Source organism: Trichomycterus rosablanca, chromosome 14 (assembly GCF_030014385.1).
Source record: "Trichomycterus rosablanca isolate fTriRos1 chromosome 14, fTriRos1.hap1, whole genome shotgun sequence".
Classification (NCBI taxonomy): domain Eukaryota; kingdom Metazoa; phylum Chordata; class Actinopteri; order Siluriformes; family Trichomycteridae; genus Trichomycterus; species Trichomycterus rosablanca.
Genome location: NC_086001.1, coordinates 10,488,527 through 10,632,705, shown reverse-complemented (window position 1 = coordinate 10,632,705; position 144,179 = coordinate 10,488,527).

Here is a 144,179-nt window from a genome sequence, read left to right as displayed (position 1 = left end):
TTAATTGGCAGTGCCTGCAGAAGAAACGTCTCTGCTAGGGCAGGATGACCGGACTATGGTGGTGGGGTCTTCAAACGCTGTGTAAGGACCCTGATTGGCAGTTAGAGAGGCCGTGCAGAGTGCATAGGTGAAAGAGGGTTTCGCTAAGGGCTGCACGCGGATCGGAGGAGGCGTGAGTAGCAATATACCCACCTCGACTGCAATCAGGGATCCACCAGCAGTGGAAGACATATTGACTATGGTAAATTGGAGAGAAAATGCGAGGTTCCACTGTACTTTAAAATTTGCTTTAGATTTAATAAGATATTTCTGGCTTGGCGAAAATACTTGATACTTCTCAAAATGTTAATAATGTGAGAGTCGGTATTAAGCTAGTGTATTTAAAGAACTACTATATCTGAGAAACAAAGCAGTCTGTCATTGTGTCATAATTTTTGTATATTTTTTTTCACTTCAAGCAAGTAATTTCTGAAACTACTAGTTTCTTATCCCATCTATAAATAAGGTCAGAGGTTCAACACGTGTCACTTTTAATCTGGATCAGCCGTCCACATGAAATCAAAATCAGAACAGAATTCCTGTTTTTGAGTTCACTAAAAGTTTAATGAGGTGAAAAGAGCATTTATAAATCAGCACATGGCTACTTAATGAGTGCCAAACTCATGCCAGGCCCCGGAACTCAAAAACAAAAACAGTAACAATTGAAAAATACATAATGAGCACAGCACTCATATCGAACAGACGGTAGCAACCTGACACTAATGATATCGGAGGCGCGTACTAAAAGCCATTCACAGAGAACAGCCCGGCTCATATTTTACTGTGCATAATGGCGTCCCTGCAGCCATACATAACTTTTCGGCGTTCGCTTTCCATTTGATCTGTCACGGAAAGCATTATGAGCACCTTCTCTATGTCATTGCGTATTACAGGCGGTGGTAGAAAAAAGAGGAGGGAAGCAGGGATGACATATTACCCAAACAATCTGAGAGAGCAGACAAATGAGGCTTTGTGCGCTTCATTTTTCTGTGCCAACGCTCGGCTCTTTAAGTGGAAGCCGAGTGGAAAATGAACAGCGGTGCGTTTTGGGTGGCGATTGAGTCCCAAGGCTGGGCAGAAGGGCCGTGATGTGCCGATTCTGTTTTTTACTGTCAGTCTGACATGGCGGGGGAAGTGGATGGATGATAGCTGAAGATGACCCATGAGGAGCAAAAGTTGAATGCAGGTCTAATGGAGGCTGAAAATTGCTTTCTGTTACTTTCATAGAAGAGCTGAAGATAAAGTAGAGGCAGTGTGAGCGGATAACAAAAATTACAGTGAAAGAAAAACACGTGCAGACTAGAGATAGAGCACAAGACATTGCTAATAAATTACCCCAAAGTAAATAACGCTTAGATTGGTACAGAGTGTTTCATATTTTCCTAAGACACTTTCAGACCTAGTATTTACAGGACTGGTCTAGTAATGTACATTTATTCATAACAGTGGTGAGGTGTGACTTTAGATTTAAAGTGATATTTCTGGCATGGCAAAATACTTGATACTTCTCAAAATGTTAATAATGTGAAAATCAGTATTAAGCTAGTGTATTTAAAGAAGTACTATATCTAAGACATAATCTATCTATCTGTCTGTCTGTCCGTCCGTCCGTCCGTCCGTCCGTCCGTCCGTCCGTCCGTCTGTCTATCTATCTATCTATCTATCTATCTATCTATCTATCTATCTATCTATCCCTTCATCAGTTAATCTGTCTGTCTGTCCGTCCGTCCGTCCGTCCGTCCGTCCGTCCGTCCGTCCGTCCGTCCGTCCGTCCGTCCGTCTGTCTGTCTATCTATCTATCTATCTATCTATCTATCTATCTATCTATCTATCTATCTATCCCTTCATCAGTTAATCTATCTATCTATCTATCTATCTATCTATCTATCTATCTATCTATCTATCTATCTATCTATCTATCTATCTATCTATCTATCTATCTATCTAGCTATCTATCTATCTATCTATCTATCTATCCCTTCATCAGTTAATCTATCTATCTGTCTGTCTGTCTGTCTGTCTGTCCGTCCGTCCGTCCATCTATCTATCTATCCGTCCGTCCGTCCATTCATCTATCCATCTATCTATCTATCCGTCCGTCCGTCCATTCATCTATCCATCCATCCATCCGTCTATCCATCCATCCCCACCCACTAATCCATCCTTCCATCCAACCCCACCCACCAATCTATCTATCCATTTATCTATCCATCCATCCATCCAACCTCACCCACTAATCCATCTATCTATCCATCCATCCATCCACTCATCTATCTAACTATCTATCTAACCCCACCCACCAATCCATCCATCTAACTATCCATCCATCCATCCATCCAAGGGATGTGAATCATAGCGCAGTTTTGACTAAATCGTCAACAGAAGAAGAAGATGAGGAAGAATGTATTGATGACCCTGCATATACATATACACATACACATATTACACACAAACACACAGACACAAAAAATACATTCAGGATAATGTTTTACATTAGCCATGCTAATACTTTAATCCATTCTCCATGCAACATTAGATTTGAAGAGTCATGTGAGGCAAATCTAGTGCGCCTACATTATGGATTACAAATTCCAACCTCCTCTCCTCCAAAATAACAAACCGAAGGCAGAAAGTCACAGATAGAGAACTGTCAGGCACCTGGGCAGATAAACATCTCCCAGAACAGCCTGCATCCTGTCTGTAAAAAAACAGCTGAGACTCAGATAATGAGCTGCTATGGCAGTGTGTGAGCTCAGAGAAACTACATTCTTTCCTGCATTACCATGTGGCAAAGCCGCTCTTATCAGAGGTGCAGCACAGACCCCTGCCATGTGTCGCTCCTGCTCTGATGCTCTCGGCTCTCCGACAAGCAGGAGAAACGAAGCGTGCCGTCTGCCTTTTAAACAAAATATGACATCGACAACTTAGTATCACGTAAGAAAGTCAGAATCAAAGACGAAATGTGGCCTTTGTGGAGTTTAGTCAAATCTGACATTTTGGGTTTGTATTAGGTGAAGTGTGATACCCAGATTCAGTCTGGGAGAATGGATAAAAGGTCTTCTTTACCACATACTACCCGTCTGTCTTGATTTAGAGGTGAGCCTTTAGAGATGAGAAATGTTCAGCTGCTTATTGTTGCCATCTAGCAGTCAAGGAAGTAAAGTGCAGAGGAAAAGGGGAAATCAGGAGCCAGGAACTTGAATTTTTAAAGAGATAAATAAAGAAATAAACCAAGCTGGTGTGACCTTTACATTGTACCAAGAGTGGTTCTGATTTGACCGTTTTACCAGAAGTCTAACCTACCACTAAATTCTTAATTTATTTGTGTATTTATATATAAATCCAAAAGACCACAAAGCAACATTGATATATTTAAATATTGTAGAAATATTCCTACTGTCAGCAGTTTCCATTTAAATATTTTTTAATATTACTACATTTTTTTTTTTAAATAAAAGGTGCTGTTTTGCAGATTGGACTAAAATGCTGCAATATTTCTCTCATTATTGCCTAAATTGATTAGGAAGCCTGTGTATCACGACTGAACAAATGCACTGATTTATCATCCATCCAGCACATCAGCATTGTTGCAGAATACAAAAATTTATTTGTATAGCACTTTTTACAATACACATTGTCTCAAAGCAACTTTATATACTCCAGGACCAACAGACCAAAAACCCCTGTTAAGCAAGCTAAGGGCGACAATGGCAAGCAAAAACTCAGCAGCTCCTCATCAAAATGCATCCTTAATCATGCTTAACATATGTATATATATATATATATATATATATATTTATAAATATTGTGTTGGCCACCCTTTTCGGCGGTGGACAGGGGTCAGCATGGGCACCCTGACCCATACGCAACAAACTGTGATGCACTGTGTATTCTGACACCTTTCTATCAGAACCAGCATTAACTTCTTCAGCAATTTGAGCTACAGTAGCTCGTCTGTTGGATCGGACCACACGGGCCAGCCTTCACTCACCACGTGCATCAATGAGCCTTGGATGCCCATGACCCAGTCACCGATTTACCACTGTTCCTTCCTTGGACCACTTTGATAGATACTGACCACTGCAGACCGGGAACACCCCACAAGAGCTGCAGTTTTGGTGATGCTCTAACCCAGTCGTCTAGCCATCACAATCTGGCCCTTTTTCCTGCTTCTAACGCATCAACTTTGAGGATAAAATGTTCACTTGCTGCCTAATATATCCCACCCACTAACAGGTGCCATGATGAAGAAATAATCAGTGTTATTGATTAAACCAAAAACAATGGTATTTATTATGGTGTTCCTCAAATAACAAATTTTTTTATGTTTTTATTAAAAGACAACATTTATTTATTTTATTAAATTTTTGCAGGTCATTTTTTCACTATATTTTAGTAGGACATAAGAGATGGACACTGAAGATATATATATTTTTTTTGTTACTTTTGGCTGTTGTATTTAGGGTCATCACAGCTGATCTTCTGATTCACATAGCTGATTAGTTTTCATTCCTGAAGCAATTAATTTTCCAACTTTGGGTGTGATCTTTGCAGAACTCACTTGGGGGAAATAGCAACACTTTTAATATTTCATCTTTTAACACGGCACATTATGTTATTATTTAATATTTAATCTTTTTTAATATATATATATATAACTTTAATATTTTCTTTTTTTAATCAAATAAGGGTGCTGTTTTGCAGATCAGAGTAAATCTCTGCAATATTTCTCTGTAATATTCACTGCACCTTATGTTCTTGATATGATATTTGTAGATCTTTTTTTGTAAAATCAAATGTCACAAACCCTGCCACACATCTCTACAAGAAAAGCTACTAAACGTTTCTTATAATAACCATAACTAACCACTCCAGAGAGAGTTAAAAATACTCTTTTTATCACATGGGAAAAGAGAACTCATTTTAAACTGAGGAACTCGATTTTAAAATCTGCAGTTGTGCGCTAGTGATCCTTTGCTATGACCCCTTTGCTCCAAAAGACTCCCACTCTGCTTGGTACATTTTTGCAAGGTTAAAAAAGGCATGAACCCTGGCATGGTCCATTTCTTTTGATTTCCCTCCACTGCCTTCCTAATGCAGTTCTGAATAATACTGCAGTCCTATTTCTCTGTGCTAAAACTCCACACGGACCTGCTGAGAATATTTAGCACAGCAGTAAAGTCAAATCAGTAAAGATGTCACCCTGATGTCTCGTTAAGATCTGAATACATGCCCCCGCATCAATGGTACCTTCAAACATAGGCTGATGCACCCATACCATAAAAAGATGTTGGCTTTTGTGGAATGGACCTTTTTACCTTAAGCAGAGAGAATTTAAGGGTCCCCCCCCCCAAAAAAAAAAAAAGACATTTCTGACCATAGCACACATTTCCACTGTCTTTTGGTCCATCTAAGATCAGCCCGAGCCAAGAGAACTCATCAGCGTTTCTGTGTAGAACTGATGTATGACCTTTGTTTTATGTAATATAGGCTCAGGTTGCATTTGTTAACGCAGTGGTGAACTGTGTTAAGGAATAATGGTTTTCTGAAGTATTTCTAAGCCCAAGTACTCCTGACTCATGCCAACTTTTGGCTCTTGGCTCAAAGTTCAGCACACATTTCCAGTGTCTTTTGGTCCATCTGAGATGAGCTAGAGCCGAGAGAGTACAGCAAAGTTTCTGCATTGAACTGATGCTCAGCTCTAGTACATTATGTAATATTTTCACTTGTTTTGCTACTGTGCTGACTTGTTTGAAGTGATTCATAACGTTAATATTTACGAAATGGCATAGTGTTCCTGTAGAAACTTTAAGGCAACTGCTAAATTTTAATGGTAAGGTTTTACCATGTTTTACTGCTGCACCACCTGAACGCCTCATTTTTGAAAAGGTTAAGAAAGGCATACACCCTGGCATGGCCCATTTCTTCTGATTTTCCTCCACTGCCCTTCAGTGTTTTTGAGGGTTGCAGGGATCAAATTCATAACATGTTAATATTTACATAATGGCATAGTGTTCCCGTAGAAACTTTAAGGCAACTGCTTAATTTGAATGGTACGGTTTATAATTAAAATGCATTTTTTTTAGGTTTAAGAGTTTTAATTAGCTTACCAATGAATATTAGTTAAGTCAAGTCAAGTCAAGTCAACTTTATTTATATAGCGCTTTTTACAATATACATTGTCTCAAAGCAACTTTACAAAATCCAGGACCAACAGATACAAAAACCCCTGTTGAGCAAGCCGAGGGCGACTGTGGCAAGGAAAAACTCCCTGAAAATTACAGGAAGAAACCTTGAGAGGAACCAGACTCAGCAGGGCCCATCCTTCTTGGGTGGCCTGGAGGATACTTTAAATAAATACACGATTTACACAAATCATACAAACACAGAATTAAATGATCTAAAAGTCATAACTGGTAATAAATAGATAAATAAACAATTAAATAATAATAGAGTTGTTATCCGCTCTAGTCTTCAATAAAGTCTGTAGTGATTTCTTGTCGTTGCAATTACTCCAGACCCGTCACATCTGACAGGAGCAGCATCGTTGTCCCGGCAGTCTCGACTTTAATCCTTAACCTCGGCAGGTAAACAGGTTTCCATCAGAATGCCCTCGGGGTAAAACAACAGAGAATGTAGTTAATAATGTACAATGCTAGTTGACAAACAGTTTTACAGAGAGTTTTAGACTCCGGCAGCCCTAATTATTACAGCATAACTAAAAGGGAGAGCGAGCAGGTAACAAGGTCATGAAGGCTTTCACAGGACATCAGCGCCCATCTCCCCACCGTCATCAAACCTGAGTGATCGGACAAGAGAGGCAGAACGACAGCAACCCAACATCCCTGATCACCACAAGTTTCTATGACCAAGAACCCCCAAGCTCTGTGCCTTTGTCTATACTAATCAAAAGCCTGAGAAAATAAATATGTTTTCAGTCTAGACTTAAACATTGAGACTGTGTCCGAATCCCGAATAGAGGCAGGAAGATTATTCCAGAGTTGTGGAGCTTTGTAAGAAAACGCTCTTCCACCAGCCGTGATCTTTTTAATTTTAGGAACTATAAGTAACCCTGCATCTTGTGAACGAAGTGGACGCGCTGGGCTGTAGTGATTAATAAGTTCACTCAGATACTGTGGAGCCAGACCATGTAGCGCTTTATAAGTTAGTAAAAGTATTTTGTAATCAATGCGAAATTTAACTGGCAGCCAGTGTAGAGATGATAGAACAGGAGTAATATGGTCAAATTTTTTAGTTCTAGTTAGCACTCGAGCTGCTGCATTTTGAACTAATTGGAGTTTGTTTAAGGATCTACCAGAGCATCCAGTTAGAAGAGCATTACAATAATCTAACCGAGAAGTTATAAACGCATGGATCAGTTTTTCGGCGTCATTAACAGATAGTATATTTCTTATTTTAGAAATGTTATGCAAATGATAGAAAGCAACTCTAGTAATATTATTAACGTGTGTATCAAATGAGAGATCTGAATCTATTGTGACACCTAAGTTTTTTACATCTGGGCTGGGAGTAACAGAGAACGTGTTTAAGTTTAGCACCAGGTTAGACAACTTGTCTCTTGCAGCTTTAGAGCCAACAAGTAAAACCTCAGTTTTATCTGAATTAAGTAAAAGAAAATTACACGACATCCAGTTTTTTATGTCGTTTACACAATCTTCTATCTTACTGATTGTGTCAGTATCATTTGGTTTGGCTGATATATACAGCTGTGTGTCATCTGCATAGCAGTGAAAGTTTATGCCATGTTTATGAATAATTTCACCTAGTGGAAGCATATAGAGTGTAAATAATAGTGGTCCCAGTACCGACCCCTGTGGAACACCATACTTTACTTTTGTAGTTTCCGAGCATTTATTATTTACATAAACGAATTGAGAGCGGTCAGTCAGATATGATTTAAACCAAGAGAGTGCGAGTCCTTTAACACCTACTGTATTTTCTAGCCTCTCCAGTAAAATGTTATGATCGACCGTATCAAACGCTGTGCTAAGATCTAATAGAACAAGAAAAGAGACACATCCATTATCAGAAGACATTAACAACTCGTTAACTACTCTAATTAATGCGGTTTCGGTACTATGGTTGGGTCTAAATCCTGATTGAAATTTTTCATGAATACAATTTTCATTCAAATAAGAACATAGCTGTTTGGAAACGACTTTTTCTAATATCTTTGAGACAAAAGGAAGGTTTGAAATTGGCCTATAATTAGCTAGTACATGTGGATCAGGATTAGGTTTTTTAATCAGCGGTTTAATAACAGCACTTTTAAACAATTTAGGTACATATCCAAGGCTAAGGGATGCATTGATTAATGTAAGCAGGGGCTCTACAATAGCTGGGAGTAAATCTTTAAGTAGACGAGTTGGAACAGGATCGAGTATACACGATGATGACTTCGATGATTTAATCAACACAGTTAGTTCATTTTGGGAGATTGGATTAAAGGAATTTAGTTGGATTAACTCGTTACTGTTATCATCACTGTTCTCACCAATGCTGCTCAGAGTGAGTCCATACTTAACATTGGCAGGTGACACACTCTGACTCTGAAGTCGTATTTTTTCTATCTTGTCATTAAAGAATTTTAAAAAATCATCGCTGGTACAGTCAGGCGGTATATTAGATTCAGTTTCATTGACGTTTTTAATTTGGACACTGTCTCAAAAAGGAATCTGGGATTGTTTTTATTTTTCTCTATTAGGGACGAATAATATAAAGATTTAGCTTTTATAAGTGCATGTTTATACTCAGTTAGAGCCTCTTTCCAAGCAATCTTATACACTTCCAGTGTAGTGTGACGCCACTTGCGTTCTAATTTCCATGCTGCTTGTTTAAGTGCGCATGTGTGGTCATTGTACCAAGGAGCAAGTTTTTTCTCCCTAATCAGTTTAGTTTTGAGTGGGGCTACGTTATCTAAGGTTGTGCGCAATACAGTCTCTAGGTTTTGAGTTTCCTGATCTAGTTCTTTAGGTTCTGATGCTGGTATATTTGGTAATTCTGGTAGGCAGTTTATGAACGCTGCTGCAGTTGCAGATGTAATAGTGCGCTTTTATTTAAAACGATTTGGTTGCTGTACCTTATTGGACAGGGACACTTCATAAATTAGTAGAGAGTGATCAGAGATTAAGTCATTCTGTGGTACAATTTCCAGGTTGTCTATGTTTATACCATAAGTAAGTATTACTTATGGGGCCAGTGATAGCTCAGTGGTTAAGGTATTGGATTAGTAAACAGAAGGTTGCCGGTTCAAGCCCCGCCACCACCAAGTTGCCACTGTTGGGTCCCTGAGCATGGCCCTTAACCCTCAATTGCTCATTGTGTAAGTCGCTTTGGATAAAAGCGTCTGCTAAATGCTGAAAATGTAAATGTATTAAATCTAAGGTATGTTTACAGCGGTGAGTGGGTCCTGTTACATTTTGGGTGATGCCTAAAGATTCTAAAATAGAATCAAACACAGTTTTGAGTGGATTACATTTATCCTCATAATGGATATTAAAGTCACCAACAATTAAAGCTTTCTTAGTTGATAAAACTAATTTAGAAAGAAAATCGGCAAATTCGTTAAGAAATTCTGAGTAAGGACCAGGGGGTCGATAAACAGTAACCAGCTTAAACATATTAGTTTTATCAGATGAACATTTATTGTTTATGTCAGAGATAAGAACTTCAAACGAGTTTGTTATGGGAGTTGATTTTACAGTGAGACCTATTTCCTTGTCATAAATTGCGGCTATTCCTCCACCACGACCACTAAGACGTGGCTTATGTTCATAACTGTAACCCGGAGGAGATGCTTCATTTAAACCTAGATACTCATCAGGTCTAGCCCAGGTCTCAGTTAAACAAAGTGCACTAAGACTATTATCTGTAATTATTTCATTTACAATTACTGTTTTGCATGCAAGTGACCTGATGTTTAGAAGTCCTAACTTTAGTTTAGCTTTACTATGGTTTTCATGATGCTCATTTAGATTAATTTTAATTAAGTTATTATGACATACTTTTTGATTTAGTTTTGGCTTACACCTGCCACGGTAAACAGACACAGTCTCAATGGTTTGTGACCTTAGGATTCCGGGTGACGTCCGATGGCGACTCGCAGACAGTTGGTTAGGCCTGTTAGTCTGCTGCCTGGTCTTGGCTCTGGATAGTCATTTAACACTATCTGCCGCTACACTAACGCGGTGGTAAAGCCTGTCACCTATGCTGCAAGAAATGCGAGCAGCACCCTCCCACGTGGGGTGGACACCATCCCGCTTCAAAAGACCAAGCCTTCCCTCAAAGGTGGACCAATTATCTACAAAATCAATGCAGTTTTCTGAGCACCATTTAGACATCCAGCGGTTCAGCGACAACAACCTGCTGTAGGTTTCGCCACTGGGTCGAATCGGTAAGGGGCCAGAGCACACTACTGCCTCGGACATCGACCTAGCTAACTCACACACCTCTTTAACATTACTCTTAGTAACCTCAGACTGCCGTAAACGAACATCATTAGCGCCGACGTGGATAACAATCTTCGAAAATCTACGATTAGCATTAGCCAGCACTTTCAGGTTTGCTCTGATGTCAGGCGCCCTGGCCCCCGGAATACAAGTGACTATGGTTGCTGGTGTCTCTATGGGGGTTGCAATACGCACGTGTCGGAGCTGAGAATCTCCTATAACCAGAGCACTTACATTAACAGGCTTCTCAGCGGGTGGCTCACTGAGTGGGGAAAACCTGTTGGACACGTGCAACTGAGATGGTCGGTGCTTTGCCCTACGACTATGTCGCCGAGACGTCACCCAGTCGCCCCGCTGTGAGGGCTCTAATGCCGGAGTCTGGGGTTCTACACCTGAACTGCTGGCATTCGGGACTGCTACAGCTGAATCTAAACACTCACTAGTAGTAGTCTGTTCTAATGCCCGAATGCGCCCTTCTAACACTGAGATCTTCTCCGTCAGACTAACAACTAATCTACCACAGCACACCTTCACGTCACTTCCGGTGGTACGCACGCTGAGACGCTAGCCTAGTTGTTTGTTTGTAGCCTTTAGCTAAATAACTTTTTATATACGTATGTTTTAAACATATAATTTATACGTTAATCTTCCGTGTGTTGTTGATTTAGTTTTATTTTGTTTATCGTAAAAAAGCGCTTGTGTTTGATGAAGTAATACATCCGAATTGGTGTTTGATAACTTCATAACTTCTTCCATAAATAACTACATTTAATTAGTCTGGTTATGTTAAATAATCTGAAACCATTCAGCGTGAAATGCAATAGCAGAGGCAATCTGAAGAAAGAATGATTATTCTACACCAACGTACAGTACATGTGGCAGAGGAATTAAAAGGAATGACCTGGGTCAACAGCTTTTTACTGCTAACCGGTGCAAACAGCATGAGGGTTAAGTAGTACTCTGCAATGAACTCCGCTAGCTGGAGTGGCATGACTATTAAAGAGTAACTTGCAGACACATGTTGGCAGAGCATTGATTCCCTGCCACACTTTGTTCCCAGTGCTGTACCTCTAGAGACCAGGGCAGGAAGTCTGTGAATAAAGTGCCAGAGGTTTCAGTTTGTTTCCTGCTTGGCAGATAAATAATGCATGAAAAATTACAAACGAGCACTGCGTGCCAATCAGTAGAGTAACGCTGCAGAGGTTTCTGAATGCTGAAACAGACCCCTCTTCTCTGTTTTTGTCAATCTATGGACTTTGATCTCTACTTTCCAGACAGATTGAAGAGAACTGCACTCCCTTAACTCTCTTACTCAACTGTATGTTCCTTCTTTTAACTTCCCTTGCTCCTTCCTTCTTGTCGCCATTATCTTGCTTTCTTATTTTCCTTGGTTGTCTTTCTCCCTTGTCAGCTTCTTAGCTTCAGGTGGAAATGCGTACCTCCAATAGCGCCGGTATGGGGTGCAGTGCAGTTGTGTGTGCATTTGCATTCCTTTGGGTAAAGAAGTCACATTTTGCCAGGGGCTTTGCTTTTGTAGGTATGTTTTAGATAACTTGCCTCAGTACTACATTCATTTAGTCATTCGAGGGCTTATTTTTTGAATGGCAGTCTCAGGAACTTAATTTTAATGGACAATGTCAACTAAGTTTCAGCAGCTTCTGATTTATACCAGATTTGTTTTTGGTTTATTAATCAGCAAATAGTGACAATAGGGTTTAGTTTCAGCCTTTGGGAAAGGGCTATTGTTTCATGTGCATTGTATTGAGTGTAATAAAACTTGCCCTATTTATACAGATACAGAGAAGTCACCACCTGTCACCAAATCTCAGACTTGTCAGAACAGTTACAGGTGTATGTAAAGCTCTTGGACTTGGGGCTGGAAATATGCCATAGCACCAAGAAAAAAACCAAAAGCTAAACATGGCAACCCAACACAGTTAAAAACTGCAGTCAGGTCCTGGGTGCAACTGTTGGGCCTTGTGAAAAGCCCCTACCCCTCTTGGCTCCAGGGGCACCTTACAACCGCTGACCCTGTGTTCTGACTCCAGCATCCGAACAAGCTGGAATATGCGAAAAAGAAATTCATTGTACTGTACACTTGTATATGTATATATGATAAATAAAGACACTTCATTTATATAAGGCATCAACACAACTTGCTTGGTCACTATAAGGATAAAGTAAGGGCATCATGGGTAAAACATGGCTTCAAAATGAAATAGTATTGTAGTAGTTTTATTAGTACAGCACCAATTTTTCATACTACCTTGTACATAGCATGAGATTTGGGATGCAGCCTGTTTACCATATGTCATGTTTGCAGTATGCACTACTACTAATCTCTTTGCACATGCACTTGCTTTATTTCTCATCATCATTGCTCTCCAGTCAGTGTACCATAGCTTGATACACTACATGTCTCAAAGTATGCTTTTAAGCTACACAAATTGCTAACCGGTAGTAAAGAATATCCATAGACAAATACTGACAGTGGAATGTGACTTAACCCCACAATTTCATGTAATTCTGCTTCAGTAAATGCGCTAATAAACCTAAAGTGCTCTTATTGTACAGTGGCAATTCTAGCAACACCAGCTCAGTCATGAAGCAATAGGCCAAACAAGTGCTAAAATGTAGGGCATACGATATGTGTTCTTGAATTGAGCATTACGGAGTGTGTTTAAAACCACCGAGTTCCAAATTGACTTGGACAGCAACATCACAGAGAAAGTTGGAGGCTCCTGCTGTCTAAAGATGGAATCTGGCTTAATATTCCTTGAGCCAGGCCAATATGATAAAACAAAGTGAAACTAGCCAAGGAACAACGCCAGCTTGGACTGGTTTGTGTTCAGGCATTTAGTATGCCGAATTTACCCCAAGTTTTATGGTCTATCCAGACCAGGAACTGGTGTTTGCCAAGGGTGAGCTTTACTGCCAGCAATTCCTTGTTCCCAAAGTCATAATTTCTTTGACTTTTCTCAGGGAAAGTAATTAGAGAAATCTGTGCAGGGCTGCAGTTTGTTATAGAACCCTGCTTTGAGCAAAGCCCAAAACCTCAGGGCACTACGAATATTGGATGATGCCCTTTGGACTTATGGATGCCGCAGCCATCTTCCAATGATTTATTAAGTCATATTTTCTGTTTAAATTAAAAGATTAAAAAAAATATAAGCAGCTTGTGTTCTGGTGCTGGGGTACCCAAATCACGTCCAAGGAGGGTATATTCGCCTGATTTATGCCCCCCCTAGACTCATGCGCAGTCCACCAACCCCCTCTTATTCACCTGAACTTTGAGTGTGAGGCCAGTCTCACACACAAAGTCATGCACTGATCTCTGCATTTCTCCACTTCTGTATAGGTGTCTTAGGCTATTAACCAGGGTTCCTACACAACATTGAAGACCCCACCCTTTTATTAGTCTGGTCTTTTCCACTCAGAAGACTAGTGGCCAATTTTGTCTGCTGCGGGCACTGCTTATTAATGATTTAACATTTTAACTACATTTTCTGTTTTTTACCCCAAGGTGAATCTGGCGGAAACCTGTTTACCCAACCAAGGTTGAAACTTGCAAGTCCAGACTGCCGTGCCAACAATGCTGTTCCTGCTTAATATGATGGGAACCTGGCATGTTTGCACCAACAACGTCCAGAACACATTACGGACTTTATCACGGACTGGACTGAATAATGAAGAACTCCAATTGTTTACATTATTATTATTATTATTATTATTATTATTATTATTATTATAAATATTATTATAATTTGCTCGTTATAACTTGGTTCAATTTAATTTTGTGCATGTATGATTTGTGTAAATCCTATTATTCTCCAGGCTACGCCAAGAAGGAAGGGAGGTCCCTGCTGAGTCTGGATCCTCTCAAGGTTTCTTCCTGTAATTTTAAGGGAGTTTATTTCTTGTCACTGTCACCCTTGGCTTGCCTTAACAGGGGTTTTTGGTCTGTTGGTCCTGGATTCTGTAAAGTTGCATTGAGACAATGTCCTTTGTAAAGAGTGCTATACAAATACATTTGACTTCACTTGACTTATTGTGCCTGCTAGGGGCCACCTGGGCACCCTGCCATGAAACTGTTTGTATCATTCCTGCTTCAAAGTTGGCGTACATTTTTAAAAATATATTTACATTTACATTTTTTGCATTTAGCAGACACTTTTATCCAAAGTGACTTACAGTACTGTGACAGTATATTGTCTAAGCAATTGAGGGTTAAGGGCTTTGCTTAAGGGCCCAAGAGTGGCAACCTGTCAGTTGTGGGGCTTAAACCAGCAACCTTTTGACTACTCAACCATTAGGCTACAACTGCCCATATATTCTATTGATGTCCACTGTTTAAAAGCATTGTCATACCATTTCCTACAGAATACAATGCATCACTTGCATGCATTGACTTATTACTTGTAAGATTGCATTACAGCAGTGTGGTCATTTTTACAAAAGCATTTGTATTAATCAAAAACGTCCACTGTTTGTAGATTGAAAGGGGTTTAGGAAACAGTATACCACGAACTGGGTAATTTGATTAAAAAGCCTTTTACAGAACATGAGGCTGTAAGCTGATCTTAATTGTTATTGCTGTGTTGATTAAATATGAGTAACTAAATTAACCTCCTGTATGGGCACTGCCTGTAACACCATTAGGTTTGAAGTAATTACGATGTATGATATAATTAGCAATGCAAATCAGCGACAGGATAACAACTTTCAGTTTTGGCTCGATAGAGTATTGTTAGCATGTTCCGGTCTGGCTTAGTGCTGGGAAGGAAATGATTTTTAACCCTGCAGCCATCAGACTTAGAGAGATTAGAAATCTATTACCAGTCCAGATAACCGCTGGCCCTCTTCAAACCATTGATTTACCAGTTCTTTGGCTTGCATCAGTGCTTAGAGCTCAATATCGCAGCAGATTGTGAAGAAGTGGGTGTTGAAGTTGTGAAGATAAACTGCATGGTACTGTATTCATGGAAATATTCAAAACTTTAAGACTATTAATTGAGTTACACGTCAAGGCCAACTGTACAAGATTATTGTAATGGGGGGGGGGGGGGTGTACTGGTACCACAGAGACAAACCAGCCGAGAAAAACTGGACCCAAGATGTTTCCCGTAGCTGCCCGCATTAAATTTAAAACACTGATGCTCGCCTACAAAGCCAAAAATGGACCAGCCCCAAGCTACCTTCGAGGTCTAATAAAACTTCGCTCTGTACCATGCAACCTCCGAGCCACTAGTCTCGCTCAACTTGATCATCCACCCAGAACTCGAGGAAGACACGCATCAAAGCTCTTTTCTGTACTTGCACCCAAGTGGTGGAACGAGCTTCCCTTGTCTGTCTGAACATTTGCGTCTCTCACTATCTTCAAAAGATGATTAAAAACCTCCATCACCTCTTTACTAAGCACTTGAGCTGACATGTACTTACTAATGCTCTTATGTATTTCTTGCATTAAAATCCACTATTCAACTGACACACAAGTCAAGATCCCGAATGCTTATACCCAGAATGTAAACTAAAAAGAGTAGAAAAACATTAAAAAATAACAGTTAAAGAGAGGAATCGATTCGCGAGATGATTTAGTACAAGTAATGGCTTCCAACACTAAAGCAACATACTGCTGTGAAGCGCTACATTACGTTAAAGAAATGCAAATACTCTTCTTAATGAAGTAAGGAGCAAGGAAACGTACACCGGCCAACTACCTTACTGACTGAGGTTGACTCAGCTCAAAACAATGCTCAAGATTTGCTTAAATAGATTCACTTGCAGGTGCTACGAATCAGTGCTAATCAGCACTAATCAGCGCTGTGGCTTTTGGGTTCAGATGGTCAAACATCCAGTTGATTGGACATGGCAAATGCAGTAAAGATCTCAACTATATCCAACACCTTTTGAACAGACACAGACTTCACTGGCGCAAAGGAGTATCGGCTTCCTATAGCAGCTAATGCCAAGTTCACACTACACGACTTTCAAGGTGTTCAGATCGCTGTACAGTTCACACTACACAACTTGATCTCTTGTAATCAGGAGTCTATTAAGTCGTTGTGTATTTCACACTACACAACTGATCGGCACCATCTGTCACAAAAAGGAATCTCAGACGAGTCTGTCTGGTCTCCCAAACTACGTTTTGTCACGAAAACACACCCGAGAAGTGACGAGGGGTGATACCACGTCCAAAAATGCACGTCAACAAAAAGTGAGTGATCAAAGTTGTTTGTGCGCTGATGTGTAGCGTAAAATCAAGTAGGAAAAATAAATGAATTGGAGTGGATTGGGCTACGCGCCCAGCAGGTATTGTCTGTTCTGTAGTGAGTTGGAGGTAAATGAAATTTTTTTGCAATGCAGCATTGGAATTATGGTTTGTGTGGACGATAAGATCACAAATACTTCAAAGCTTGTGTGTGTGCCGATGTATTCTGATATAAACTATATTATGCCCCTGTCCCATGTTTTTACACTCCTCCCCCGGGTCCTGTGTTCTCATGGGCTGTAGATCAACATAGCACTCACTGCCACTCACAACCTGCTCGCAACGCCTTTCATGCGACAGGTCCAGATATTTGACATGCTAGATATTTTTCTTGAGTCCGCAAGCGATCTGCAGGTTGCTCGGATTGAGTCGTTGAACAGTTCACACATAGCGATCAAGAGCTGATTTTCGAGCCCCGAGTGAACACTGATTTGCCTTCAAGCTGCCACATCTAGCGGCAACCTGTCAGCAAACAAAAATCAGGGCAAAAATCGTGTAGTGTGAACTAGCCATAAGCGAGCACCAGCTTTATATTCATGGCCTTACCTTGAAAAAATGGTGGGAAAAGTGGGGCAGATTAGTTGCATCATCTGCTCCGTCTGATATCTTTATTTACATCTCTCAGCTAAAAGATAATTAGCACATCGCAGACTGATTAGTACCCAAGAGAGGCATGATGCCATGCGATGCCCAATATAGTTTGAAAGCGGCGTGTCAGAAAAAAAAAATCCCTTGAAGTACTGGAGCATATGTATTCCCAGTCTTTAAGCTTATTGTCTATCAAAATAACAGCTCTATTGTATACGGCAGGTTCCTTCTGTACCACAGTCATGGACAGAAATTATGCAGTTACCAGGGCTTGTGAATTGATATTTACCAGAAACCAGCGGAGAGCAGCTGAGCAAATGAATAAACAGTCCTGCTGTAGCCAGCATGCGATACCTCTTCACCTTTCTCTACAGAAAAGACTAGCACATATGATACACGATGCAGTGCGGCCTCCTAGCAGGAAGCAGAGGCATGGCCGCCAGACACAGCCAGTCCCAGAGAGCCTGAAGACAAGATGAAGAAAGCAGGTTCTCACTACCAAGAAAAAAAAGAAATAAAGAAAGAAAGAAGACAAACACTACAGTTTGTACAGCAAAATGCAAATAACAAAGCTAAAAAAGATCTGAATGATGCATCAAGACAATAGACCAGGAGGCAAACGAATCTTCTAAATACCAATATGCTAACTAGTCCTGCCGTCTCTCTCTCTTTCTTTGTCTGTAGGAATGCGATGCATGAATAATATGAATAATATGCAGAAAACAATCACAGAACTCATATATTTTGTCCAACCTGTGATGCAAATTTGTCAACCCTAGTGTAAATCAAGTAACACATACGTTTTGTATCGGCGTACCAAAGGTGTGAATTGAAAACAGCTGATATTTCTGCACAACATTTCTATTATCTTCTATCTTACATACACCAGAGCTGACAAATCAACCTCGTCAGTTCAAAACACAGCTCTGCCATCCGGCTGGGCTGGGCGGCTATATGAACAGCGATTGGCTGTTGTTCATACAGGGTGGGAAGCCGGATAGGGACCTCATAACTGATATAATTACAACCTCTGCTGGCTGATTGATGGCGCCTGCCATGTGGACAGGGTGTGACTCTCCATACACAAAGCTGATCCGCATATGAACTCGCCTTATGCAGGTAAAAAGATGTAGTCTGCTACTGCACACGTGTCGGAGGGAGTGTGTGACAGTCTAGCTCACCTCAATCAGAAGTGTGGATCAACATCAGTAGATAGGAAGCGTAATGCAATCGGGTAATAGACTGGGAGGAAAATTGGGGAAAATGAAAAATTTCCCATAACACAACATAAAAGAAGTGTAGTAAAATGTCTTAGCTGAAAAACGGTCTGCATATAACTGCATCTTTCATACAGGGATGCTTGCATTATGAATATATAGTTCAGGGCGATTGGTGGGTAATATACAGGTTGGGGTGTGTAATGCATCTGCAATGTGATACATCAAAAGTAAAAGTCATTTACAAAATGAATACTACATGTGCAAAGATGAAAACAAAAGGCGGGTACTAATCTGATGTGCAATTTGCACCATGCGTTTTTTAAAGAACAAGATTATAACAAAGGAGAATATGTAGACATAAGAAGACATAATAGTGTTGACTATTATGGAATGTAACAGGCCCCCCTGTGCACTTTAGTTTTATAAGTATAGTTCTTCTGAATACTACACTTGTCTTTTCTGTTTGCAACAAGATCCAAATGTTACAAATGGTACTGGGTGGCATATTGATGTACCAGAACATACTAAAAGGTGATTCAAGTCCATTGGTTTAAGATACTAAAAGATGAAAATTTCAACAAGACAACAGCCCTAGAAAAACTCCTAAATAAAGTATGGGGCTGCATAGCCGCAGACCAGTCAGGGTGCCCATGCTGACCCCTGTTCACCGCCGAAAGCACCAACGTGAGCATTGAAACTGGACCACGGAGCAATGGAAGAAGGTGGCCTGGTCTATTGAATTAAGTTTTTTTAACATCACGTGCATGGCCGGGTGCGTGTGCGCCGCTTACCTGGGAAACACATGGCACCAGGATGCACTATGGGAAGAAGGCATACTGGTGGAGGCAGTGTGATGCTGGGAAACCTTTGATTCTGCCATCCATGTGGATGTTACTTTGACACGTACCACCTACCTAAGCATTGTTGCAGACCATGTACAGTCTTTCATGGAGACGGTATTCCCTGATGGCTGTGGCCTCTTTCAGCAGGATAATGTGCCCTGCCACAAAGCAAAAATGCTTCAGGAATGGTTAGAGGAGCACAACAACGAGTTTCAGGTGTTGACTTGGCCTCCAGATTCCCCTGATCTCAATCCAATGGAGCATCTGTGGGATGTGCTGGACAAACAAGTCTGATCCATGGAGGCCCCACCTCACAACTTACAGGAGTTAAAGGATCTGCTGCTAACATCTTGGTGCCAGATATCACAGCACACCTTCAGGGGTATAGTAATGCCGAAAATGTAAATGTGAAAAGCAGACAGAAAAGATTTCTGTTTTCACTGATCAATTTAATGGTATTTTGTAAACACAATCAGACACCAGTGTCTAGACCATTTTCCATTGTTCCAACAGTATAAGGCATTCCTATGCATATGCATTTATAAGGATGGCCTTTTCCACTCATAAGTACACTTAACGTGTTAAATGTTTAAGATTCACTATACCTTTTAATGCCATTTAAAACAGGAGTATAAACTGAAAACAGACTGCAATAAAGTATTGAAATATATTTCATTTAAAACGTCATATTTTGTTCTATATGAGGGTTCTAAAATAGACTACACTGGTTCTCAAGGTCTTCACTATAATACTTTATGAACAAAAGAGGTGACTCACTTACCCATCATACCTATCAATCCTCTCGCTAGGGGATTTGCTTAATGGATATGCTGTCACTTGTCCCTCTTGACTCTAATGTTAAAACCGTTTTCATGACTTTTATAAAGGAGAAATGAGTTTAAGAGCATTAAAACTGAAGAATGCATTACAACAGAAATGCCCTGCATATGCACTTCCCAGACTAGAAAAAAATAACTTCATGTCAAAAATGTTGAGTGAATATTGGCAGATTGGAAGCCATAATGAAGAGGAATGACCTCAGATTTTAAATTGATTTTGGTGGAGAGTAGAAGTTTAATTGTGGTAGACAGAACCACTTCACCAATTACTGCAGCTCTGTGTACACTTCTGAATGTATGTAGGTTCGTTTCTGAGTAGAAACATGCCAGCGCATATGGCAAAGGCAAAATAGTCTAGAAATTAAGTGATGGTGAGAACATCTGGTTGGACAGGGTTAAAATAAAGCAAATGACTGTTGTATTTTTGACTTAATTTGCCTTTTTTTTAGTTAAAAAATAATTACAAAAATAGGACAAATAACTAATGAAATATGAAAAAAAATCTAAAAATAAAGAACAACAATCAGTATGTGTTAATTAAAAGGCAAATAATAAATAAATACATTTATTAGATTTTTTTTATTACTTCACCAAAATAGACTACAGTTTTCTTTAAATAGACATTTACTTTATTTTATTATTTTATTGTATTTTATTGTATTTTATTATTTAATTTTATTTAAATTTATGTTAATTTTATTGTATTTATTTATTTATTTATTTATTTATTTATTTATTTATTTATTTATTTATTTATTTATTTATTTATTTATTTATTTATTTTTATTTTAGCCACAATGCCTAGGTCAGAAGGCAACATTTTTGCATTAAGATTTTACATTTAATGTATGCTTTTATCCAGAATTATTTATTACTGAGATAATATTAACATAATGGAATTATTATAACAATCTCATGGCAAATTATAAATGGCATTCAACTGCAGTACAGGCCTACCACATCAATAATTTAGATATATGACATTATAATTTAAGCATTAATTTATTAAAAAAATGAAATAAATAAATAATACTCATGTCAGCAAGAATAAAACTATCATTTAAGTGCAATGCTTACCACCCATGTCTCTATGATCTTATCCCTCTGTCCATGGTTTTGCTTTAATTGTTTTTATAGTTTATATATGGTTTATATAAAGGATATTAAAGCACTTTATATTCACGGTTTCAACTGTTTAAATGTCACTGGGGGTTGGGTGGCGCAACGGTGTGTTATGCTAGTTCTAATCTCTGGAGAGCTATCGGGGGAGATGGCTGAAGCTCTGTGATGGATTGGTGCCCTGTCCAAGATAATCTTGTATGCTCCCACTGTTTTCTGGTGGAACCAGACCAGAATATGCTGACCAAAAGGCAAAGTAAAATGAAAATAACCTAGGTATTTGATACAGTAGGTGGGTCCATTATTATGCTGTGCATTGTTACAGTTAAAGGCCACAGCTGCACCCTATCTGCAGAATTCTAATAAAACTATAACATAGTATTATCCAGTGTGCATTTTACATTAGGGGTCTGTGCAGAACTGATTCTAATGTGCTACACCTCTTCGTCTTGACACATTAAGAATTGATGCTTTACAAACGCAGCTCCAGGTTTAGAATGCTTTAACAGTACCTTCAGCTAATGTTCACAATGTCAAGTTTCTTGAATTTCCCACTTGGGAAATAAAAACAGATGGAAATCCTTACTTGAAAAAGAAACATCTGGTTTCCTACAGCAAGGTGCCTTCTGTAGCCACCTACTTCTGATTTCATAATCTCTCCTCCAACATCATGGTAGTGTTTTGGATCTAAAATGCAGAGAAACTTGTCCAAACGTGACTTGTGCTAAATTAGTAACTACACTGTATTGCCAAAAGTATTTGCTCGACTGCCTTCACACGCATATGAATCTGAGTGACATCCCATTCTTAATATTAATTAGGGATTAACATGATGTCGGCCCACCCTTTGCCCACAAGGTTTAGGAATGTGTTTATGGGAATTTCTGACCATTCTTCCAGAAGCGCATTTGTGAGGTCAGACACTGATGTTGGACGAGAAGGCCTGGCTCACAGTCTCCACTCAAATTCATCCTAAAGGTGTTTTATCGGGTTGAGGTCAGGACTCTGTGCAGGCCAGTTAAGTTCTTCCACACCAAACTTGCTCATACATGTCTTTATGGTCCTTGCTTTGTGCACTGGTGCACAGTCAAGTTGGAACAGGAAGGGGCCATCCCCAAACTGTTCCCACAAAGTTGGGAGCATAACATTGTCCAAAATCTCTTGGTATACTGAAGCATTAGGAGTTCCTTTCACTGGAACTAAGAGGCCGAGCCCAACTCCTGAAGAAAATCCCCACACCGTAATCCCCCCTCCACCAAACTTCACACTTGGCACAATGCGGTCAGACAAGTACCGTTCTCCTGGCAACCGCCTAACCCAGACTCGTCCATCAGATTGCCAGACGGAGAAGCGTGATTCATCACTCCAGAGAACACGTCTCCACTGCTCTAGAGTCCAGTGGCGACGTGCTTTACACCACTGCATCCGACGCTTTGCATTGCGCTCGGTGATGTAAAGCTTGGATGCAGCTGCTCGGCCATGGAAACCCATTCCATGAAGCTCTCTACACACTGTTCTTGAGCTAATCTAAAGGCCACATAAAGTCTGGAGGTCTGTAGCGATTGACTCTGCAGAAAGTTGCAGACCTCTGCGCACTATGTGCCTCAGCATCCGCTGACCCCTCTCTGTCATTTTACGTGGCCTACCACTTGGTGGCTGAGTTGCTGTCGTTCCCAATTGCTTCCACTTTGTTATAATACCACTGACAGTCGACTGTGGAAAATGTAGTAGCGAGGAAATTTCAAGACTGGACTTGTTGCACAGGTGGCATCTTATCACGGTACCACGCTGGAATTCACTGAGCTCCTGAGAGCGACCCATTCTTTCACTAATGTTTGTAGAAGCAGTCTGTATGCCTAAGTGCTTGGTTTTATACACCTGTGGCCATGGAAGTGATTGGAACACCTGCATTCAATGATTTGGATGGGCGAGTGAATACTTCTGGCAATATAGTGTATTAATTATCATCACTGAGCTGAGCTATGGATGCACTGTTACGTTTTGTCTTTCTACATACACTGTATTTGGACATCAGTCAATTGTTAACCTATCACCGTTGGACAACTAAATAGGTCATATCAAAACTCCATGTGATTTAAAATATATACACTTTACACCTGTAGGATTAGCTTTATTCTATGCTATCATATTCCACGACATCATACTAATTTATATGCACAGACTCAGTTATAACTGCCATATTAACTGCAACTGCAGTGGCAGATAGGATTTGTATTTTATACCTTTGGGAATCAAATAGTGCAGTATAATGGCTCACACTACACAAAACATATTAATAAGAGAGAGCACAGGGGAGAGAGCAAAATATAACAAAAAAAATCAGCACACAGATCATGTAGGGCAACTCAACTCACAGCTACTTACAGCAGAGCACAGCGGCCACGCAGAGATAAACTATAAGTCGGCACTAAGTTATTAATTGACAGACCAATGAATGAGAACGTTCAGTCTGAGAGGAGAAGAGAGGAGAGGCGTGGACCGGCCCATTGCAGTCTCATTTTTTAGAAGTGAGTGCACTTCGGTGTACCTGTGCACTTCATCAAGTGCAGACATCCTTTCAGTAAAAATGTACTTGGCCAGAATGTCATCTCACTCCATCTAGGGCTTGGCAGCTCAAGTTTGCATGGAATGAAACTCTGGCAAGTGCCAAGGGCAAGGTGCATGATGGGGTGATTCAACACGGGTGCTAAAGCTGGATTCTAGTGCACTCTTTTTTGTTTATTGTTTTACCAGCTTGGGCATTTAAAAAATTTTTCTAACGAAAAATCCTTGCACCTCATTCAAAATGCAGCTGCTCACCTGGTTCTTAACCAACCTAAACGCTGCCACATCACCCCACTGCTGCGTTCTCTTCACTGGCTTCCTGTAGCTGCACACATTCAGTTTAAAACACTGATGCTCGCCTACAAAGCCAAAAATGGACCAGCCCCATGTTACCTTCAATCAAGGTCTAATAAAACCCCGCTTTGTACCATGCAACCTCCGAGCCACTAGTCTCACTCGACTTGATCCTCCACCCAAAACTCAAGGAAGACATGCATCAAGGCTCTTCTCTGTACTTGCACCCAAGTAGTGGAACGAGCTTCTCTTGTCTGTCCGAACATCCGAGTCTTTCTGTCTTCAAAAGATGATTAAAAACCCACCTCTTTACTAAACTTTTAAGCTGATGTACTTACTACTACTAATGCTCTTATTCATTTCTTGCAAAAAAAATAAATAAATTCTAACAGGTTTTTCAGCAGATTTATATTCTTTGACTGTTGTTTACTTAAACTAGAGTAAGGTAATGTTCACTATGGAAGCACTTCTGTAAGTCGCTCTGGATAAATGCGTCTGCTAAATGCAGAAAATGTAAATGTAAGACGAGAATACCCTTGAAAAAACAAAATGACAAGCTGAAGGTCTAACAGTTTCAAAAGTAACTTTGAAGTTAAGTTAAGTTTACGCCAATCAGTCCAAGAGGCATTCCACATTTTAAACAGAGCAGCACAAACAGCTAAGCTTCTAAAACTGTTAAAGGCATTTAGTTAAAAGATTAAAATTGTACGTGATGCAACACAGTGCATCGTCAAACATACAGTACCCAGTCAAAGTGCCTATGATTACTCCTCTCCAACAAAGGCACCTACAATGGACAAATCCTGTTTTCACTATGATTATATGGAAGACCAGGCACTTGTGTATCATTACCAGTAAAAAAAATGGCAGCAAGATGCTCTGTAGAACAATCTGCCTTATACTGTTAGAAATACACTGATCAGCTATAACATTAAAACCACCTCCTTGTTTCTACACTCCCTGTCCATTTTATCAGCTCCACTTACCATATAGAAGCACTTTGTAGTTCTACAATTACTGACTGTAGTCCATTTGTTTCTCTGCATGCTTTGTTAGCCCCCTGTCATGCTGTTCTTCAATGGTCAGGACTCTCACAGGACCACTACAGAGTAGGTATTATTTAGGTGGTGGGTCATTCTCAGCACTGCAGTGACATTGACACGGTGGTGGTGTGTTAGTGTGTGTTGTGCTGGATTACACACAGCAGAACTGGTAGAGTTTTTAAACACCTCACTGTCACTGCTGGACTGAGAATAGTCCACCAACCAAAAATATATCCAGCCAACAGCGTCCCGTGGGCAGCGTCCTGTGACCACTGATGAAGGTCTAGAAGATGACCAACTCAAACAGCAGCAATAGATGAACGATCATCTCTGACTTTACATCTACAAGGTGGACCAACTAGGTAGGAGTGTCTAATAAAGTGGACAGTGAGTGGACACAGTATTTAAAAACTCCAGCAGCGCTGCTGTGTCTGATCCACTCATACCAGCACAACACACACCAACACACCACCACCATGTCAGTGTTACTGCAGTGCTGAGAATCATCCACCACCTAAATAATACCTGCTCTGTAGTGGTCCTGTGGGGGTCCTGACCATTGAAGATCAGCATGAAAGGGGTTAACATAGCATGCAGTGAAACAGATGGACTACAGTCAGTAATTGTAGAACTACAAAGTGCTTCTATATGGTAAGTGGAGCTGATAAAATGGAAAATAAGTTTAGAAACAAGGAGGTGGTTTTATTGTTATGGCTGATCGGTGTATGTCAGAGCCTAATATTACTTGAAATCACCCCAATGAGAAGCTACAGCAAACAACTCTGGCATTACTGTCTTGCCAGTGTGTGTTGAGGTCCTGTACATATCTCACTAAAATCAGCAGCTAAGCAGAGTCTATGAGGCAAAACATGAATCCTCATTTCCCAAAATACCCAGTTCCATTACCCCAAACTGCTGTGGCATCATCCGAGCCCTGTGTTCTCCCCCCGAGAGAGGCATTTCCCCTACAGAACTGAATTGATCCCACTTTGCCCTTGACAGCCAGAGACCATTCATCACACTTTGAAAATAATTTGCCTTCAACAGTTTAAGCAAGCAGCAGTAATTTTTTGTTGGCTTAGGCTTTGCTTAATATGCTCCGATGCCTCATCTATTTCACCGGGCCGAGCGTGTTTCCAATTACGAGAAATGTTTCCAATTAGAGGAAATGCTCTCCAAAGTCAGACAGGCTTTTCACTAATAGCCACACTGCCCTGATACTTAGCACTGTGTTAAGTAAATTAGAGTAAAATTAAGTAAGTGAAACTTTCAAATTAATATTTATTCTTTTGTTTATTATTAATACCTGAACTGTTTTGTTTTTTTTGTTTTTTTTTATAAAGTGAGTTACGTTCATTTCTGTCCCTACTGATAATGCTGCAGTGAGTCATCCTGCAGACTTGTACAATGAAATTTGCATTAAATTGACTCTTTGTGAAGTCTGAAGTGCCAGAAAGACTGGTATACCAGTCGAATACTTGGTAGGTCCCCAACAGGAGCGTAGGACTGCAGAAATACAACGTGGCATGTACACCACGAGTTTGCGGAAATATTCTGCAGGCAATAAACACCCTACTTCCTACAGAAAGGTCCACAATTCTGTTGTATTCGGAGATGTAGGATTTAGCAAATTCCAGTATTTATGTGAGATCTGATGACTTAGGTGGCAATGGCAAAACCCCAAACTCACATGAGGGATCCATAATTTGTATGGTGGTGCATTGTCTGGTTGGAAGAGGCCAAACCCATCAGAACGAATGCAGGACATTCGCAGGTGTAACTCGTCAGCAAGGAGCACACCAGCGCCGAGATTCTGAACTACTCGGTTCGAAACTCAGCGTTGCCACCGGTTGGTTGGGCGGCAACTGGCGGCATGATTGGCAGTGCCTGCAGCAGATACTAATTGGCCACCGTATCTGCTAGGGCGGGATGACCGGACTATGTATGGGTGGGTGGGTCTTCATACGCTGTGTAAGGTCCCTGATTGGCGGAAGAGATGCCTGTGCAGAGTGCAGGGGCGAGAAAAGGAGGGCTGTTCACGTGTCGGAAGAGGCGTGTACTGAGACGTGCTCTCCTCGGATGCAATCGGGTATCCCTCAGCAGCGGAAGACAAATTGACTGTGCTTAATAGGGAGCAAAATGGGGAAAAAATGCATTAAAGAAAAGAGGCACACACAGCGTTCACCTTTCATTGACATTTATAGACATACCAGGAGTCCCATGGAATGCCAGCTAAACAAACCCCAAACCATTATGGAGCCACCACCAGCCACTACAGTCCCCTGTTGTTGTTTTTTTCTGGCACTTCAGTAGAGTCCACTTTTGCACCAGGAGATTTCAATTGTCAATGAATGGTTCCATTATATTATAAAATTAGCAATACGTCAATGAGGTACCACTAAATAATGCTCCTAACCCTTTGATCACTGTAAAATTCCCATGGTAAGAAAGAGAAAGAGCTAGAGAAGAATTAACAGCAGATAGAAAATGACATGGGCTATGAGAGCAGAACGGATAAAAGGAAATAGATGAATGGGACGAGATAAACGCTTTTGCAGGAAGAAGGATGAGACCTGATAATCTTAGCAAGAAGAGAGAGGAACACTGCTCTTCTTTTCCACAGAGAGATACGGCAATCTCAAACCATACTGGACACATTTCTCACTTCCGCTCGACTGAAGATAAACTAACGTTGTAACTGGAACCGAAAAATAATAGCCTATTTGTTTTAATTTATAGGATAAAAAGTTCTATCCTGTCAGTGAATAAAATCCTGTTCACCTAAATAAAACCTACATGGTTAAAAGCTTCTCTTACTTCACAGCTACAGTAATCCTGTAGATCCAAAGCAATGACACCAACATTGGACACCAACAGGTCCTAGTAATAAAGAGATAAGAGAGAGATAATCTTTTATTAGTCCCACAATGGGGAAATTCACATCGTTAAACAAGAAATGGTAACACATTGGGAGAGTAGGAGATAAAAAAACCCTAAGGAGCACACTATGGTAACACGAAAAAAAGCTCCTTACAGCACACAAGCACATGTAAACATAAGAACATAACATAGTCACACAACGAGCCACGGGTTAGGGATGTGGGGATAGGAGAAGTAACCAAACTACGACAAGCAGCCCCAGCGATTCGCAGCCAGTATGCCGGCGCGCACTGCAGACCCGTCCTGCCGTATTGGTGGGATTAAGCTAAGAGAGTGGAGACGTTGGGTTGGGGTTTGGGAAAAGTTCTGTCAATCCTCCATTCCTGCAGCAAGAAAAGTCTGTACAAAGTTCACGATAACATGGCTGTCTTACTGCCCAGAATGAAAAACAGTCAGTGAAGGGGGGTCGGTACATTGCAGCAGGTCCTCTGGAGGAATTTACTTATCAGCTAGGCCGTAGCTGATAACAGGGGAGCCAAGAGCAGAAATGACTGTTGTTTTGTCTGAGCACTAATAAAAACTTTAACTAACAAACTCTCAGAATGAATGCGTCTCTGGTTCATCTCATTTCGCAAAACCGTAAGTTTCTCCAAGATTGAATCCATATTGCGACTTCACAGAGTTCCAACGGCTCTGCCCACCATCTCAATCAAATTGGGCAGTTTCTGGGGACCTTTGACAACTGACCCAACTCTTTTAATTTCCCGATACAGCAGGGCAAAGCCTAATCCAATCAGCAAAAACCCCACAATCAAAATTCCGAATAGGTAAACATCCTCTACGTCCTCCAACGAAAGAGGTGCCAGGCACACGACCCTCCACTTCCCCCACGAGTCCATCGCATATCCTGCCATCTGCGTTCCGTCTGGGCATGTGGGTTCCCCCGAACCCGAACTTCTCGATGAGAAGATGGTGTCAATAGCATTCAGAGACCATTTAACCAATTCCATAATTTGTTCTTTGAGGAGCTGTGCTAAGAAAAACTCTGTAGAGTAGAGTAGACGAGACAATACAATACAGGAGAAGCCAAGCAGGGAAGATAGGGGAGGAGGAGGGAAAAGTGCGTCCGTCTTCCACGAGAGCGAGAGAAGAAGTTTCCAGAATATTAATATTAAAGTTTCCAGAATAAAACTGGATTTGGTTTAAGCCTAACAATTCTGTTTACACATTGTAGGTCCAACTAACCTTTAAAAAGGTAAAAGTAGGAAGGTACGTAGGAAAACATCTGACACCAAGAGGAACACCACATCCACTATTGATGAAGCTGATGCTAAGGATTCAGAATTTGTACAAGTGTCTTCAGAGTATTTTCTTACACAGCATAAGAAGAGAAGAGATTATACTGGGGCAGTGGATGGTCTACACTATAAGGAACAATCAGCATCAAATCCACTAAAAATATCACCATTATTATAATCTTTACCATTTTTTAATAATTATTTATTACATCCTGATTAAGCGCACTCAATTTGTCCTCCGCAGCTGAGAGATACCTGATTGCATCCGAGGAGAGCACGTCACTGTACACACCTCTTCCGAACATGCACAGCCCTCCTCTTCTCTCCCCTGCATTCTGCACAGGCATCTCTTCCACCAATCAGGGTCCTTACACAGCGTTAAGTTCAGTTCCCACTGTGCAGATGCAGTGGTCAATTATTATCTGCTGCAGGCACAGTAATTTAAACGTCACCCAGAAACTCTGGACGCAGAACAAAATTACGTCCTGGACAGGGCGGCAATCCATCACTAAACTTTGCACACTTCTATAGTCTTTCATTTAATTAACTACAGGCAATTCAAACCAGCCAGTTTTGCATGTTTAAGGTGATGAAAGTTCACAGCAACATGGGTCCTGGCAGCCTAAAAAAATGTGGCTGAGCAGTCACTAGAGCATTTCACTGCCAGTTGTACTGTGTATGACTATGTATGTGACAAATAAACCTTGATTTGATTTGATCCATAAGTATCCATATGAGTTCTACCCAAGAGTGGCATGTCTGCTAAGATTTTTTCAAGATATAAGTGATAATTTGACCCGGAATTAACAAAAGATCACATTAAACATCTTAAATACAGCAGACACTTCTAACCGTAGATAGTTTTTTGTTGACTTAGGCTTTACTTAATATGCTACTTCACCAGGCTGAGCACTCTTTGTAGTCAGACATGTGAGTTCTACCCAAGAGTGGCATTCCTGCTGAACTTTATCTTTTCTATATAAGCGACAATTCGTCCCAGAATTAACAAAAGATCACAATAAACATCTTAAATACGACAGACATATGTAGTCTTAGATAGTTTCTAGTTTGCAACTTTGAAAGCACATTTCCAGAGGTAAAAGCAGGAAAACAGCTGTCAATCATCCTCTCACTAATGCTGGTCCCTGCTCCTGATTGGGGAGGACGAGGCTGCTCCACGCCCTCTCCGACACATGCACAGCAAACGAACATCTTATCACCTACACTTGAGGAGTGCAGTGCAGTACAGCGCTGTGTACAGAGAGCCACACCCTCTACTGCATTCCTTTCCCATCTCCGTGCAAGTGCCACCAACCAGCCAGCAGAGGTCGTAATCGCACTAGTCTGAGAGAGAGTCCCCATCCGGCTTAATCCCGCCCCTATCTGAACAACAGGCCAATCGTTGTTCATGTGGCCGCTCAGCCGGCAGGCAGAGCCAGGATTCGATACGATATATTCGAGATCTCAGCTCTGGTGAACAGCGTGTGTTTTTACCGCTGCGCCACCTGAGTGGCCCAAACCTCCTCTTTTGGAGTGAAAACAATAAACGAAAAGGCTTTGTGATGGCATTACTGCACTGCACCGAGTGATTCTGGTAAAAGACAGTGGTCAGTGGTAAAACATTAAAAAAATAAACTTAAATGATAATGATTGTATATAACACTGTATATAACACTACTAATGGCATGCTAAACGTTCTAAAAACAAGAGTTCTAATTAGCTAGTTTCTAAATATCTTCTTAGCACTGTTGATTAATGAAACTGCAGGACTTTTAAACTCAACTCCGTTTAGAAACCACCAGCTCAGCACATTTCCACTTACGCTGCTGCTTTGATTAAATTTAATAGGGAGGTACTGCCCGAGTGTTAGATGATTATTGGCATGTGATCCTCTTGAATAAAGGTTTATTGGCTGAATAGTTGATAAAACCGTTGAAGGTACATGTGTCACAGTTAGTGTGGGTAATGAAAAAAGATGTAGCAGAAATAAACCTATTGAAAATGTCAGCTCATTTTGACAATGTGAAAATAACATGTTTAATGGAGAGAAGACATAACAGTAGCTAATCACAGATGGCATTAATGCCACTAATGTCAGGTTTAAAAAATCAGATCTATACACTCACTGGGAACTTTAGATTCTGCTTGACTTCTCTTTTATTGCTAAATTAGGCAGGCTGCATAGAAAAGTAAAATAAAATGAACTTATATAATATAAGGCTGCTTTTTTTTACTGCTAATAAGACGATTTTTAAACACAAGCAATAAGGCAAATGAGAGTTAAATTTAAAGCCTTATCATGGTGGCACAGCAGGAAAAGCACAGAAGCTGCACCACTACAGCTTCCCTGGAACAGGCGTTTACATTTACATTTGGTTACTGTGGTATCTGTGGAGACCATGGCATGGTTGGTGATACCAAACGTTTGACATCTAGATCGTAGAGTTACAAATTCATGGACCTAACCAGCTTTGTTCCAAAATTTGTTTGTTTATTTATTTATCTATTAGGATTTTAACGTCATGTTTTACACACTTACTTGGTTACATTAATGACAGAAATGGTTGGTACCTGTTACACAAGACTCATCAGTTCACAAGTTCAATATCAAACACAGTCATGGACAATTTAGCATCTTTGATTCACCTCACTTGCATGTCTTTGGACTGTGGGAGGAAATCGGAGCTCCCGGAGGAAACCTATGCAGGCATGGGGAAACATGCAAACTCCACACACAAAGGACCCAGACCACCCAACCTGGGGATTGAACCCAGGACCTATTTTCTGTGACCTTGTTTTTGCCACATGGCACTGACTTGGACAATCGAGTGCTCAAAAGAGACAGTGCATATGGGAGGGAAGGCCAAATTTGGTTTCTTTTAATTGCAAGGTGCCAGTATGAGTAGTATCTGTTGACTGCACGTGTTTAAAAGGGAGTGCAGGAAGACTACTCTAGGAAGACAAGTGTTGTGGGAATTTAAAATAACCCTTAAAGATTGACACAGACAACCGGAGTGATAGTAAAAGCAAAAAATTAATTTATTACTCAGCTGAGGACCCATCTCATAATGCAAACACTCACAGGCCTTTACAGGAGAGAAGGGTAGATACCGTCTGCCCTATCGGCTTATTTATACTCTGCTCAGCAACCCAGCTCAAGGCCAACTTTCCACACCAAACTTGTTTATCATTCTACAAGAATGGTCATCTTGTTAGGAACTTGGCGTACTTGCATAAGAATGGGAGTGCAATCAAAACTGTGTGTGCGGGGGTGCCCATGCCAAGGTCAACATACTGTATCTCTGGACTTCTGAAACCTTCAAAAAGTCTCTTCTACCTCTGCTAATTGTTCTAAGAAAGCAGAAATTCATGAGTATTTATGCAAATAACTAATAAAATATAAAATTTCCAGTCACACAAGCATCAAGGCTCTTCTATGTACTTGCACGCAAGTGGTGGAACAAGCTTCCCCTGTCTATCTGAACAACCGAGTCTCTCACTGTCTTTAAAAGACGATTAAAAACCTTCATCACCTCTTTACTAAGCACTTAAGCTGACATGTACTTACTAATGCTCTTATTGATTTCTTGCATAAAAAGTTTCAGCGGTGTGTTCTTGGACTGTTGTCTCCTTAAACTAGAGTAAGGTAATGTCTACCATGAAAGCACTTCTGTAAGTCGCTCTGGATAAAAGCATCTGCTAAATGCCGAAAATGTGAATGTAATGATATAGCTGAGTAGCTCTCTATTATAGTTTGAATCCCTAAAACACCAAAAAAAAAAGACAATAATTACAATATAAAACAAGTTTACAATGTTGTGTTTACTGTAGGGCTGAAACGATTCCTCGAGAAATTCGATTACTAAAAATAATCGATGCCAATTTTTCGCATCGAGGCATTGTTTAATCCACACAACTATATACAGCTCACGGTGTTTCGCACGGACGACTTTTACTTTTGCACAACGCGTTCACGCTGTGGGCAGGTGACGTGATGAAGCCGAGGGCTGCGTTCAAAATCTCATACTCAAACAGTACTTAACAGTACTTAAACCGGGTACTTTTTGCGTACAGTTCGATGAATACTACGTATTTGGACGCTCGCCACTCCTGCGTACTGTTCAGTATGTTGATAGCGCGGACTGCAAAATGGAGAGAGAGAAAATATCGAGGGGCGAACAGAGAACCAGACAGAGAAACCACAGAAAGTTTGACATCATTTTAAGCTGGAAAAAACGAAAACTCAGAACAACATCCACACCATCAGAGCATCTTGTTTCAATCACCACAGGCTTTTTTGGAGGCTTAGGCAAACACACATGGACACGCACACAAACGACAAATCTACCTCATCTAGGAGATCCTGACAGAATTTTTTTAGCCTCCTACAAACCCCATAAAGCCTCCCAACAAAACATTAAAGGTTTATGTTATGCGTGAGCTGTAGCTGAAACTTTTAGTTCTGAAAGTTGCACAAATTAAAGGCAATGTTTATGTATTATTGTTTATTATTATTTATGACTGTTCACATTTTAAAAGTAATTTGACTTATTTTTGAAGTATCTGTTTTTGCATTTCAAAAATGTTCTCTTTAAACTGTACTGTATGCAATGAATAAAAATGTACAGTTTGTTTTAAAAGACGTGTCTTATTTAATCTTACATGTATTTATTTTTGCTCTTTATTAAAGCAAAAGTATTTCTTATCCAATTGCTTGATCGCTGGAATAATCGATAGAATAATCGATTACAAAAATAATCGATAGCTGCAGCCCTAGTTTACTGGAACAATCCAAATTGCATTTTCCATATATCAACACATAAGATCAAATCGTTACTCAAGACGTGTGCAGAAATCATTAAAATAAGTTCTGTACCCACAAGTTTTTCTCTTCAATATTCATTGATTTCTGTAAGTACATTTGCCTTGACATGAGCTCCTGCATTCCAAGACAAACCCGCCTCATGCTGTCATAATTCAGACACCTTTTCCATGTAAGAAAATATTTTTTCTCTTTCTCTGATTGACATGGCAGCAATTTAAGCCCCAAGCTGGCTTTCCTAGCTGACAAATTGCTTCACACTACAGAAACCGAATGATTAGTACTGAAGATTTTAATGTATAGGTGAACAAAGTTAAATATTTTGCTCACCTCACATAACCCTGACAGTTGTGCTGAGTCTCTTTTTTTTTTTTTTACCTTCTTTTAACAGAAAATTAAATTTATGACTCATCCGTTTTTGGGGGATCATCAGTCAGAAGTGGTGGGTCGATCCGGTGCTGGCACAAGGACACATTTTATTGCATTTTAAAAGCTTATTAATCAAATGACAAGAGGTTAATTATGTGTAATTAATTATTTGATTTATCGTCAGAAGAGGGACTTTGTGCTACTGGAATCAGACATTGTTCTCTCATTCAGAAGCAAGTAGCGGCTAAATTGACAGCGAATTAATAGCAAGGCTGATTGATGGTGCTGAAACAGAGCGGAGAGCTAAACTTAAAAGTACTCTACTCAATTAGTGCTTTTCCACCAAAAGAACTCTGGTTCTTGAACCGGTTCTGCTCAGGTTTCTTCGAACTTTGGTGTTTTTAGAGAACCGACCCAGTTTGGGGAGCCAAGCATGCGTCATCAACGGTGGGCGTTGCGCAATGAAAGTAAAGAGTAGTAACATGATGGCGTAGCGTGTAGATGACCTGCGAGCATCAGTGCTGTTGTTACAGATGTTCGTTTTTATGCAAAAAAGCATTGATCAATTATTGGTGATAAGAAGACTTAGCTGTAGATGACAACTCCATTCCTCATGTTTGTCGCCATTGTTGCTTTCTTTAGTGCATTCATGTGAGAAGCTTTTTGCGCTTCGTTGTCACCGTAACCCTTGGCGCAAACAGCCGCTTTGCTCAGCGCTTGCCTTCACAAAACATCACTAAAGTGTTCCACAAGACAAACATCCATTTGTGTGAAATAAACATCAAATCCACTCTAAAAGTGTCCACATGTATTGCTGATTTTTACTTCACGTGGGGTGTTTATGCAGTTTGGGGTTCTGAGAATCCGCTTCTCGGGAGCGTTGAAAAAGCTTAACGTAAAAAAAGCGTAACGTGGTTTAATGTACGACACAGGAACACTCAATTTCTCTCAGTTATTACAGGTTATAAGTGCTCTGTACTGCCCAAATTCATCAGTTGTTGTTTTAGTACAACAAGCCACTTTAAGCTTTATTTTTTACATTACTCTCCAGGTCGCTTTTACCATGTCATATCAAACAGTTCGTCTCATTTGAGGCGCTTTGAAAATATCAGCAGCAAACTGGCTCAAAATGTAGTCAGATGAACTTTAAATAATAACAAGTGCAGTGCAGCAGCGCAAAAGCGGTTTTGCAGCTTCTCATGTAAAAGAGGGCGGCACGGTGGCTAAGTGGGTAGCACTGTCCTGGGTTCGATCCCCAGGCGGGGCGGTCTGGGTCCTTTCTGTGTGGAGTTTGCATGTTCTCCCTGTGTCTGCGTGGGTTTACTCCGGGAGCTCCGGTTTCCTCCCACAGTCCAAAAACATGCAAGTGAGGTGAATTAGAGACACTAAAATTGTCCATTACTGTGTTTGATATAACCTTGTGAAGTGATGATTCTTGTGTGAAGGTAAACTACCGTTCCTGTCATGAATGTAACCGAAAGTGTAAAACATGACGTTAAAATCCTAATAAACTAAATAAACTCATGTAAAAGCACCTAAACGTCTACAACCTGACACACCCACAGATGACGTCACGATTCGTGCTGAAAAACCAAGTATTCTGTGGTCCAGCTGCGAATGCCAGTTTGCTGTTTGGAACCTCTTTTTTTTTGGTGGAAACCCGCTAGACTGGTTCAAAATCAACTTCGTGAACCGGAACGGAGCCCGTTCTGCATTGATGGAAAAGGGGGAAATGTGCCAGTTCTTAGCAGAAGGCTAAAAAGTCCAGACATGTGAGATTCCTTTCTTACTCAGTTTAGTTATTTTACTGGAAATATTTTTGCCCAGCAGTTTCTAAATTTCACTTCAGACCAAAGTGCTAACATGAACCTGATATACTTAACATTTAGCAAAGTGCTAACGAGATATTTCAAAGTGCTAACAAGCTAACAGTCATGTCATTTATGTAAATTAAGACTATCTGCAGGTAAGAGCGATGTTACCCTTAGCTCTTCATATCAAACATAATTTCTAGCTGTTATATTTAAACACAATGTATCAAATTTGGGAAGAAAAAGACTTACCCTTGATGAACCACTGGTACAAAGAGCAGAATTTAGGAGAAAAGACTGTAATCTCAACGAAAAGCCACTGCTTCTACAAATCAACAGGGTTGAGTACAATATTAAATAAAATACAGCTCTGTGTAAGTATTCCCATCCCTTAAACGTATCCCTAAAGATTAAGTATCCTTAAAATTCTAACTGAATATTATGTGGTATAGACACAAAGTGAGATGAGTCAGTATGAATCATTTGACTCTTTTTATTAAAAAGAACTGACTCGCCTTCTGAATGTGAATCAGTGGGTGGGGAACAGGTAGGTAACTGTCTACCCAAGCCTCTACCCCAGGCAGTTGTAGCCTAGCGATTAAGGTACTAAACTAGTAATCAGAAGGTTACTGGTTCAAGCCCCACCACTGCTGCTGCTGGGTACTTGAGCAAGGCCCTTATGTCCAACAAGAACAAATGACAGCAAAACAGACTAGACTCCAAACAAAATATCAATATGACTTTGTGTAAAGTTCATTTAAAAACCTGCACATTTTGTTTACATCTGTTTTTGTGAAAGTTGATTAAATAGTGAAATAATGCTGATGTTTTAACTCCACCTGCTTCTCATTTTCATTGCCTGATTGTTACATTTACTCTTAACAATAACAGCTTATCAGAACTGTACAAAATACTGCTTTTTTATAAATAGATACAATTATTATTAAGCAGAATTAAGTTTACCTTATTGGTCCGGCCCTCCACAGCAGTCCCAATTTCTTATGTAGCCCCTTGGAAGATTGTACCACTGTATACTGTCCCAGTACTGTAAGTCACTTTGGATAACGGCATCTGCTGAATGACGAAAATGTAAATGAAATTTAATACATGCACAAAATGGGGCAGGGTCCCCAATTACACTTAGCAACACGGTCATGGTGAATTAATTACAAACTTAACCCTTAGATTGTCACTCATATGGTCTGTGTACACAGATTGTCCTAACCTCTGATTCATTCCAAACTGTTCTCATTACAACGAGTTATTTATGTTTCCACTGGCTCAGTCTACAGGTGGCCCATGGTTGCATGGGAAGCCGCGCCCCTCACCTGCAGCCCCGAGCCAGCAGATCACATCACATAACAAAATGGCATGCTGTTTACATGGATGGAGCAATGTATATGCAGATGGTATACACTTTTTGAAGTTAGCACTCTTAAAGTAGCCCTGCAGCCACTTTCTCAGACAGTAATTAATGATAATGGGTTGCTTTTATGCATCTTTCCATTAGTCGAACTAAAGCTTAATAAGTTAAAGTATAAAAATTGTCAACAAATGAAGTACAGTTGCTTCAAACACAGAAAAGTGCTGTTCATTTTAAACAGAAATAACTGATCCTATATAACTTCAATTGCTACAATAAATGTATGTAAATGAGGCTGAATTTATTATATATTTTTAGAGTGTACACATTCATACTGGCTAAGAAGAATTACAAAATAGGACACGTCTTATACTGGGTTGTAAAACTCATGTAGGAATACGCTGTACTAATGTATTCCTCTGCTTATGACTGCACCTTGACCAGACAGTAAGAGATACAATTTTTGTCTGTAGAACAGAGCATACATTTAACTGCAATTGCCATCATTGGAAACTATTACATTAGAAGACAAATGGAGGAAAATGCAGACAAAGAAAAAAAATTAACCTTGCGTACAAAAATTGACAGCACCATATGGTGGCACTAAATTCTGCTTCTGTCTAGGTGTCGCTAGCACACCAGTGCTGGGATTCTGAACTCCCCGAGTTTGAATCTCAGCTCTGCTACCAGTCAACTGGGCAACATTGGTAAATAGTCTGCTGGGTGGGAAAAGACCGGACGGAAAATAAGTAAGATAAGATGCAACGTTACAGCAGCTTTCAAGAATATAAAGATATAAAAGTGTTTACACGTAATGTATATAAAAAAAAAATTAGGGATATATAAAATACATATAAAAAATTACAAAAAAATAAAGCCTTTTAAAAAGCTGAACAAATATTGCACTGTTTTATAAAGTACAACAGATATTGCACAGATTTTAAAAAGGTATTGCACATGGTTCCGGTTTATATTAAATGAGTGCAGATATAAGATGATTGTCTGTGCTTGGGAGGTGCTGGTTATAAAGTCGGACAGCAGAAGAAAGGCTCCGTGTGCGAGACAGGCCTTACAGTGTGCATGCGTCGGATGGAGCGTGTGTCAGGCAAATATACCCTCCTCGGATGCCAAATTAGGGGAAAATGTATAAATAAAACAGAAAAAAACAGCTTCAATTCTATTCTATTTGGACACCTGAGCAAGTCCCTGAACCCTAAATTGCTCAAACTGTATTCAGTCCTAATTGTATATCGCTTTGGATAAAAGCATCTGCTAAATGTCACAAATGTAAATGTAAATTATTACTTAACTGTATAACTGTATGCTCGCTTTTACACACCTATCAATAATGGGTGTGCTTAAAATAACAAAAAGAAAACACTAGTTTTAAAGGGTCTTAAAGGGTGTTAATTACGAAGTGTACATCCACAGCATAAAATTCAACATAATACAACAGAATTGCCTTAAATAACATAAAGAAAAAAAGATCATTTGGCTTTAACACTGTGTCAGCATTTGTAAACTAAAAAACTTATAACATGGACTATGTGACTATTCAAAACATATTAAACATGGATCTTTTCCCAATTTTCCTCCCAATCTAGTCGTATCTAATCACCCGATTGCATTATGCTTTCTCTCTACTGATGCTGATCCCCACCCTTATTAAGGAGAGGAGAGAGAGACTGACACACTCCCCCTCCGACACGTGTGCAGTAGCCGACTACATCTTTTTACCTGCACGAGACGAGTTCATATGCAGATCAGCCTTGTGTACGGAGAGCCACACCTTGATCAACGCATTATCCCTCAACTCTGTGCAGGCCCCATCAATCAGCCAGCAGAGGTCATAATTGCATCAGTTATGAGGTCCTGTCCGGCACCCACCCTGAATAAACAACAAGTCAATCGTTTTTGGTGTAAGCCGGATGGAAGAGCTGAGTTTCGAATCGACGAGTTTCAACTTTGTTGATTCAACAACTCAGACTTTTTACAAATTTTTACCCCCTATAAGGAGAATTATTTTAATAAGCCTGCAGCAAAACAAAGGATTACTCTAGAATTTAGTGTAAGTTCACTTATGACTTCATTTTTCCATGTACATATCTGTCTTTATTGAAGATATTGATCTCCAGTTTAAATGTGACGTCCTCAAGGATCATTGTAATTACCAAAGATAGTAAAACCTCCCCTCTGGCAGCTATGATAGATCATGACACACATTTTCTGGGCAATTTTCCACTGTAGCATGTGTAATTAAGTGGCAAATATAATGTACCAAATTAATTATGATCCATGGTGCAATTTTCAATTGACAGATTAAAAGCAATGTTATAATGTTCCCATATTTTACCCTTTATGAAGGCCTTTCATTTCAATTCATCCTAGGTGTGATTTAGTAAATGCTTGTATTATCAACATGTACTTTACAGATCGACAGTCACATTTAATCACTCACTCACTTTCTTAACTGCTTATCCAATTAGCGTTGTGGGGGGTGCTGGAGCCTATCCACGCTTTTCAATGGGAGCGATGCACACAGTAACACTCTGGACGGGGCGGCAGTCCATCGCAGGGCAGACAGACACACACACCCATTCACCTATAGGGCAATTCAGTGTCTCCAATTAACCTGACTGCATGTTTTTGGACTGTGGGAGGAAACCCACACAGACACAGGGAGAACATGCAAAGATTTTCATGTGATGATGTGAAAGCAGCGGTGCATCAGTGGCTACTCGCTCAACCAAAAACATTTTTTGCTGATGACTTTAAAAAGTTGGTACGACACTGGGAAAAATGCATCAGAATGTGATCATGTAGAAAGGTGATGTCATTTGTTTTTGAAATTCTTAATAAATAGAATTTTAAAAAGTGCGGAAACTTTTTGAAGATCCCTCGTACATGCTGGGTAGCAACATATTACCAAAAGCTTAATGATTAAACTTAGCCGCTCAGGTGGCGCAGCGGTAAAAACACACCCTGGAACACCAGAGCTGGGATCTCGAATACATCGTATCGAGTCTCAGCTGTGCCTGCCGGCTGGGCTGAGCAGCCACATGAACAACGATTGGCCTGTTGTTCAGATAGAGGTGGGATATTAAAGCTAAATAGAGACCCTCTCAAAACTAATGCAATTACGACCTCTGCTGGCTGGTTAATGGTGCCTGCACAGAGATGAGAAAAGAGTGCTGTCAGGGTGTGTCTCTCCATACACCGAGCTGATCCGCATTGCACTCGTCACAGTGTAGGTGACAAAATGCATACGGCTGCTGCCCACCTGTCAGAGGGGGCGTGGGTTAGATTTGTTCTCCTCAATCAGAGCGGGGATCGGCATTGGTGGAGAGGAAGCATGACGCAATCGGGCAATTGGACGCGCTAAAAGGAAAATAAAGCATTAATATATACTGTATATATATATATATTGTTTTATGCAGGGAGAAAATGCAACATATATATACAGTATATATACAGTATATATACAGTATATATATATATATATATATATATATATATATATATATACAGTATATATATATATATATATATAAAGATTAAACTTAAAGAAGACAAAGACAACTTAAAGATGACAAATTCTTCTCCATAATAAATCATTGCTTACTGTTTAATAATTACATTAAAATGTGAAAACTAGGATGAAGTCCAGACCACATTTTGTGGGTAATTAATAAGGATAAAGATCTGGATTTATTTGTCATATATACATATACAGGTGTACAGTACAATGAAATTCTGTTCGTGCATATCCAAGCTTGTTTGGAAGCTGGGGTCAGAGCGCAGGGTCAGCCATCGTACGGCGCTCCTGGAGCAGATAGGGTTAAAGGGCCTTGCTTAAGGACCCAACAGTGGCTGCATAGCAGAGCCTGGATTTGAACAACCAATCTTCCGGTTCATGGCTCAAAGCTCTACCCACTAAGCTACCACTGTCCCTCATGTTTGTTTGTTTATTAGGATTTTAACGTCGTGTTTTACACTTTGGTTACATTCATGACAGGAACGGTAGTTACAAGGTTATATCAAACACAGTCATGGACAATTTAGTGTCTCCAATTAACCTCACTTGCAAGTCTTTGGACTGTGGGAAACCCACGCAGACACGGGGAGAACATGCAAACTCCACACAGACAGGACCCGGACCGCCCCACCTGGGGATCGAACCCAGGACCTTCTTGCTGTGAGGCGACAGCGCTACCCACTTAGCCAAACATACCATGCTTATGTGAACTAATAACTGTTTTAATTATTTATTATTATTTTAATTATTAAATACTACTTCAAACTAGTGTCACTTAACTAGCATGAACCCCTTTTTTAAATGTGCAGACATTCTGGTATTTTTCAACAAGTTTCCCCACATTTTTTGCGTACGTGTTTCTTCTCACACTATTTCTGAATTTGTCACCATGTTTTTTTATTTGTGATTGTATTTGTAGCTGCAGTTGCTGGCACCACAGGGAAGGTGTTCAAAATGACATGATGTGACAAGTCAAATATGGATTCTATCATCAGGATCAAGCAGATATAAAAAGTTGAGCTTTGCTAAAGTTTAACTTCATGTTCCACAGCTGAAAATATGTTGTTGTGCCACAGGCCTTGTCGTACCCCGTTCAAGTGACTGGCACTAGAAGAGTTGGATTTCTGTTTGTTAACCTGCAGTTACAAATGCAAATAAAAACAAAAAGCAGTGGTTTTAAAAGTGGTATGTAATTGAAAACAGGTTGATTTAATATTTTGCCTGATTAAATTACTGATCACCAGAGCTGGGATCTCGAATACATTGTATCCAATCTCAGTTCTGCCTGCCGAACAACAATTGGCCTGTTGTTCAGATATGGGCAGGCCTAAGCCGGATGGGATCTCTTTCCCATGACTGGTGCAATTACGACCTCTGCTGGCTGATTGATGGCGCCTGCAGAGATGAGAAAAGAGTGCTGTCAGGGTGTGTCTCTCCGTACACAACACTGAGCTGCACTGCACTCGTCAAAGTGTAAGTGATAAGATGAGGCGTGGGTTAGCTTCGTTCTCCTCAGTCAGAGCAGGGATCGGCATTGGTGGAGAGGAAGCATGATGCAATCGGGCAGAAAAAGGGAAGAAAATGCATAAACAAAATTTTTTAAAAATTACTGATCACGCATCAAATTAGGTTGATATCTGCAACACAACAATGGGACAGCGAATTAAGATCAGAAACACTGAAGGAAAAAAAACAGGTGGTTATTAATATAAGAGGGTCAGTTGTTTTTAAGCAAGGACAGGCTGAGGTTCACCACTTTGCAGTTAAAAATGTTTCTTAACTCAGAATTGCAAAGAATCTTGGTATTTTACTATCTACAGTTCATAACATTATTAAAAGATTTGGATAATCTAAACTCACTTTGACCCTTGATCCAAAAGATAGGACTGCATTAAACAAACAATAAGCTTTCTTAATGAACACAATCACATCAACCTTAAAATACTTTGGAAATACGTGTCAATAAATGCAAATGTTTGTCACCAAATGCATGCTGTGGTCAGAGTCTGCCTTTTATATTTCAGAAATAACAGATGCAGAGTTATCTGGGCCACAAAAGAACATCTTACTTATTACCAGTGTATCTTGCACATACAGTGTATCACAAAAGTGAGTACACCCCTCACATTTCTGCAAATATTTTATTATATCTTTTCATGGGACAACATTATAGAAATAAAACTTGGATATAACTTAGAGTAGTCAGTGTACAACTTGTATAGCAGTGTAGATTTACTGTCTTCTGAAAATAACTCAACACACAGCCATTAATGTCTAAATGGCTGGCAACATAAGTGAGTACACCCCACAGTGAACATGTCCAAATTGTGCCCAAAGTGTCAATATTTTGTGTGACCACCATTATTATCCAGCACTGCCTTAACCCTCCTGGGCATGGAATTCACCAGAGCTGCACAGGTTGCTACTGGAATCCTCTTCCACTCCTCCATGATGACATCACGGAGCTGGTGAATGTTAGACACCTTGAACTCCTCCACCTTCCACTTGAGGATGCGCCACAGGTGCTCAATTGGGTTTAGTCCATCACCTTTACCTTCAGCTTCCTCAGCAAGGCAGTTGTCATCTTGGAGGTTGTGTTTGGGGTCGTTATCCTGTTGGAAAACTGCCATGAGGCCCAGTTTTCGAAGGGAGGGGATCATGCTCTGTTTCAGAATGTCACAGTACATGTTGGAATTGATGTTTCCCTCAATGAACTGCAGCTCCCCAGTGCCAGCAACACTCATGCAGCCCAAGACCATGATGCTACCACCACCATGCTTGACTGTAGGCAAGATACAGTTGTCTTGGTACTTCTCACCAGGGCGCCGCCACACATGCTGGACACCATCTGAGCCAAACAAGTTTATCTTGGTCTCGTCAGACCACAGGGCATTCCCGTAATCCATGTTCTTGGACTGCTTGTTTTCAGCAAACTGTTTGCGGGCTTTCTTGTGCGTCAGCTTCCTTCTGGGATGACGACCATGCAGACGGAGTTGATGCAGTGTGCGGCGTATGGTCTGAGCACTGACAGGCTGACCTCCCACGTCTTCAACCTCTGCAGCAATGCTGGCAGCACTCATGTGTCTATTTTTTAAAGCCAACCTCTGGATATGACGCCGAACACGTGGACTCAACCTCTTTGGTCGACCCTGGCGAAGCCTGTTCCGAGTGGAACCTGTCCTGGAAAACCGCTGTATGACCTTGGCCACCATGCTGTAGCTCAGTTTCAGGGTGTTAGCAATCTTCTTATAGCCCAGGCCATCTTTGTGGAGAGCAACAATTCTATTTCTCACATCCTCAGAGAGTTCTTTGCCATGAGGTGCCATGTTGAATATCCAGTGGCCAGTATGAGATAATTGTACCCAAAACACCAAATTTAACAGCCCTGCTCCCTATTTACACCTGGGACCTTGACACATGACACCAGGGAGGGACAACGACACATTTGGGCACAATTTGGACATGTTCACTGTGGGGTGTACTCACTTGTGTTGCCAGCTATTTAGACATTAATGGCTGTGTGTTGAGTTATTTTCAGAAGACAGTAAATCTACACTGCTATACAAGCTGTACACTGACTACTCTAAATTATATCCAAGTTTCATGTCTATAGTGTTGTCCCATGAAAAGATATAATGAAATATTTGCAGAAATGTGAGGGGTGTACTCACTTTTGTGATACACTGTATGTAAAGATACCAATAATGCTGAGGGTAAATACACTGATCAGCCATAACATTAAAACCACCTCCTTGTTTCTACACACACTGTCCATTTTATCAGCTCCACTTACCACTGCAGTCCATCTGTTTCTTTACATATTTTTTAGCCCCTTTCACCCTGTTCTTCAATTTTCAGGACCACCACAGAACCACCACAGAGCAGGTATTATTTGGGTGGTGGATCATTCTGGTGTGTTAGTGTGTGTTGTTCTGGTATGAGTGGATCAGACACAGCAGTGCTGCTGGAGTTTTTAAATACTGAGTCCACTCACTGTCCACTCTATTAGACACTCCTACCTAGTTGGTCCACCTTGTAGACGTAAAGTCAGAGACGATCGCTCATCTATTGCTGCTGTTTGAGTTGTTCATTTTCTAGACCTTCATGAGTGGTCACAGGATGCTGCCCATGGGGTGCTGTTGGCTGGGAATATTTTTGGTTCTTGGACTATTCTCAGTTCAGTGACAGTGAGGTGTTTAAAAACTCCAGCAGCGCTGCTGTGTCTGATACTTATCTCCTCAAGCAGTATAGCCCATTTTAAAAATGTAGGCATATGGCAAATAGTTTTCTCCAAAGTGAATCAGAAAACAAAATCAAGCAATTTGGGGTTAAGAGCCTTGCCTGAGGTCAGTGATGGGCTTTAAACTTTTTTATAGTCATAGGATGACCACAGATGTATTAATCTGCAGCCCTACTATTAATCTCTAAGAGCACTTGCAGCTGGCATTGACAAACATCACCTTGTTTGGAGTACCAACAGTCATGGACTTCCCTCCACAGTCTCCTGATCTAAACACCTTAAGATGTCAACGTATTTTTTCATAACTAATACAGGTAACTATTTCCTGATGCATTTTCACTGTTTTTTAGAGGCCTCCACATTATATATGCACATCACACTGTCACACTGAGCACCGCAGGATAAGAGTAAAAGAGTAAACCGTGTGCTAAAACATGACAGGAATTTTAATTTTCAGTAGTAATGCATGTTTATGTAGACATCAAGCTGATGTTTTGCCAATCATCAAACCTAAATGTTTACAAGAACTGTCCTACAGTAGCATTTTGTCCCCCCACCTGTAGTTAAATGTATACAGTGACATTTATGTGTATATTAAGCTGTGTATATTTCCGTGTGCATCACACATATTGGTATTCTTCAATGAACTTCCTGTTATCTAAGCATGCATGAATATCTGAAATAGGTTTTCAAGTCCCACAGTGCTTTGCAATAATTTATGATATGTATGCATTCAGTCGTTCAAATGGCATTGCATTGCTGGAGAATAATCCAAAAACTGAAATGTAATTTGCATTTATTTATTGATCTGCTTTCTCATTTATATATTTACCTTCTGAAGCATTAATGAATTTCATGACCCAGTGAACCTGGACACATTTGCTAAAACGCTGTCTGTTTCTCAAGCTGTCTTCAGCAGAGAGACCACACAGGCATCATCTGAACTTGCTGGCAGGGGCGGAAAACTACTTTGTCCATGTGCCAAAACTGCCCTTTACTTAGACATGATTAAATTTAAACTCAGATGAATTTCAATACAGTAGACCCTTGAGTTACGAACGGTTAACCATACGAACATTTTGGGTTACGAACGCTCTTTTTCAACTTAACGTACCAACAAATTTCGGATTACAAACCGAAATTCGCAAAACACGTGACGTCACGAACAAGTTGACTCCGACCGTCTCCCTATCTCTCTCTCTTTATATATACGTATATATATATATATAAAATGCGATTAACATGTTAAAATTTAAATCGCGATTAAAAAAATTTATCGAGATTAAAATTTGTAATCAAACAAATTTTATTGGGCTATGTTTGTGCCATGTAAATATGCGTCACTGTGGTAATTTGTGCTGCTTTAACACAGCAACATTGTGTTTATACTGTAGCGATAACACGGGCACGACAGGTGTCGTGAGTTACAAATTACTCGAGGTAATCATTTAAGCATCTCATCAAGCATGAGAACTAATCAGTAGACAAAATTACAGTTATTAATTGACGCTTTAATATCATCTTTGGTCAGAGCGCATTTGTCTCGTCAGGCATCTGCACGCACGGATACGCGTTACAGGCTAAATGAGCTCAGACTCAGTCTAACTGTATGTCAGACGAATTTGGATGGAAAGCCCGTGGACTGTACACGTCATGTTAAATAGATCGCAATAGACTGTGTAAACGCTTTAACATAGTTAACGATGTGGGTGTAATTACGCGTTTGCACCGGGCGGGTGTCCTCCACGACATGAACTCAACCACTCACCTCACTGACCCCCCCCCCCCCCCCCCCCCCATTACAATATTTTCGTTAAGTAAAATTTAAATAGCTAAAACTGTGCATTAACAATACCAGAGGCAGGAATTTGGACTTGAAGTGTAGCTTCTGAGTGAGTACTTTTAATTAATTCTGATCAGCTATCAGCATATGCAATTTGTTGAGGGGGCCCAAAAAATTTTTTTGCACTGGGGCCCATGAGCTCCTAGTTACGTCACTGGTGTTGCATCTAGAAATGGTTCATATTATGAGCGCCTGTTTTCAGTGACAGGGTTACGAACAGGAGAAGATCCTCACTTTTGTCAGATAATGTGAACAGACTCATTTTAAATAACTGGCTGAAAGATGGGTAGCCGTTTACAACTCTATATAGGCATTGGCTGGCTTTCTAAAAATAATGTAGATTTAATAATTTTATCATAATTTTCATGAATGTTTTTATTGGTAAACATGTTCTTGCAATAAAAATGTGCACAACTGTTAACATTTTGCTTAGTTAGTTTGCGATTAATTAATTGCGATTAATTTGGTTCTTTAATGGTGTGACAGCCCTAATATATATATATATATATATATATACAGTGAGTGAACAATCGGACAGCGGACGGTGTTTTTTTTATATTTTGTAAAATTCTATATTAAAATGTCCCCAGAGAAGGTGTGGAGAAAGCGCAGTCTTTTTGTTGTTGTATAATTACTCCTGTCAGTAGCTGTCACTGTGTATCAGACAGAGGGGACATTGAGTACGAGAGAAGAACTTTCGTGAAATTACACCTACAAAATACAACGCTATCGAAATAAAGAAGGAAATAATAGAGAAATATGAGAGTTATTGTTATTCTGGTAGATACAATGTATTATGGTGTATGGTACAGCACATGTACTGTACTGAAATGTGATGTGTGTTTTATGTACAGTACAGTACTACTGTGTATTGTTGTTTATTATTGTTTATTACAGGAATGTCTATTCTATAATTTAAGATTTAAAGGGAAAATATACTTGTATTTATAACAAAAAAGAGCATTTAAGACAGTAGAAAGGTTAGGTAAGGGGGGGGTTTGGGAGGTCTGGCACGGATTAATTCTATTTACATGAGCAAAAATAGGTTTAACTAACGAACATTTTGACTTAAGAACAGCCCTTCGGAACCAATTAAATTCGTAAGTCAAGGGTCCACTGTACTCTATTTAAAATATCCCTGACATGCTAAAAGTATCTCTGCCTGATTTCCAGAGTCTAAGACCATCATTATTTATCCATGTGTAGCTAATGCATTTCACACAAAATGACCAATACTGTCACCCATAGTCTTTTACTTCTACTGCTACTCATCTCATACACATTGTATAAACCTTCCCATACTGTAAAGTCTACAGTTCTTTCCCTACAATTGATTCTGTTCTTGCAGATAACACTCAACAGCATTACCACTATCCCTATTCCCCTGCAGCCCCCTAGTCCAAAGCAATAAATAAGAAAGATAAAGTCGCCCCTCAGCCTTAGGACAAGCATAAGTGCTTTGAGGATTTATGGCCAGCCTAAGGTGTTGAGGAGTCATTTGATGTCTATTTCACAAGGGACGTAAAGTGGTTCAGCAGACAATACAATACAAAGAAAGTTGGATGTCCCTAATCTAAAAGACAGCGTCCTAAAATAGTACTCACACCTTGTATTTGAATATGTAAAAATAAATAAATAAATAAAAAGATAACTTTCAAAAAGTTCCAGTGACCTGCACAGAGCCCTGACCTCAACCCCACTAAACCCATTTTGGATGAACTGGAACGTCAAATGCAAGGTACACCTTGTCCAATATCAGTGCCTGGGCTTACAAATTCTCTTCAATGTTTTAGATAAGAGGCTGTTATAGCAGTACGGTGGACTCCATATTAATACAGTAGTACCTTGTAACCAGACGTCTCCTAAACTTAAATTCTTTGAAATTAGACGCCCTTTGTGGAAATATTTGTACCCTTAAACTCAACATTTACCTTAAACTCAACGTGTTCAGCTTTTTAAAAATTATTTATCTATTTTATTTCAAATTAACAATGAACAGCCGCTTTGTTCAGCGTTCGGCTTGATCGGTGCGGTAATACGTCATCAAAGTGCGAATATGAGACGAATCTGCATTTGTGTGGAATGACCATCAAATCCACTCTGAAAGCGTCCACAGGTGTCTGTGTTTAGCTGGATTTTTCTCCTGTTTCACTTTTAAACTTGTGTTACAGCTCGAGGTTCTGAGAAATTGTGAGAATCAGCTTTTTTTCGAGAGTCTAAAATGCTAATTGTTTAAAAAAAAAAAAAACTTAACATGACGATGTATTAAAAGAATGACACAGAAACACTAAACCTCTCTTAATTATTACTGCTCATAAGTTCTCACCACTAATGAAATTCCTCACTCAACGTTTTAGTACAATAAGTCACGTTAAGCTTTGTGCACCAGCACACTACATAGGAAATAACGACACAGCCAGCACAAAAGCTATTTTGCCGCTTCTCATGTGAATGTGCCCTTACTGAACGGAATATGGTATTCCAAGATCAAGCATCTCCACGATTAAGAAGTATAAGGAAACAATAAAGAAGCAAAGATAAAGTGCAGGTTTTATTGTATTTTTGTTCATTTCTTACTGTTTATAATTGTATGTCAGTGTTTTATATTATATTTGTGTTATTTTCAGTGTATAAGTGTCAAAAAACAACCCCATTATTTTACATTAGCCTCAAATCTATGCAGTTTCACGGGACCATGGAACACATTAACAGGTTTCCTATACATCCTTATGGAAAAAAATACCTTGACACTCATCATCTTTAAAACTTAACACCACTCCCAGAACCAATTAACGTCGAGTTTCAAGGTACCACTGTACTCATGCATTTTCACTGTCAGGTGTCCGCATACTGTGATGTTCTGCAAGTGTTCGCGACATAATTCTTTATTAAGTATTTTAATCCTCCTTCAAACACAATTAAGCCAAGGAGAATCTTCCCCTCCATGACATATGGCATCATGCTGTTTAGCAAACTAGCATTAAGGTGAAAGTTAAATTGCCTGGCTGAATAATTCTAACAAGGTAATCGGGTCTGGCATCTGCCAGTGCACGCTAGACCATGAGTGGAAATGGTCCAGGGGGCATTGGCTAAAGTGCTGTGTACTCATTAAACTAATTGCAGCAATCTGTACTTTCCTCTTCCTTTTAGCCACGTCTTTAGCATGCATGGCTTAGGTGGTGACAGGTCAGTTGCTCGGTCATTTGGTTCAAGCTTAATCACTCACCCAATGAAAACACTGAATATTTAAGGCTCCCCTTGTAGAAGCCAGATATAAAGACCTAACTTTCACTGCGCCTTTACAATGCAATATAAACAAAAACATAAAAGCTAGCACCAAACCTACTTAAAAAATAATGATATTCTTGCACGGAAGCTACTAAGCCCAAGACAAAGTAAAGTTTGCCTGGCAGTGGTCAGCCATCAACCCATGTTTAAAAAGCTTTTAATTGCTGCAACCAGGGCTGGATTCTGAGAAGCGTGGTATCGAATCCAGCCTTGCTTTACCGGTTCGAAGCTGAGTGGCTATATGAGCAACGATTGGCCGGTTGCTCATGTGGGGGGTGGGACAAAGAACCGGATGTGGGTCTCTCTCTGTCAGAATGCGATTGCGTTCTCTGCCGGCTGATTGGAGGCGCTTACACAGAGATGGGAGAGGGTGCCCTTAGGGTGTGTCTCTCCGCATGCAACGCTAGGTGGCGCCAAAAACTTGTCAATGTGTGGGTGGCAAAGATGCATCTGGCTGCTGCTCGTGTTTCGGAGGGGATACGGGTTAGCTTCAATCACCTCCGTCAGGGCAGGGTTCGGCATAGACAGAGAGGAAGCACGATGCTAATTGAACAATTGGATGCGCTAAAAGGGGAGAAAAAGGGAAGAAAAGAAAAAAAAAAAGCTTTTAATTTATGACAGACCTGTTTTGTTTTGACAGGCTCTTGGTTTTTCTTTCTTTTTTATTATACATTTGCATTAATTTATTTGTTTTCATTTTCAAACTACCCAATCTTATGCATATTGGCACAGAGAAGGCGGTTAAAGTACTGGACTAGTAATCAAAAGTCGCTGGTTCAAGCCCCACCACTGCCAGGCTGTCACTGCTGGGCCCTTAAGCAAGGCCCTTAACCCTCAATTGCTTAGACAGTATACTGTCACTGTACTGTAAGTCACTTTGGATAAAAGCATCTGATAAATGATGAAAATGAAATGAAATGAAAATACATCACTGCACTGTATTTATATTTTTAGAAAACTTGTACAAAAACTCATATTCATTAACTAAGATGCTTGTACTACAGTGAATTTATCGATGTATACACTGTGCCAAATACCAGCTTCTTTCCAGCAAGTCCTTGCCAGAAGACTGCCAAGAAACCGCATGTTAATTTATAAACTGTAAAATAAAATATAAATGTAATATTTAATACACGCTCTTGTTGTATTTTGAACCCTTTTGTACTTTGCTAACTAAACAGAGCAAAACATAAATCCAAAGCCCGAGCTAAGATCACTCTGGTATGAAGCATCTTGATGCAATCCAAATGAAATTGTGCAGTTTGCCAAACAGCAACGAGGATTCTAAAACAAATGACTCGTGCATCAGTTAATTCTCCGTCTCTTCATTCGCGAGCGAGCTAATACGCATCCCGAGGGATGAGGACGCCGATGACACGACACGCCAGCGCTAACTGCGTTCAATAAATCAGGAAAAAGGACTGCGAGTTAAAAAAGGGAGTCATCATACGCGCATGAGCGTTCATTTATCAAGACGGAGCGAGCGAACGGCTTCCCCAGTGCCCAGCATTCAGAATGAAAAGCAAACGTAATTGGCTTCCTGCTGGTCGTTTGGGATTCATTTCAATCACCATGCAAAACAGCAGTTCATCTTTGAGTCGATTTTCTTGTGTCATGGGTTAGGAAGCTGTACGAGTATCCCATTTACCAAGAAAGTGCAAGAATTTTATGTTGAGTGTATACAGTGTCCTGAAAAATTAAATAGCCAAAAAATATATGCACACCTGACCTAAGCTTATTGGACATCCCATTTGAAATGGGCATTGCAGGTTTTACTGCCTTTACTGTTCTAACATGCCTTTTACACGATTTTGCAGTGTACATACACTGATCAGCCATAACATTGCTACACCCACTGTCCATTTTATTAGCTCCACTTACCATATAGAAGCACTTTGTAGTTCTACAATTACTGACTGTAGTTCATCTGTTTCTCTACATACCTTTTTTAGCCTGCTTTCACCCTGTTCTTCAATGGTCAGGACCCCCACAGGACTACTACAGAGTAGGTGTTCTTTGGGTGGTGGGTCATTCTCAGCACTGCAGTGACACTGACATGGTGGTGGTGTGTTAGTGTGTGTTTTGCTAGTATGAGTGGATCAGACACAGCAGGTAGGAGTGTCTAATAGAGTGGACAGTGAGTGGACACGGTATTTAAAAACTCCAGAAGCACTGCTGTGTCTGTTCCACTCATACCAGCACAACACACACTAACACCACCATGTCAGTGTCACTGCAGTGCTGAGAATGATCCACCACCTAAATAATACCTACTCTGTGGTAGTCCTGTGGGGGTCCCGACCATTGAAGAATAGGGTGAAAGCAGGCTAAAAAGGTATGTAGAGAAATAGATGGACTACAGTCAGTAATTGTAGAACTACAAAGTGCTTCTATATGGTAAGTGGAGCTGATGAAATGGACAGTGAGTGTAGAAACAAGAAGGTGGTTTTAATTTTATGGCTGATCAGTGTATAGTTCTTAGAATGATAAAGCTGGTACTTACATAGCCCCACAACTTTGGAATAATCTCCCTGGAATAGACTTAATTTTCAAGTCCTTACTCAGGCTTTTGATTGGTCTTTCCAAACCAGGGATGTGCAGCTACGTGTTGGCTTCTGGCTGTGCCTGGTTTCTGACCTCTAGGGCCTCAGATCTTGGGGGTTCTAGGTCATAAAAACTTGTGGTGATCAGGGATGTTGGGTTGCTGTCGTTCTGCCTATCTTGTTCGATCACTCAGGTTTGATGACGGTGGGGGAGGTGGGCGTTGACATCCTGTGAATGCCCTCATGACTGTGTTCACTGCTTGCTCTCCCTTGTAGTTATGCTGTAATAATTAAGGGTGCCGGAGTCTCATGCTACTCTCTGCAAAACTGACAAAAGTGATTTTGGTCTGTTGGTCCTGGATTCTGTAAAGTTGCTTTGAGACAATGTCTATTGTAAAAAGCACTAAACAAATAAATCTGATTTGGTTTGGTTTGGTTTGTTTGTCAAAATTGGTGCCCATTTAGTCAAAAAAGAACAAGCATTTATGAAGTCAGACACTAATGTCACGTGAGAAGGCCTTAGTCGGTTCTATTTCTTTCCAAAGATATACATTTGGGGTTTAGTTGAGAGTTTTGTGCAGGTCTCTAAAGTTACAAACTTGTCAACCATGTATTTACGGTCCTTAAATTCAAAGACTCGCCTGCCTACTGAGGTTTACACACGCTGTGTTGCTATGGGAATAGCGCGACGCCCATGTTACATTCATCTGGGATCCCGCCACAGCATTTGCATGTCTGGAAGCTTTACACGGCTTGGCTCCGAGCTATATCGCAGATCTTCTCTGTGTTTACTCCACTCCACGAGCTCTACGATCTTCTAACCAGCTGCTCTTAGCTATTCCACGTTCTTAAATGAGGTTCAATGGTGTCAGGGCCTTTTCTGTAGCTGCCCTAAGACTCTGGAATAGTCTTCCACTTTTCATAATGGAGTCCCACACAATAGATGCCTTTAAGTTAAATTTAAAAACTCATTTGTTTTCTTTGGCATTTAAGTCCTCTTAATTAATAAGTTTTTAATTTTTGTTGGGTTGTCATAGCCATCTTTGTTTTAGTGGTTTAATTTGATTTATATGTTTATATGTTGGTGCATATGTATATTATTTTGCATGTATGTTAATGATTTGTTAAATGTTGCGTAGTTGAGTGGTATTTATACCTGATTTTAATGTACAGCACTTTGGTTGACACACGTTGTCTTTTAAATGTGCTATAGAAATAAAGGTGACTTGCCTTGACTTGACTCACATAATATAAAGGGGTGCAGTTATGCTAGAACAAAAATACTGTCTTCCCTAAACTGTTGGGCAAAGTGGGAAACATATACACATTTGTTTGTTTACACATTTTAGCAATGGGCGTGGCTGAAACATCTGAAAATGAAAAGCTTGGAACGTTATGGTGTTTTTTTTATTGATTGATTGATTGGTTACTTTATTGATCCCCAAAGAGACATTGCAGTGTTACAGCAGTAATTTACAATTATCACAAGCATCACACAACTGTTTTTTGTGTGATAAATAAAGAATCCACAACATTTAATTCCAGCATTTAGTTAAGCCGAATTATTTGCCCAAGTGTGAAAATAGTTTAAGGGTTAAATACTTTTTAAAACTTGGAATTGTACTTTGCTATTTATTTTTGTTTGTTTGTTTGTTTTCTCTAAAAAATGGTTCCAATGTCTCTCACACTTGGAACACAAAATTAATCTCTGTCCCTGAGCTACTTGCTGATTCCAAGAGGCTGTTGATTAACCACTACTAAAAAGATCAATGGAGAAAACAATTTGCAATTCAAAAGTTGTGTACACTTAAAAGCACCCAGTTTGTTTTTTATAGGAAAGGACAAGTACAAGCTATGTAATGGTGGATAAAAAAAACCCTTTACTATAGATAGTTGGATGGATGGATGAATGAATGGATAGATTGAGACAGCTGGATGGATAGATGGATGGATAGATGGATGGATAGATGGATGGATGGATGGATAGATAGATAGATAGATAGATAGATAGATAGATAGATAGATAGATAGATAGATAGATAGATAGATAGATAGATAGATAGATAGATAGATAGATAGATAGATAGATAGATAGATAGATAGATAGATAGATAAATAGATTTGGGTGGTGGATCATTCTCAGCACTGCAGTGACACTGACATGGTGGTGGTGTGTTAGTGTGTGTTGTGCTGGTATGAGTGGATCAGACACAGCAGCACTGCTGGAGTTTTTAAACACCTCACAGTCACTGCTGGACTGAGAATAGTCCACCAACCAAAAACATCCAGCCAACAGTGCCCCGTAGGCAGCATTCTGTGACCACTGATGAAGATCTAGAAGATGACCAACTCAAACAGCAGCAATAGATGAGCGATCGTCTCTGACTTTACATCTACAAGGTGGACCAACTAGGTAGGAGTGTCTAATAGAGTGGACAGTGAGTGGACACGGTATTTAAAAACTCCAGCAGCGCTGCTGTGTCCGATCCACTCAAACCAGCACATAACACACTAACACATCACCACCATGTCAGTGTCACTGCAGTGCTGAGAATGATCCACCACTACTGTCAGTAATTGTAGAACTACAAAGTGCTTCTATATGGTAAGTGGAGCCGAAAAAATTGACAGTGAGTGTAGAAATGAGGTTGAAGGACGTGGTCACAATGTTATGCCTGATCAGTGTATATTTGCTCTTGGTTTTTTCAGTACTCGAGAAATGTCTATGTATTTTAAAGAGAAAAAGGAATTACCTACATAAATGTCAGGGATCCAGGTGGGACGCAAGCTTTATATGTGATGAACAGCAATTTACAGGAAAATCTGAGCCTAACCTTTACAAAACTCCTTCCGCTCTATAAAACCTGTGTGTGTGTGTGTGTGTGTGTGTGTAGGGCCATTTTTTTTCTATACCTTGTTTTAAATGTCACACTGTTCAGCTGAACAAAGGCATACATGTCGTTGGGTTATTGATGTCTCCCTCAAATATGCTCTAGACTACAAGCTTTGCTCTATTTTAATGTGGTTAATTTCTGAATTAGCAATTTCCTGGAACTAATAAAAGACCTAGAGATCTGCGCTGATGAAGGTTAAAAGATTCATTTACAAAATTAGGCTGGCGGAGTGCTTGAGCTCAGGGGTTCTGGGCTGCAGTGGACTATGTCGATCGGGTGTCCGCACTAAGTTCGGTATCGATATGGTGCTCCTGAGGGAGCTCGGGACCACCAGGTCGCCTAAGGAGGGGTGAACCGGTCCAGGCTGGGAACAGAGCAGGTCAAAGCCCCCGTGCCGATCAGTAGTGGGATCGCGCCTGTGAATAGACGCTGCAGTGCAGCCTAGTGCTTGGACGAGCTGGTGACATGTACATGCACATTTTTTTGGGTTGTTCTGGCAGTTGTGGTCTTCGTGACTGGTGTTCCTTTTTTGGTCCTCCCCCAAAACCCCCCTGCAGAGGTAAAATACACCATGGGGGGACTGGAGAACCTGGAGCTGGCCCGAAAGTATTTTGCGCAGGCGCTAAAGCTGAACAACAGAAACACGAGGGCCCTGTTCGGCCTGTACATGTCAGCAAGTCACATAGCCGGAAGTCCTAAAGTCAGTGCCAAGACGAAGAAGGACAATGTAAAGTATGCTGCCTGGGCTGCTTCTCAGATCAACAGAGCCTATCAGTTATGCAAAAGCAGCTTTCTGCCTGGAGGAGCTGATGATGACCAACCCACACAATAAGCAGGAATAACTTATACAATATGCAGTATGTGTCATCTAACTTTGGGCATGACCTTCTATAATTTTGTGGATTATGACTGCACATGACATTTGGAATGAACCCCTGCTTATTATTTATTATTTTGGCCAAGATTACCCCTGGAGAAACAGCTCGTTTTTAATGTATATGGTTATACACTGATCAGCCATGACATTAAAACCACCTCCTTGTTTCTACACCATTTTATCAGCTCCACTTACCATATAGAAGCACTTTATAGTTCTAAAAATACTGACTGTAGTCCATCTGTTTCTCTACATACTGTTTTACCCTGCTTTCACCCTGTTCCTCAATGGTCAGGACCACCACAGGACCACCACAGAGTGGGTATTATTTGGGTGGTGGATCATTCTCAGCACTGCAGTGACACTGCAGTGACAACTGTGTGTTGTGCTACTCACTGTCCATTTTATTAGACACTCCTACCGTGTTGGTCCACCTTGCAGATGTAAAGTCAGAGACGATCGCTCATCTATTGCAGCTGTTTGACTTGGTCATCTTCTAGATCTTCATTAGTGGTTAGGCGCTGTGGACTGGATATTTTTGCTTGGTTGACTATTCTCAGTCCAGCAGTGACAGTGAGGTGTTTAAAAACTCCAGCAGCGCTGCTGTGTCTTATCCACTCATACCAGCACAACACACACTAACACACCACCACCATGTCAATGTCACTGCAGTGCTGAGAATGATCCACCACCCAAATAATACCTGCTCTGTGGTGGTCCTGGGAGAGTCCTGACTTTCATACTGTTGAAGAACAGTATGAAAGGGGGCTAACAAAGCATGCAGAGAAACAGATGGACTACAGTCAGTAATTGTAGAACTACAAAGTGCTCCTATATGGTACGTAGAGCTGATAAAATGGACAGTGAGTGTAGAAATGAGGAGGTGGTTTTAATGTTATGGCTGATCAGTCACTTTGGTGTAAAACTGGTGTGTTTTTAACTTTTGGAGCATACCATTACTCTTGGCTGATGTGTAACAATTAGTAACTGTGTTTCATTTGTATTCATTTACATATTAATTACAAATTCCTCAAATAACTCTCTCTGGTGTCTAAAATCACACATCCGTCACTACACAAATAACATAATTGAAGATTCATTAAAAATGAATTACAGCAAAATGCAAAACAAACATATTTAGGCTCATTTCTTGATCCTATGACTTATGCATATTCTCCAGGTATTATCAACTTGCATTGATTTTATCCAGTAATTCCAAATTAAAATAGCACTTATGTACAGTGTATCACAAAAGTGAGTACACCCCTCACATTTCTGCAAATATTTCATTATATCTTTTCATGGGACAACACTATAGACATGAAACTTGGATATAACTTAGAGTAGTCAGTGTACAGCTTGTATAGCAGTGTAGATTTACTGTCTTCTGAAAATAACTCAACACACAGCCATTAATGTCTAAATAGCTGGCAACATAAGTGAGTACACCCCACAGTGAACATGTCCAAATTGTGCCCAAATGTGTCGTTGTCCCTCCCTGGTGTCATGTGTCAAGGTCCCAGGTGTAAATGGGGAGCAGGGCTGTTAAATTTGGTGTTTTGGGTACAATTCTCTCATACTGGCCACTGGATATTCAACATGGCACCTCATGGCAAAGAACTCTCTGAGGATGTGAGAAATAGAATTGTTGCTCTCCACAAAGATGGCCTGGGCTATAAGAAGATTGCTAACACCCTGAAACTGAGCTACAGCATGGTGGCCAAGGTCATACAGCGGTTTTCCAGGACAGGTTCCACTCGGAACAGGCTTCGCCAGGGTCGACCAAAGAGGTTGAGTCCACGTGTTCGGCGTCATATCCAGAGGTTGGCTTTAAAAAATAGACACATGAGTGCTGCCAGCATTGCTGCAGAGGTTGAAGACGTGGGAGGTCAGCCTGTCAGTGCTCAGACCATACGCCGCACACTGCATCAACTCCGTCTGCATGGTCGTCATCCCAGAAGGAAGCTGACGCACAAGAAAGGCCGCAAACAGTTTGCTGAAGACAAGCAGTCCAAGAACATGGATTACTGGAATGCCCTGTGGTCTGACGACCCCAAGATAAACTTGTTTGGCTCAGATGGTGTCCAGCATGTGTGGCGGCGCCCTGGTGAGAAGTACCAAGACAACTGTATCTTGCCTACAGTCAAGCATGGTGGTGGTAGCATCATGGTCTTGGGCTGCATGAGTGTTGCTGGCACTGGGGAGCTGCAGTTCATTGAGGGAAACATGAATTTTAACATGTACTGTGACATTCTGAAACAGAGCATGATCCCCTCCCTTCGAAAACTGGGCCTCATGGCAGTTTTCCAACAGGATAACGACCCCAAACACAACCTCCAAGATGACAACTGCCTTGCTGAGGAAGCTGAAGGTAAAGGTGATGGACTAAACCAAATTGAGCACCTGTGGCGCATCCTCAAGTGGAAGGTGGAGGAGTTCAAGGTGTCTAACATCCACCAGCTCCGTGATGTCATCATGGAGGAGTGGAAGAGGATTCCAGTAGCAACCTGTGCAGCTCTGGTGAATTCCATGCCCAGGAGGGTTAAGGCAGTGCTGGATAATAATGGTGGTCACACAAAATATTGACACTTTGGGCACAATTTGGACATGTTCACTGTGGGGTGTACTCACTTATGTTGCCAGCCATTTAGACATTAATGGCTGTGTGTTGAGTTATTTTCAGAAGACAGTAAATCTACACTGCTATACAAGTTGTACACTGACTACTCTAACTTATATCCAAGTTTTATTTCTATAGTGTTGTCCCATGAAAAGATATAATGAAATATTTGCAGAAATGTGAGGGGTGTACTCACTTTTGTGATACACTGTATGTGTGCAAAAACAGAATGGACGCTGAGCAGGAGTGAGCCAGCCACTTGGCGATTGTCCACAGCTAATAGATAGAGTGCGAGACAGAATGCAAGACGCATCGAAAAGATCAATGGCAGCACGGTGGGAAAACCAAGCATTGATTTCAGCAGGACAGTGCTATTCTTCTGTGGCTTTTCAAGACGACTGTATGAGCAGCAAACTAGTGTACGGATACAAAAACAAAGCTTCAAGCAAATTGATCCGATCATAAAATAACACTTGAGCAGATAATGTGTTTGCCAGTCAAGATCTGGTAATGACCATGACAAATGTAGTGCTTAACAAAGGTTCACCAAAGTAATCCCTTGCCCATGTGGTTATATCAGCTATTGTTGAGTGGCGATCCTTGATGCAGTGCCGTCTGAGAGATAGAAGATCACAGGCATTCAGCTTAAGATTGCACCCTTGGCCTTTACACACTGAACTTCCTCCAAATTCCTTGAATTGTTTAATGATATTATGCACTGTAGAGGGAGAAATATGCAAATCCCTTCCAATCTTTTTTTGAGGTACATTGTTTTTAAACATTTCAATCATTTTCTCACACATTTGTTGACAAACTGGAGATCCTCTGTTCATCTTTTCTCTTCAAAGACTCAGCCTTTCCTGGATGCTGCTTTTGTACCAAACCATGATTACAATCACCTGTTGACATCACCTGTTTAAAATCGCATCATTATTTAGTTTTTTCATTACTGGCCCTAAATCGCCCCAACTTTTTTTGGAATGTGTTGCAGGCCTGACATGCAGGAATGAAGGTATATCAATAAATTAAATGAAGTTGAGCAGATAAAACATGAAATATCTCAGGTTCAAACTGTCTGCAATCAAATAAAAGTCAAAGTAAATGTTAGGAGCACTGCACTTTTATTTTATTCGCATTTTCCATGCTGTCCCAACTTTTTCTGATTTGGGGTTGTAGATGTAACCAATCAAAAATGAAGACGTGGAAGTATAAAAAAAGTGTTGTCACTGTTAAAGTGTCACTGTTACAAACCATTAGCTTCACTGATCATTTATCTTATTAAGCTTTGATTAGAATGCTGTTATTAAACCCTGACAGTGATTTAAATGTAAGACTCACTACTAAACTAAATATTTCTATTCTGATTTATTAATCTTGTATCTACCCAGTCTTGTACAACCCCACATCAGAAAAAGTTGGGACAGTATGGAAAATGCAGTGTGCCTTACATTTACTTTGACTTTTATTCGATTGCAGACATGGGGTCATGTCAGTGCCCTTGGTAAAGGTCATTTACACTCCTGTGATGGCAGCATTAATGCAGAAAAGTACATTGAGATCTTAGAGCAACATATGCTGCCTTCAAGATGTCATCTTTTCCATGGACGTCCATGCATTTTTCAACAAGACGATGCAAAACCACATGCTGCACACATTACAAAGGCATGGCTGCGGAAGAAGAGGGTACGGGGGTACTAGACTGGCCTGCCTGCAGTCCTGACCCGTCCCCAATAGTGAATGTGTGGAGAATTTTAAAACCAAAAATGCGACAACGACGACCCCGTACTGTTGTACATCTTAAGACGTGTTTGCAGGAAGAATGGAACAAAATAAAAGCTGAAACACTAAATCACTTGGTATCCTCGGTGCCAAAACGTCTTTTAAGTGTGGTGAAAAGGAATGACAGCTTTACACAGTGGTAATTGCTTTATTGTCCCAACTTTTTTTGGAATGTGTTACAGACCTAAAATGCAGGAATGGATGTTTATTAATAAATGAAATGAAGTTGAGCTGATAAAACATGAAATATCTCAGGTTCATCCTGACTGCAATCAAATAAAAATCAAAGTAAATGAAAGTATTATTTGCATTTTACATGCTGTCCCAACTTTTTCTGATTTAGGGTTGTATACATAATTAGCCCTGTGGGATGCACACTGGAGCTCTGCATAGGCGATAGCATTCATTAGTGTCCAAAAACAACCAAGCAACTAAATAAATATCATAATATAAAATAAATGCTGTATATACAGTCCCCTCTATAACCTTTTATTAAAGTAAAGCATTAATTACAGTACATTTATTTCACGTGTGACAGTTATCCCCACTTACAAATTCCTGCTTAGAAACAACATGTAACTAAATCATTTATTTCTATTTATACTGTAATTATTGTAAGTTAATCTGAGTGTCTAGGAAATTCGTAGAAAAATTAAAAATGGAGAAAGTATATTGACCTTTATAGGTCATGAAATGACAATAAAAATAACTACTTATCTGAAAATGCCCATAGTTCCCTACAGTTAGAGTAGTAATTAAAAAAGTCCAATCAACTGAAATTGTGACAAACCTGCCTAATGAACACCTAAGTGCAGAGGATGTTATGACAGGCAAAAGAGTTACAGAAATAATTAGCATGTTGTGCTCACCCCAGCTTCCATACTATTAGACTTCCACTACCTCCACGCCAACATATTATTACCAGAAAAAACCTTATCTGTCATGTGACCACACATTTCCAGTCAAAGTCCCAGATGTTAAACAAACAAATACTAAAGAGAAAAATAAAGAGTGATAACTACACTGAAAATGACATACTGTTAAGTACACTGATCAGCCATAACATTAAAACCACCTTCTTGTTTCTACACACACTGTCCATTTTATCAGCTCCACTTACCACATAGAAGCACTTTGTAGTTCTACAATTACTGACTGTAGTCCATCTGTTTCTCTGCATGCTTTGTTAGCCCCCTTTCATGCTGTTCTTTAATGGTCAGGACCCCCACAGGACCACCACAGAGCAGGTATTATTTGGGTGGTGGATCATCCTCAGCACTGCAGTGACACTGACATGGTGGTGGTGTGTTAGTGTGTGTTGTGCTGGTATGAGTGGATCAGACACAGCAGCACTGCTGGAGTTTTTAAACACCTCACTGTCACTGCTGGACTGAGAATAGTCCACCAAGCAAAAATATCCAGCCAACAGCGCCCCGTGGGCAGCGTCCTGTGACCACTGATGAAGGTCTAGAAGATGACCGACTTGAACAGCAGCAATAGATGAGCGATCGTCTCTGACTTTACATCTACAAGGTGGACCAACTATGTAGGAGTGTCTAATAGAGTGGACAGTGAGTGGACACGGTATTTAAAAACTCCAGCAGCCCTGCTGTGTCTGATCCACTCGTACCAGCACAACACACACTAACACACCACCACCATGTCAGTGTCACTGCAGTGCTGAGGATGATCCACCACCCAGATAATACCTGCTCTGTGGTGGTCCTGACCATTAAAGAACAGCACAAAAGGGGGGATAACAAAGCATGCAGAGAAACAGATGGACTACAGTCAGTAATTGTAGAACTACAAAGTGCTCCTATGTGTTAAGTGGAGCTGATAAAATGGACAGTGAGTGTAGAAACAAGGTGGTTTTAATTTTATGGCTGATCAGTGTAGTTTAGTCTTTGGTTTGACTTCAGTTTAAGTTTTAATATTAACAGTTTTATTCTATATTAAGGGTGTCCACTATGCAAAAATAAAAATACAGATTTTATAGTTTCTGCATGAAGTAAAAACTTCAAGCCACTTCGTCTCTTTACTTTCTGAAGTGGTTTTGAAATATTAAAAAATTTCCTTTCATATTTTTTACTCTACCATCAGTTTGGACATCCATTGATCATCACACCACTGATCGTACCGCTTTCTAGATACCATGATGTCCGTTTTCCAGTCGCGAGTTTCACCCATTCACACCGCTGTCTAAATCCTCTTTGTGCCGCACTTGTCAATTCAGCTTACTGTCAAGCAAGAGAGCAAATCTTGGGAGATCCTTTCAGCTAAATCAATCCTCATTTCAGCAAACATGCCTTACTGCCAGCAGCTATGCTCGCCATCATTTAGATAAAACAAATTCCACTGTAATGTAGATAGAACAAGAGTGACATTAAAGCTGCTGGCATTGTGTAACGCTTGTAACAAGCTAATTCTCGACAAAGCTGGAAAAAAAGCTGCTAGCATTCCAAACAATGTGCCTGTAGTGAGGAAATCAATTAAGGTGAGTCTGCAGTGATTGGCAGGTGGCAAGAAAATGGATTTAAGTTATCATCAGAGCAGGAGATCCATCACCAGCGGTTATGCACGTGTCACATGAGACACGGGGGTCAAATAAACCTGCGGTCAGCATTTTAAACCGCATAAATCAAACACGGCCATAAATCCTTGTAGACCTCTTTATATTACATGACTGTTCAAGTCCTTGTTATGATCAAAAATATGAGCTTCGGAGGCAATACCATGTCACCCTATCCTACCTGTATTCTACATTAATTCAATTTTGAAACAGTAGAATCAATTTTATGCTTCAAAATGTGTTGTATACCTTTTATACCTTGTGGAAAGCCTTCTACAAATAAATAAGGTTGTTTCTAAGGGTGGTGCCAACTTTTGTTTAATGCCTACGGTTAAGCAATGCCAATACCAGCTTATAACTAAGTGTCCACATATTTTCGTTAGAGCCAAACGTTAGAATTGAAGACCAAGGGTCTGTCTGGAAACCTTGCTCATTGGTTTGAAAGGCCTGAGGCTAACTGTGTTAGCTTATGCCTAGCTCACACTACACAATTTTTGCCCTGATTTTCGCTCGCCGCTAGACTTGCCGGCTCGGGAGCAACTCGGAGTTCGCTCGGCGATCGAAACTCCCAACAACTCGATCCGAGCGAGATTTCTAGCATGTCCGATATCTGAATCTGAGTTGCCCGACTGGCATTGAGTGCTATGTCGAACAGCCAATGATAACGTAAGATACGGTGTGAGGGGAAACGCAGGGGAGGAGTTGTAAAAAGGTGGGACCACCAGGGCCAGCCTTCGCTCCCCACGTGCATCAATAAGCCTTGGCCGCCCATGACCCTGTCGCCGGTTTACCACTGTTCCTTCCTTGGACCACTTTTGATAGATACTGACCACTGCAGACCGGGAACACCCCATAAGAGCTGCAGTTTTGGAGATGCTCTGACCCAGTCATCTAGCCATCACAATTTGGCCCTTGTCAAACTCGCTCAAATCCTTACGCTTGTCCATTTTTCCTGCTTCAGTGTTATTCACTTCACCTCAACTCAACTCAACTTTATTTATAGAGCACTTTAAAAACAACAACAGCTGTGACAAAGTGCTGTACATAGATAATTATAAAACATAAAACAAACACTAGAAACAATGAGAAAATAAAAAACAATAAAATAATTAGATGAAACAATTAAAACGGTAAAAACTAATAAGGCAAATAAAACAAGGGCAAAGTCTCATGCTGGATTGAAAGCCAAGGAATAAAAATGGGTTTTAAGACTTTAAAAATAGCCAGTGAAGAGGCCTGTCTAATATGGAGTGGTAGGTTGTTCCATAATTTAGGGGCAGCGATTGAAAAAGCTCTATCCCCTCTGAGCTTACGCTTTGACCTTGGTACCTCCAGGAGCAGCTGATCAGCTGATTTGAGGCACCGAGCAGAAGTGTGGGGATGGAGCAGTTCAGCGAGGTAAGGCGGGGCAAGTCCATTTAAAGATTTAAAAACAAACAACAGAATCTTAAAATGTACTCTGAAATGCACGGGCAGCCAATGGAGGGAGGCCAGAATGGGGGTTATATGCTCTCTCTTACGTGATCCCATTAAAAGTCGGGCCGCAGCATTTTGCACTAACTGGAGACGTTTGAGGGAGGACTGGCTGACTTCAAAATAAAGTGCATTACAGTAGTCCAGCCGAGATGTGATGAAGGCATGGATCACTGTTTGAAAGTGCCCATGTGAAAGGATTGACTTAACCTTTGCCAGCTGCCTCAAGTGGAAAAAGCTGGATTTGACTACTGCACCAATTTGACGGTCCAATTTAAAATCACTGTCCATCTTAAAACCCAAGTTAGAGATTGTATGCTTCACATACTGTGTCAAAGGGCCCAAATCAACAGGAGGGGCTTCACAGGAACCACTGGGACAAAACACCATCACTTCTGTTTACTTTTCATTGAAATTCAGAAAATTTAAGGCCATCCAGGCTTTAATGTCATTAAGACATAACAGAAGTGGCTTAATAGAGAAAGCATCTTTCTTCTTCAGCGGGACATATATCTGACTGTCATCAGCATAGCAATGAAATGAGATGCCATGCTTTCTCAAAATGGAGCCCAGTGGAAGCAGATAAAGTGAGAAGAGGAAGGGTCCTAAAATTGAGCCCTGTGGAACCCCATACGGCAGGGGAGCTGGGGAGGAGTCTGAACCAGCAAAACTCACACACAAAGTTCTATCCGTCAGATAATACCTAAACCATTCCAAAGCACTACCACGGATGCCCACTAGGTGCTGCAACCGGGAGACTAAAATGTTATGATCTACCGTGTCAAAAGCCGCGGTTAGATACAACAGGACAAGGATCACATGGTCACCAGAATCATTGGCCAGGAGGATGTCGTTGAAAACCCTAAGCAACGCTGACTCTGTGCTATGCAGGGTTTTAAAACCAGACTGAAAGACCTCCAGGATATTATGCTCATCCAGAAAAACTTTCAGCTGAGCATAAACAACTTTCTCCAAGATCTTTGAAATAAAGGGCAGCTTGGAAATAGGCCTATAATTAGCCAACACCGTGTGGTCAAGGCCAGGTTTCTTAAGCAGGGGTTGCACTACAGCATGTTTAAAACTCACAGGAACAACACCAGAGGATAGACTGCTGTTAATAATGGCCAGAACCTGTTTCCCTATACTATGAAAAACCTCTTTAAAAAAGTGAGGAGGCATATCGTCACAGGGAGAACCAGAAGGCTTTAAATGGCCTACCACATCCTCCAAGTGCGACAGAGTCACCGGCTCAAAACTATCAAACACAGTCAGGCAAGGGACAGAGTCAGAGGGGTCGAAGGCAGGAGCTGTGGTAGGAGCTCTTGCTGCGACAATCTTGTCAATAAAAAAGTGCAGAAAGTTATCACACATTTCAGGGGATGCTTCTGAACAGATGGGCTGAGGGGCCTTAAGAACAGAGTCAATGGTTTTAAATAACACCCGTGGATTATAACAATTTGCCATGATAATATTTGACAAATATTTTCTTTTGGCTTCTTTGATAGTGTTCTGGTAATAATAGTGGTCATAATGTTATGCCTGGTCGGTGTATTTTTAGCAGTTTCTTTGTAAGACAAATTACAAAATGCAGAAGTTCTACCTTGTCATTCATATGACATTCAGCTAAATTGCTTCCTCTAATTAGAATTAGTATTCTGAAATTACTGAAAACCCATAAAACAGACACAGCAAGTCAGCCTCAGCCTCTATTATTTAGAACTTTTCTTAGCCATGCACTAAAAATGAAGTTCCAACGCCCCTAGTCTCTCACATTTAGACAGACAGGCCTGGATGGGCATAGGGCCCTTTGGCTGCCAAATTATAGCTCGGCAACACTTCAGCCGCACATACATCAGCTATCCACTGTCTTATAAAGGTGAGGCGAAGTTAAATGTCAAGTAAAGCCTTTTAAACTAATTGCCTTTGGGGTCTCTCCACAAGACAGCGGTTAACTTGATTAACAGCGATGGAGGGGTGCTCATTATCAGATGTGTCATCTGGCCCTATTATTTTCTATTATAAATGTTCATAAAAGGGAGCTGATAAATAGAAAGAAGGGGGATTTAAAGTAATTGGGGTAAGTGGAGTTAAAGTATTTTAACAAGCTTATTGTTAGAGCTTATAAAAAAATACAAGGTTTTGACATGGAAGTAATTACCAGAAAATCTTATGCCTTTTACCTATAATGTCCTTTGTGTTTGTCCTGTCACTTAAGCCATCTCATAATGCTTTGCTTCAAAATTGTTGTTGCTTTTTTTTACCCACGTCTTTCATGTAGTTGTATAGCTATTGCATAATCAAGCTTATGTTTTGAACTACAAATAGGCCATATGACCTTTGGTATGTTTTATATTACATTAAAAACCATGTTTGTTTTTATATAGTTTCCACTTAAAGGTCCCAAATTCAGCATCCAGTTTCAAAACTGGGCGTATTTGATTCTGGCCATAAACGTCAACTCAGTAATTATTAGGGCTGGCACCAATCCGATCAGTATCAGTATCGGTCCGATATTGGCCCAAATCACCGAATCGGATATCGGAAGGAAAAAAACGTATAATCAGATCCGATACTCTTGCTTAATGTAAATAACACTTACTGTAAATAAGGCCATTGTTTGTGTGTACAGCAAATAACACACGTGTTGTAAAATAATTCAATGTTCAAACATTCGAGTGGGGTTTCACAAGAACGCTACTTTAATGTCACAAACGCTCGGTGCAATCACAGAACAACATAGCACAGCCGGAGACTATCATTTTCTAATCTCTTACCTACACACTCGCTCCCTATACCTTAGCATTGTACACTTTACATTCTTAAAAAGCCAGACAATATATATGTAATTTACATTATATGATGTGTCGTTCATTGCCACTCACGCTTGATGACATCATTAACAAGTGAAACTGATCTACAACTCATCCTCGTCATTCAGAAATTAAAACACACTGATCTACTTCTACATACATTTAAAAAAATCATCTACTACTGCCACATCTAAATCAAATCGCTTTATAAATGATAAATCGGATAAATCGGTCTTGTCCAGGCTTGGAGATCTCTCACATCCTCAACGATTAATCATTAGTGTTATGAAATAAAACAAACTACACTGTTTATAAATCCAGCAGGGTTTTTTAATAAGCGTACTTTGGATTTTAATAATCTAAAACATGACAGAACTTTAACGGAAAATTTCAACTCAATTTTAATTGGTTCATCGCGTTTGATTGACATCCATATCTTCCAATTGTAGACACTTTTGTTAAACAAGCCAAAAATGTTGCTAAATGTTCTGTGTGTAAAAGTGAAAATAAAAACAGCAGTTTTGATATGTGTGATGTCGTAGCTTCTGTATTTATTCATTTAGAATATTTGTTTCACAGTCTGAGCGTTGTTATTTAGATAGCTAGATTAGTGCATTGAGACATGTATTATTACTGCTTAGTTGTTTGAGAGGAGAAATGTTAGTATCGGATTGGTATCGGTATGGGCAGATACTCAATTTGCAGTATCGGTATCGGACAAAAAAAGTGGTATCGAGCCAGCCCTAGTAATTATTATACTATGATTATTAAGCTAAACAAAGCAATATAGCATGTAATAGCTAAGACTGATAATTGGTTCAATCTAAATAATAGCTTTGCCTTTAACGTCATTTTGATTGTAGCAGTCCTTGCTTTAGTAACCCAATAAAAAATTGACAGAAATATAAATATTATAATATAAATATTTAGAAATATCACACTAAATCATCATTTTGTAATTTTTAAAATAATCTTATAAGAAAATATCATCCAAATTAAATACTTTAAAAGAAACAGCCTCACAAATCAAAAAATAAAATAAACACTCAATACACACATTTACTGATCACACCAAATCCAATCACAGCACATCTCTCTATCAAGACTGAACACTCATCAAATCCCTCTAAAGAGCACAAAACCATTACAGGGAGCTCAAAACCATTAGAGAGAGAGAACAATAAAAGCAGCATATAATAGAATCAATTTCTTACAGTGCAGATAAAGTCAGGCTGGATACACCAAGCTCAGAGATGATCAGACCAAATGGGAGACCGCGGCTTTACCAGTCTGCTAAAAATGAATCGATTTATAGTAAGTTATTTTTCACCAGTGCAGCTTCGTTAGTCTTTAATGTGTACACTGACATAAAGACTGCTAGTTTGGTAAGTCTTTTGTTTTGAGATACAGAGCTACAAGCCTGACACACACAGATCTCTTTCTCCTCTTTTTCCTTTGATTTTCTTTTGATTCTTTGCACCATCAAATCTTTCAGTCTCTGAAGTTCACTTTTTGGGTGTAAACAGAAGAGCAGGGGGCAAATAAATTGAGGCAATCACAGCACACATGTGCAGACTATGTTTTGAAATAAACCTATTAGAAATACACTGATCAGCCATAACATTAAAACCACCTCCTTGTTTCTACACTCACTGTCCATTTTATCAGCTTCACTTACCATATAGAAGCACTTTGTAGTTCTACAATTACTGACTGTAGTCCATCTGTTTATCTGCATGCTTTGTTTCATGCTGTTCTTCAATGGTCAGGACCACCACAGCACCACCACAGAGCAGGTATTATTTGGGTGGTGGATCATTCTCAGCACTGCAGTGACACTGACATGGTGGTGGTGTGTTAGTGTGTGTTGTGCTGGTATGAGTGCTGGAATTTTTAAACACCTCACTGTCACTGCTGGACTGAGAATAGTCCACAAACAACACCCGTAGGCAGCGTCCTGTGACCACTGGTGAAGAAGATGACTAACTCAAACATCAGCAATAGATGGGCGGTCGTCTCTGACTTTACATCTACAAGGTGGACCAACTAGGAAGGAGTGTCTAATAGAGTGGACAGTAAGTGGACACGGTATGATCCACTCATACCAGCACAACACACGCTAACACACCACCACCATGTCAGTGTCACTGCAGTGCTGAGAATGATCCACTACCTAAATAATACCTGCTCTGTGGTGGTTCTGTGGGCGTCCTGACCATTGAAGAACAGGGTGAAAGCAGGCTAAAAAGCATGCAGATAAACAGATGGGCTACAGTCAGTAATTGTAGAACTACAAAGTGCTTCTACTGTATATGGTGAGTGGAGCTGATAAAATGGACAGTGAGTGTAGAAACAAGGAGGTGGTTTTAATGTTATGGTTGATCGGTGTACAGTGTATCACAAAAGTGAGTACACCCCTCACATTTCTGCAAATATTTTATTATATCTTTTCATGGGACAACACTATAGAAATAAAACTTGGATATAACTTCGAGTAGTCAGTGTACAACTTGTATAGCAGTGTAGATTTACTGTCTTCTGAAAATAACTCAACACACAGCCATTAATGTCTAAATAGCTGGCAACATAAGTGAGTACACCCCACAGTGAACATGTCCAAATTGTGCCCAAAGTGTCAATATTTTGTGTGACCACCATTATTATCCAGCACTGCCTTAACCCTCCTGGGCATGGAATTCACCAGAGCTGCACAGGTTGCTACTGGAATCCTCTTCCACTCCTCCATGATGACATCACGGAGCTGGTGGATGTTAGACACCTTGAACTCCTCCACCTTCCACTTGAGGATGCGCCACAGGTGCTCAATTGGGTTAAGACCATCACCTTTACCTTCAGCTTCCTCAGCAAGGCAGTTGTCATCTTGGAGGTTGTGTTTGGGGTCGTTATCCTGTTGGAAAACTGCCATGAGGCCCAGTTTTCGAAGGGAGGGGATCATGCTCTGTTTCAGAATGTCACAGTACATGTTGGAATTCATGTTTCCCTCAATGAACCGCAGCTCCCCAGTGCCAGCAACACTCATGCAGCCCAAGACCATGATGCTACCACCACCATGCTTGACTGTAGGCAAGATACAGTTGTCTTGGTACTTCTCACCAGGGCGCCGCCACACATGCTGGACACCATCTGAGCCAAACAAGTTTATCTTGGTCTCGTCAGACCACAGGGCATTCCAGTAATCCATGTTCTTGGACTGTTTGTCTTCAGCAAACTGTTTGCGGGCTTTCTTGTGCGTCAGCTTCCTTCTGGGATGACGACCATGCAGACCGAGTTGATGCAGTGAGCGGCGTATGGTCTGAGCACTGACAGGCTGACCTCCCACGTCTTCAACCTCTGCAGCAATGCTGGCAGCACTCATGTGTCTATTTTTTAAAGCCAACCTCTGGATATGACGCCGAACACGTGGACTCAACTTCTTTGGTCGACCCTGGCGAAGCCTGTTCCGAGTGGAACCTGTCCTGGAAAACCGCTGTATGACCTTGGCCACCATGCTGCAGCTCAGTTTCAGGGTGTTAGCAATCTTCTTATAGCCCAGGCCATCTTTGTGGAGAGCAACAATTCTATTTCTCACATCCTCAGAGAGTTCTTTGCCATGAGGTGCCATGTTGAATATCCAGTGGCCAGTATGAGAGAATTGTACCCAAAACACCAAATTTAACAGCCCTGCTCCCCATTTACACCTGGGACCTTGACACATGACACCAGGGAGGGACAACGACACATTTGGGCACAATTTGGACATGTTCACTGTGGGGTGTACTCACTTATGTTGCCAGCTATTTAGACATTAATGGCTGTGTGTTGAGTTATTTTCAGAAGAAAGTAAATCTACACTGCTATACAAGCTGTACACTGACTACTCTAAGTTATATCCAAGTTTCATGTCTATAGTGTTGTCCCATGAACAGATATAATGAAATATTTGCAGAAATGTGAGGGGTGTACTCACTTTTGTGATACACTGTATATTGCCATAAGCTAAGAGGCTGTCAAATCCCTGTTTCAATATTTTGCAACCTACAGCCTGACTGTTTTTTGCTAATTACATGGCCTATGGTGATTTAAAGCCTAATTTGACCTGCGAGCAACATGTAAATAAGGTTTTTTAGGTAGGGCAATTATGCATGTCTCAACATACAAGGGATCTTCAAAAAGTTTCCACACTTTAATATTTTGGTTGGAAATGGTGAGGGTGGCAGGAGGAGTAATTGGTCATGTCTGAGAGACTGAGAGAGAGCTTATAGTCTGGATTCAGCGGCATCTGATTTCCACCCTTTCAGACACTCAAAGAAGCTTTAAGTGGAAGAAGATTTTAATGTGATGATGTGAAAGCGGCAGTTTATCAGTGACTACTCGCTTAACCAAAAACATTCTTTGCTGATGGCATTAAAAAGTTGGTACGATGCTGGGGAAAATGCATCAGAAGGTGACTATGTAGAAAAGTGATGTCATTTGTTTTTTGAAATTCTTAATAAATAGAGTTAAAAAAGTGCAGAAACTTTTTGAAGAACCTTCGTAATGTTATAATCTCTACAGCATATACAGTGTATCACAAAAGTGAGTACACCCCTCACATTTCTGCAAATATTTCATTATATCTTTTCATGGGACAACACTATAGACATGAAACTTGGATATAACTTAGAGTAGTCAGTGTACAGCTTGTATAGCAGTGTAGATTTACTGTCTTCTGAAAATAACTCAACACACAGCCATTAATGTCTAAATAGCTGGCAACATAAGTGAGTACACCCCACAGTGAACATGTCCAAATTGTGTCCAAATTGTGCCCAAATGTGTCGTTGTCCCTCCCTGGTGTCATGTGTCAAGGTCCCAGGTGTAAATGGGGAGCAGGGCTGTTAAATTTGGTGTTTTGGGTACAATTCTCTCATACTGGCCACTGGATATTCAACATGCCACCTCATGGCAAAGAACTCTCTGAGGATGTAATAAATAGAATTGTTGCTCTCCACAAAGATGGCCTGGGCTATAAGAAGATTGCTAACACCCTGAAACTGAGCTACAGCATGGTGGCCAAGGTCATACAGCGGTTTTCCAGGACAGGTTCCACTCGGAACAGGCTTCGCCAGGGTCGACCAAAGAAGTTGAGTCCATGTGTTCGGCGTCATATCCAGAGGTTGGCTTTAAAAAATAGACACATGAGTTCTGCCAGCATTGCTGCAGAGGTTGAAGACGTGGGAGGTCAGCCTGTCAGTGCTCAGACCATACACCGCACACTGCATCAACTCCGTCTGCATGGTCGTCATCCCAGAAGGAAGCTGACGCACAAGAAAGCCCGCAAACAGTTTGCTGAAGACAAGCAGTCCAAGAACATGGATTACTGGAATGCCCTGTGGTCTGACGAGACCAAGATAAACTTGTTTGGCTCAGATGGTGTCCAGCATGTGTGGCGGCGCCCTGGTGAGAAGTACCAAGACAACTGTATCTTGCCTACAGTCAAGCATGGTGGTGGTAGCATCATGGTCTTGGGCTGCATGAGTGCTGCTGGCACTGGGGAGCTGCGGTTCATTGAGGGAAACATGAATTCCAACATGTACTGTGACATTCTGAAACAGAGCATGATCCCCTCCCTTCGAAAACTGGGCCTCATGGCAGTTTTCCAAAAGGATAACGACCCCAAACACAACCTTCAAGATGACAACTGCCTTGCTGAGGAAGCTGAAGGTAAAGGTGATGGACTAAACCCAATTGAGCACCTGTGGCGCATCCTCAAGTGGAAGGTGGAGGAGTTCAAGGTGTCTAACATCCACCAGCTCCGTGATGTCATCATGGAGGAGTGGAAGAGGATTCCAGTAGCAACCTGTGCAGCTCTGGTGAATTCCATGCCCAGTAGTGTTAAGGCAGTGCTGGATAATAATGGTGGTCACACAAAATATTGACACTTTGGGCACAATTTGGACATGTTCACTGTGGGGTGTACTCACTTATGTTGCCAGCTATTTAGACATTAATGGCTGTGTGTTGAGTTATTTTCAGAAGACAGTAAATCTACACTGCTATACAAGTTGTACACTGACTACTCTAAGTTATATCCAAGTTTCATGTCTATAGTGTTGTCCCATGAAAAGATATAATGAAATATTTGCAGAAATGTGAGCGGTGTACTCACTTTTGTGATACACTGTATATGCAATATATGCAAATTATAAAGAAGGCAGACAGTGTCCTTGTCTCTTTTATTTAAACAGATCTTCTACTAATGGAATAAAGAAGGAACACTTATCTAAGTGTTATTTGAATAAGTCATCATTGATGTAAAAGGACATGCTTGCTTTAAAATTTTTGTACTTACTGCCTTTACAGAAAAAGCAGGTTGTGTACGATGTAACACACACACACTGCATAGCCAAAAGTATGGAGTATGGAGACATGCTCAGGTGTCCATAGACATTTGGCTATATAGTGTACATTAATATTTAAAAAGTTAGGGGGTGCATTTAATAAATAAAATATAATTAGGGTGCTCATGTGGCACAGCAGTAAAACACACTGACATCTCAAACTTGTGAGTTAGAATCTCAGCTCTGCTACCAGCAGCCTGGGTGCCTAGACAGACAATGAATGGCTCATCCATTGGGTTGGATGCTAGAAGGGATTCCTCATAACTGATGCAATCAGGGCCGGCACTAGGGTGGGGCGGGGGGAAGATTTTGTCACAACCCCCCACCAAGTGCAACGCAAGCAAAGGATATTTTTTATTAATTATCTCTGAACCTGTAACAGAGCGAGCGGCTTCTGCCGCTACCATGGGAATTAGAAAGCGTTTGGTTATTAATTTAAGTAGGGTTCACATTTAGTCTTAGTAACGCCGTGTGTGCGCAGGTTATATCAGCATTATAATGTGTTTAATACACCGCTGTTTGAGTAGTGCAGTGGGCATCTTGCATATTTTTCCACCGTAGGTTCGAATCTGGCTTAGGGCAAAACTAAAGTAAAACATGCAGGGCCGGTGCTATGGGGGCGCTGGGGTGTACATTGAACCCCCCAGATTTTCTCACAGCCCACCCAATCAACGGAGTGCAGAACCGGGGCTGGATGCAATTATGACCTCTGCTGGCTGATCGATGGCATCTGCACAGAGACGCGGGATATTGGAGATCAGTGCGTGACTCTTCATACACAAGAATGAGCCCCATATGAACTCAAGTTGCAGGTGCAGGTGAAAAGATGCAGTCAATTACTGCACTCATGTCGGAGGGGGCGTGTGTTAGTCACGACTCTCCTTAATTAAAAGTGGAGGTTAGCAGCAGTAGATAGTAAACTAAATGCAATTGGGTAATTGGATATGACTAAATTAGGAAAAGAATTGGGCAAAAATGCAAAAAAAAAAGTAATTAAGTACATTATGCTTGTTTATTTGGTTAGTTATATTTTTAATAATGGCTACAAGTTGGCACAGCTGTAGAAGCTGTACAGCTAGATGGGTCCAGTTACTGTTACTGCCTACCATTAAATGTGGCTGAATGGAGACCAAGATTTGATCATTTCACTTTTTTCTTTAATTTCTTTTGTATTTTAGTCCATTATCTGTAATTAGCCAATGCAGTAACTCACCCCAAACAGAATGCCAATCCATCATGGAGCTTTGGCTATCCCAAATTCCCAGACACAGCCCATCATTTCTGTATGTAGATGCTCAAACGGCCAATAGCAAAGCTGGGAACTGTCTGGTCAATCACGACTCTTGAATTTGCTGGCATCTAGTGTTGCTTCATAGATCTGAATGACAGTACGGTTGAATGGTTGCGCATAAAACTGGATAGACATCAGTCGATCATTCATAGCACTGGTCAATTCTTTGTTGTTCATGACCCGAGCAACAGACAGTGTGTTCACCTGATTGAAAATATTCTAATCCTGTCCATTAGAGATCCCAAGGATACTGATGCCAAATAGTTTTTGTGTGTCATGTGCATGTGTAGTCATTTTCACAATTATTTAGTCAACACAAAACACTTCCACCAACAATTAAGCAATCTACGAGCAGTCTACATTTACATTTTCGGCACATAGCAGACGCCTTTATCCATAGCGACTTACAATAATATGTGACAGTATACAGTCTGAGCAATTGAAGGTCAAGGGCTTTGCTCACGGGCCCAACAGTAACAACCTGACAGTGATGGGGCTTGAACCAGCAACCTTCTGATTACTAGTCCAGTACCTTTACCGCTAGGCTACAACTGCCCACAGCAGTCAATCTAGTCTTAAATGACTAAAATGACTTTAGTTCATATTTTCAGACTGAAACCCAAAATATATTTTTCTGTTCTTTATGTGTGGCCTTGAGACAACGCAGCCATGACATCTCACCCTTATTACAGTTTATTTCATTGTCTGTCTGCTGATTAATGTAGTCTCAAATGCAATTACTCATGTGAGTCTTCACATGAGCACTCAGCATTCCTGATTGCACAGCCACATCGTTTCTCAGAATCTGGCCTTCAGTTTAGCAGCTTGGTAAAATAAATAAATAAATTTAAAAAACTACTGCCGTCACATTCTGAGAAATATGAAGAGCAGAAAAGAGAAGACGTACGGTCAAGGTCAGAAGTACGTATAATTTATAACATGATTCATAAACGGCTTTTTGATTATTACATAAAAACAGTATTTCTGTGATCAAATATTTACTAAATGAATAAAACTATAGAGAGAATTTCCCTGTTTTATACATTTACCATAAAATATCACTGTTTTTTTCATGACTAACAAATTGGAAGAATTATTTATTATAAATTAATCACTGTTTTTGGTATTTGGTGAGGAGTAATTTCAGTTTAGAGCTGTACCCAATGGTGGCTCCTGCCAAATCTCTCAGGGGGGGCAATTGTTGCGATGATGGCCAAGGTGACCCGTTCAATGGGTAAATTAAAACTTAAATAATAAACATCTTAAGTCATCTGTCAGTTTGCCCTCACAAATAACTTTGAACATGTAGAGAGACCAGCTTTACCACTAATCATAAAATTAAGTAAAGCCTTCACACTAACAATTTATTTCAGTCTTCATCAGATAGCATTTTATTTTAGGTGCAGCAGATCCAGAATAAAGATTGGCATTGGGGCTGATGTGCAATGAATAAAGAAGTACAATTAAACAATTGGGGAGATACAATAAGTGCAATTACAATCCACAAGATAAAAATTACATTACTTACTTGTAATTTACTTGTAACTTATATGATTTTCCCCCCTTTGTAGATACTTGATGTTTAAATTTGGTCTGGGTGGCCCTAATTCTTAAGTTGCAAATTTATCCTGATTACTACGATGGAGTTGCTCCGAACTGAGGTGATGGTAGTCATGGTGACGAGATCGCGACACCAGGTTATGTGTGACGCAAGCACGTAAGTGCGAGCCCTCCCGGAACTCATTCTGAATGCATTGCAGCGCCTGCAGTTCGAAAAAAAGAGCCTTAACATGAGAGTCTATAAGAGCAATGTGGGGCGATTTTCAGTCAGACTGAGATCGCCCCAAAAGTACTGTACGGAACTCAACGCTGATTGGACTACGATATTCCGAGGCAAGACAGACTCCAGAACAGTCACAGCTGTGATAGAAAAATGTCTTCCCTTTCGCCCTTTGGTGGTGCGTCGCCCGATCGCCCTAAGGAATGAGCCGCCCCTGGCTGTACCTAAATGAAAAGTAACCTTGCACTTCTAAATGTCTACCCAGGGTTTCTAACAGAGTTTCAGCAGTTTTGTGTTCTTAGACTGTTGTCTATCTGTAATAAAATGATAGATAAACATTTCTGCTAAGTGCTGTATCTGTGCTTGTTCATAAGTAGTGTTTGTTTGGTGATAAATGTGCTGCTAGTTTAGCTGATCTAAACTAGTCTTTCTTTAGGTTCATTTCCGGATTTGGGTCCACTGTTTCTTTCATTTGCGGTTTGTTACCATAGGTACGTCTCAGCCCGCCTAAAGCACTGCAAGTCTAGAAAGTTTTCATTCATCAGTAGCGGGTTTGTGCCATTTTTACATTTTTCCTTTTGTAACCTACACTGTTTGTGAAGACAGGCGCACAACCGAGCACAAAGAAACAAAAAACGGTTCGATTCCGGAAAGAATGCTGCAAAGACGACTGCTTCCTTCATACGTGGAAGAAACGGACAGTGAATATACAAATCTCATGTTCCAAACAGAATTTTTAACCGTACAACCTGACATTCGTATGAAGTCAAGGGTCTCTGCTGTATAGTTTTGGAACTTATAAACATAAGAGAATGTGCCACATACACTGCCTGACCAAAACAAAGGAGGTTTTCTTAAGGCTACACAGCTGTTTAGTCCCAATCCCTTGAGTTCCCTTTGCATTGTGCGTGTGGAAATGCTCTTACTGTCACAACATTTCCCTGAGTTCTACTGAAGTTTTTCTACCATTTGATTTCACCAAACGTTTAAGTGATCGCCGATCACGATCATTCAAGATTTTTTTTCGACCACATTCCTTCCTTCCTCGGCAGCTATTGTCCAGACTACATAAACCTGGCTGACACCATTCAGTGCAAATCATCGCTTGCCCTGAAATGCTAAATATCAATATACGCAACTGAAGCACATTTAAAAAAAAGCTTTTTTGAAAAATGATGAGGCCAACCTTAAAGAGTAGATCGTGATGACCTGTTGACTGAAATAGTACATCTCAAGCCATGAAAGTATGGACATCCCTGCTTTAGACGACAGTTAAGTTTTGCTCTAGCTGGTCTAGTGTTTAACCGGTTTGGAACTAGTCTTGCTAGTGTGGTGTGCCCATTTACAGTAGCTGGTCTAGCGAATTGGTGCTGGTTAATCATGGTAATATTGTCTGGTGTTTCGCTGGCTCAATATTGGTTTACATGGTTTACACTATGGGATTGCACGAGATACATGATTGGCTTATCTGATTCTGATTTGGTTGTGATTTGGTTCGTGGTTCTGGGCTTTTTATAGCTACAAAAATGTCATTTAAAATTTAGATTTTTTAGTCACAAATATCAGCTGGCATTAAAGTGTGACTGCCAGATTTGACTGTATGGGTGTGGCTGGGCAATAGAGATTGATATGTTTAAAGGTTGAGCCGGTTTCAGAAGGTAATATGTCATTTTTCTCTTCCCAGTACGCCGACTGCTTCTTTGAATTTCTCCTCACATTCTGCTCTGAGGGTGGAATTGAAATGTAAAAGAATCAGAAATTACATTTTCCAGAGAGATTTACAGTTCGCAGCTGACCAGACCGGGAATGCAGCAGCAAAATAAACTGTGTGTGTATATATACAGTATACTGTATATGTGTGTGTGTGTGTATATATATATATGTGTGTGTGTGTGTGTGTGTGTGTGTGTGTGTGTGTGTGTGTGTGTGTGTGTGTTGCATGCATACATTGCATATTTCCATCTGCAAAATCCAACAAAACACTGAATTCCAATTTCTCTCTCTCTGCCCTCGCCTGACTCCCCCTGGCATTCAGCCATGCACAAACTTGTCTTTGTCTTTTCCGGTTAAGTTTCCCACTAAGACAAATATGTTTGCTTTTCCTGTAACTGATGGCATTCAAATGAATTTGCAATACACTTCACTTTCTGAACTGAAAGTTCCTTCTGAAGTCAATAACGTATGGCAGCCAGGTGTAGCAGCAACAATACAGTGCATCGAAGCGTGAGCGTGTGAAAAGGCCAGAGAAGCTAGCTCTGAGTGCTTTATGTTATTTACCCACATGCCTGAGCTGCACATCTGAGTATTATGGGGTTTTTTAATCGCAGAGGTTTACTTTCTCTAGAATAAATGTTAAACAAATGTTAAATCCTTACACCTCACATCTGACCTTACACCTGTCTGTTTGAGAAACAGTTGGAATGACAAACTGTTAAAGCCATATTTCATGTTTTAATTGCCACACAGGTCATGACGTCTTTACTGGCAGGTACAGATTGATAGATTTTCACCTTCTCTACTGTCACTGAGGCAATTCCACCCTCTCAAGTACAGAGGCAACACCTTTGACCTTTGGCACTACGGCTCCTTTACTATGACCAGCATACTTGTCACATCCCTTCTCTGGGTCTAAGGCTGGCAACTTGTGTTGGGGCTTGAACATGCAACCTACCAATTACTAGCCAAGGACTTTAACTGAGCTACCACTACCAAAAGGACTACAGACGACACCTTTTTGATACTGGTGAATATACACAGATCAGCCATAACATTAAAACCACCTCCTTGTTTCTACACTCACTGTCCATTTTATCAGCTCCACTTACCATGTAGAAGCACTTTGTAGTTCTACAATTACTAACTATAGTCCATCTGTTTCTCTACATACTTACTACATACATAAGCCTGCTTTCACCCTGTTCTTCAACAGTCAGGGCCCCCACAGGAACACCACAGGGCAGGTATTATTTAGGTGTTGGATCACTCTCAGCACTGCAATGACACTGACATGGTGGTGGTGTGTTAGTGTGTGTCCAGCAGCGCTGCTGGAGTTTTTAAATACCGTGTCCACTCACTGTCCACTCTGTTAGACACTCCTACCTAGTTGGTCCACCTTGTAGATGTAAAGTCAGAGACGATCGCTCATCTATTGCTGCTGTTTGAGTTGGTCATCTTCTGAACCTTCATCAGTGGTCACAGGACGCTGCCCACGGGGCGCTGTTGGCTGGATATTTTTGGTTGGTGGACTATTCTTTGTCCAGCAGTGACAGTGAGGTGTTTAAAAACTCCATCAGCATTGCTGTGTCTGATCCACTCATACCAGCACAACACACACTAACACACCACCACCACCATGTCAGTGTCACTGCAGTGCTGAGAATGATCCACCACCCAAATTATACCTGCTCTGTGGGGGTCCTGACCATTGAAGAACAGCATGAAAGGGGGGTAACAAAGCATGCAGAGAAACAGATGGACTACAGTCAGTAATTGTAGAACTACAAAGTGCTTCTACGTATATGGTGAATGATTCATGATCAAGACTTGCCTATGCACCTGTAATAGCAAAATTTAAAGGAAAGTGTAAGTGGGTGCATAATGTCAAGCATATTATTAAAGGCACTTTCCTTTTACCCTTGTCTTTTAACTGGAGAGACTAAAGCCTGTCATTTTTTATCATGCTTCCAAATGAACAGGTAAATCCGTGCATCCTTTCCAATTCATGTAAACTGAGATTTTCATTTCTCATATTTAATTCATATTTGGTCTGACTTTTTCACCTAAACGATTTTCCAGAGTACGTTCAATTTACTCCTGCACTAACACTTGATTTTATTTTCTGAAATGCCTTTCAGCCGCAGGTGCTACAAGAAGTGTATTGTGGAGTAAGTGTGGACAGGTGATTAAATGTGTGTGTGGTTCAGAGGAGATACGTAATTAAAAAAGGACAGCTGTGATTACACTCAAGGTCAGAAATATATCCTGTGGTATGAAGGCTCTGATCAGCTAACATGCAATAAATTCTCATTACTGCCAGAACTAACTGCTCGTGCTGTTGCTGAGATGAAGCACACGTATGCAGACACATATTTCATCTGGTAACAGGGACCTGTGTTTAGAATTCAGCGCCTAATGTGGTTCTGTATGTTTTAATTATGTCAGGTACAGGGGTAAAAATAAAGCTATTTATATTCAGACTTGTGCTATGTGAACGTGTAATATAATTAGTTAATATGTCAAAGTTAAAAGGGCTGTGACTAATTATTATTTTGGTCACTGAATTTGCTTATTTGTTTCAGATAATTGGCCAATGGACACTTTATACACTTATGACCACTTATTATTACACTTATTATTATGTGTTCACCATCTTCCAAGCTTCCAGCCTTGCTGCAAAGGTTTGGTACTGGCTCCTTGTGGTTCCAGTATGACTATGCCCCTGTGCCTAAAGCAACATCAAAAAAGACATGGTTTAACATGTACAGCATTTAGCAAGTGTACAGTAGTGACCAAATACAATCCAAGCAGATGAAGGTAATGGTCCTTAACCCTAAGAAACTAACTGTGGTAGTGATGGGGCTTGAATCAGCAACCGTCCAATCACTCAGTGAACACCTTTATATAAATGGGATCATACACCGATCAGCCATAACATTAAAACCACCTCCTTGTTTCTACACTCACTGTCCATGTTATCAGCTCCACTTACCATATGAAGCACTTTGTAGTTCTACAATTACTGACTGTAGTCCATCTGTTTCTCTGCATACTTTTTTAACCTTTTTTTTCCCTGTTCTTCAATGGTCAGGACCACCACAGAGCGGGTATTATTTAGCTGGTGGATCATTCTCAGCGCTGCAGTGACGCTGACATGGTGGTGGTGTGTTAGTGTGTGTTGTGCTGGTATGAGTGGATCAGACACAGCAACGCTGCTGGAGTTTTTAAATACCGTGTCCACTCACTGTCCACTCCATTAGACACTCCTACCTAGTTGGTCCACCTTGTAGGTGTTAAGTCAAAGACGATTGCTCATCATTAGGGCAAGTAGTAGCCTAGTGGTTAGGGTACTGGACTAGTAATCAAAAGGTCACTGGATCAAGCCTCACCACTGCCAGGTTGCTGCTGTTGGGCCCTTGAGCAAGGCCCTTAACCCTCAATTGCTCAGACTGTATCCTATAACTGTACTGTAAGTCACTTTGGATACAAGGCGTCTGCTAAATGCTGAAAATGTAAATGTAAAGTCAGTGATGATCGCTCATCTATTGCTGCTGTTTAAGTTGGTCATCTTCTGAACCTTCATCAGTGGTCACAGGACGCTGCCCATAGGGTGCTGTTGGCTGGATATTTTTGGTTGGTGGACTATTCTCAGTTCAGCAGGTACAGTGCTGGTGTTTAAAAACTCTATCAGCATTTATCTGTCTGATCCACTCATACCAGCACAACACACACTAACACACCACCACCATGTCAGTGTCACTGCAGTGCTGAGAATGATCCACAACCCAAATAAGACCTGCTCTGTGGGGGTCCTGGGAGAGTACTGTTAAAAAGTATGTAGAGAAACAGCTGGACTACACTCAGTAATTGTAGAACTACAAAGTGCTTCTATATGGTAAGTGGAGCTGATAACATGGACAGTGAGTGTAGAAACAAGGAGGTGGTTTTAATGTTATGGCTGATCGATGTACATCCTTAAGGGCAAAAAATATCTTGAAATTCGGCGCCTTTTAAACTCAACGGCACTCCCAGAACCAATTAATATCGAGTTTCAGGGTACCACTGTAGAAGAAATAAACGTTTTTTGTTTATGTAAACTGACATTTTTTATTCATGTCTGTCTGTTTCACACAAATAATTTCCGAAAGTCGAAGGTAAATTGTCATTTCAGTGATATTTACTCTTGCATTTACACAGCTGACATTTAAGTGACTGTATACAATAAGTACATTCAATAACAATACCACCTCTTACAACCCAACCCAGCCATACACAACCCTGATACACTGCAACCCTGACTGGAATAAAACAGTTGATAAATAGACAGATTTGATTAGAGATGATCATGCAGACGTTATTTATCAGTTCAGTCAAGCCTTATTTTTTCTTCTTTAGAAATACTTATTTATTTATTAATTTATTAGGATTTTAACGTCATGTTTTACACACTTTGGTTACATTCATGACAGGACAGGTAACTACTGGTGACGCAAGGTTCATCAGTTCAAGTTTTTTGTCAAACACAGTCATGGACAATTTTGTATCTTCAATTCACCTCACTTGCACATCTTAGGACTGTGGGAAGAAACCCAAGCTCCCAGACATGTGGAGAACATGCAAACTACACACAGAAAGGACCTGGATCGCCCAACCTGGGAACCAAACCCAGGACCGTCTTGCTGTGATGCGACAGTGCTACCCGCTGAGCCACCGTGCCACCTAAGAACACTTACATTCACTTTAAAACAATATACATTCTTCAAAACAATACACCAGCTGATTTCTGAATAAGCACAAACAATGAAGATTAACTTCGCAATCTCCAACACGACAGCAGGTAAATTAGCTTGATATATTAACGATATTTCCTGCCCGATGATGCTGTTTGCTAAGATTAATAGTACTGTTCCTACGTGAGTCACCTTCAGAGGAAATAAACATATGGAGGGTGGCTGTTAGTCAAGCTATTGTAGCTCTTGTTCACATTTGTATTTCCTGCTTACAAATTACAGTATTTCTATAAATGCATCGTTTTTCAAGATGAAGGAAACACGGAGCGAACAGGCCAGAAAATATGCTCGTACAAAGTGCTGCATTTCTGAGTACCCAGAGTGTCGGTGCGGCTGTTTTATTCCACAAATAATAATAATAATAGGCCTTGTCCTGTTTGGGGTGAGTTACTGCATTGCTCCCAGTGATTCTGATGAAACCGGACCCACTGCGACCCTGACGGTGATAAAGTGGTGGCAAAACATGAATGAAATGAAAAATATCCTTCACCAACTGGCCCTGTGTAAAGTAACTGTCACCTTTATTACTTAACTGACCAATTACCAAAAATTAATTTGTCACTTTTAACAAATTTACATATAAGATAATAGTTTTAATATTAGTTTGTCTGGGTTCTTTTGTGGCCTGGATGAGTCTTTGATGCAGTCTTGGTGTAATTTTGGTAGGTCTGGGAGGGTTCTCACTGTGGCTCTCACTGTGACTCTCACTGTGGCTCACTGGAGTCCTAGCAGCTTTGCAATGGCTTTGAAACCCGGGTAGACTTTGTTTTACATCTGTATTTAAATCTCTTTAGAACGTGATACTTTTAAAGACCTTCTAGCTTCACTGACATTGCCAGACAGTTTCTATTTAAATCATGAGCGGCCACATGAACAACGATTGGCCTGTTGTTCATACAGGGGTGTGGTATTAAGCCTAATAGGGACTCCTCGTGACTGATGCGACTATGACCTCTGCTGGCTGATTGATGGCACCTGCACAGAGGCGCTGAAAGAGTGTGGATCAGAGTGTGTCTCTCTGTACACAAGGCTGATTCGAATATATGCACTCGCCTAGTGTGGGTGAAAAAATGCATACGGCTGCTGCCCATGTGTCGGAGGGGGCATGGGTTAGCTTTGTTCTCCTCAAATCAGAGCAGGGGTCGCATTAGTGGAGAGGAAGAGTGACGCAATCGGGCAATTGAATGCACTAAAAAAAAAGTCGGGAAAAAATGCATAAACAAAAAATAAAAATAAAAAAATAAAAAAAATAAATAAAATGATGTTTAGATGCAACAGGTCTGGCAGTAATCATGCCTGAGTGTGACTACTAAAATTGAAGCCAAGTGTCAATTAAATTGGGTAACTGGATGATTTAGTAGCTGAGGGGGCAATTACTTTTTTTACACATAGTCAGGTAGGTCTGAACAGCAATTTTCCTTTAATAAATGGGTTACTTGAGTTATCTTTGTCCAAAATATGCTTTAGCTCACCAAACTAATTCTAATAAGTGTGAAAATTATGAATTCAAGAAAGGTGAAATTACAGCACGATAGCTCCTATGTCCGCAGGATTTTAATGTAACACATTGGGAAACTGAATTTCATGGATAAAAAGCAGTAAATACTTAGTTGTACTGTTATACATTGCAGGATCCATTTACATGTGGCTCTTTATACTGTCACTCAATGGTTGACATTATTATCCGAAATAACGCAAAATCAGTTTGATTGTAAATGAGTGAAATTTTTTGTGAATTACTTTTGACAACAACCCTTGATTACTAGTATTTGAATGACATTAATACAAACCTCAATTCAAGAAAATGTAAGTGTGTGTAATGCTAATAAAACACATCTGTTAAGGTTGTATTTAAATTTAAACAGCACATGGACACAAAATAGAATGTTTGACCCTACCACCCTGTATTGTTTTTGTCTTTTATGAATAAAGTCCTTTATGAATAAGGCCCTGACCTTTATGAATAATTCATGACCGTGAAAATCGTGTCACGAACCAAGAAATAAGCCGTTTCCCATGTAAAATGCAATTTGCTGTAAAATTCAAACTGTAAGGTTTGTTGTTAGCAGTAATGTTTTTCATTCGCGTAGCGTTCAAGTGCATCATTTTACTGGTTAATTTGCACTATGAGGCAGTCCAAGCAATCCAACGACAATTCAGTTAGCAATCGGTTGTTTTAGGTTTACATTCAATCATTAAGGTAGGCTATGCTGTGTTTCGTAGCTCTAATTATTGCTATCATTCAGTTTATGAATGTTAAAATGAATGACTGAATGTTCGTGATATTAACTAGGGCTTTATTTATGAACAAGGATGGGATGCAAAAAAATTCACAAGGCCCATGGTTTAAAATTGATAGACTATCAGGCTTACAATCAGGTGTCCACATATGCATCGACATACACTATGCGGTTGAAAATATGTTGGCATGTATGATTCCATGCACTGTTATTTGTGTTTCTCTGAATAAGATGCCACCCAGGCAGATGTATTAGCTCCGCTCAGGCTCACTAAGCCCGGTATTCATCACGATAACTCTTCATTATGCACTAATGCTGCAGAGGGAAGGAGGGTGAAGAGTATTATAATAGCTGCCCTCCCACAGACAGGACCAACCAGCTGCAAACTGGTCTGTGCATGAGCCCACCGTTCGTGTCTGCATTGCACCATTACCTCCGAGAGCCTACAGTGATGCACATGCTCGTATATACAGTCACTTGTGGACATTTCCCACAGCTAGCCTGTATAATGCACTGCACGGTATAGCTTTATCAATCATTCATCGTCAGTAACCACTTCATCCTGCTGAGAGCTGTGAAAGGTTCAGAGTCAAAAAGACTTAAGGCAATGACTCGTAGTTTTTGCTTTACTTTTAGCCATTCATCATCTATTTGCTTATTAATGTGCCCTATTTAACGGAAAATGCTAATGCTGCTGCTGCACCATGACAAAAATTTGGTCCTTTTTTTCAAGCGACCCACATTTTGTTCATGATTTTTACTGCGACCCAGGAAACACAAACAATGCATCAAAAAGAAACACAAAACAAAATATACTTAATTAATGAAAATTGTGGCAATCTGATCCCACTGCGGTTTACAAGATGTTATGTAAAGCATCCACAAGGAGGCATACGTGTACAAGTTCATATTGTGTTTATGAGCCTGTTAAAATGAGTTTATTTTTTATTTTTTTTTGGCTTACGACCCACCCAAGAATACTTTACTACATACTCTATTGTAATATATGACGTTTACTTAAACATCAACATGCTGGACAACACACTTCATAACTATACACTATAGGTCTACTATAAGCCTAAAAGGAGCACTTTATAGACATTGTGTGTGCAATTGTATGCTGTGCAGATTTGCAAGTTAAATAGTACCATTTGCAAGATTAATGGTCTTTCATGGGTACTATAGGCTCTGCGTCCTCTCGCACCAGTAAAAGTCATTAAAGACTGCCCCCACAATGGGCAGAAATGACCTCCTCTAGCACTCTATTTGAAATTTTTTGTGAGAAAACACTCGATCCTCCCTCGTTCTTCAGTCAGATTATCATTTAGAATTAAGGCACCTCAGTAGGCAGCATTTGAAGGTGTCTAAGAATTTAGACAGGCTTTTTCTCTAGAGTGCGTAGGATGACGTAAAATGCGTCTATGTAGAGAGATCACTAGGTTTTTTAGACAGACTAAATAATTACTAAAACATCAACACACATCATGCTGGACAACACTTCATAATCATACACAATATGTACAGTAGATTCAGTAAACATTTTATATATATACAGTATATATATATATATATACTGTATATATATATATATATATATATATATATATAGATATATATATATATATATATATATATATATATATATATATATATATATATATAAATATATTATGCATTTTCTCCCCTTTTTCTCCCTTTAAGCGCGTCCAATTGCCCGATTCCGTCATGCTTCCTCTCCACCAATGCCGATCCCTGCTCTGATTGAGAAGAACGAAGCTAACCCACGCCCCCTCCGACACGTGGGCAGCATGCCGTATGCATCTTATCACCTACACTTTGACGAGTGACAGCTCAGCTCAGCGAGTGACAGCTCAGCTGACAGCTCAGCGTTGTGTACGGAGAGGACACACCCTGAGAGCACTGTTTTCTCATCTCTGTGCAGGCGCCATCAATCAGCCAGCAGAGGTCGTAATCGCACCAGTCATGGGAGAGAGACCCCATCCGGCATATCTGAACAACAGGCCAATCGTTGTTTATGTGGCCGCTCAGCCTTAGCCGGTGAGCAGAGCTGAGATTCGATACGATGTATTCGAGATCCCAGCTCTGGTTCCAGCGTGTGTTTTTACCGCTGCGCCACCTGAGCGGCCTGATTCAGTAAACATTTTGATCCTCTGACCTTTTGTACACTTTGTATTGTTTGGTTTTGAATGCTCCAAATAATTATAATTATAATACACACTTTTATAATTAGAATCTTCAAATATCTTCACTTAATTGCACATAATACAATTTTTAATATAATTACATAATCACATAATTATAATTTTTCGAAAAGTCATTAAAACTTGGGTAGGCTAAAAACCCTGATCTAAATAAAGTGGATATCAAAGATGTATAAATTATAAACAATCCACCTTATATGTTTTGGGTACGGTTACATCAGGCAAAAGGTTCGTCTAAGGTCTAACACAAATCCCGCTCGCTCTCAAAGTCGTGAGTGCACGTGTGCGTAAGTATTCAGCAGCTGTGTTTTCTGAGGGTTTTGTTTGTTTTTCTTTGATTGAACTTGTTCAAAATAAGACAGCAAGGCTTGCATTAGACATAATTGGACCCTAATTTGTATTTCAGTCTATTGTTACAAGGACTACGGCATATAATTAACAGCATATCCTCTCTGATCAAGCAATTAAGTCATCTGAATGCAAATCTGGACTAGTAATTGGTTGTGCAGAGAGGAGGAAATGTGAATGCACCTCCCCTTGCCTTAGACCGTTTTTTTAAACTGTGTGCTAATATATGCACTTAGCCATAGAGTTAGCAACTGTTAGCTAATTAAGTGTCTTACACACTGTAAAGGTTTGCATTACAATATATACACCGATCAGCCATAACATTAAAGCCACCTCCTTGTTTCTACACTTATTGTCCATTTCATCAGCGTCACTTACCATATAGGAGCACTTTGTAGTTCTACAATTACTAACTAAAGTCCGTCTGTTTCTCTACATACTTTTTTAACTTGCTTTCACCCTGTTCTTCAATGTCCAGGACCCCCACAGGACCACCACAGAGCAGGTATTATTTGGGTTGTGGATAATTCTCAGCACTGCAGTGACACTGACATGGTGGTGGTGTGTTAGTGTGTGTTGTGCTGGTGTGAGCAGCACTGATGGAGTTTTTAAACACCTCACTGTCACTGCTGGACTGAGAATAGTCCACCAACCAAAAATATATCCAGCCAACAGCACCCTGTGGGCAGCGTCCTGTGACTACTGATGAAGGTCTAGAAGATGACCAACTCAAACAGCAGCAATAGATGAGCGATCGCCTCTGACTTTACATCTACAAGGTGGACCGACTAGGTAGGAGTGTCTAATAAAGTGGACAGTGAGTGGACACAGTATTTAAAAACTCCAGCAGCGCTGCTGTGTCTGATCCACTCATACCAGTAGAACTACAAAGTGCTCCTATGTGGTAAGTGGAGCTGATAAAATGGACAGTGAGTGTAGGTGGTTTTAATGTTATGGCTGATCGGTATATATATAGCCACATTTTTATCCTGGAACTTTGGAAGTTTGGTAGCTTCCACTAGCTATGAATACAGAAATTGCAAAATGCTTTTTCTCTGTTGCAGCACTTCTTTTTCCACCATCTTTGCCCTTTGTAGAGCAAAAGATCAAGCTCATTTGAATTCTGGGCATTTATTTATTTAAAAACACTCGTCAAAAAGTGCAGGCTTTCTGTCAGGTTCGTAATTAAAACAATTTTACAGCAGGTTGCTTTTAACACGCTTGCGAAAATGCAGCCGGCGAGCGAATGTTTCCCGGGTGACATTTACAAAGTGTAATGGAGAGAGATTTTTATCGGTCATATCTCAGCACTTCAGCAAATCTGCAGCCCAGCTAGCAAACATGAGAAGACCCAGAGCATGTTAATCCTGGTATAGAGGTTCATTGTCTGTGGGGTTCAGGGCTGAAAGAAGTGATTTGATGCATGAAAAATTTAGCATCAAGCATGACAGATTTGATTAAGCATGCTAGCTTAGAACCTGAAGAGGGTAAATATATTGTCCGCTAGATTGAGTTTTAGTAAATGGGTATGTGAAGTGGTGTGCAGAAGTATTAACCCCATTTCTGATGGCTTCCGTTATAACATATTTCACCACTGTCATTCAGAATAGTTTAAGTTCATTAAACAAAACACAGTACTACTCAACATGAGAGGAAAACAGAACACATTCTTAAAATAATCATGGAGATGACACTTTCTGGCGGATATATACACCGATCAGCCATAACATTAAAACCACCTCCTTTTTTCCACACTCACTGTCCATTTTATCAGCTCCTCTTACCATATAGAAGCACTTTGTAGTTCTACAATTACTGACTGTAGTCTATCTGTTTCTATGCATGCTTTGTTAGCCTGCTTTCATGTTGTTCTTTAATTGTCAGGACTCTCCCAGTACCCCTACAGAGCAGTTACTATTTAGGTGGTGGATCATTCTCAGCACTGCAGTGAACACTGACATGGTGGTGGTGTGTTAGTGTGTGTTGTGCTGGTATGAGTGGATAAGACACAGCAGCGCTGATGGAGTTTTTAAATACCTCACTGTCACTGCTGGACTGAGAATAGTCCACCAACCAAAAATATTCAGCCAACAGCGCCCCATGGGCAGCGTCCTATGACCTCTGATGAAGGTCTAGAAGATGACCAACTCAAACAGCAGCAATAGATGAGCGATCGTCTCTGACTTCACATCTACAAGGTGGACCAACTAGGTAGGAGTGTCTAATAAAGTGGACAGTGAGTGGACACAGTATTTAAAAACTCCAGCAGTGCCGCTGTGTCTGATCCACTCATACCAGCACAACACACACTAACACACCACCACTATGTCATTGTCACTGCATTGCTGAGAATGATCCACCACCTAAATAATACCTGCTCTGTAGTGGTCCTGTGGTGGTCCTGATCATTGAAGAAGAGGGTGAAAGCAGGCTAAAACAGTATGTAAAGAAACAGATGGATTACGGTCAACAATTGTAGAACTACAAAGTGCTTCTATATGGTAAGTGGAGCTGATAAAATGGACAGTGAGTGTAGAAAGAAGGAGGTTTATGACCATTATCAACTTGTCAGGAACTAAGACTTGAATGATGAAAGTATTATCAGCTGGCCATTATATGAATATTCAAGCATTTTACTGCAGACGTCTCTAGCCACAGCCTTAAGATGAAAAAGAATAGGCAAAATGGTTTTTATTTAACATCCAATTGCAAATAAGCACTGCAAAGTTCAAGGTAAGACAAATACATCAAATAAATTAATTGCCACAATATATTTGGCCAAATGCACTCCTATTTCAAGATAATGGCATGATGAAATTCTAAAAAATAAACTGCCTGGTTCATAGTTGTATATTTCCATCCCCCACATAGTTAATGCCTAAGAGGTTGTCAGGTTTTCGTATGCATCAATCCTATATCCCCAGAACCTTAAAGCTGTGTGTCACCACACTACCTGCTGCAATACTGGGCTTTGCCGTTCTACAAATGTTTTACGTTCTACAAATGACAGAGGACACAGAAAACCCACTTTGGACATATAATGTTAGCCAGCCAGTTAATTTTGTAATTGCCCAAAAAACATTTAAATATATCAATACAGTCTTAAAGTTCTTTAAGAAATAAGTTTGGTAATAAGTTTAGTAATCAGGGAAATTGGGTATTTAAATAATAAATAAATAAATAAATAAATAAAATAAATAAATAAATAAATAAATAAATAAATAAATAAATAAATAAATAAATAAATAAATAAATAAATAAATAAATAAATAAATAAATAAATACATACATACATACATACATACATACATACATACATACATACATACATACATACATACAAAGGAACCCATTAACATCCATTCCTGCATTTCAGTCTTGCACACATTCCAAAAAAAAAATTGGGACGGTAAAGCATTTACCACTTTGTAATGTTGCTATTCCTTAAACAATCACGACACTTAAAAGATATTCTGGCACTAGTGATACCAAGTGATTTAGTTTTTCAGGTGGTTTTTCTTCCTGCAAACACATCGTAAGATGTGCAACAGTGGGTTGTTGTTGTCACATTTCAAAATTGTTCACATTGGGAACAGATAAGAACTGCAGGCAGGCCAGTCCAGTACACGTACCCTCTTCTTCTGCAGCCATGCCTTTGTAATGTGTGCAGCATGTGGTTTTGCATTGTCCCTGGAAAAGATGATGTCCTGAGGGCAGCACTAAAAACTCTAAAATCGTAATGTACTTTTCTGCATTAATGCCATCACAGGAGTGTAAATTACCTTTGCCAAGGGCACTGACACACCCCATACCATGACAGACCCTGGCTTTTGGACTTGCTAATAACGATCTGGATGGTCGTTTTGCCTTGACAGGCTACAGGTGTCCATTTCTTTTCAAAAAGATCTGGAATTGTGCTCAGGTAGCGCAAACACACTAGCACACCAGCGCTGACATTTTAAACTCGTCGGTTCGAAACTGGGCACCTACATGGCAACTGGCTGTTATTCATACAGGTGGGAGCTGGATAGGGACTCCTCATAACTGATGTAATTGTGACCTCTGCTGGCTGATTGATGGCACCCACACAGAGATGAGGGATAATGCGTAAATCAGGGTGTGTTTGTCCGTACACAAAGCTGATCCGCATATAAACTCGCCTCGTGCAGGTGAAAAGATGCAGTCGGCTACTGCACACGTCAGAGGGGGGCGTGTGTCAGTCTTGCTCTCCTCAATCAGGATGGGGATCAGCATTTGTAAAGAGGAAGCATAATGCAATTGGGTAATTGGATACACTAAAAGTCGAAAGAAAAAGGGGAGAAAATATTTAAAAAAAGATCATAATAATGATTCATCTGACAACAATATACATTTCAATTGTGTGATGGTCCATCCAAGATACCTCCGAGCCCATAAAACTTGATGTGAAAGTATTACATGGCATATGTGAATGTAACTCTGTATTGTAGTGCTCGACAAAGGTTTGCCAAAGTAATCCCTTGCCCATGTGGTCAATGGCTCAGAGATCTGAAATTCCCTCAGATTCCTTGAATCATTTAATGATATCATGCACTGTAGAAGGAGAAATATCCAAATTTCTTCCAATCCTGCTTTGAGGAACGTTGTTTTTACACATTTTAATAATTTTCCCATCCGTTTAGTAACTTTTTTGAAATGTTTGGCCTGAAATGCAGAAATAAATGCATATTAACAAATGAAATGATGAAATTTTCGAGTGAAAGTTTGGCGTAGTGTTTGTCACTGCTAAAAAGAAAATTTATGAAATGGACCATGTCAATTCTTTTGTATAAAAGGTCAGATTTTCTTGAGTCTTATCTTTTCCATTGAAGTACATTCTCAAATGCTTATTAGCAGGTGGATTTGATCTGCTCATCAGAAGCTTTTGTTCACCATTGTTCATTTTTTATTAATATCTAACTAAAAAGAAAATAGTTTAATTTTTAAAAGATTTAGCTCATTGTTATGCTGATTGTATGATTTGAAATGGAAATTATTGCAACAAATGTCAAAAGAAAGAAGAAGAAAAAAGCATGTTCCCTGGTAGTCTCAGACTTTTAGCCCTCACTGTGGTTGACAATAAAATGTGCTGTTTTGGCCATAATAATGCTTTTATTCTATTTCCTAAAGTTTTTTCCTTCACAAAAGACAACAAAACAGCAAACTAGCTCTGCACAGCAGTCTGAGCCATACAGACACATACCATTATGTAATTGTTACCGCTTCATTTATTTTTATCCAGCAGTCTGTAAGGTTCTTCTACAACACAATTCTGTGTTGTACATAAGGTACAAAAACATTAAAGCTTAAAACAAACAAACAGCATCGACAAGATGTAACACAGACAACTTGTGTAATTTACTCAGTGCCAGTTAATGTCTTTTCTACATTAATATACCTTAATAAATAATAAGAGCGGCACGGTGGCTAAGTGGGTAGCACTGTCGCCTCACAGCAAGAAGGTCCTGGGTTCGATCCCAGGTGGGGAGGTACGGTCCTTTCTGTGTGGAGTTTGCATGTTCTCCCCGTGTCTGCGTGGGTTTCCTCCGGGTGCTCCGGTTTCCTCCCACAGTCCAAAGACATGCAAGTGAGGTGAATTGGAGATACTACATCGTCCATAAACTGATAAACCTTGTGTAATGAGTAACTACCGTTCCCGTCATGAATGGAACCAAAGTGTAAAACATGATGTTAAAATCCTAATAAACAAACAAACATTTAATAATAAAGTTGAACTGTATGGAATACTGAAGAGGATTGTATATTGTATTATTTTAGGTGACACATTGGCTGCAGTCAGATTAATTGGAGATACAAAATTGCTCTAGGATTGTGTGTGTGTGTGTGTGTGTGTTTGAGTGTGTGTTTGCCCTATGATGGATTGGCGACCTGTATGGCGTGTTTCCTACCTTTCGCCCAGTCAAGTGGTGGTAAAACAGAGAATGAATGAATAAATGTTTTCTTTTTTAATTGTAACAGTTTATTTCATTTTGCATTTTCATTAAGTACTGAAATGTGTATTGTTTTTTAAATCCTCGTCCTTTATCTTTTTTTCGTGCTGATACATCGAGTGAGGCATTTCTGAGCAACATCAGTGCCCAGTCAACTGAATGGGGGACAATTTTCCACAGACATACTTTAAAGTCTTGTGAGAAGTCTTCTCAGAGGAGTGGCAGTTGTTATAGCTGAATAGATTACCAAGAGCAGGGTTTTTCAAACCCTGGGTCACAACCCTTAAGTGGGTTGCGCCCAAAAAAAATGGGTTGCAGAGAAAAATAATAATAATTAAATAAATGAATTTTAACAGGCACAAAACACAAAATACACTTGTACACGAACGCCCTAGTGAGGAGGCTCTATGTTAAATCTTGTAAACCACAGTAGGACCAAACTGCCACCAATTTTATTAATTAAGTATATTTCGTTTTGTGTTTTGTTTGGATGCATTGTTTGTGTTGCCTGGCTCGCAGTAAAAATCATGAACAAATTGTGGGTTGCTTTAAAAAGCTGACCTAGAGGTCATTATAGTTGAATCCCATTTGTTTTTGAAACGGCATATCCAATGAGCTGATGGTGCTTTATTGTGCCTTTGATTGTAGACATAATTGATAACCAAAGCATTCTCTATTGTCCAAGAAAGTGCTTTGTGTGTTTTTAAATTCCATACTGCTGTAATTACATGGTTTATTTACTTGTTTAAGTCTATTAAATGTTCTATTGTAATCTAGCATTTTCTTTGGCTTTATTGTAATGTGTATGCAATTCATTTTTAAATAAATTGGAGTATATGATTGTAAAATTGCTTGTTAGGAGTGTTTGTAGTTTAAAATCATATGGGAAATAAAAAGATGATGAAAATGGAAATAAACATTAAGCCAGTGTACAGCAGCTGGGTACTAACATCCACTGTGTAATGAAGCACATTAAGACTTTGAGCTGCCAGTTAAAAATGTGTACTTGCTTCCAAAAGTATGTGGACACCAGTGGCATTTTTTTTCCCGCCAAGTGAAACAAAAATATTTGTTCTAAATCATAATGGTTGTGAGCAATGACGTGTATGCTTAATGTGCTTCATTTCCAGGCTTGGAAAGACTACATTCCACACAGCATTGAAACATGAGAGGTGAAACAGAGTCCCTAAGTAAACCATGAGAATGAGCCGGAGGTGTGTGTAATTGAGTGATTGAATCTGCTAGGTAAAGTGATCTCTGTTGGATGGGAGGTGTAACCTTGCATTCAGGACATGGATATGACTGAATGACTGGAACACATACAGTATAACACCAAAAGTATTTGGACACCTGACCATGAGCTTGTTGGACATCCCATTTCAAAAACAAGTGATTTAAATAAACCGACCTCTATATGATCGTTTCTCCTCTGAAAGCACTTCTCACAATGCTTCGAAGTATGTCTGTGGGGATTTAGTCAAAAGAGCATTTGTCTGGCTGGGCACTGATGTTGCTCTAAAAAGCTTCAGTTGGCCTCTCTGGTGGCGCAGCGGTAAAAACACACGCTGGAACCAGAGCTGGGATCTCAAATACATCGTATCGTATCTCAGCTCTGCCTACCGGCTAAGGCTGAGCGGCCACATGAACAACGATTGGCCTGTTGTTCAGATATGGGCGGGACTAAGCCGGATGGGGTCTCTCTCCCATGACTGGTGCAATTGATGGCGCCTGCACAGAGATGAGAAAAGAGTGCCGTCAGGGTGTTTCCTCTCCGTACACAACGTTGAGCTGCACTGCACTCGTCAAAGTGCAGGTGATAAAATGCATATGGTATGCTGCCCATGTGTCGGAGGGGGTGTGGGTTAGCTTCGTTCTCCTCAATCAGAGCAGGGATCGGCATTGGTGGAGAGGAAGCATGAAGCAATCTGGCAATTGGACGGGCTAAAAAGGGGAGAAAATGCCTAAAGAAAAAAAAAAAAAAAAATATATATATATATATATATATACTCAGTTGATGTTTCAGTTCATTTCAAAGCTGTTCAGTGGGGCTGAGGTCAGGACATGGGTTTATAGGTCTTGGTTTGTGCACAGGGGCACAGTCATGCTGTACACCTGTAAGCAATTGTTGTGTCAGAAAGACATGAATTCAATAATTAAAACCATTAGTTTTGTCCAAACAGTGCACCTCTTTGTCCATAAAGGGAAAAAAGGCTTTCATAAACTGTAATTATTTGTTTGTGTTCATTGTAAGTGTTTAACAGAATATACTCTGGAAAATGTGTGCATACAGAAAACTGTATTCTTAATTTTGGTGGTGCAGAACGTTCTGTTATGTAATTCGACTGTTGCACTGTATTTTAATTTAGTTTTACTGGTTATAATCGACTATAGCCGGTGACTTTTTATGACCGTATAAATACAGCAAGGTTGGCTGCGTTTATTAAAAAGTACTTAAAACTGTGTTTTGTCACTGAGGTCAGGGAGAAAACCCACCTATTCACCTCATGGAACAATCCTAAGAGCTCCTGCTCTAAGCCCCAAAACATATAAGAGGACTGATATATTTCATTTACATTAGCTCCGCTCATATTTCTTCCCATAAATTGCTCGTTCGGTGGACTTGTTAGTGAAGTTGAATAGCTTGGGTCGAGTGCTAATCAGTGAGCCGTTGGGCTCTGAACGCTTTGTTGGAAATCAGATAAAGTGCTTAAGTTGAAATGAGTGAAATCTCAGGACTTGTCACATTAATGGAGGCTTTCAACTAAGACTGAGAAAGTATTGTTCAATTGTAGCAGTAATTGTGCGTAATAGTGGGTAATAAAACTGCTTTTAAGGTGCTTTGATTAAGATTGGGCTTATGTAGGACTATAGGAGCGTTTTAACTACTTTGGATGTTAGACGGCATAATACCCGTAATTCAGTTTCACAGATCTTGGATCAGCCTGCCTTGTCTCTGCCTTTGCTAGTCTACACTGATCAGCCATAACATTAAAACCACCTCCTTGTTTCTACACTCACTGTCCATTTTATCAGCTCCACTTACCATATAGAAGCACTTTGTAGTTCTACAATTACTGACTGTAGTCCATCTGTTTCTCTACATACCTTTTTAGCTTGCTTTCACCCTGTTCTTTAATGGTCATGACCCCCACAGGACCACTACAGAGCAGGTATTATTTAGGTGGTGGGTCATTCTCAGCACTGCAGTGACACTGACATGGTGGTGGTGTGTTAGTGTGTAATGTGCTGGTATGAGTGGATCCGACACAGAAGTTTTCAAACACCGTGTCCACTCTCTGTCCGCTCCTACCTAGTTGGTTCACCTTGTAGATGTAAAGTCAGAGACGATCGCTCATCTATTGCTGCTGTTTGAGTTGGTCATCTTCTAGACCTTCATCCGTGGGCGCTGTTGGCTGGATATATTTGGTTGGTGGACTATTCTCAGTCCAGCAGTGCTGCTGTGTCTGATCTACTCATACCAGCACACCACACACTAACATACCATCACCATGTCAGTGTTACTGCAGTGCTGAGAATGATCCACCACCCAAATAATACCTACTCTGTGGGGGTCCTGACCATTAAAGAACAGCATGAAAGGGGGCTAACAAAGCATGCAGAGAAACAGATGGACTACAGTCAGTAATTGTAAAACTACAAAGTGGAGCTGATAAAATGGACAGTGAGTGTAGAAAGAAGGAGGTGGTTTTAATGTTATGGCTTGCGTCATCCAAGTCCTGTTCAATACAGTATTAAACTTAAAAAAGTATGATCGTGTACATGCTATTTATCTCTTATTTTATTATTTTATACAACTAGAAAGAGAAAGTACCTGGCCAGCCTTGTAGAGAGGAAAAGAAGTTTAATTTAATAAGGCACATTTATCAGTGCTTTTCTCATATTAGAATTGTTTATCTGCTATTTAGACCACAAACGCAATTTCAGCGTATTTAAAAAGCATGGAAATTTCATTAGGTTAGCAAAACTTCTTTTTTTTTTTTTATTATTGCAAAGCCCATTTTAAAAGTTGATTTGCTTGGAAAAGCAGTTTGAACACTTTTATCGTCTGTGCACTTTCTTCCTCAATAAACGTACAGCCAATAAAATTACTTTTCAATTTACTGCGCATTTGTTGCACGACTTTTCAAAACAATTATGCTAATCGTGAGTACAGAATGAAGGCATGTCTGACGTAAAATGTGGCTGTACTATTATAAAATGATTTACAGTTTGTTGATTTTAAAAGCACCACTCTTTGAGAGTTTGAGAGTTCCGGATCCTCTGACCATGGATCACAGAGATTACTTTTAAGAATGGATTTTTTAATGGAGTCTGCGCTGGATCTGTACCGGCCCAGTGTGGACAGAATTTAGGGTTAACTCTTTACAAAATTGCCGACTCATTGGTAACTGACTCTGGGCTATCTGGTGATTACCCACAACTAGGGTGGTCACTTCCATAACCCCTAAAGACAGGACATCAGACCCCAAAATGAGGGCATGACAGTGGGTAGTCAGGATAGCGTCTAAAGCACTCAAAATTAAAACCTTAACTGATATCATTGTGATGCAACATTCATATTAAAAGTCAAATGATCATATTAATAAATATTGTACTCACCACATTAAGAGTCTAGATGTGATACATTAGTACAAAAAGTGAAATACATGTTCCCTGCTCTTCAAAACAGCATGTTGACTAATAATCAGGTGTCCAAATACCTTTGGTTATGTAGTGTACTTTACATTTAATACATTTACAAAAACAGCTTCAATCGTATCTGCAAACTTTTCCCTAAAACTCAACCTTACCTTAAAACGTAACCTTACCATGAAACTAAACCTTACTTTGAAATTCAACTTTACCTTTAAACTCAACTTTTCCTTGAAACACAGCCTGATTTTGAAAATCAACCTTACCTTGAAACTCAACTTTTCCTTGAAACTCAACTTTACCTTTAAACTCAACCTTACCTTTAAATCTTAACTTTTCCCTGAAACTCAACCTTACCTTTAAATCTTAACTTTTCCTTGAAACTCAACCTTACCTTTAAATCTTAACTTTTCCTTGAAACTCAACTTTACTTTTAATCTTAACTTTTCCTTGAAACTCAACCTTACCTTTAAATCTTAACTTTTCCTTGAAACTCAACCTTACCTTTAAATCTTAACTTTTCCTTGAAACTCAACGTCAGCTGGTTCTGGGAGTGGCATTCAGTTAAAAAGGTTGAGTTTTAAGGTATTTTTTCCCATAAGGATGTATGGGAGACCTGTTAATGCGTTCCATGGTCCTGTGGAATATGCATATTAGGCTAATGTAAAATAGCTTTTGCGCTGGCTGTGATGTTATTAAGGGTACTAATTTGTCAACGAAGGGCATCAAGTTTCAAAGGTTTTAAATTTAGGGGACGTTGAGTTTCAAGGTACCACTTGAAAACCCAAAACACACTTGGAAAGACCTCATATTTTAGAGTAACGTGTTTAAATCATTCAGCCAGACACAATAACAGTGCAGAAAGGATTGAAATTCTAAGACTGTCCTGACACGTCATTTACAAGTGTATGTAAACTTCTGATATTACCGTGTAAACAGTACACACATTTGTCACTGTGTTTTTGTTCTTTTTTTACCTGACAGAGAAAGATGCTTTTGGTGTCCGGTGGGCCCCGACCAGTTTTCAGCAGCTTCTTGTCATCACAGGAACATTTGTGAAGTTTATTATTGTTTTCTTTAGCAGGCATTGCAGCTGGCACTCCATCACTGTACCTTTCTGAGTCGTCAGCCAAGGTTACTCCTCGACGAACACTAATGTTTGAGGAGCTATTTTCAGAACAAACAAAAAAGAGTACAAAATGAGTCTCATCAACCTGCTAAGAAAAGAAAGCATATTTTGAGATGGGTGATGAGTTCTGTTACATTGGATGGCACAAAGGCAGCCTTTGAAGTTAGTCTAAAAAAATATAATTAACATTATTTATATTTTCATTAATCTATAAAAATCTTCATTAGTGGGGCCACTGTTTTTAAATAAACAAGATGATTAAGATGATTAAAAAAAATCCCCAAACTGATTCTTGCTGCACACAAACCCAGGATACTTAAAGAAAACTGAGGAGTCCACAAGAAATAAGTTACATTATATGGCCTAAAGTATGTGGACATACACTATGTTGCCTAAAGTATTCACTCACCCATCCAAATAATTGAATTCAGGTGTTCCAATCACTTCCATGGCCACAGGTGTATAAAACCAAGCACCTAGGCATGCATACTGCTTCTACAAACATTAGTGAAAGAATGGGTCGCTCTCAGGAGCTCAGTGAATTCCAGCATGGTACCGTGATAGGATGCCACCTGTGCAACAAGTCCAGTCATGAAATTTCCTCGCTACTAAATATTCCACAGTCAACCGTCAGTGGTATTATAACAAAGTGGCCTTCAGATTAGCTCAAGAACAGTGTGTAGAGAGCTTCATGGAATGGGTTTCCATGACCGAGCAGCTGCATCCAAACCTTACATCACGAAGCGCGATGCAAAGTGTCGGATGCAGTGGTGTGAAGCACGCTGAATCATGCTTCTCCATCTGGCAATCCGATGGACGAGTCTGGGTTTGGTGGTTGCCAGGAGAACGGTACTTGTCTGACTGCATTGTGCCAAGTGTAAAGTTTGGTGGATGGGGATCATGGTGTGGGGATGTTTTTCAGGAGTTGGGCTACTTTTGGAAATATAGTGTACCTACCAGTTTTAAGCTCTGGTGTTTCAGCCACACCCACAGTGCACAGAGTTTTAGAGGTTTGGTGGAGAGGATTCCCAATGGCCTGCACAAAGCCCTGACCCAAACCCCAGTCACCAGCCAGCTTGGATTTAAGCTAAAACCTAGACTTCTAGTCCAACATCAGTGCCTGCTGTGAATATAAGTCTGATTTGCAAGCCAGACCTTCAGTGCCTGACCTCACAAATAGTTTTTGACTAATATGGGCACAAATTCCCACATAATATAATCCCACAATCTTTTGGAATGTCTTTTCAGAAGAGTAAAAGCAGCTATAATAATATAGGCCATAATAATACACATGGATTTGGCATGGAAAGTCTAACAAACTAATGGTCAGGTGTCCAAATACTTTTGGTTATGTAGTGTACTTTATATTTACTTAAATTGTAATGTAAATGTAAAAGACAGCTTTTATGGTACAGTGGTACCTTGTAACTCAATGTCCCCTAAACTTGAAATCTTTGAAACTCAATGCCCTTTGTCGAGAAATTTGTACCCTTAAACTCAACTGCTGTTTTGTTCAGCACTTTGCTTGAGCGTTGCGGTAAAACGTCTTCAAAGTGCGAATATGAGACGAATCTGCATTTGTGTGGAATAACAGTCAAATTCACTCTGAAAGCTCCACATTTATCTGTGTTTAGCTGAATTTTTCTCCTGTTTCACTTTTAAACTTGTGTTATAGCTCAAGGTTCTGAGAAATTGTGAGAATCTGCTTTTCTGTGAGTCTAAAACACTAATCATAAAAAAAAAAAGCTTAATGTGACTTAATGTATTAAAAGAACGACACAGGAACATTAAACCTCTTTTAATTATTACTGCTTATAAGTTCTCTCCACTAATGAAATTCCTCGCTCGTTGTTTTAGTACAATAAGTCACGTTATGCTTTGTGCACCGCAACACTCCAAAGGAAATAACAACACAGGCAGTGCAAAAGCGGTTTCGCCGCTTCTCATGTGAATGCAATCCAAGATTCCAAGATTAAGCATCTCCACGATTAAGAAGCATAAGGAAACAATAAAGAAGTAAAGTTAAAAAGCAGGTTTTATTGTATTTATCTGTTTATCAATTGTATTTCAGTGTTTTTTATATTATATTTGTGTTGTTTTCAGTGTATATGTGTCAAAAACAACCCCATTATTTTACATTAGCCTAAAATATATGCAGTTCCACAGGACCATGGAACACATTAACAGGTTTCCCAAACATCCTTATGGGAAAAAATACCTTGAAACTCGACACCTTTAAAACTTGCCACTCCCAGAACCAATTGACGTTGAGTTTTAAGGTACCACTGTATATGCAAAAGGTTGGAAACTCAGCTAAATCAGTACTTAGTAACACCATTGGTAAATATCACAGCTTGTCCATGTTGAAATGTTGAACACATGAACCTCTAAGATATTTCTGAGCTTGCTGCTCATGCTCCTCAGCTCAAGTTCTCATGTTCCGAGGTAGGTCATGGGGAAATTGTGAGGTCATTTGAGTTATTGTCTCATCGTAGAAGCAATGTTTCCTGTAACACTGGCTGCCACACAACCACTATGCTTAACAAGATACATTTGTTAATCACATCAAATGCTCCTTGCATGATTGTGGTCATACAGTTGTTTTTAGGTCAACGGCCTGCAGCCAGCCAGTGCAGTTCATAAGTGATTAGACCTTTTCACAAGTTTGTTATTTGGCTCTGTAGTTCAGAGTGTATTGGTAACTATTAATCACAGTTGCTATTATTAACAATATAGTGATTAATAACTGTGTATTTAGTACTGCTATTACAATAGACCAAGGCATAGTAAGAAATTAATATGATGCCAGTTCTGTAATGCACCAATTTTCATCCTGCATTATAAATTAGGACAGATAAGACAGGAAGAAAATGAGAAAAGAGAGATTATAGCAAGTTTTTAATCTGTTCCTCCCTCTAATGCAAACACTGAGGTTATAAATGAGACATCCTGGGTTTAATCTTTTTTGTCTCTGTGATTCTGCAATCTCAGAATTTATGACTGGATCAAGGTGGTAATGTAGATTCCAGTGTTTACCATGGAAACCGCATGGCTAGTGTTGAATAATGCAGAATTTTATGGACTTCCACATTTGATTTGATCAATAACGTAAAGTCAATAAATGCTTGTCATGAATTTTAATGACTACCCGTTGTAAATGATGAAATATTCTGTCCACAGACCAAGCATAAAGATCATAATGCTATTAATAATTATGTTGGATTATTTTAAAATAATTATTTGCAGCAGTGTTAGTGTGTTGAATACAAGTGCTTTTTGTATTGAGTCTATAACAAAGACACTTTTTTTTTCCGATTCACTGGATGAAAGGCAGGAAACACCAATTTTGTATCTTCAATTAACCTGACTGCAAGTCTCTGGACTGTGGGAGGAAATTATGGGTTCTTACAGCAGTGGAATAGCTGAAGAACAAGGAACAGAGCTGTAGGCCTCTCTTTATACTGCTCTAGTTAAATCACATTGGGTGTTGGACTTTGCAGCCTCCATTCTGTGCTAACTGTTGTTTCTTATATGCTTAACGACATCTTAAGCAGCCACATAAGGATTTAACAACTATAGGTATTTAATGCACAAGCAGCAAAATACTAATATTCAGGGGATATCAAATATAATATCTAATTTCTTAGATAAGACACAAAACAAAGCAATCACATTTTACTCAAAGGAAGTATAAATATACATGCTTAAAATCTTATCAGCATAAAATCGGCCAGCTGTAAACAGGGTTAATCGTTCCCATTTTAAACCATTTGTGTTGAATCGCTGAGTAACACTCTCACACCCTGTCTTTCCTGACAACCTTAACTATAAAAATGGAAATTCCTAGTGAGAAGCTGCCGCATTGTTGTCATGACTTGCATGCGGAAACAGACAACAAGGGGGAGAAAAGGTACCCGAAAATGCACCCGTCCTGATAAATTGAAACGTCAACGTGTGACTAGCGAAACAGGCTGCGAGACGCTATTTCATGCAGGGTCTACAGAGATTTCCCCCAGCTAAAAATCTGAATAAAGAGAAGGAAGTGAGGACCTACTATTGTTTTCTCTCCTCTTGATACATTGTCATTCTCTCGTTTGTTTTTTTTTCCATCAGACAGAGCACTGACATTACAGTACAGATGAAGCTTTCTGCATGGCTAAAAAGAGAGAAAGAAAATCATTATTTTCCTGATTTTAGGTGAAAAAGGAAAAAAAAAAAGGTATTGGCAATTTTCTAAGCATCCCACATTTTGTCCATGATTTTTACCACGACCCAGGCAACACAAACATTGCATTAATAAGAAACACAAAATGAAATATACTTAATTAATGAAAATTTATTAATCTGGTACCACTGTGGTTTACAAGATGTAACGTAAAGCCTCCACAAAGTTAATTTCGTGTTTATGTGCCTGTTAAATTTTGTTTATTCAATTATTATTATTTTTTGCTTGTGACTCACCTAAGGGTCGCAATCCAAATCAGGGTTTTTTTCCACATTTTGTCTATGACTTTTTATGTGATCCAGGATGGATGGATATATTTATTTGTTGGATGGATGGATGGATTAATTTGTTGGATGGATGGATTTATTTGTTGGATGGATAGATGGATGGATAACAAATGAGCTATGGTCAGTCTTTTTACAGCTGGTGGCTGGTGAGTGTCTTTAAAATAGTAAATAAACTTTGGACATTTGTGATCATTATATTAGCAATAAAAAAAAAAATGTTTACACACACACACACACACACACACACACAATGCTTTAGAGATAACCTAAGTCCCGTATGGACAAATTTACAGTCTGCTGTCAGTAGAGACTGGTGTAATGAAATAAATGACAGTTGAAATTTTGTAAACAATCCTGTTCCATGTTATCAGGTGCTGATAAACTGTCACCGACAAAACTTTAGCTATTAAATGTGGCACCAGGTGGCAGATACATAGAGACACATGGGTTAAACTGTGTTTTAACTGGGGTGGCCATTTTGTACACAACATCAGGGATCAATCTTCTTTACATCAGAGGAACAGCGTGCACACCCTGCACATTTGAACAGGAGAGCTATTCGATAACTCACATGAGTTACACAGGTTGGTATGAGAAAACAGCTCATAAAAAAGAAAATGAATCAAATAGGAATTTTCAATTCACTCGGGTATAAAGACTTATTTGTGACTGATTTAATAATCCCAATTAAACTATTTATGACTTGCATGTGATCTATGTGAATAGGTCAAGAGCTATAGCTATATTATTTTTCAGTTGACATCCTTTAGAAATCCTTTAGTCCTGTCATGAACTCAGTGATGAGGAGTGTCCACATACTTTTGGCCATATAGTCTTAGATGAAAATCTGACTATAAAAATATCAACCACATAAAACCAAAATAATGTCATTCTTGTGTTTTATCAGCAAATGGGCAAATAATTCATTAAATAAATTAGTAAACTTCCTTCCTACCTTCCTTCCTTCCACTGGTCTGCTGAAACGGGCTATGTAAGGACCCTGGAGAGCAGCCTGAAGCACCTGTAGGAACATTAAGATCAGTGTGTGACTCTCCATGCGCAAGACAGGCTTCACACATGATTCCACCAAAATGTGGGCTAATAGACCCATGTCCGAGGGAGTGTGTGTCAGGCAAATATACCCTCCTTGGATGCATCGGCATCCCCCACAGTGGAAGACTAATTGGCTACGCTAAATTAGGAGAAAAATGGAAAAATGCATAAATAAAATAGCAACTTCTCTTATTTCTTCTTATTTCTCAACATCGTCTAGTGGTGGGATGCGATCACTTTGCGGGTCACAAAATCGGCATGCATTGTGGGAGATGCAGTTTATGTAGGATTTTACAGTGTATTTTAAGACAATTGTTCTGCCCTCGCTAAGAGTGTTTCCCCCTTTCTCTGCTAGGCAGACAGACAGAGAGACAGACAAACAGATCCCTCCAAAATACAGTTAGGTCGGTTTTATTTGCTTCCCAGCTGTAACTGTACACTGTGTGCATCAGAATGGAGTAAAACTACACAATACAAACAATAATAAACTTAATACAGTACATGTACATAGCTGAATTAAGAGTTACATCTAGTACAATATGAAATTTAACCATACGTAAAATAGTGCTAACGAGTTAGCATTTTGTGTATAAATACTAACTGCTATAGTAACGGTAACAACCGTATTTAATTACAGAATTACGGTAAATTTGTAACTAAAGCGCTGTTACATTCTCGCTTAACATTTACAAACAACTGAGAAAATAAAAGTCTACTACTAACAGGCAATGCTTCTGTATTGGACTGCAACAGAATTAACTTCTATTTATTAATGTTTACGCTACTTTACCCCTCTTTTACCACTAAAACGTAAAAGTGACAAGGCTTTCTAGTGAAGGATAAAGTTAGTTGCCATGACTACGATGTCACCGGTTGCCTCTTAAAGGTGCAGGTGTCCCATTAAAGTAGTGTGTCTCTGTAACGACTCAAACCATCACAACAATCAAATGTCTTTTAAGCTCTGGCGGGCCACATGAGGTCTTGAGTTTCACACATGTGATTTAATATAATCGCTATTATAAATTATTTACATTATTATACATTAACCTGGTGAGAGACTTTGTTGGGTGGTGTCAGGTGAATCATCTACAACAGTTGTCCCCAAACACCGTTGGGTGTTTATCATCTCATATCACCCCCAGGTGGAAGCAGCATCTTGTTGCAGCGAAAAAAGCGAATTTGTGGGCAGTATAGTTATTCTATACTATCTATACTGTATACGTCACTTTACTATTTAATAATTTACAATGTACAATTACAAGGTTGAGAGTTCGAACCCCAGCTCTGCCATGCAGCCACTGTTGGGCCCTTGAGCAAGGCCCTAAACCCTCTCTGCTCCAGGGGTGCCGGACAATGGCTGACCCTGCACTCTGACCTCAGCTTCCAAACAAGCTGGGATATGTGAAGAAAGAATTTCATTGTACTGTACAACTGTATATGTATATATGACAAATAAAGGCATTCTATTCTATAATGTATGCAAGATTTCTATTAAACTGTACTTTAACTTCTTTCAATGAGAAGCTTGTTTTATCTACGGTCACACCATGCTCTATAATCAAGTGTGTAAATGCGTAAGGTGCATAACAAGTGTATTCCGAGTCTTTTAAATAAAACCTGAAATTGCATTACCAGGTTTAGCCGAGCAGCTCATTTCCGAGGCTTTTATTTAACGTCGGACCTGCGGTCAGGTATTTTTCTATAAAGATGCTGTAATTTATGTGTGTATTCGTAGACGTGCGTGTCGAGCACAAAGCCAGGAAGTTTCAGAAAATGAAAGGAGGTCCGTTTAGAGGAGCACGACGCCTGAGAGAAGCAGAAGCTGTAAGAAAGTAGACTGGTAAAATGGCAGCAGTGGCGTGGAGATGAAAATTGATTTATTGCGCTGGTGATGAGGAGCGGCGTGCCTCCGGCTCCGGGGAGGTGGACTGCGGCAAAATAAAACAGAGCTTTTGATAGTAATTGCTGCGGAGGTCCCAGAAGACCCACTAACATCGTGCCGCGTCGAAATTTATGCATCCCCAATGCAGAAAGCCTGTCTAATTCCTGCCTAGATCTGTGCTGGGGAACAGGTAGAAGCCCACACAGTGCAGACACGCTCATTGTGTATTCTGCAGGCACATGTCTGAACGTCCACGCTATTTTGTAGTTTAGATTCAAAGCTAATTTAAATTCCCATGGCATAAATACAAACAAAAGCCTGGAAATATGCTGTATGCTACATCAAAAGTATGTAGACACCTGACTGTAAGCTTGTTTGAAATCTCATTTTAAAACCATAAGCATTAATATAGAGTGGGCACCCAGCTGGTGCAGAGACAAAGTATGCAAGCACACCACTGCTGACATCCAGGGATCCATGGTTCTAATCTCAGCGGCGCTATCAGCCAGATAAACGTCTGCACAGACCTGATTGGCTAATGTCCAGGGAAGGGAAGGAAGTGTGTGTGTGTGTGTGGGGGGGGGATTCCTACAGAAGTGGAGGAATGCGGAGATCAGTGTGTGACTGTCCATGCGCAAGACTGGCCTCACGTGCAAACCCACCAAAGTAAGGGCGATAAGAAGGTGGACTGCGCACATACCCTCCTTGGACTGAATCTGGGTCCCCAGCAGTGGAAGACTAATAATCTACGCTAAATTGGGAAACAAATTGGGAGAAAATCCATAAATAAGTAGACAAAAACAGTCAAGCCATTGGGAGGTGCACTTGTTAGTCCACTCTAAGTACAGGTCCCAAGCCTGGATAAAATCCGGCATAAAAAACGCTATGCGGACCAGATCCACTGTGACGACCCCTAAATCCCCAGCAGCTGTAAGAAAACAAGCTTAAAACAGACTCCACTCTTTTGGGAAGGATGTCTATAATTTTGGAAAATGTATCCACTGATTAGTCAAAAAACCTTTAAGCTTCTGTAAAGTAAGACACTAATGTTGGATGAAAAGGTCTCGCTCACAATAGACATTTAAATCCATCCCAAAGCTGCTTAACAGGGTTCAGGTCAATAGGGTGGCGCTGTGCCACAACTGGAATCAATATTTAAGAGAGGTGTCACATACAGTATTTGTCCATTTATAAATATTATGTATCTAAAAGTAAAGTGTGAAGATGAGATTGGTCAAGGGGTAATTTTCGGTCTAGGTTACGTTTTGTAACAAGCTGTTTTACATTGGTTATCAGAGGCCATATCATGAATTGACATCAATATGTACACAGGGAAAGATGTTTCTTAAATAGACATGCTACTTAATTTCTTAGTGGAAGATGCCTGTAAGCAGCTGAGACCTTAGAAGTTGCCAGGTTTTTCCTAAGTAAAGGTCTCAATGCATAAACATTAAATGTAGATTTCCCATGCAAAAGAAGTACAGTGGTGACATGAAAGTAGACCTGTAGAAAATGCTTTTTAAAATATGCAGTTCCTGATAGCGATTGGACTACTCTTAAATTCATGAATGAGTTTAAATACTACGTTAGGTATGAAGCGCTTTAGGAAACACATTTAAGAATGTTTTTAAGAGGCGCCCAGGTGGCGCAGCAGGATATTCCGCTTGCACACAAGCCCCGTGTTTCTGAACTCCTTGGTTCGAAACTCTGTGTTGCCTCCAGTCGGCTGGGTGCCATCTGGCGGGCATAATTGGCAGTGCCCGCAGCAGATACTAATTGGCCACCGTATCTGCAGGGTGGGGGCCAGACTAGTGATGGGTCGGTCGCGAACGATTCGGCTCTAAGAGCCGGCTCTTTAAAGTAAACGACGGGATCCGTCGTTTTTCCGTGTTTTTTTTTCTGTCAAAGCTGCACACACACACACAAACACACACACACACACACAGAGACAGCGTGCACATGAACAGGAGGGAGAGAGAACTCAGCGCTTTACACAAATCAAATCACTTTATTGTCACGTCACATTAACACAGGTGTGAAAGGTGAGTGAAATGCTCAGGTGCTCAGTCCCTCCATAACAGAAAAGAGAAACAGGATCAACCCATCAAAGATGAGCTCCTTGGTTTTTCTGAATGCCAATCTTTACTAAATACTTACAAATACTGTCACCTGGATGCTGATTTTTCTTTTTGTTTTGCACATTTTCATTTATATTTTGTTGAGTGATGCTTCGTTGATGTTGTGTTGTTTCACTCTAGATGCTTGTTCATTTTGATTTGTTTATTAGGATTTTAACGTCACGTTTTACACTTTGGTTACATTCATGACAGGAACATTCACCTCACTTGCATATCTTTGGACTGTGGGAGGAAACCAAAGCACCCGGAGGAAACCCACGCAGACACGGGGAGAACATGCAAACTCCACACAGAAAGGACCCGGGTTCTTCACCTGGGGATCGAACCCAGGACCTTCTTGCCGTGAGGTGACAGTGCTACCCACTTAGCCACCATGCCGTCCCACTCTAGATGCAAATGTACAAATAATATACACAATCAGATCTTTTAGTCTAATTGAGATGGGTCTTTGTTTTAGTATTTTATAATTTATTGTTGGAGCACTCTGTTCCATGTTGTGTATATAAATAAAGCAATTTAAATAATAAATATTTGATACAATGTTTTTTTACATTAGTAATTCATTTTACATGTAATTTGGTAATAAATTAATTTAAGCAACAAAAAAAATCTAAGGAGCCACTTGGGAGCCAAAAGAACCGGCTCTCTAAAAGGAGCCAAAATTCCCATCACTAGGCCAGACTATGTGTGGGTGGGTGGGTCTTCATACGCTGTGTAAGCACCCTGATTGGCGAAAGAGACGCCTGTGCAGAAAGCAGGGGCGAGAAGAAGAGGGCTGTGCACGTGTCGGAAGAGGCAACTCTGAGAGGAACTCAAGATGTATTAAATTACAGTATTTTCAAATCTATAACTGTCCAGTTTCAGTGAGCCTGTGCCCACTGTAGCCTCAGTATCTTGTTCCTAGCCTACAGGAAAGAAATCCAGTTCAGCATTCAGTTGTTTGGCATTCTGTTCTGAGATAAATTCAAGTTCCCACTTAGATATTTGAGTTATTTGAGTTACCGTGGCCCTCCCATCAGCTCAAACCAATCTGGCTATTCTCTGACAACCTTTTTCATTAATGAGACACTAAATCTCTCTAAATGTTCTAAAAACTTCTAAGTGTATTTAGTGTTTAGACACTATTGTATGCAAAAATCCAAGATCAGCAGTAGTGTTTGCATGTATATACAGGGTAGGCAGTGTTTTGAATGGACCTGCCAGGTAATGTTTCATTTCTTTCACGTATTCGCTGCATGAAACACAGTGATGATACTACAAATAAGAGCTAATTAATATGTGTGGTTTAGACCCTTTTCTCCTGACACCTGAAATAGCTCATTGTGTACTGAAGGTGATTAAAGGCGACTTTATGAGCCAGTGTCTCAGACTACAGAGTAAATTACTAGAGCTTGCAACTTACCAATTAAGCGGATTTGTATTCAGCCATGGGCTCTTATTAGAATTAAGGATATTGATGTATGTATAGCCTGGTTTTTAGATTCTATTTTTGTATTACATACAGTCAAGCTGGAAAGTCTGCACACCCCTTTTACCTTCTCCACATTTTATTATGTTACAGACTCATTCTATAATAGATTGAACTTGCACTTAACTGCATTCATCTGTCCCTCTATCAGGACTAGTCGCCCTGGTCCCATATCATGATGCTGCCACCGCCATGCTTCACTGTAGGGATGACATTAGCCAGACGTTTCCTCCAGACGTGATGCTTGGTATTCAGGCCAAAAAGTTAAATGTTGGTTTCATCAGACCAGAGAATCTTGTTTCTCATGGTTTGAGAGTCCTCTAGGTGCCTTTTGGCAAACTCTAAGCTGGCTGTCATGTGCCTTTTACTAAGGAGTGGCTTCCATCTGGCCACTCTACCATAAAGCCGTGATTTGTGGAGTGCTGCCTGGATGGCAGATCTTCTGATAGGTTCTCCTATCTCCACAAGGATACGCTGGAGCTCTGTCAAAGTGACCCTCGGATTCCTGCTCACCTCCCTGGCCAAGGCCCATCTTCCCCGATCGCTCAGTTTGGCCGGGCGGTCCTGTTCCAAACTTCTTCCATTTACGAATGATGGAGGCCACTGTGCTCTTTGGGACCTGTAAAGCTGCAGCAGTTGTTCTTTACCCTTCTCCAGCTCTATGCCTTGACACAATCCTGTTTCTGAAGTCTGCAGATAATTCCTTTGACCCCATGGCTTGGAGTTTGCTCTGATATGCACGGTCAACTGTGGGACCTTATATAGGCAGGTGTTGGCAATCCCCAATCATGTCCAGTCAATGAAATTTACTACAGGTGGACTCCAGTTAAATTGTAGAAACATCTCAAGCAGTATCAGTGAAAACAAAATGCACCTCAGCTCATTTTGGGTGTCATTTCAAAGGGTATTATGTTTTACATCTTGATTTTTAACTCACTTTGTCATTGTGGCTATTTTGTGCAGAATTTCGTGACAAAAAATGAACTCGATCTATTATAGAATGAGTCTGTAATGTAATAAAACATGGAGAAGGTGAAAGGGGTGCAAACTTTCCAGCTTGACTGTATTTATTTATTTGATATATTCTAAATCAAATACCTTTTCATTACAAAAGTAACCTGTTAAGACACAGAGATGTAAGAAAGCTGTCCAACACCATGTGAAAAAAGGAAATTTCCACCTAACTGTTGTTGCTGCAACACCTTTAGCAGCAATGATAGCACTTTCTATGATATTGAAGTGTACTAGTTTACATTTCTGTAAGACATTTTTTTCGGCCATATAGTGTAAGAATGTAGATGATGAATATACAATAATACAAATCACATGTGGTTTCATTATAAAATACGTATGTTACCATTTTTTTTGGAAGAATTAACGCCATGATTAGCAGTTATGGTTAAGGAGATTGAAGTTCACAGTAATGAAAATATTCATCAGCAGTGGGAAAAGCTACAAAGGCAAAAAAAAAAAAAACTTATATATCACATACAATTGGTTACTAATACAACAGTACAATAGGTTTAATAATCCACAAGTGCAAACTTCATACAACCACAAATCAATGTAAAATTTTACAATGTTATAAAAGGTAAAAAAAAATATTACTAGAATAGTCACTTAAAAAGAGATTGCAGGATGACCAGAAAGCAGCAGGAACAACAAAATCTAAATTGATTTAAAATTTCTTAATGTAATATCAATGTTTTCCCCAAATATTAAAAAAATTAAATTAATTTACATTTACGATCGTGTGTGTCTGTGTGTGTGTGTGTGTGTGTGTGTGTGTGGACCAGCTCCAAACTACCTTCAAGGTCTAATCAAACCCCGCTCTGTACCACGCAACCTCCAAGCCACTAGTCTTGCTCGACTTCAAGTCTCTTCTCTGTACTTGCAGTAGTGGTGGAGCGAGCTACCCTTGTCTGTCCGAACATCTGAGTCTCTCACCGTCTTTAAAAGACGATTAAAAACCCACCTCTTTACTAAGAACTTAAACTGACATGGATTTACTTTTTTGGTTCTAACAGAGTTTCAGCAGATTTATATTCTTGGACTGTTGTCTACTTAAACTCGAGTAAGGTAATGTTTACTATGGAAGCACTTCTGTAAGTCCCTCTGGATAAGAGCGTCTGCTAAATGCCGAAAATGTAAATGTCATTCAGTATGTGTTCCAATCATTTATTCACAGAAAAAGTACAGTTGCAGAAGTTGTTCTTTTGAGATCTGAAGCATATTTGGGTTTGACACTACTGTAGCTCCGTCAGTGTTGTACTTTTATAGCATTTCTATTGTGTTTATTCTTTTATTCTTTATTTTGTGTCACTTTTTTTATCATCAATCCAACTTTTCAATAAGTTTCTTCAGGATAAATAAAGTATCTATCTATCTATCTATCTATCTATCTATCTATCTATCTATCTATCTATCTATCTATCTATCTATCTATCTATCTATCTATCTATCTATCTATCTATCTATCTATCTATCTATCTATCTGTATATCATCTATCCATCCATCCATCTATCTATCTACTGTTATCTGGCAACCCTAGTAACAAAGCCAAGGAAATAGCTGTTAATTTGAGTCATGGTTGCTTGTAGTGTAAAAGTTCATGGAACCCCAAATCTAGCAGCTTCTGATAAACAACAACTGTTTATGCTGATGTTGCTTTCAGAAGCATTAAGGAAGCATCCCCTCAAAAAGGAGGGTGAGTGGTGTAATGCAAGCCAAGCATCACTATATACTACATTATTTTTAATAGCAAGAATAAAACAAGGAAAAACAAAGGATGCACAGATTAACACAGCCTCTACCCTACACCCTCCTCTATCCTCTAGCTATTCTTGGAGGCTTTACATATTAGTCCATAGTTCCTTTCACTTTGATTAGCTTATAAAAAAAGTTCTGCAGAGAGAAGCATAGTGGGGAAAAATGCCCATTGTTGCCAAGCAACTGCAGCTCTAACTAACTAGGTGGTGACAGTGCGGAGGCTGAGTTAATAAGGACTTGAAATGGGATGATCTCGGCTTCTGATCAGCCAATAAAAATCCAGCAGGCTGCTTTTGTTCACCCTCTAACGTCCCAGATTCATTTATAAAACATTGTTGAACATGACTGTGGGGACTCTGTTTCATTTAGTCAGAAGAGCACTCGTGTTAGGAGACAGTTCTTAGTGCTTAAAGTTTTAGGCCATGCTTACTTTTATTTTTATGGACTTTATTATGAAGGACTTTATTGGAAAAAGGCCTTTTCCAAACCGCTAGCACAATGGTAAAGAATGCAATTTACCACTTTCTATCCAGTTTGGATATATGCAATTCCCCTATGAACTCTGGTAACCTTTGCTTGCAGGAAACCCTCAATGGCCAAGGAGGTCTGGTGGCCAGCACACTTCCAATGTAAAAGTCCATGGAAACCAGTTGCTTTTAGACATTTGGACTTCAACAACAGCACTGTCATGTGACTTGGGCAACTCTAGCAGGGAAGAATTTTAATAAACCTAGGGCGGAAGGTGGTATCCAGTGACAATGCCACATTAAAAGTCACTGAGCTATTTAGAATGACCAGTACTACTGCCAACGTTTGTCTGTGCATGGCTTCTATTTTCTTTTTTAAATTAATTCCCCTTATATTCCTCCCAATCTAGTCATATCCAATTACCAGATTGCATTTTGCTTCCTCTCTATTGATGCCTACTTCCACACCTAAACAAGGAGAGCTGTGACTAACACCCGCCCCCTCTGACTCGTGTGCAGTAGCCGACCTCATCTTTTTACCCGCACAAGGCGGATTCATATGGGGCTCAGTCTCACGCATGGAGAGTCACACACTTATCCTATTATCCCCCGTCTCTGTGCAGGCACCATCAATCAGCTCGCAGGGGTCGTAATTACATCAATTATGAGGAATACCATAAAAAACTATGTATACATTGCTTACAATTGGTTACAACGTCGCTTACAACTTATACATCAGTACAATAGGTTTATTAATCCACAAGTACTTCATACTAAACTTCATATAACCACAAATCATTGTAAGATTTTACAATGTTAAAGAAGGTAAAAAGAAAAAAAACAAGCAATAAGTCACTCAAAAAGAGATTGCAGGATGAACAAAAAGCAGCAGGAACAACAAAATCTAAACTGATTTAAAAATTCTTAATGTAATGTCAATGTTTGCGCAAAATATAAAAAAAATTTATTAATAATTGTGTGTGTTTGTTTGTTCCAGGCATTCAGTATGTTTTCCAATCATTCATTGTTGTTCTTCTGAGATCTGAAGCATATTTGGGTTTGACGCAACTGTTATCTGGCAACCCTAGTAAGAAACCCGAGCAAATAGCGGTTAATTTAATCATGACTGCTTGTAATATAAAAGTCCATGACACCCCAAAAAAGCTTTGCCATCAATCAGTTGGCAGAGGTCGTAATTGCATCAGTTATGAGGAATCCCCTGTGGCATCCACCATACAAACGAGCCAATCATGTCTTTATGGACCTTGTTTTGTGCACTGGTGCGCAGTCATGTTGGAACAGGAAGGGGCCATCCCCAAACTGTACTTACAAAATTTGGAGCATGAAATTGTCCAAAATCTTTCGGACACCCCCCCAACACCACCACTACCAAACTTTATACTTGGCACAATGCGGTCAGACAAGTACCGTTCCCCTGGCAACCGCCAAACCCAGACTCGTCCATCGGATTGCCAAAAAGAGAAGCGTGATTCATCACTCCAGAGAACACGTCTCCACTGCTCTAGAGTCCAGTGGTGGTGTGCTTTACACCACTGCATCCGACGCTTTGCATTGCGCTCAGTGATGTAAAGCTTGGATGCAGCTGCTCGGTCATGGAAACCCATTCCCTGAAGCTCTACACACTGTTCTTGAGCTAATCTTAAGGCCACATGAAGTTTGGAGGTCTGTAGTGACCTATCACTTCGAGTTGCTGTCGTTCCCAATCGCCACTGACAGTTGACTGTGGAATATTTAGTAGTGAGGACATTTCACGACTGGACTTGTTGCACAGGTGGCATCCTATCACGGTACCACACTGGAATTCACTGAGCTCCTGAGAGCGACCCATTCTTTCACTAATGTTTGTAGAAGCAGTCTGCATGCCTAGGTGCTTGGTTTTATACACCTGTGGCCATGGAAGTGATTGGAACATCTGAATTCAATGATTTGGATGGGCGAGTGAATACTTTAGGCAATATAGTGTATATTAATGTCTATATTCAGAACAATTTTGACTGTCATGTAACAGATCTGGCATTTCTGAGACCCCAGCTGATGACATTCATTTGTATTTTTCTGAGCAGAGGAAGACTGAGCAGATTTGCTCTGCGTCATTATGTTTATGCGTCGTTAGTTCTCCCCTCCTGTCTTTAGATTAATGTCTCCATCTAGTGCCAGTTTCCCAAAGCAGCCTGCAGAGGCCATTTGGGAATAACTCAGAAGTGCCTATCTCAGCTTTATACCCCTCCCTCACGGTCACTTTGAGTCCCACGCAGGGCGTGAAGGTGCTCTTTTCAGTTTTAGAACGGTAGAAAGCAGAGATGATGTGGAAAAAGGGCAATCGTGACATAAACATGACATATTTACAGAAAAGGAGATGGAAAGAGCTGGAATTTATATTCGCACTACCTCTTAGGTGTCCTTCTCTGGCCTTTTCTTGCACAGGTTAGGCCAGTTAAGGTGATAGCTCCGACTCCAAGCGTTGAATGCAAATTTATCCTCGAGAGGATATTTATCCTCATCTTTCCCTGCAGGCTTCTTGATCTCAGCCCCGGTTCTGGACTGCTTTGCTTGGGGGGGCAGTAAAACCTAATGAGGGGGCATGTTGATAGTCATGTTTTTGAAGCCAGAAATATATTCAAGGCTTGATTTGTGCATGAATGATGACAGCCAAGCTATTGATACTGGCTTAAAGTGATGTATGAGGTAAAGAAATTAAAATGCATGTTTTCGAACTTAAACTTAAAACCCAATGATTAAAAAATACATGTTGATTATGTAAATGGAGAAAAAAGATTATCTAATTGTATTTAATTTTAATACGCCCCCTTAATTAAATTGCCATTACTAATAGAACAACTCTATTTCTTGAAAGGCTTTAATACAAATTTAAGTCAAAGCTGACAAATGTACCTACACACAGACTGAGAATATTCAAACGTGGAAATAGGAATGAGTGAGAATATTTATATTATTGGGAAATTAAAATATAAAGAAAACAAAAGAATACTAATTCTGTAAAAAAAAAGTGTTTATCAGTATACCTGCCTCTCGCTCACACTAACAGAACATTTACTGCCGAACTGAACTGTTTGGGGCAGTCTGCCGATTTTTATATGACTCAAAGAGCCAATCAGGAATAAGCAAGGAAATATCTTCACACTGTAAAACAAAATGCATTTTTGTGATTGGTTCAGAGATAATTTTAAAAATAGCCGTTGCTTGCATTGTGCTTGGGGGGGCAAAGACACAATTTGGGGGGGCAATGCCCCCCTCAGCCCCCCCCTAGCGCCGGCCCTGCTTGATCTGAGCTGACATTTCCACTGACTTATCTCTGCCCTCCACCGCTGCCGCAGGTGATGTTATTAACTGCCAGTTGTAATTATATACTCGCTTTAACTGAGTTTTGGATGTCAAGTTTGTTGAAAGCTGGTAAACAAATTTTTACATCAGGAGTATTTAAGGCAGTGCTGCGTAAAATAATTATTGAATTAATTAATCTCTTGGTGCATTAGCACAAAACTTTAAAAGTTTGCCTGTTTTACCTTTCAATATTCAAAAGCTGGTTTACACACTGGACATTAGTCACCTATCACCTCGTTAAAAATACCTGATGGTGGCCGCTCAGGTGGCGCAGCGGTAAAAACACACGCTGGAACCAGAGCTGGAATCTCGAATACATCGTATCGAATTTCAGCTCTGCCTGCCGGCTAAGGCCGAGTGGCCACATGAACAACGATTGGCCTGTTGTTCATATATGGGTGGGATTAAGCCGGATGGGGTCTCTCTCATGACTGGTGCAATTACGACCTCTGCTGGCTGATTGATGGCGCCTGCACAGAGATGAGAAAAGAGTGCACTCGTCAAAGTGTAGGTGATAAGATGCATACGGCATGCTGCCCACGTGTCGGAGGGGGCGTGGGTTAGCTTCGTTCTCCTCAATCAGAGCAGAGATCGGCATTGGTGGAGAGGAAGCATGACGCAATCGGGCAATTGGAGAGGGGGAGAAAGAGGAGAAAATGCATTAAAAAATGCAACAAAAAAAAAAACCTGATGTTCAAACCCTGTGAATTAAATTATAATTTATTATTTACAGTATACAGTAGTACCTTGTAACTCGATGTCCCCTAAACTCAAAATCTTTGAAGCTCAATGCCTTTCATTGAGAAATTTGTACCCTTAAACTACTTTTTAAAATTTATTTATTTAATTTCAAATTAATGATGAACAGGCTTGAGCGATTCACATACACATGATCTATCGCAATCACAGAGTCTGTCTGATCACCCAAACTACATTTCGTCACCGCAGTCACTGCCAGTCATAACCTGATTGCAACACTTTTTACACTCCAGGATTTGGAATCACTGACAGGTCCAGATATTTAATCTGCTAGATATCCTTCTTGAGTCTGCGAGCAATCAGCAAGCCCCAAACGAACGCAGATTTGCCCGAAAATCAAGGCAAAATAGTGAAGTGTAAACTAGGCACTAGTCTCTTCTGACTGAGGCTTAAACAGGGACATAGTATATTCCGATTGAGCTATTAGTCGGATTATTAATGGATTATTAGGCTGCATGTAAACATGGCTAGTGAATGCAAACGTTTCTACAGTAAACTGAAAAAATACGTAGAGTTGAGGGCAGATATATACAATGTACTGTAGGTGCAATTACCAAAATGGTAAAATGCGAATAACCAAAAAAACAATTATTTATAATTAGTTTTTACCAGTATTTGATAAAAAATAGCACAAGGAAGAGACATTTAATGTCTTACCATAACAACTTGTTCTAAATATATGATAATTCCTTATTTGACACATGCAACACATTTCAAAAAAGTGAGGATGGGGCAACGTAAGACGTAGTGACATTCAGCTCAGCCAATCAGAATGCAGCACCCGGTTTATACATGTGCGTTCGGACATTCTGCAGTTAGTTTTGTATATGAGACTCGCCGTATGGCCCCAGCATTGAACCCAATAGATAGTTCGGGTGCTGGAGCTAGGCAGTCTAAAGTGTTGTAACGCTCACTGAAGTCCTGACTAAACAGTTAAAGTGAACCCTACCTTGTCGTGTGCTTTTATCCCCACACCTCCACCACCGCACGCAGCAAAAGACCTGTAACATCCCCGCTGGACGAGCAGCACTCGCTGCGGCTAGGTGAGCCGAACTTCTACAGTAGCAAGTGGCTAATGCTAGCGGTAAAGTGCGGCGATAACGGAAGTAAAAACACGACAATATTTACGTTAAGTAAAATATTAAAATAACTAAAAAACTATAAATGTAATCCAAATATACAGTGAGTGCACAGCAAGGGATTTTGGGAATCTGTGTAACCTGCTTAACATTACTAGACACACACACACATGAGCTGGGCCTATGAGCTGCTAGTTACACCACTGACTGGGAATTGACAGGTAACGCTATCTTGATTATGTATACAAGAAGCATTAATATAATCAAAAAGCTCAGTTGTTTAAAGCAAAGATGTTACAGAGAACACTAAAGTTTACCGACGCCACACAGGTTATATAAAAAACTTAATTATATATAATTAAAAGCAGCAAGGGCATCTAAAAAAAAACACACAAACAACTTCTATAAAAAGATCATCCTCCTCCAAGCTGCTGTTTTCCAGCACTACTTACAGTGATTTACACTGCTCTCATCTGCCCTCCTATATTGTACAGTAGTAGTTGTACAAGTTTGTAGTAGAGCCCTGATCCAGTATGGAACTGCCAATTCCACTCCGGCTCCATCACTCTCCTTCCGGCACATTGCGAGGCAGCTAATCCATTTTGCTGGGAAAGGGAGCGATGAGGGCATTTTGGTAAGCGCCCTTCGCTAATGTCTTCCATTAGGGTGGATCAGGGAGATACAGCTTTTTCTGGCGGCTCCGACGAGACTGACTCGCCGGCGTTGACCTTGAGAACATGGGTAGTTGCCGCTCGTTTGATCTGTTTCTCTGGAGGCCTCGGATCTCTGGAGCTGCCTGGCTCCGACACACAAATAAGTATTGATCTAAGTGAGCCAGTTGGCATGATAATGCAGCATTATAATTGCACCAGCTGTCTCTTTGTTGTGTAGCATCTTCTTATGTATGCTTTTCTTATACTCGAGCATATAGGAACATCCCGAGTGCCATATGGATGCCAATGCAGATATTTCTTTCAACCTTTATACAACTACTATTAGAAATAATGTAAAACTGATCCTAAACTCGAAACCATGGTTAACAACATAATAAATGTTTTAAGTCTATAGATCAGGGGTGTCCAAACTTTTTGTTGGGGGCCAGATGGAGTAAAAGATATGAAAACACTGACCACAGACTCTTTTGTAATAAAACAAATGGTAACGAGCCGTAGTTTGGACATCTCTGCTATAGATTGCTAGACAAGTCATTGAAATCACTGAAGTCCCAAGCTTTGACATACAACTTGACATATTAAATCAGCATCTTGACATGTATGGCCACCATTCCATTCAAGTGTCTGTTGAATTCCACCACAGGCCAACAGAACTAATTTTTAACAAGGTACTGATTAAATGATCATCACAACCAAATCTTAATTATCAAGGTAAAATATAAAAACTACTGCTGTGGTTATCACTATTCTCTAGCAATAGGACCAGCTGGGTGGCATATACAGGCATAGCAGTACTGGAATGAAAATATTGACTGAGGTGACAAAATGCATACGGCTGCTGCCCACGTGTCGGAGGGGGCGTGGGTTAGCTTCGTTCTCCTCAATCAGAGCGGGGATCGGCATTGGTGGAGAGGAAGCATGACGTAATCGGGCAATTAAACGCACTAAAAGGGAGAAAAAGGGGAGAAAGTGCATGAACAAACAATATATATTTATAACAATCACAGGATGACATGAAGAGACCAACAAAAAGATGGCAAATGTTAGTGATTCAAAACTGACTTCTAGGGACAGGGCTAAAGTTGTACCAGACTAGAAGAAACGCTCTTCATCAATGAGAAGCCTGGCTGAGGTTTGCGAAAGATCATAAAGATTGGACCGTAGAGAACTGGACTAAGGTCATTTTCTTTGATGAGTCCAATTAGGCTTGCTCAACAACTAGTCATCTAATAGTTAGACGGACATCTGACCACTGTAAAATTTGGTAAAGGATTGATGATGATCTGAGGGCGCTTCAACAGGGCTAGAATCAAGAAGGTTTGTCTTCATGTAGGACACATAAATCAAGCCACATACAATACAAGGTTATCCTGGGGGAAAAACTTTGCTCCATGCCGCACAGCCAGGTCAATCAAGGTGTGGATGGAGGACCACCAGATTAAGACCCTGTCATGACTAGCCCAATCTCCAGACCTGAACCCACATAAAAACGTTGGAATCTTATGATGGTTCAGCCATTAAAAAATGCATATTTTTTTGCACCAGGGATTATCAATCAGGATTATTCCACGAAACTCTGATTTCTGAAATCTTTCTAAATTCAGAGATTACACCGATTAGGTATAACATTATGGCCACCTTTCTAACATTGTGTTGGTCCCCCTTTTGCTGCCAAAACAGCCCTGCAACACCGTTCTATCAGAACCAGCATTAACTTCTTCAGCAATTTGAGCTACAGTAGCTCGTCTGTTGGATCGGACCACACGGACCAGCCTTTGCTCCCCACGTGCACCAATGAGCTTTGGCTGCCCATGACCCTGTTGCCGGTTTTCCGCTGTTCCTTCCTTGGACCACTTTGGATAGATACTGACCACTGCAGACCAGGAACACCCCACTAGAGCTGCAGTTTTGGAGATGCTCTGACCCAGTCGTCTAGCCATCACAATTTGGCCCTTGTTAAACTGGCTCAAATCCTTACGCTCGCCCATTTTTCCTGCCTCTAAGATCAACTTTGAGGATGAAATGTTCACTTGCTGCCCACCTAATATATCCCACCTACTAACAGGTGCCGTGATGAAGAGATAATCAGTGTTATTCACTTCACCTGTCAGTGCTCATAATGTTATGTCTGGTCGGTGTATTATTGTGTTCTTTACAAATAAATGTGAACCTGTTTTCTTTGCATTATTCAAGGTCTGAAAACACTGTATCTTTATTGTCATTTTCTACACTATTTATACATGGAATTTGGGAGGAATTGTCAGTAGTATTATTTACCAGCTTTACACACCCTTAACAAATATATAAAGTGTATTTCTTAAAAAAAAATTGATGATGCATGAGTTACAGCAAATCATTTTTCAGAACCACTGTTATAGGGGATGTAACAGTGTATTGTCCTTCAGGACGCAGTGAGGATGAGAACCTCAGCTTATTATTATCGATCAGTCTTGAGTGTGTGTATACAGAAGATGTGTTGTGATCCATCCCTTTGATCAATGCATCTGTAGGTGCAATTACCAAAATGAACCCTCTTTAGCCCAGCTCAGCTGGCCTCTGTGCAATGCCTGGCTAAAGCAGGCAGGGATGGGTGAAGATCCTTACAGCAGTGGAGTGTAAAGGGAAAGGTGAGAGCCAGAAAGGTCTACCTCAATAAGAGAAGCCTTTCATATCTCTCTGTTCTTTTGATATAACAGTCACGAACACTGTGAATAAAGAGCCCACCGACGGCTGGATAAATTCGAGTGAAATGACTCTTTAATGCTTGTTTTTATGATTGCTGAAAAATTCCGTGCTGGAAGGAAGGATTGATGAAAGTGGATTTCAAATCTTTTGATGTCTTTTTGAAAGAAATCTAAAGCTGCAGCACAGGTCAGGCTTTGGTGTCTTTGAAAACAAGCTAATAGGTTCAGATATGATTTGACGATAGTCATTAATGCACCCAACAAAAATACTGATAGTTTAAATAATTGACAATGGGATTTCAAAGGTGCATTAAATCACCTCATAAAACACATTTGGCAGCCCGTAGGTCTTTTCCATCACAAAACATGAACGTGTGGCCTGCTCTTTATACTATATGTTTATTATTTATGTACATTGATGCATGTCTGAAGCCCACAAGACTACAATTGCAAATAAATTCAATTCAAACAGTTGAGGGTTAAGGGCTTGGAGTGGTGGGTCTCAAATCAGCAACCTTCTGATTACCAGAGGTAGAAAGAGAACTAAAATATTGTACTTAAGTAAAAGTACTAATACTTTAATGAATTTTTACTTAAGTATGAGAAAAATTACTAGTCTAAAAATATACTCAAGTAAAAAGTAATTTAAAATGTACTCAGTAAACGTTACTTAGTTACTTTTTTAACAGGAGAGGGTGTCTCTCCTGTGTAATGCAAACAGGACAAGTGGATATATCTCACAATAGTTGTTAAAATATAATAGAAAAAAACATGCTGATACAGCATTTAAAACATTCAGGGATGTGTCATGTGTCATTTTAGTACAGACAATCCCATAAAACTTTTTCAGACTGTATAACCACTGAAGTTGGCATTAATTGTGGATTCTATAGACCAGCCTTCTTTTCATCACCAACAAATACCAAACAACAGTCATACTGCAAATCTCAAAACAAGTCAAGGTTACAGGTGTTGTGACTTTCACTAAATGACCCAAAGAAAACCTTCAAAATGTAAGACAAAACTTTGCCAGTTTTTGACATCAGACCATGTTGTCAAATAACGAAACATCAAACTCCAAACATGTTAAACTTTTTAAATCACCCTTCCTTTCCTACTCTGTACCTAGATTACAGCTCCTGTATTTTAGCACGGTTTATTTTCCATCGCAGAATTTACTGCAGCAGTTTCTCAGACGCAATTTTTTTAGCGTTTTTATTTACTCAGTGACGGATGTTATTTAAAATGTAGCAAATTACCATTCTTAATACAAAACATACTTAAGTAAAAGTAAAATTACTGGTTGTAAAATCTACTTTAAAAAGTACAAGTACACAAAAAAACTACTCAATTACAGTAATGCGAGTAAATGTAATTCATTACTTTCCACCTCTGCTGATTACTAATTATTAGTCCAGTACCTTATCAGCTTATCAGTTACCACTGCCACTGCTTCAGACACATAATCAGATAACTCAGTGACCCTTAAAATGTATGTGCTCAAGAGCAGTAGTTTTGGATCTCTTTGGTGATTGAGTGCCTACTATCTATGAGGGATCTTAAAAAGGTTTCCACACTTTTATATTTTGGTTGGAAACGAGGAGGGTGGGAGGAGTAGTAATTGGTCGTGTCTGAGAGACTGAGAGAGAGCTTATAGTCTGGATTTAGCACTATCTTTTTGGACCACTCAAAGAAGCTTTAAGGGGAAGAAGATTTTCATGTGATGATGTGAAAGCAGCTGATGGCATTAAAAGGTTTGGCTGATGGCATTAAAAAGTTGGTCTGACGCTGGGGAAAAAAGCATCGTGAAAAGTGATGTCATTTGTTTTTAATATTCTTAATAAATAGTTTTTAAAAAGTGTGGAAACTTTTTGAAGAACCCTTGTAGTATCTAGTACCTAGTATAGAGTCATTTAGCACCATTGCAATCCTGCAACCCTTGTCTATGACATACTATTGCAAAATGAGCTTTTCATGTCTAACTTACATTAGTAACAAGTACAGGGAGCAACTTACGTATGCATCTCCATGTCTGCATCTCTTCAAACCCTGCCCGAACAAAGAGGTTGTGTGCATCGTCTCAGACACAGGTTCCCTACTGACAGTAAGTTACATCTATCCCACACTTTTCTCTTACTGGCCAAGAGTATGTGGACATCTTTGTTAATTAATGACTTCAGGTGTTTGATACACGCTGCTAACAGATTTTTGTAGTACCAGTTTCACGCATGACACTTGTTAGGTACAGCCTAAAGTCAACTACACTGACATCTCTTTTAGAGACATAGATCAGGAGAGAAAGAACACTGTGAGTCCCATAGGGGAAAAGCACTCAGACAGGAGACAAGGTCAGAGTTTGAGATGCCTTCATTCATCCTGAGTACGTCAAGAGCTTATATAGACACAGATATCTCTAGAATAGGCTTAATGTTTAGTTAGATGAAGTAAGATAGTAAAGCCAGATCAGAACGGCTCTGTGGAGAGTGTTATCTACAGAAACTGAAATGTACAGTGCCTTGCAAAAGTATTCAGCCCCCTTGAACTTTTCAACCTTTTGCCACATTTCAGGCTTCAAACATAACGATATGAAATTGTAATTTTTTGTGAAGAATCAACAACAAGTGGGACACAATCGTGAAGTGGAACAAAATTTATTGGATATTTTAAACTTTTTTTAGAAATAAAAAACTAAAAAGTGGGGCGTGCAATATTATTCAGCCCCTTTACTTTCAGTGCAGCAAACTCACTCCAGAAGTTCAGTGAGGATCTCTGAATGATCCAATGTTGACCTAAATGACTGATGGTGATAAATAGAATCCACCTGTGTGTAATCAAGTCTCCGTATAAATGCACCTGCTCTGTGACAGTCTCAGAGTTCTGTTTAAAGCGCAGAGAGCATCATGAAGACCAAGGAACACACCAGGCAGGTCCGAGATACTGTTGTGGAGAAGTTTAAAGCCGGATTTGGATACAAAAAGATTTCCCAAGCTTTAAACATCTCAAGGAGCACTGTGCAAGCGATCATATTGAAATGGAAGGAGTATCAGACCACTGCAAATCTACCAAGACCCGGCCGTCCCTCTAAACTTTCAGCTCAAACAAGGAGAAGACTGATCAGAGATGCAGCCAAGAGGCCCATGATCACTCTGAATGAACTGCAGAGATCTACAGCTGAGGTGGGAGACTCTGTCCATAGGACACAATCAGTCGTACACTGCACAAATCTGGCCTTTATGGAAGAGTGGCAAGAAGAAAGCCATTTCTCAAAGATATCTATAAAAAGTCACCTGGGAGACACACCAAACATGTGGAAGAAGGTGCTCTGGTCAGATGAAACCAAAATCGAACTTTTTGGCCACAATGCAAAACGTTATGTTTGGCGTAAAAGCAACACAGCTCATCACCCTGAACACACCATCCCCACTGTCAAACATGGTGGTGGCAGCATCATGGTTTGGGCCTGCTTTTCTTCAGCAGGGACAGGGAAGATGGTTAAAATTGATGGGAAGATGGATGGAGCCAAATACAGGACCATTCTGGAAGAAAACCTGTTGCAGTCTGCAAAAGACCTGAGACTGGGACGGAGATTTATCTTCCAACAAGACAATGATCCAAAACATAAAGCAAAATCTACAATGGAATGGTTCACAAATAAACGTATCCAGGTGTTAGAATGGCCAAGTCAAAGTCCAGACCTGAATCCCATCGAGAATCTGTGGAAAGAGCTGAAAACTGCTGTTCACAAATGCTCTCCATCCAACCTCACTGAGCTCGAGCTGTTTTGCAAGGAAGAATGGGCAAAAATTTCTGTCTCTCGATGTGCAAAACTGATAGAGACATACCCCAAGCGACTTGCAGCTGTAATCGCAGCAAAAGGTGGCGCTACAAAGTATTAACGCAAGGGGGCTGAATAATATTGCACGCCCCACTTTTCAGTTTTTTATTTCTAAAAAAAGTTTAAAATATCCAATAAATTTCGTTCCACTTCACGATTGTGTCCCACTTGTTGTTGATTCTTCACAAAAAATTACAATTTCATATCGTTATGTTTGAAGCCTGAATTGTGGCAAAAGGTTGAAAAGTTTAAGGGGGCTGAATACTTTTGCAAGGCACTGTATATGTTGCAAAGTGGTAAAATCAGCTTAACTGTCAAAAAGTCCAGAATCATAAGTATAAGGACACTTAAAATATCTAACAGTTCATAAATACATGGTTTTACTAGTTTGATACAAAGGAACCATACAGACCCCTTAACCTCAACACAGCTATTTCGTGCCGGGGGCGGGGGTGCTGGAGCCTATCCCAGCTTTTCAGTGGTCGCAAGGCACACAGTAACACCCTGGATGGGGCGCCAGTCCATTGCAAGGCAGACACACATACACACACACCCATTCACCTATAGGGCAAGTCAGTGTCTTCAATTAACCTGACTGCATGTTTTTGGACTGTGGGAGGAAACCGGAGCTCCCGCCCGGGGATCAAACCCAGGACCTTCTTGCTGTGAAGCGACAGTGCTACCCACCGAGCCACCGTGCCCTCCTCATCCAACATCCATTTATTTATTTACAAATGCATCCACATACAGTATGGGATTAAATGTCCTATAAGACTCTTGCTGCACATCCTACCCCATCCTACCCCACCATATTTCGATCTGCTAGCAGTGAAAGTAAAAGGAAACAAATCAGAAAGCAACAGGAAGAAGTAAAAAGTCCCGAAGTGTTTGTTCGGCTAATTGACTCGCTTGCCTCTGGTGCCAGGAGGGATGATAAATGAGCACAGGCCGGTTCATGGGGTTTGGCCGTACCTGAAAGAGGGATTATCTCGGCTTTAGTGAAAGAGCAGGAAGCGAGGACATGAAAACAAAATGGCTAACAATGTCTCGCTCTGTGCAAATGATAGCTCAACTGTCAATGCTGCCAATCACAAAGATGGATTGTTTGAAGTTTATTAATGCAAGACTTCAAAATAGGCAGTTTCAAAATATGATGGTACATGGTAGCAGAACAGGCAAATAAATTGAATTTTTTAAAACACATTTAGTTGGCATGATTTGGCTCATCTGTGTATAGAATATTTTCTGTAAATTGAATTTAAGCTTTATGCCAAAACATTAAGACCACCTGCCTAATATTCTGTCTAAACAGTTCCCACCAAGAAATGACCTCCACAAAACATCTAAAGAAACCCTGTGGTATCTGATACCAGGATAAACCATCTGATTCTTTAACTTCTGTAGGTTGTGAAGTGAATCATCCTATAGTGCATCCTGGTGTCATCTTTTCCGCAGCCTAAGGTCAACTGCACAGACGTCGCTTCTATAGACATAGATCAGGAGAAAAAGGGTAAAAGCACTCAGACAAGAGACAAGGTAAGAGTTTGAGGTGCCTTCGTTCAATCTAAGTACTACAAGAGCTTATATAGACACAGATATCTCTAGAATAGGCTTAATGTTTAGATAGATGAAGTAAGATAGTAAAGCCAGATCAGAACAGCTCTGTGGTGAGTGTTATCTGCAGAAACAGAAATATATGCTGCAAAGTTTATAAATACATGGTTAGGACATTTAGACCACCTGCCTAATATTCTGTCTAAACAGTTCTGACCCACCAAGAAATGGACTCCACAAAACATCTAAAGAAATCCTGTGGTATCTGATACCAGGATAAACCATCTGATTCTTTAACTTCTGTAGGTTGTGAAGTGAATCATCCTACAGTCCATCATGGTGTCATCTTTTCCACAGGTAAACAGTGCATACGTGGCTGTCCTCATGATCTTAAAAAAAACAGGATTCTTCTGACAAGGCACCTGTCAGGCCTCTGCTGTCCAAATGACGCGCCTGCACAGGGGGAGGCTGATCACGGATGGTAGTGCACAATACTGTAATCTATGACAGGGTATTTCAAACCCCCTTAGGTGGGTCGCAAGCTGAAAAAATAGGTCGCGAAGAAAAATAATATAATTAAATGAACTTGGGGGGGCGGCACGATGGCTTAGTGGGTAGCACTGTCGCCTCACAGCAAGAAGGTCCTGGGTTCGATCCCCAGGCGGGGCGGTCCGGGTCCTTTCTGTGCGGAGTTTGCATGTTCTCCCCGTGTCTGCGTGGGTTTCCTCCGGGAGCTCAGTTTTCCTCCCACAGTCCAAAAACATGCAAGTGAGGTTAATTGGAGACACTGAATTGCCCTATAGGTGAATGGGTGTGTGTATGTGTGTGTGTGTGTCTGCCCTGCGATGGACTGGCACCCGTCCAGGGTGTTACTGTGTGCCATGTGCCCACTAAAAAAGCTGGGATTGGCTCCAGCACCCCCCCCCCCCCCCTTCGCGACCCTAAGTGGATAAGCGGATAAAAAAATGAATGAATGAATGAATAAATAAACTTGTACATGAACACCCCCTTGTGGAGGCTTAATATTTACATCTTGTAAACCACAATGGGACCAGATTACAATAAAATATAATAGCAGAGAGAGTAAGATGCATTGCTTGTGTTGCCTGGGTCGCATGGCAAAAAGTTTGAAAAACCCTGATCTGTGAGAACAGTAGGTGAACAAAAGTGATTAGCTGCCGGTAGGGATGCGTGACAGCCTCGGACCCCTCAATCATTGGTGGTTATGGTGGCAGCAAAATCGCCAAAGAAAAAAAAACAAGCATGCCAACTATAACTCCATATATGCAGATTTTTTACTTCAGCATGAATCCATTTTCACTGATTTCAAGAGGAAAAAGCAGGACGTCTCCATAGCAACACACAGTTTTTACTTATGGCAAATTAATCTTCTCAGGGACAACAAATTCTCCAGCTTGAGATAGAATATACATTATGAAATAATCCATTTCCTCAAGAAAATGAGATCTGAAGCTCATCTGCAAACACAACTCATCCGTTGCTGGTGCAGTAAAGTGCTAGAAATAGTTGTTGCTTTATAACTGTTAACATAAGTCAGAACAGAACTATATATATATATATATATATACAGTATATATATACATAAAAAAGCTTTGATTTGCAGCTAATCACACTTATTTATTTACATAACAGTGCGAAACATTATTGCTCCCTTCGGGATAATTACGCCCGCTTCAATCCGTTTAGAATTGAGAATAAGTGTTTTGTTGTGCTGCTTCCAGATGACTGTTACAGCTATCAATTTCAAGCGTGTATAATTATTTATGATTCACGCTGAAGCATGGCTTTAACATACGCTTCCAAATATCCTGTTCATTATTATAATACATGAGGGCAGCAATCTGCACATAGTAAGCAGTTTTACTGAAAAAAATGGGTGGCGTAATGGTAAGGGTCACGCTGTTAACAGCATTGCCTGAAGACTGGGGGTTTGAATCACAGGCTGGGCTTACAAATACGTACACAAGGTGCATGGCATTAATAGTAATATTATTGCACAAAATATGAGTCCAAGTCAAGTCACGAGTCAATATAATATACACAATACATATATTGGAAATGTAGCATAGAAATAAACAAATAATACATAAATTAAAGATAAAAAACAACAACAGATTAGCAACTGTATTTTGCCGTTTTACTTAGTGCCTTTACTTTCCTAGTCATTGTGCAAATGAATGGAATTTCCGTAACAAGAAGGAACCAGTTAAAAGCTTAAACTGATACGTTTTGTTTTCATTGCAAAACAAAAGCACGCAATAAATTACGGTGCAGCGGCCAAAATCCAAAACACAGCAAAAAAAAATCATAACCCCTGCTTACCTTAGCTTATGTTCTTCCAGATGCTATTAAATTTATAACCGTGTGTTGTCCCATCAGGAATATAATCCGTTACTTTGTAAATGTGCTTATAATTAAAAACCTCCAAAGTTTTCCCGGTTGTGAAGTAAAACACGAACTTGTTAGAAAGCCAATCAAGCGTTTCATTAACACATCATCTGTGTGACGCAAACTGAATAAATGCAAATAACAGCATTTCTTACTAAGAATTTAAATCAGAAGATCTGATTGGTTCAGAAAGCGGTTTTTACAATCATTAGTGCCAATTCTGTAGGAGCATTCCATTCACCCCAGTTGTTCCTGTGAAGTGCACTACGTATGGTATTCCACAATTTTAAGTGAGATTCCAATCCAAAGGTAACGAAAATGTTCAAATAAAGTGAACTTCAAACAGTGTAGAGAGTAGGGAGTGATGCTTCATCACTACGCCGGAAGCTGGCTGGAACATTTACCCATTGTGTGCATTGCGGGTTAAGACGGCCGGAGTGTTATTAGAGAGCAGAAAATGACACGATCAGAATGATGTCTGATTGACGTTTCTTTCATCTTTAATAAAAACTAGCAGTAATGTGAGAATAACCAGTGAACATTCAGAAACGCTGCACAATCCACCAAAAACACAAATGTAGCCCGTTAACTTTTACACCATTAATCACAAACAATAAAACACCACGTGATGACATCACAAAGCGGCTGTACGATGATAAAATCAGGTTTATTTCCAGATGACATCACAATATTATAGATGGCTAAGCTTCATTAGTTTGATAGTTTAGAAAGTAAAGTAACGCTCAAACGCTTAAAGAAATTTCGGTAACAAGACGCTGTAATGTATGTGATGACATCACAGGGCGTCTGAATTAATTCGTTTAACCTGCTTAAGGTCCCATAGACAAGATCACGTGATCAGTGTGTAGGGAACACAAGGGCACTCAGTAGGGACCATGTGGCTAGGGACTCTTGTTCTTTACGAGTCATTTTTTTGCGAGTCATTTGAAATGAGTCCGAGTCGAGTCTGAAGTCGCTGTGTGTGCGACTTACGTCCAACTCGGACTCGAGTCCCCATCTCTGACCCTTAGTGCTGGTCCCAAGCCCAAATCAATAGGAGGGTTGTGTTAGGAAGGGCTCTCAGCATAAAAACTGTGCCAAATAAAAACAATCAGATAAATAACCTGCAGTGGTGACTCCTAACGGGAGGAGCCGAAAGGAATCATTAAAAACGTTGCAACATCAAGTATATTTGTAAGAAACAGGAAGGTTTTAGCTGTTCTGGGATTTGGAATCAACCTTTCCTTGCACACGGCCATGGGGAATTCTGTCAAAACTACTCGAAGCATCGTTTTGACTCGTAGCTGCACCATCTAGAGTAGAAATCGAGATTTATTTACTGCTGTCTGCTCAGATTCCTGTTCCTGGCTGACAAAAGTGGAGCCTGATGTGGTTTTAATTTGGCATGTTGGCCATTTTGCGATGGTTTCCAGCTCACCACTGGTTGTTGGTTATTTAATTTATCTTAGCCAGACTGTATCAAATTACTGCATTTTTTCTTACCTCTGTCAATTACAAGGAGTTCCCTCTTGCAGAACTGCCGATCACTGGATGTTTTTGCACCTGATTAGTCTACACAGACTGGACACAGATTTACAGACACACCTAAACTGTCTTTTTTTTAGAAAAGAGTGGAGGCTGTTATAGCTGCAAGGGTAGGAGTTGGGACTTCATGATAATGCCAGTGGCTGTATAGTGTACATGGGTCCTGGGGATCTGATTTTGATCCTCCGTCATGTTTTCTTTGAGTCTGTTTGAGCTTTCTCTGAGTACTCTCTGGCTCTGTATCTGGCTGCTCTAAATTGCCTCCCAAGTGTAAGTGTGTGTGTGTGATGCCAATGGATTGCTTATTTTCACAGGATGTACAAACCCCATTTCTGAAAAACGTTGGTACACTGTGTAAAATGCAGTAAAATATCTGATTTGTTAACTCTCTTGACAAAAGTAGAAAGAAAAGATTTTCAATGTTTTTACTGGAGTTTCAACTTCATTGCATTTTGTAATACAATAAAAAAATATTTTGAATTTGATGCCTGCAACACACTCCAACAAAATTGAGACAGAGACGCAATAAGAGTGAAAAGGTTCTAGAATATTTATAGAAGTTACAGTGTTTCACAATAAGCAGGTGAACTGGCAACAGGTGAGGGAATCATGGTTTGGTATAAAAGAAGTCCCTACAAGCAATGATGGGTCATGGCTCACCACTTTGTACTAAACCGGAAATGATTACTTCAAGATTTAGGGAATCTAGAGAGATCTCAGTCCATGTAGGGCAAAACCTGAAACCACTGTTGAATGTGAGTGATGTTTGAGCACTCAGAAGACATTGCATAACAAGTGGGACAGTGAACAGTGGTAGCCTAGTGGCTTTGGGCTGTCAACTGAAAGGTTGAGAGTTTGAATCCCAGCACTGTTGGGTCCTTGAGCAAGGCCCTTAACCCTCTCTGCTCCAGGGGGTTGGCGTACAATGGACCTCAGCTTCCAAACAAGTTGGGATACACGAAGAAAGAATAATTTTGTACTGTACATCTGTGTGTGTGTGTGTGTGTATATATATAACATTAAAACCACCTCCTTGTTTCTACACACATTGTCCATTTTATCGGCTTCACTTACCATATAGAAGCACTTTGTAGTTCTTGTAGTTTGGGTGGTGGATCATTCTCAGCACTGCAGTGACACTGACATGGTGGTGGTGTGTTAGTGTGTGTTGTGCTGGTATGAGTGGATCAGACACAACAGCGCTGCTGGAGTTTTTAAACACCTCACTGTCACTGCTGGACTGAGAATAGTCCACCAACCAAAAACATCCAGTCAACAGCGCCCTGTGTGCAGCGTCCTGTCACCACTGATGAAGATCTAGAAGATGACCAACTCAAACAGCAGCAAAAGATGAGCGATCGTCTCAGACTTTACATCTACAAGGTGATAGAGTTTATGTCTAATAGAGTGGACAGTGAGTGGACACAGTATTTAAAAACTCCAGCAGCGCTGCTGTGTTTGATCCACTCATCCCAGCACAACACACACTAACACACCACCACCATGTCAGTGTCACTGCAGTGCTGAGAATCATCCACCACCTAAATAATACCTACTCTGTGGGGGTCCTGTGAGAGTCCTGACCATTGAAGAACTGGGTGAAAGCAGGCTAAAAAAGTATGTAGAGAGATAGATGGACTACAGTCAGTAATTGGAGCCAATAAAATGGACCGTGTGTGTAGAAACAAGGAGGTGGTTTATATATAAATAATAAATACAGCCACATGGGTTGAGGAGTACTTCAGAAAACCATTGTCACATAACACAGTCAACCGCTGCATCAAGAAATGCAACCTCTATTACACAAAGAGAAAGCTGTAAGGCAAATCAATACAGAAACGCTGCCAAGTTCTCAGATCTCAGATGGTCTGAAAGATAGAAATGTGTGCTGTGTGTGCTTATTTATGGGAAAATGGATGTCAAGTTCTCTTTGCCAAAGATGAAAAAAACCATTCAGACTGTTATCAGGGAAATGCGCAAAAGCCAACATCTTTCATAGTATGGGGGTGCATTAAGTCAAGTCAAATGTATTTGTATAGTGCTTTTTACAATGGACATTGTCTCAAAAGCAACTTTACAGAATCCAGGACCAACAGACCAAAAACCCCTGTTGAGCAAGCCGAGGGCGACAGTGGCAAGGAAAAACTTCCTTAAAATTACAGGAAGAAACCTTGAGAGGAACCAGACTCAGCAGGGACCCCCATCCTCCTTGGGTGGCCTGGAGGATCAGTGCCCATGACAAGGGTGAATTGCATATGCGGTCTAGCTCTGTCTGCTATTGAAAGTGTATGGTGTATCGTGAAGAGGAGAATCAGATGACGGTGACCACAGACTGTTGAGCAGCTGAAGTCTCGAATCAAGCAAGAATGGACATGAAATCCACTTGCAAACTGCAACAGTTAGTGTGCTCAGTTCCCAAACCATTAAAAAGTAAAATTAAAAGAAAAGTGATGGGACACAGGGGTAAACACATGGCCATTCCAACTTTTTCGGAGTGTGTTGCATACATAAAATTCTAAATGTGTTTATATTTTTTAAAATAAATTCAATAAAGTTAAGTAAAAATATTGAAAATGTTTTCTTTCTACTTGTATCAGTTAAATAAAGATTCCAATTAAAGTAGAATTACCAAATTACAGATTCTTCTTCCTACTGCATTTTTCAGAACGTCCCAACTTTTATGGAAATGGGGTTTGCATTTTTTGCCCTGCAGCCACCAGTGGTGCCGGATTCACCTGGACCCTAAAGTGGTTTGTACACATCAACAAGAAATTTGAGTACCTCTGCCTCCTCTGATGGCTAGCAATGAAAAGGGTGAGGTGGTAACAAGACTGGTGACACAGAAGGGTTACCATGAGTCAAGAGCCAAATCTGTCAAAACAGAACAATTTAGCTCTGACTGTGTAAAAGGAAGGCGCTTGATGATCCTTCCACTCGGGGCTGAATCATGACACTGAAAGAGAAATGAAAAGGAGATGAGGAGGAAAGCATGGTGTTCCAGATTGAATGTGCGCTCCATTCCATCATAGCGAGACAATCTCTATCTTCTCCTGGCTTATTCACAGCCTATCGCTTTGCTTACAGGAGGATTGCAATAGCCGGTCTTATCCGGACAGGTTTTGTATTTCTAAAGCTTTCTGGCTTTACGTAGCGGCTCAAATGACTTTTTATTAAAAGAGAAATACTTCAGCTGAGGTAAATATGTTGGTGAGTCACAGCCATGCTTTACAACTACATAACACAGATTATGATTGCAGTTTTGCACTAATAAATATGGCAAAACAAATATGGATGAAAGAACCTAGGCTGCTCTATGAGAGCTGGTTTTCAGTGATCTTTGTGTCCTTCAGTAAATCATTTTTTAATGCTGACCTTTGCATAACATGGATTTGACAAGACATATAAATCTTATTACTTGGTACAATGTATCTTATAATTACCAGCATGTAATAGACCAGTGTGTGTATATGAGTGCACTTTATTCAGTGCCGTATATACATGTACAGTGTATCACAAAAGTGAGTACACCCCTCACATTTCTGCAAATATTTCATTATATCTTTTCATGGGACAACACTATAGACATGAAACTTGGATATAATTTAGAGTAGTCAGTGTACAGCTTGTATAGCAGTGTAGATTTACTGTCTTCTGAAAATAACTCAACACACAGCCATTAATGTCTAAATAGCTGGCAACATAAGTGAGTACACCCCACAGTGAACATGTCCAAATTGTGCCCAAATGTGTCGTTGTCCCTCCCTGGTGTCATGTGTCAAGGTCCCAGGTGTAAATGGGGAGCAGGGCTGTTAAATTTGGTGTTTTGGGTACAATTCTCTCATACTGGCCACTGGATATTCAACATGGCACCTCATGGCAAAGAACTCTCTGAGGATGTGAGAAATAGAATTGTTGCTCTCCACAAAGATGGCCTGGGCTATAAGTAGATTGCTAACACCCTGAAACTGAGCTACTGCATGGTGGCCAAGGTCATACAGCGGTTTTCCAGGACAGGTTCCACTCGGAACAGGCTTCGCCAGGGTCGACCAAAGAAGTTGAGTCCACGTGTTCGGCGTCATATCCAGAGGTTGGCTTTAAAAAATAGACACATGAGTGCTGCCAGCATTGCTGCAGAGGTTGAAGACGTGGGAGGTCAGCCTGTCAGTGCTCAGACCATACGCCGCACACTGCATCAACTCGGTCTGCATGGTCGTCATCCCAGAAGGAAGCTGACGCACAAGAAAGCCCGCAAACAGTTTGCTGAAGACAAGCAGTCCAAGAACATGGATTACTGGAATGCCCTGTGGTCTGACGAGACCAAGATAAACTTGTTTGGCTCAGATGGTGTCCAGCATGTGTGGCGGCGCCCTGGTGAGAAGTATCAAGACAACTGTATCTTGCCTACAGTCAGGCATGGTGGTGGTAGCATCATGGTCTTGGGCTGCATGAGTGTTGCTGGCACTGGGGAGCTGCAGTTCATTGAGGGAAACATGAATTCCAACATGTACTGTGACATTCTGAAACAGAGCATGATCCCCTCCCTTCGAAAACTGGGCCTCATGGCAGTTTTCCAACAGGATAACGACCCCAAACACAACCTCCAAGATGACAACTGCCTTGCTGAGGAAGCTGAAGGTAAAGGTGATGGACTAAACCTAATTGAGCACCTGTGGCGCATCCTCAAGTGGAAGGTGGAGGAGTTCAAGGTGTCTAACATCCACCAGCTCTGTGATGTCATCATGGAGGAGTGGAAGAGGATTCCAGTAGCAACCTGTGCAGCTCTGGTGAATTCCATGCCCAGGAGGGTTAAGGCAGTGCTGGATAATAATGGTGGTCACACAAAATATTGACACTTTGGGCACAATTTGGACATGTTCACTGTAAGGTGTACTCACTTATGTTGCCAGCTATTTAGACATTAATGGCTGTGTGTTGAGTTATTTTCAGAAGACAGTAAATTTACACTGCTATACAAGTTGTACACTGACTACTCTAAGTTATATCCAAGTTTTATTTCTATAGTGTTGTCCCATGAAAAGATATAATTTGCAGAAATGTGCAGAAATGTGAGGGGTGTACTCACTTTTGTGATACACTGTATATGTTTTTATACGTTTCAGATAATCAAATCAGCCACAACCAGGAATGATTACTGCCAGACCTGTTGAACCCAAACACCATTCATACATAAATACAAACACACACAGTATATATACACTATATTGCCAAAAGTATTCGCTCGTCTGCCTTCACACGCATATGAACTTGAGTGACATTCCATTCTTAATCCATAGGGTTTAATATGATGTTGACCCACCCTTTGCAGCTATAACAGCTTCAACTCTTCTGGGAAGGCTTTCCACAAGGTGCAGGAGTGTGTTTATGGGAATTTTGTAACAATCTTCCAGAAGCACATTTGTGAGGTCAGACACTGATGTTGGACGCGAAGGCCTGGCTCGCAGTCTCCGCTCTAATTCATCCCAAAGGTGTTCTATCAGGTTGAGGTCAGGACTCTGTGCAGGCCAGTCAAGTTCTTCCACACCAAACTCGCTCATCCATGTCTTATTGGACCTTGCTTTGTGCACTGTTGCGCAGTCATGTTGGAACAGGAAGGGGCCATCCCCAAACTGTTCTTACAAAGTTGGGAGCATGAAATTGTCCAGAATCTCTTGGTATACTGAAGCATTAGGAGTTCCTTTCACTGGAACTAAAGGGCCGAGCCCAACTCCTGAAGGACATCCCCACACCCTAATCCCCCCTCAACTTTACACTTGGCACAATGCAGTCAGACAAGTACCGTTCTCCTGGCAACCGCCAAACCCAGACTCGTCCATCGTATCACCAGACGGAGAAGCGTGATTCGTCACTCGAGAGAACACGTCTCCACTGCTCTAGAATCCAGTGGTGGCGTGCTTTACACCACTGCATCCGACACTTTGCATTGCGCTCGGTGATGTAAGGGTTGGACGCAGCTGCTCGGCCATGGAAACCCATTCCATGAAGCTCTCTACACACTGTTCTTGAGCTAATCATTCCCAATCGCTTCCACTTTGTTATAATACCACTGACAGTCGACTGTGGAATGTTTAGTAGTGAGGAAATTTCACGACTGAACTTGTTGCACAGGTGGCATCTTATCACAGTACCACGCTGGAATTGCGACCCATTCTTTCACTAATGTTTGTAGAAGCAGTCTGTATGCCTAGGTGCTTGGTTTTATACACCTGTGGCCATGGAAGTGATTGGAACACTTGAATTTAATTATTTGGATGGGTGAGTGAATACTTTTGGCAATATAGTGTATATTCCGCCGAATCTGTGCCATTTTCATCCCCAGGACATTATATGTATATGAAAAATTTACTTTAAAATGCATTTTAATTATGCAAAGTGATCAGCACATTGATCTAATTACAAATTTAGGATATATAACTTAAAATGTTAATACAAACTCCGTATAATACTAAAAAATTGTATTTTTCATGTCCCCGCTCTCTGATACAACACTTTACAATGAAATATACTGAGTAACATCTTTCAGAAATCAATTTGGTGACTTCATATCCTATCTATGTTTTTAATATTTGTTTTCCATAGGAAATGTATAATAATGAGGTTAAAATACATGTTTTAGTCATGTCCCCAGGTTATTCACTCAGTCCTGTTACCCTAATATATGCATCTTTTTTTATTTCATGTAATTACTAATTCTATGTCAAACACTCAGTCCTGTTACTTTCAGTCCTGTTGCTCTTATACAGCCATCCTTCACTTAGAAACCTTGTAAAAATGAAACAGAATTGCCTGGGATTGATTAATACACATTCTGAGCTGAGAAGTATGTGTGTTACTAGATTCAGAGTTGAACATAGATAAAGAAAATGAAGTTTAATTTAATTAAGTTACTACAAGCAAATGGCACCCATTCAGTGGAATGACCCTTACACACATATACATACATGCATACATACATACATACACACACACATATATATACCTACATAGATATAAATATATACACACACAGACGCTCAGGTGGCGCAGCAGTAAAGTACGCTAGTGCACCAGAGTTGGGGTTCTGAATGCATCGCATCGAATCTCGACTCTACCTCTCCGACTGGGTTGGGCGGCAGCATGAACAACGATTGACTGTTGTTCAGGGTTAGATCATAGGTCCTCATAACTGGTACGACTGCGGCCCCTGCTGGCTGACTGATGGCGCCTGCACAGCGCTGAGGAATAATGCTGATGGTGGTGTGACCCTCCGTACACAGCGTCCATTAGTGTATGAACTCAACTCTTGCAGGTGAAAAATGCAGTCTGTACTGATTGCGTACCGGAGGGGGCGCAAGTCAGTTGAGAGGCATCCTCAATCAGCGGTGAGGGGTCGAACCAGTATAGAGGACGCAATCAGGGTAATTGGACACGACTAGAATAGGGGAGAAAAATTGGGGGGGAAAAAGTGGGGGAAAATAGATAATAAAAAAAAAAAAAAAAATATATATATATATATATATATATATATATATATATATATACAGTGTATCACAAAAGTGAGTACACCCCTCACATTTCTGCAGATATTTAAGTATATCTTTTCATGGGACAACACTGACAAAATGACACTTTGACACAATGAAAAGTAGTCTGTGTGCAGCTTATATAACAGTGTAAATTTATTCTTCCCTCAAAATAACTCAATATACAGCCATTAATGTCTAAACCACCGGCAACAAAAGTGAGTACACCCCTTAGTGAAAGTTCCTGAAGTGTCAATATTTTGTGTGGCCACCATTATTTCCCAGAACTGCCTTAACTCTCCTGGGCATGGAGTTTACCAGAGCTTCACAGGTTGCCACTGGAATGCTTTTCCACTCCTCCATGACGACATCACGGAGCTGGCGGATATACGAGACTTTGCGCTCCTCCACCTTCCGCTTGAGGATGCCCCAAAGATGTTCTATTGGGTTTAGGTCTGGAGACATGCTTGGCCAGTCCATCACCTTTACCCTCAGCCTCTTCAATAAAGCAGTGGTCGTCTTAGAGGTGTGTTTGGGGTCATTATCATGCTGGAACACTGCCCTGCGACCCAGTTTCCGGAGGGAGGGGATCATGCTCTGCTTCAGTATTTCACAGTACATATTGGAGTTCATGTGTCTCTCAATGAAATGTAACTCCCCAACACCTGCTGCACTCATGCAGCCCCAGACCATGGCATTCCCACCACCATGCTTGACTGTAGGCATGACACACTTATCTTTGTACTCCTCACCTGATTGCTGCCACACATGCTTGAGACCATCTGAACCAAACAAATTAATCTTGGTCTCATCAGACCATAGGACATGGTTCCAGTAATCCATGTCCTTTGTTGACATGTCTTCAGCAAACTGTTTGCGGGCTTTCTTGTGTAGAGACTTCAGAAGAGGCTTCCTTCTGGGGTGACAGCCATGCAGACCAATTTGATGTAGTGTGCGGCGTATGGTCTGAGCACTGACAGGCTGACCCCCCACCTTTTCAATCTCTGCAGCAATGCTGACAGCACTCCTGCGCCTATCTTTCAAAGACAGCAGTTGGATGTGACGCTGAGCACGTGCACTCAGCTTCTTTGGACGACCAACGCGAGGTCTGTTCTGAGTGGACCCTGCTCTTTTAAAATGCTGGATGATCTTGGCCACTGTGCTGCAGCTTAGTTTCAGGGTGTTGGCAATCTTCTTGTAGCCTTGGCCATCTTCATGTAGCGCAACAATTCGTCTTTTAAGATCCTCAGAGAGTTCTTTGCCATGAGGTGCCATGTTGGAACTTTCAGTGACCAGTATGAGAGAGTGTGAGATCTGTACTACTAAATTGAACACACCTGCTCCATATGCACCCCTGAGACCTAGTAACACTAACAAATCACATGACATTTTGGAGGGAAAATGACAAGCAGTGCTCAATTTGGACATTTAGGGGTGTAGTCTCTTAGGGGTGTACTCACTTTTGTTGCCGGTGGTTTAGACATTAATGGCTGTATATTGAGTTATTTTGAGGGAAGAATAAATTTACACTGTTATATAAGCTGCACACAGACTACTTTTCATTGTGTCAAAGTGTCATTTTGTCAGTGTTGTCCCATGAAAAGATATACTTAAATATCTGCAGAAATGTGAGGGGTGTACTCACTTTTGTGATACACTGTATATATATACAGTATATATATACAGGGGTTGGACAAAATAACTGAAACACCTGGTTTTAGACCACAATAATTTATTAGTATGGTGTAGGGCCTCCTTTTGCGGCCAATACAGCGTCAATTCGTCTTGGAAATGACATATACAAGTCCTGCACAGTGGTCAGAGGGATTTTAAGCCATTCTTCTTGCAGGATAGTGGCCAGGTCACTACGTGATGCTGGTGGAGGAAAACGTTTCCTGACTCGCTTCTCCAAAACACCCCAAAGTGGCTCAATAATATTTAGATCTGGTGACTGTGCAGGCCATGGGAGATGTTCAACTTCACTTTCATGTTCATCAAACCAATCTTTCACCAGTCTTGCTGTGTGTATTGGTGCATTGTCATCCTGATACACAGCACCGCCATTGGATGCACATGGTCCTCCAGAATGGTTCGGTAGTCCTTGGCAGTGACGCGCCCATCTAGCACAATCTATTGGGCCAAGGGAATGCCATGATATGGCAGCCCAAACCATCACTGATCCACCCCCATGCTTCACTCTGGGCATGCAACAGTCTGGGTGGTACGCTTCTTTGGGGCTTCTCCACACCGTAACTCTCCCGGATGTGGGGAAAACAGTAAAGGTGGACTCATCAGAGAACAATACATGTTTCACATTGTCCACAGCCCAATATTTGTGCTCCTTGCACCATTGAAACCAACGTTTGGCATTGGCACGAGTGACCAAAGGTTTGGCTATAGCAGCCCGGCCGTGTATATTGACCCTGTGGAGCTCCCGACGGACAGTTCTGGTGGAAACAGGAGAGTTGAGGTGCACATTTAATTCTGCCGTGATTTGGGCAGCCGTGGTTTTATGTTTTTTGGATACAATCTGGGTTAGCACCCGAACATCCCTTTCAGACAGCTTCCTCTTGCGTCCACAGTTAATCCTGTTGGATGTGGTTTGTCCTCCTTGGTGGTATGCTGACATTACCCTGGATACCGTGGCTCTTGATACATCACAAAGACTTGCTGTCTTGGTCACAGATGCGCCAGCAAGACGTGCACCAATAATTTGTCCTCTTTTGAACTCTGGTATGTCACCCATAATGTTGTGTGCATTGCAATATTTTGAGCAAAACTGTGCTTTTACCCTGCTAATTGAACCTTCACACTCTGCTCTTACTGGTGCAATGTGCAATTAATGAAGATTGGCCACCAGACTGGTCCAATTTAGCCATGAAACCTCCCACACTAAAATGACAGGTGTTTCAGTTATTTTGTCCAACCCCTGTATATATATATATATATACAGTATATTCACACACAGACACATTTTTATTTGCCTTTAGAAACTAAATACCAACACTGTCATTCCAATCCAGCTTCCCTAAGAGTCTTTGCATTATGCAACGTACAAACCATTTTGTTTAGTTATGGGATACTAAATCACAGTCTCTGCCACACTTGTTGAAAGAGAAAAGTAAAAAATAGTCTTAGTTTCAAGCACCAGGAGACTTATAAAAGTCCAAAAGCTAAAAAACACCAGTGCCCCACAGATTGATGGTATTTATTCATTCATTCAATGTCATGCGTCATTCACACACACACACCTAGGGCAATTTTAGTAGCTCCAATAAACCTGACTGCATGTCTTTGGATTGTGGAAGAATACTGGAGCACCCAGAACTCAGGACCTTCTTGCTGTAAGGTGACAGTGCTACCCACCAAGCCACCATGCTGCCCTGATGGTATTTATCTCCTAATAAATTTAAGGGATGCCAAGAAGATGTTTAGGTCCTCATATATGCTGATTCACCAAATTCCCAAAACCATAAGTTTGTGGAACGTAGAGTTGGCTCAGTTTAATCTCATGTACAATGTACTACACTCACTCACTCACTTTCTTAACCGCTTATCCAATTAGGGTCGTGGGGTGGGGGTGGGGGGGTGCTGAAGCCTATCCCAGCTTTTCAATGGGCGCAAGGCACACAGTAACACCCTG